General features: G+C 32.7%; 8 protein-coding genes, 3 long non-coding RNA genes and 2 pseudogenes across 14 annotated transcripts; 5 read left to right on the plus strand and 8 right to left on the minus strand.

Moving 5' to 3' along the window:
* Nucleotides 1-29,416: 29,416 nt before the first annotated feature.
* Nucleotides 29,417-37,408, minus strand: LOC121125577 (uncharacterized). Its single transcript, XM_040720772.2, is given in 12 exon segments — nucleotides 29,417-31,218; nucleotides 31,221-31,628; nucleotides 31,631-32,492; nucleotides 32,494-33,005; nucleotides 33,008-33,484; nucleotides 33,487-33,795; nucleotides 33,798-34,634; nucleotides 34,637-35,697; nucleotides 35,776-36,056; nucleotides 36,119-36,406; nucleotides 36,467-36,601; nucleotides 36,664-37,408. Coding segments are annotated over 12 exon segments (7,245 nt in total). The 5' UTR covers nucleotides 37,096-37,408; the 3' UTR covers nucleotides 29,417-29,575.
* Nucleotides 37,409-37,612: 204 nt separating this feature from the next.
* LOC121125575 (major vault protein-like) lies at nucleotides 37,613-40,759 on the plus strand (annotated as a pseudogene).
* Nucleotides 40,760-46,516: 5,757 nt separating this feature from the next.
* Nucleotides 46,517-54,550, minus strand: LOC121125574 (uncharacterized). The gene is made up of 5 exons (XM_040720768.2): nucleotides 53,814-54,550; nucleotides 53,618-53,752; nucleotides 53,270-53,557; nucleotides 52,927-53,207; nucleotides 46,517-52,848 (listed from the first exon to the last, which is right to left on the minus strand). Exons 1-5 carry the CDS (start codon nucleotides 54,243-54,245, stop codon nucleotides 46,725-46,727), a joined length of 7,260 nt encoding a protein of 2,419 aa, XP_040576702.1. The 5' UTR covers nucleotides 54,246-54,550; the 3' UTR covers nucleotides 46,517-46,724.
* Nucleotides 54,551-54,823: 273 nt separating this feature from the next.
* LOC121125576 (major vault protein-like) lies at nucleotides 54,824-58,251 on the plus strand (annotated as a pseudogene).
* A 1,045-nt stretch (nucleotides 58,252-59,296) lies between these two features.
* LOC121125581 (uncharacterized) lies at nucleotides 59,297-61,606 on the minus strand. Its single transcript, XR_005866692.2, has 5 exons — nucleotides 61,467-61,606; nucleotides 61,159-61,308; nucleotides 60,967-61,100; nucleotides 60,808-60,911; nucleotides 59,297-60,740 (listed from the first exon to the last, which is right to left on the minus strand). It is a non-coding gene; the product is annotated as an uncharacterized lncRNA (long non-coding RNA).
* Nucleotides 61,607-63,574: 1,968 nt separating this feature from the next.
* On the plus strand, nucleotides 63,575-65,927 carry LOC139906443 (uncharacterized). Its single transcript, XR_011781964.1, has 3 exons — nucleotides 63,575-64,960; nucleotides 65,013-65,151; nucleotides 65,214-65,927. It is a non-coding gene; the product is annotated as an uncharacterized lncRNA (long non-coding RNA).
* Nucleotides 65,928-72,866: 6,939 nt separating this feature from the next.
* On the minus strand, nucleotides 72,867-79,898 carry LOC121125457 (blastula protease 10). Of its 4 annotated transcripts, none has more exons than XR_011782128.1 (10): nucleotides 79,840-79,898; nucleotides 79,445-79,779; nucleotides 78,478-78,761; nucleotides 78,238-78,422; nucleotides 77,363-77,512; nucleotides 77,170-77,304; nucleotides 77,004-77,107; nucleotides 74,185-76,936; nucleotides 73,764-74,051; nucleotides 72,867-73,698 (listed from the first exon to the last, which is right to left on the minus strand). XR_011782128.1 is itself a non-coding variant. In XM_040720658.2 (7 exons), exons 1-7 carry the CDS (start codon nucleotides 79,895-79,897, stop codon nucleotides 77,010-77,012), a joined length of 1,236 nt encoding a protein of 411 aa, XP_040576592.1. In that variant the 5' UTR covers nucleotide 79,898; the 3' UTR covers nucleotides 76,998-77,009. The 4 variants fall into 4 exon arrangements, 2 of the variants coding, with proteins under 2 accessions (XP_040576592.1, XP_071747678.1); XR_011782129.1 differs by having other exon boundaries at nucleotides 74,185-76,954; XM_040720658.2 differs by lacking the exons at nucleotides 72,867-73,698; nucleotides 73,764-74,051; nucleotides 74,185-76,936 and having other exon boundaries at nucleotides 76,998-77,107; nucleotides 78,247-78,422.
* A 9,499-nt stretch (nucleotides 79,899-89,397) lies between these two features.
* Nucleotides 89,398-90,817, plus strand: LOC121125567 (uncharacterized). The gene is made up of 6 exons (XM_040720763.2): nucleotides 89,398-89,492; nucleotides 89,592-89,643; nucleotides 90,003-90,163; nucleotides 90,213-90,382; nucleotides 90,438-90,521; nucleotides 90,583-90,817. Exons 3-6 carry the CDS (start codon nucleotides 90,044-90,046, stop codon nucleotides 90,785-90,787), a joined length of 579 nt encoding a protein of 192 aa, XP_040576697.1. The 5' UTR covers nucleotides 89,398-89,492; nucleotides 89,592-89,643; nucleotides 90,003-90,043; the 3' UTR covers nucleotides 90,788-90,817.
* Nucleotides 90,818-91,363: 546 nt separating this feature from the next.
* Nucleotides 91,364-92,359, minus strand: LOC139906533 (uncharacterized). The gene is made up of 3 exons (XR_011782130.1): nucleotides 92,082-92,359; nucleotides 91,615-92,012; nucleotides 91,364-91,543 (listed from the first exon to the last, which is right to left on the minus strand). It is a non-coding gene; the product is annotated as an uncharacterized lncRNA (long non-coding RNA).
* Nucleotides 92,360-94,508: 2,149 nt separating this feature from the next.
* Nucleotides 94,509-99,503, minus strand: LOC121125232 (carboxypeptidase B). The gene is made up of 8 exons (XM_040720377.2): nucleotides 99,290-99,503; nucleotides 99,008-99,229; nucleotides 98,726-98,822; nucleotides 98,370-98,669; nucleotides 98,210-98,300; nucleotides 97,941-98,146; nucleotides 97,786-97,867; nucleotides 94,509-94,797 (listed from the first exon to the last, which is right to left on the minus strand). Exons 1-8 carry the CDS (start codon nucleotides 99,349-99,351, stop codon nucleotides 94,604-94,606), a joined length of 1,254 nt encoding a protein of 417 aa, XP_040576311.1. The 5' UTR covers nucleotides 99,352-99,503; the 3' UTR covers nucleotides 94,509-94,603.
* Nucleotides 99,504-106,066: 6,563 nt separating this feature from the next.
* On the minus strand, nucleotides 106,067-111,173 carry Xpc (DNA repair protein complementing XP-C cells homolog). The gene is made up of 3 exons (XM_040720495.2): nucleotides 111,032-111,173; nucleotides 106,861-108,672; nucleotides 106,067-106,461 (listed from the first exon to the last, which is right to left on the minus strand). The coding sequence occupies exons 2-3, from the start codon at nucleotides 108,314-108,316 to the stop codon at nucleotides 106,190-106,192; spliced, it is 1,728 nt and encodes a 575-aa protein (XP_040576429.1). The 5' UTR covers nucleotides 108,317-108,672; nucleotides 111,032-111,173; the 3' UTR covers nucleotides 106,067-106,189.
* A 3,966-nt stretch (nucleotides 111,174-115,139) lies between these two features.
* LOC121125350 (transmembrane protein 198) lies at nucleotides 115,140-121,316 on the plus strand. Its single transcript, XM_040720500.2, has 5 exons — nucleotides 115,140-115,696; nucleotides 115,754-115,962; nucleotides 117,541-117,727; nucleotides 119,528-119,655; nucleotides 121,035-121,316. Exons 1-5 carry the CDS (start codon nucleotides 115,417-115,419, stop codon nucleotides 121,116-121,118), a joined length of 888 nt encoding a protein of 295 aa, XP_040576434.1. The 5' UTR covers nucleotides 115,140-115,416; the 3' UTR covers nucleotides 121,119-121,316.
* A 2,552-nt stretch (nucleotides 121,317-123,868) lies between these two features.
* LOC121125419 (cell division cycle 7-related protein kinase) lies at nucleotides 123,869-127,205 on the minus strand. The gene is made up of 2 exons (XM_040720618.2): nucleotides 126,783-127,205; nucleotides 123,869-125,204 (listed from the first exon to the last, which is right to left on the minus strand). Exons 1-2 carry the CDS (start codon nucleotides 127,057-127,059, stop codon nucleotides 123,979-123,981), a joined length of 1,503 nt encoding a protein of 500 aa, XP_040576552.1. The 5' UTR covers nucleotides 127,060-127,205; the 3' UTR covers nucleotides 123,869-123,978.
* Between the last annotated feature and the right edge of the window lie 16,974 nt (nucleotides 127,206-144,179).

Here is a 144,179-nt window from a genome sequence, read left to right on the forward strand (position 1 = left end):
GAGGATGCGGCCGAGGTGCTTTGCTTGTTATGTCTCTGGTCCTTTTTAGTTTCACATTAAAATCTCCTCCTTATAATTGTTGACCCGTGTGAGACAATGTGTAGAAGCTTACACTGGTAGAAATATGGTTTGTCAGTGTTTGGTCCATATAGACGAATCACTTCAAAGTTAACACCTAGAAAATAACACTTTGCTTTAATGAGATTTCCCTCTGTGAAGCGGTATTGAACTTTTGGGTTAAGAGTCGACTTGATAAGTAAAGTTACCCCATTTTATTGGGGTTCTGATTTATACTATTGAAGGACCAGAAAGAGAGATCACCTGGCGGAATAGAGTAATGATTCTCCAAGTTACATATTGTATCACAAAGTAAGACAATACCAGATGATTTAGCATATTTTATAAATCTAGCTACATCATATTTACGTTTCAAACTTTGTAAAGAGTTTACATTCAAGGAAAGGATTGATATGGTCATTCTTTTTATGTTGTTTTGACACAAATACACACGGAGACGATCGCGATATTCAAAAAATATCTGAAGTTTAAAGTAGGAAGGGCCTGGCTTGAACCATTATTATTGGCTCTATATGCCATTCATTATTTTTTTTTGTTTTTTATATTCTTCAATGAACATAAAAATAAAATAGCTTGGATATATTGGACCGTTGAATTCTAAAGAAGATCAGATCGATAAAAAGAGACTAAAAGGGGGTGGGTAAAACTTATCAGGCAATCAATCCTAGGACCGATCCAACACTACCAATACGTGATATTCGATATGGTCATTTCCATAGATGCAAAAAATAATATAATAGAAGAGCGCCCGGCTTTTTTTATTTACTACCTGAATAAACATATTTTTATTTTCTTAAGCTGTTCTACTTATTCTTTCATTCTTGAGGCGAGAAAATATACGTTAAAACTATAAAGTGTAACCAGGAATGGGTCTCTTTATGAACGACGGAGAGCAACGCTTATGAATTTTAAGGGTAAGTCCTTGTTGGACAGACTCGCAGAACAATTGAGGATCGATATCGAAGTATTTCCTGCCTATATCATTGCTACACAGTGAGTGATGTTTGTGTTTATTTCCTATATCTTATGGTTGATTGCAACTGGTTTAATGAAACCCCATAACGGCTAAACTTATCGCATCCAAAACACACCTTGCAAATTGTCAAAATGACCATGTTAATTTTCGGTTTATTTTTTCTTCACATATATGTGCATATTATTACTTACATCTATGTCCATATTATATATTATAAAAAAATATATGTGCATAGTAGGAATTAGTCCGGTTAAAATCCAGTGATGTGATGTGTTGCTCTCCCTCGAAACGTTCTTCAAATTGTCAGTGTTACCACCTTGATTTTGGCTTTTCTTTTTTTTAATAACATTCCCAAAATACTAACGATTAGCACCACTCATAATATCCGTTCTCGTATCCGGAGCTGCAACGCAAAAAGTAACTTTAAAAAAAAGGTCCCTACGGTTAATTAATTGTCAGAGGTTTATATCTTTTTATATTAAGTAATTGCGTCTTTATTTATTGACGGGAACACGTTTTTAATATATCACTAATAACGGGTTACTTCAAATTTATCTCTTTATGTAAGAGTACCTAAGAGCAATGACTAAGTATGCAAAGTTATTTATAGTTTTTGAATTATTTCATCATCTGCCTTGAAACTTAGGCAAAATATGCATACAATTACCTTGCATATAGTTATATTTTGTTTATTTTCATTGCTCTCATTAATAATCATTATATCCAGAATTATTTTTATAACAATGTCGTCGTATAATGATGGCAACCTATTCACGCAAATTCTGATTGTTGTTGTCTTTCATAAAATGTGGGGCTATACTCATCAAGAGAGTTTTGTAAAAAAAGTTTACTGCTCTTATGTAAAAATAAAAGAAACGGAAAAAATATCTGGCAACCCTGATAAATTGAAGAAATAAATAAATCAACACAAAAAACCATTCCGTATCTTGGTAGGACATGTCTCTAGGGAGGAATTACTCAAATAACCATCCTTAATTCTACCCTAACTCTAATAAGGATGTAGAACACCTCACTCAATCCTCAGAGTTCCCTTTGTCTTTTTTGAGCAACCGCATCAGTGATTGATTAATTCTCATATGTTCTCTCCTCTAGAGATAACAATAACATTGAAAAATAAAATGTACTGTACAGATTGCCAACTAGAAAATACTAGCATGCTTTTTTAGTTTTATTTTTTAAAACTCTAGGACAAATCCTCCAATAAATTCAAATAATAATTCTCACAATAACAATATTTTTGTATTAGTTTTTTAAAAAAACAAAAATGTCCTTTTTACGAAATGTTTGTCAGCATATGTTGGTATTTTGTGATATTTTTAAGTGCTCGAGTTAAACCTGCTGCGCATAATTGAGCAAAAAATCAACAATAGCATCACCTACTCAAATCAACTGTGACATACATTAAAAATGTAAAGTAATATTATGTTAGTTATATTTAATTAATAAATATTCAGACCATATGAGGGAACTTATATTTTTTGTCCTAATACAACATGTGCATTGTACAACATATGTTTTGTATGCTCATAACACACTATGTCTAAACACAATTTCAAAGACGTCAAATGTAATGAATGTCTACAACTAAATGTGTTAGGTTGGCACAGCTCTGATATATGAGAATAATATCATTATCAGCTTATCCTTTTGCAAATGTTAAATACCTTATGGATTTTTTTTTTTCAATGCTGTTGTCGTTACTAATTTAGTTGATGAAGACGGCAGATCTAAGTATTAAGTCATGACTAGGGTGTGTGCTCATTAAAGACAGAGTATTGTTGGACTCTGAGTAGAATTGAAGATTTACATCTATGTAAATCTAGCCTTATATGTCCTTGCTATTTGCAGAGTGTTTTTTTTGTGTGTGTGTTTATTTCCTTCATCTTACAGCTGCTCGAAACTGATCTAATAAAATGTTATCACAACTAAGTTGCTCTCCTCTCCCTACCCAAAAAAAAAAAAAAAAAAAAAAAAAAAAAAAAAACACATTCTTCAAATTGTCAAGATTACCATGTTAATTTTCAATTCTTTTACTTTTACACAACCACAAGATATATATGAGGGTTGTTCAAAAAGTATGTTGATTGTGTATTTTTTTAGGGGAAAATATTTATTTATTTATTAATATTTATGTTGTTGCCTTCAAAGGTATCCCCCTCATAGATAATACACTTGTGCCAACGATACAAGAACTTCTCTTAAACACTTTTGTCTATAGACTTGAGCTCTTCCAGGGATGTAGTCTTTATCTTCTCAATCGTTCTAAATCTCCTTGCTTTCATAGGTCTCTTCAGTTATAGGGAAAAGAAAAAGGCACATGTGAATATGGTGGCTGGGGCATGATTGGGGTGTTGTTTTTGACCAAAAAATCTCTCAGAAGGAAAGATGAGTGTGTGACAGGGGCATTATCGTGATGCAAATTTACCGTAATCCCAGACCTTTTCTTCGTATTTCTTCTTGAAAGCGGCGCATAACTTCAAGATAATACTCTTTTAAGCCCGTACGACCATATGGTAAGAACTTCTGATGCACTACGCTACGGTAGTCGAAAAAAAAAGTGATCAAAACGTACAAGAACGAGGCTTGTTATTGACTTCTTCCCCGCCATCTTGGAAGAGTTTGTACGACTTCTAAACATTTTTTTTTTATTCGGAACAGTTTCACCGCTTGCCATTGTCAACCCTGCAAGGGTTTTGGAGTACTTAATTTCATTTTTGACACAAAATTCCATGAAAATTCTTTGATCCATGTTTTTTCAATAGCAAAAATTCCCGAACACGCAAAATACTTCACATATAAACTAAACATATTCATATGTGTTTGTGGCGAGTGTACGAACATAAAAAATAAAAGAATCGATTATACCAAATGTACGTTGCCCGAGAAAATTAACTATTCAAATTACTTTTTGAACACACCTCGTCTTATACCTCACTGCTAATTGTAGAGTTGGTACTTGGAATTGAGACTTACAACTCGACTTGATATCTCAATAACTCGAGGTATCATTTGAATTAAAAAAAAAAAGACTCGTGACTCAAGTTGGACTGAAAAGCCTTTTGATTGTGAACTCATAAAAAGATTTAAGGTCATGGATCCTTTATGATAATTATGTATCTGAAATGAGCTACACATAAATCGGAGGACTCGAGCTGAACATGTGTACGAACTAAAATAATCTTTTGCATTTGTGTAAAGAGAAAATGTATTCGTATCCGTTTTGTCCTTGTTTGTCTGTCAATGCCTAATTGTTTAGTATGTGCTTCATATTTTAAAACTAGGGGACTATTTGTTCTAATAAATTAACATTGTAACAACGACTGTGTGCACCTTAAGCTTAGCTTTTCATATTAAAAAAGAAAGGAAAATGGGAGAATATAACGTATGGGCTGAAAAGTACAGGACATACACATCGATAGTGCGATTTTTTTTCTGTCAAAATTTCATAACAATCTGTTCTTTCGTTTGTGAGCTCCTCTGTTAACTGTGACGCTCTATTTTTGTCATTTCCAAACAATGGATCAAAAACAATTTGGTGCTTTACTTTGGATTCCTTCTTTTTTTCTCTTTTTTTTTTTGCATAAAACTTTTTATAACTAATATAGAAAATAAAGAACTTCTTTAGGTTGTAAAATTGAATATGTTCCAGAAATTGAGAATAATACTCTCTAATGTGAGAGATAATCATTTTATGAACAAAATGCATCTTTTTGAAAATGGACGTAAAAAATTAAAAATTATTCTGAAAATGACAGATATTTCAGTGATGGATCAACTTGTATGAGTCATATATTTATGCAAACTAATTTCCAGATAAATTTCTACAAACTTTTTTTTTCTACCAATCCAATATTCTATAGGAAATCCACTTTATTTATCTTCTTCTTTTTTTTTTTTTGACTCCTGAAAAAGAAAAAAAAACGAAATTGCAATTTTCACCGATATTTGTTTTTCTTTTTTTTTGTATATAACCTTTTTAACTTTGAATAAATTTAGAAAACATTTTTATTCGTTTAGTTGCTTTTAAAGACGCCAGTCACTTTTGAATTTCTAACTCAACACCTTATCTAGTCTCCTGGGGCTCCAAAAGCAGGGTTTCGGGTATAGAATAAGCCCTCTTACATAACTCTCTCTCCGCCCCCAACCAAAAAAAAAAAAAAAATTGGTACCTCCGCCTTGACCATGACCAGATTCAAAAGATGCACTCATTCAAAGTTTCAGCCACCTAAGTCCAACGGTGTGGGCACCTATAAAAAAACACACACACAATCTCTATTATATATATATATATATATATACAAATTTGTACTAGGCAAACTGCACTGAGAAAAGTTGCCCGTGAAAGATTGCTATAGAAGAAAATTGACCGTATTTTATGCAAACTTTATGAGTTTTCAAATTTTAAATTTTTTTCCAAAAAAAATTAAACAATCAACAGTTGTTTACAAAATATGATTTTTTTCGTCTAAAATGTAAAAAATCTAAAGAAATTTACAAAAAATTCAAAAATCTACAGCTTTTTACAAAAATGAAATATATTGAAGGAGGGGGGATTACAGCCTCTCCAGCCCATCCCTAGCGTACCCCCCTGATTTATGCTATACCGTTAATATTTATATGAGAAATAATACTGGCTTTTAATGTAGCATCGCAGGATTTTTGTTTATTTTGGGGGGCGGGAGGGGGCTTAGTTTTTTTCCACAATCCTTAAAAAAATTTAAGTCAATGACCTTCTTTTATAAAGCAAAATCGGAAAAAAAAAAATTCTTAATTACCTTTCTTTTTTTAGAAGACAAATCCTTAAATTGATTTGAGGGGGGTTAATTTTTTTCCCCATAAATTTTTTTTTTTTATTTCTCCGTTTAGGGGGGAGGAATACTACAGCCCCTGTTTTGGGTCTGCTTTAACATTAAAAAAAGAAAACAAATATGACGTGATTTGGTCTCTAAGGCGCTACCTAGTTGATTTTTTTTTTAAAAATGAGGCATCAATTAATATTTTCTAATATACCAGGATTAGTGTTGAGCCATCAGACCAATCAGAACGTCACGTACATATAAATCAAATCTTGCAGACACTTAGTTCAACTCATATTTTTACAACCCTGACCAGTGTTGTGTCGGCCCTTATTTTGGATTGAGTGGAAGTCAAACATCAGATGCACACGTGTTATGGTATAATCTTGTATTTTTATTAACTTTGATTAACACCAAGTCTTTACTGTGCAATTTTTTTCCCGGAAAATCACAGGATGAAAAGTTAAGCTTCTTTAAATGATAACCCCCCCCATACACCCCCAGGACTGCAGTCCTGTCCAGTTCAGTCCTGCATATCAATCCTAAAACTTATAAAGTTCGGTCCTTGATGATGTCACTCAACTTTATCATTTATTCTTTGTTTATTTAGTTCTAGTACTGACAGTCTGAAGGACTGATAGAACAGAGCTTAAGACTCGACTGGCCGGAATTAATATGGACTGACTCAACAATAACCCCGGTTAAACTAGAAAGTATGAGTTTATAACTCATTTTAACAACGAGTCTGTGTAGTTAAAACTCAGCCAAGTAGCACAAAAGAGAATAAAAACTCCATGACTGAGTCATCACCTTATTTTTTTTTTTTTTTCTCCAGCTGTTATTATTATTTTTTCATTCTTGAGGAGAGAATATCTGAGTATTGAGATGCCACGTGTAGGTAGCCTTATGAAAAACGGAGAGTATCACAAAGGATTTCTTGAGGAGTTATCCACTATATTATTAAAAGCAAACTTTGTCTTTTGGTCAACGCTTAATAACTCCGGGGAAATCCGAACAACCAATTTTCTGAGTGTTTTTTTTTGTTTTTGTTTTTTTTCTGTGCAACTGCACAAAGATGTTCCCCAATGATTTTATTTACGTTGCCAGGGTGATACAGTTGTATCTGAGTTCCAAATAGCTAAGGGATCCTTATGGATCTGGCAGGGGTTTAAGGGACCAGACAGTGTAAAAGGAGCAATATTGCCGGACATTACTAAATAATTAGCCTTTGCTCTAAATCTTTACAATGTCATGTTAGAAAACTAATTTAAGTCAAGAATGGTTGCCTGAATTGTCTTATCAGTTACAAAGGAGTCTTAGTTTTATCTCTAAGATAAGTAATCAAGGTTTAAAATTTGACTGCATGGATTAACTTTTCTTTTTATTTAGATAAACATGAAATAAATGAAAGTGTGATACTAAAAGCTGTTCGTGCTAAGATTGGAAGAAGATATGGATTTAATTCTAACATTTTTTTATTAGTACATTTACTTTATAATTAATAATTATTTAGATATCATCGGTAAACAAATATCTATCCTGTGCACAATTGTAATATATAGCAACTTCCACATGAAAAAAAGGGGTGATGATCTTTTTTTTGATTAAACTCCACGTCTGGCTTGTGTTTTGCAATCTAAAGTTATGACGTACTTAACAGAATTCCGATGTCAGTACAATAAAATATTATTTGGATCAATCTATTATTTCAATATTCTGTATTTATAATTTATTGTTATTATGAGTTATATGACTCTAATTGTTTAATTTGGTATATTAAACATAAATGTATGACGGTTTATTTTTCAGTAAGTAGATTATATTTAATTTAAGCTTTCTTTTTTAAACTTGGAACTTCCAAATACTCTACTTTGTCGTTTTATTAGTTATTATTCTGAGAATAAGGTTCATAATGAATTACAGTTTCATGGAGTGTGACGTTTTCAAATCTACTATAATGGGTAAGAAACGTCAATACTACGTAGTATATCTTGTTTAAACATTTTGCTAATAAATACTTTTGCTATACCTTCAAAAATCATAATAAAACAGGTAGCTGATAATCACATCAGTATTTTAAACAATCATACCATAAGTATTTATCCCCCCCTTCTCCTGGCCCCGCATTTTTCTTTACAGGATTATCAACTTTAACAATGATGTAAATCCGGTGTGTTTTTTAGGTGGTCCGTTAATTTGTAATTGTTAGTATAAAGAAGAATTTTCTTTCCCTGAGCAGTTATCATTATTATTTAACTACTGAGTAGTGAATAGATTCAATCATATTCAAACCCTATTTGAACGTGCATGTGTGCATAAAAGACGGAGTGTAACCCTGAAGATTTGTTGCGGAGTTATAATTCTAAGTCCTTGTCGGACTCAGAGGTGAATTGGTGATCGAGATTGGATTAATTCAAGCAAATGTCCTTGTTTATATCCTTTTTCCCTTCCTTTATTGTCAAAGCTGATATCATGAAACGTCATGAGCAGTATTATTTATCTCTTCCAAAACATTCTTCAAATTGTTAGGGTAACCATATTGATTTTCGGTTTCTTTTTTTTTAACACGCCCATTTCACCTTTGTTGATGACAATGATGAGACATGGAGGGAACACTTAAATGAATATGGAACGATATTTTCTTTTGGTGTGCGCATTTTTTTTTACTAGAGTGCAAATGGATTTATCATATTAATAAAGTAAATGCAGTAAAACTCTATTAATTTCATTAACAAAGGAGTCTAATTCTTGATATTTTCTCATTTCATCCATTGAGAAAGTAATATTTCCATCCGAAAATCAGAACTTGGTGCAACACTCCCGATTTAACAGTTTTAAAATATAATAAGGCAACATAGCCACATATAAAATAAATTAGCGGCTCCAAACCTTTAAATAAATCTAATTCCATTGCAGAATTTGAATATATAAAACTGATACATGGTGAAACATCTTGTTCACTTGTATAATTAGACTCCTTTGCATCGACAAAAATTGAGGTAATTGATGATATTGATTTTAAAAGTACACTATATTATTATAAAAACTGCTTCAATTTTAGAATCCAAGCAATTCATTAAATATGGGTCCTATTCAGTCATTCACTTCTGAATATTTATATAATCAACAAAGCAGCTCACCATTTCTTGAAATACATGGGAGAACATAACTATTAATCGATATTATGCTATGTTATTTGAATATTTATAACAGTTTACATGATTAATGAAATTGTATGATTTTTATGAAACTTGTAGAAAAAAATTAAAGAAAAAAATTAGATTGTTTACGACTTTACTTGGCATATGTATTTAATTATTTATAGATAGGAACTTGAAGGAAATTTATAGATCTAAGCTTATTAATTAATCAAGGAGACTTAGTTTTATCTGATAAATTCTTTCTTTTTCTAGCAAAATGATTTCGGATGTTCATTTCATACGAGAAAAAAAATGCAAGCAAATTGAACATGATATTTTATTTAAAAAGTTTTTAAATTTGTGATTATTTTACATTTTGCTGTCATTATCCAAGACAAATGTTCTTCTTTTGTAAATTAAGTATTTACAGTAACAGCAAATACAGGTCTTGGATTCTTAAATCTAAATAATGTGTTTCTTATAGTATGTACTTGAAAAACATTCTGTAATATTTGATAAAGATGAATTGCCGTCATGTACATGACATCTTTTGGTCTTTTGAGTCCACCTCTATCGATTGCATCCCAAAAATGAATTTAAGATATAATGTGTACCACTTTTTATTGACATAAATAGTATCATTTTCTGATGAACAGACCAATTTAACATAACATTTTTGTTGTAAACATTTTATTATGCTAAAGACTATAAATCCGCTGGCGTAATAAATTACATTTTATATTCTGTTAATTTCATCTAAATCTAGATGAAATTTCTATATGAGAAATCATTCTCAAAAATGTTTTTGAATTATCTTCAACGTTTCATAAAGAAGATTTGACTAGGAAAATTTCTTTTAATTTTCTTAAAAAGTAATTACCAAGCTCCAAGTTGACGATACCATACGAATATCCTTTTAATTGGGGCATAATTTATTTTTTCTGAGTAATATAACCTTAGCGCGTTTTATACGTAGGAGGTAAGTCCTCGGCCAATCCTTAAACTTAAAAATTTGACCGAACTATAAAACGATCAAGATAATGTTCTTTATTATATTCAACGGCAAGAATTTCTAGCAAAGATGGGTTTTCCGCTATTAATTTTAAAATTTATAATTAGTAAAAATATTCTTTTGAATTTTTTGTTGAAGATTTAATTTTTATAATTTATGACAATATTGAATATTTTTTTAGACTCTGTTGCCTTGTAACTACTCCAGCATTCCGGAACGAAGCAAAGACACTTATGAAAAACGATCAGCGAGTTTGTCTTAATAGTTTGTATTAATCAAATAATTTGAATTAAAATACAAGGTGTGCCCCTATGAAACAAGACTTCTTTTTTTTAAATTTTGAACGTTTATTGGGAAAAAACGTTTACAAATTTAATTTTCAAAGTATGCACCTTCGCTCGCCATACATTTTTCCCATCTTTCATGCAATTTATGGATGCCTTTCCAAAAAAATTGTTCGTCTTTGGGTGTAACCCAGTCCCATTTTTTGGCTTCAACGTGAGAATCGAAGCTTAAATCATTGAGTGCGTGGTCCCATCGATGCAAACAAGTAGTAAAAGGAAGGCGCCAGGTCTGGTGAGTAAGCCCCTTAAGCAAAATGTTCCCAGTTGTACGATTCAACAAATCCAACTACTTTGAAATCTAGATACCTATAATAAAGGATCGGAACAAGGGGACACACTCCAATTAAATGAAGCGTATTGTCAGTTTAAAAACGTTAATATTATATTAATTTAACTATATACCTACTACATATTTAGATAGTATGTTCTAAATAGTTTCTAATTATTTGATTTAAACCGCAAAACCTAACCAAATACTTTTTATACCTATATGATACCATTTTTAAAAGCTGTAAGATATAGTTGAAATTTCTTGTTGGCTGTGTTTGATAGTTATTGTATAATAGTTTTTAATATAATTATATATGTAAAACAATATATGAATTACTCCTTTAAATATTTTCATTAAATTTTACTAGACCTGCATAGTTTTTAGTTTGAATAAAAGTTGAGCTTTATTTTCAGCTAAATAACTTGAATTCCTTTTGGAACATAATTCAAATGTAAATTTCCTTATAATTCAGATGAAGAATTATCAACCTCCAAAAACCTCAGACATTCGATCAAGTTTAATAATTGTTTGCATCCTTTGTGCTTCAGCACAAGAAGATTTTGATGTTCTTCTGGTGTTTTACTCAACCATGGAATGATTATGAAGATTTAATGTCTTAACTTCATCTTCCTCCAGCGAACGGTGTTTCATAGGTTCGTCTGAGCATATATATTCTTTGCAAAAATCTTTGTCTTTGTAAGGAAGGGAACAAATATGTTTCTTATAACTATCAATTAATTTCCCATCTAAAAATATTTTTTTTTAAACTGAAGGGTGAAGTATTTTAAAATATATTAAAAAAAATATTTGTAAAATATAATTTTTAAATCATTTTCCAAAAGCAAAGAAGTTGTTTTTAAGCTCTAAGTCAAATTATTTATAGCTATTAAGTCTCTTTTTATTTTTTACTTGAAGTTATTTCAAGTAAATTTAGCTTTTTTAATTACAATTCGATTCTATATTGTGTAATTCTGTTTAGTACAAAATTAAGAAAAGTATCAAAATATAATTAATAAGCATCTAATTTTGAGGTATAATAGATTTCTATTTTTCTAAAAACTCATCATTTTTGCTAAGAAATCGATGAAAAGAAGATTCTTCATTCTCTTTAACATATTTTCCAGCAATTTTTCCAATTTCACAATTTGCCAAAGAACATTTTGCCGAACAGACATTTCGCCGAAGGATTATTTGTGACATTTGTCCAAAATATAATATTTAATAATGCTATATTGATATATGGGATTTTATATTTTAATTCAATTAAAAATGATTGTATGTTAAATTGCCAGATTGTTATAGTTCTTATAGTATATATGTTCTATAAGTCAATTAATTAGTCTTCTTTTCCAAAAAAATATTTTTTTTTATTAATTAGGTATATTCATAATTGATCATTATATATATATATGAACACAACACAGTAACATGTAGTTCGAATCTTTACCGTTCTAGTACTTTAAATAAATTAAATAATAAACAAACACGACGGTGATTCAATCAAATGGACGATGTGCTAATAAGTAATATCCCTAATATATCCGTTATCAATTATTGTTCGACATGATGGACTTACCCTTTGATTAAAGAGATCTTTTATTTTTATAATGTGTGGATTTTAGTTTAAAATTTGTCTCTCCTTTTACTCAATTGTTTTTCTTTGTTATGTCTAATATGTTCAAATTGGTAAATTAGATAGATTTCACAGAATAGTTTTATAAATGTATGAGCGAGGAAAACTAGAATTTAAAGGTGTGTTCGTCTAAAATTGAACACTCCTTTAAATTTTACGGCTTGAAGGCTTGAAGAGGGCTTCTCTTCTAGACCTTAAGGCCAAGATCTTTCTTAACTAGCCGATCCATGGTCCTTTTGCTGACGTTGAACTACCTGGAGAGGCCGCTGACGGTAACCTCGCCTCTCTTGTCCTCGACATACTTTTTCACGGCAGCAACCATTTCGTACAACCTTCGAGGCCTTGAATTAGATCTTGTGGTCGCCTCAGGAGTCCCTTTGGCTACCACGCTGTAAACGGTGGTGCGGTTGCAGTTGAGAACCTTGGCAATTTCAGTGGGAGTTTTTCCCCGCAGTGAAAGTTCCAAAATTGCGACTCGACGTCTCTCCATATTATCGGCTGTTGTTATACTGTTGCTATTTAGATTTTGCTGGAGTTTTGTTTATAACTAGTCAAGACCCTTTCCTCGAAGTATAAACCGGTTTGAACTCAATAAAATCACGAATATGTGCATGGTGTAAAATTTAAAGGAGTTTTCAGTTTTAGACACACACACCTGTAATACCGGCAAGAGAAAATTAAGACACCTAGAAATGATCTAATGTATGAAACTTTCCCATAGAGTTGGCTCCAAACATACGTACTGGAATGGACCAAATTGGATATTTAGAGGAAGTGTATGAAACAAAAATTTAAAGACGTCTCTATAGTAATTAAATATGTATATACATTTATTCAAGAAATTAATTAACTGATGGAATTTAACACTCACAAAAGGTTTTTATCTTCCTGTATATTCTTTTTTTATTTAAGTAAATTATTGAAATGGAAGTTACATATCGTACTAGAAAAATACATACGTTGCAAGAATTAACTCATAACTTGGTTTGACATTGATTGAAGGTATGCACTCACAATCCTAGATACACAACTCCGAGGGTTTGAGTCCCTTGAGTGATTACGAAATGAAGCCGATTTTGTATTCTTTGTGTAGGAAAGAAGGTTCACGAAGAGACAAAGACCAACGTTCTCATCTTTTTATTCAAAATCCAGATTGATCCAACTGTACTGTTCACTGTCCAACTTGACAGTTTTCCTGGCTTACATCTCTCATTTCCTCGTGCTCTCCAACGACCCCACCTTTGAGTCCCTGCCCAAATGTTCTCAGTAGTTTGCTTAACCACAGACAACCTCATCTTTTTTCGAAAAATCCTGGAGCATAACAAAGTAAAAGTCTGAAATCACTACTCTTCCCTGATCTGATGTCCATTCATGAGTCTTTTCAAATATATATAATCCATCATGTCGAACAATAATTTATAATGGATATATTAGGGATTTTACTTATTAGTACATCATCCATTTTATTCAATCACTGTCGTGTTTGTTTATTATTTAATTTATTTAAAGTACTAGAACAGTGAAAGATTCGAACTACATGCCACTGTGCTGTGTTCATCTATATAATGATCAATAATGAATATAGCTAATTATTAAAAAAAATATTTTTAGGAAAAGATGACTAATTAATTGACTTATAGAACATATATAACAATTGTACAATTTAACATAAAATCATTTTTAATTAAATTAAAATATGCAATCCCATATATCAATATATTATTTATTAACTATTATGTTTCAGCCAAATATTCCAAATAATCCTTCGGCGAAATATCTGTTCGGCAAAAAAAAACATCGCCAAATTGTCCTCGAACCATAATAAAGGTACATTCTAGCAAATTATAATATAATAAGTTAACGGTCCCCTGCTTAGTTCTCAAGTATTTTATAATTGATCATTTTACAATAGTAGAAAATAAAGTGGAAATGAAAAGGTAAAAATATTATCATCTAACTAAATATTTCAAAGACAGAGTGACAATTCTGATAAAATTCGGATCATGAATTACTCATCAATGAATTTATTTGTATGAGGAATTAATCCAAAGAGACTCGCTCAGCGTAGAAAACAAAGGGTAGCCCTTTACTACTAATCAGGGAGAGAAAATACTTGAATACTACTACTAGGCTAATGTACGTACGTTGGGCGTTGCTTGGGAGGGCAGGCAAGAAGAAATTGCCTTAAGATTATAATATTTGCGCATAATTCGTAACGTTGCGTCTGTTTCGTTTATGAATTATTTGTTAGACAAATAAAATAATAAAAATAGAAATTAAAACTCAATCCCAAGAAGCTGCCGCTAAAAGAGAAGGAGAAATAATTGACCAAGAAGCCAAAGGTCGATTAGAAAGACACAGAATCACAGACGAAGCAGAGGCAGAAAAATCTCGTAAACAACTTTTGGAATTGCAGGCTGATTGTTGAGGCCATTGGTCACTCCAGCGCAGATGCTAAAGCTCAAGCTGAATCGAGCAAAATTGAAACTGAGGCTAATATTGAAAATTCAAAAAGAAAGACTGAAGCTCTAGGTATTGAAGCTGAAGCAGAACTTACTCGCCTTAGAGAAGCTCGCGATGCCGAAATCGAGTATATTGAGAAGCAAAACAAACTAGAAATAGATAAACAAACAGAAATAATGAGGCTTGAAGTGGAAAAGTTTAAGGCAATGGTGAAATCTGTTGGACCTCAAAACACTTCTTTCCATGTCGGCTCTTCCAAGAGAGCATCAAATCCAGATGTTAAAGTCTTCGGGCTTGAAGTCAACACTCATTACGGATTGTAAAACACCAACTAATTTGATTGATGCTGCGGAAGAGCTCATCGGAGTCGGTCAAGAAACTACATGGAAATGAGAAAATATGATATAAAATTTATACATCGTCAGTACGATTGAGATCTCCAACATATTGTTTCTTAGACCTTTAGTTTTTTATTTATAATTATGACCTAAATGCTTCATATTGATTATTGTAATGTATTCTTGTCTCCTTCACTTTGATTCGTGATAGGCACGACTTTGAATCCTTCAATGTTCTTGATGTATGTAACGGAGAAATCCCTCATCTCAATCACATTTATTTCAATTCCATTTATAAGTTGGACTTAGTGATATACGGTCTTTACGGATAATTATATAACCTGAACACTTCAATCTTACACCTGATTTCTTTATACCTACTGAGTCTCTTTTGTCATTGGAAAAGGATTGCAAGAGGATTCTAGACTCGTAAAGATAATGTCTCGATATTTTGGTGTACAAAACATATTATATTCTGATATTACATATAAATAGTTCATTGAAACTAGACAGTTCCACAAAAAGAAATAATTCTCGAATGAATTACTCAGTGAGGAACAAAGAGTGAGCATTTCTCATCCACAGCTCCTTCGTTAAAACTCTTCAAGCCTGCCCCTTCCAAAGTAGACTTTCTTTGTCTTCTATTCTGAGAAAATTATTTCTTTGTTAAGAATCCTTCCGTTTCCTTGATGTATATATGGCAAAATCCCTCAGAAAAAAGTAGAACTCAATCTTAGACTCTTAATGAATATGGAGCCTTTTTTCTCTATACTTTTGTCTGCAATGCTTATTACATTTTGCTGATATCTGCATCAATATATTTTGTCGATGTTTGAGTGCTGAGTGATTATTTGATAACAAATTACACCACCCCACAAAATCACACTTTTTTTTTATGCACAAGAACATCGTTTGCTCAACTTAGTACAGTAAGATCCCCCTGATTCCAATTATGGTCTTATTTTCTCTCTCATAGCCTCGTGGCCATCAGAAAAAAGGCCATAATTTTTTTGTTATTTTTGGCTATTTTTAAGGTTTAAAGCTGTTTTAAGCCCTCAGTGTTGAAGATAGGGATAAATTATATTAATATATTTTAACACCAAAAACATTTAAAATGTCTGCATCATAATTTTAACTAGAATAATCTTTATTTAAAGTGGAAAATAGATGCTTTATGCAGAGGCACATAGCTTTAAGACGAATAGATTCAAAAAGTTTAAAATTATCTGATTGTATAGCTGAAAATATGAACTTTGATTTAAAAAATGCTCTATATCGTTGTCAATTTGAGATAAGGCCACAACAATATTTAAAGGATATAGCTCATTTTTGAATTGGTTTCATAACAAAAGTCCATACATATCCGTATGCCCCAACTACAAGAGAAAGAAACAAAGACAGAGAAAAAGAAAAAGGATAAAAAGAAAAGATATATAATACCACTTGTTATAACATTAAACCTCGTGTCTCAAACTGTATATATAAAACGGACATTCAAGGGAGTCCTCGGACCAAATCCTTTTTATTTTTTCTCTCTCTTTGCTCCTATCTATTTTCTTCTTCTCTATCTTTGTTTCTATCTCTTTTAGCTGGGCATACGAATACTTCTGGACTTTTATTATGAGATCAATTCAAAAATGAGCTTTTTCCTTGAAATATTTTAGGGGTCTTATCGTAAATTGACAACGATATAGAGCGTTTTTGGAGAGGCTCTTTTTTTTTTTTTTTTTTAATTAAAGTTCATACTTTCAGCTATCAAATACATTACTTCTAAGCTTTTTGAATATATTCGTCTTGAAGCAATGAGCCTTTGAACAAAAAGCACTTATTTTCCCCTTTAAACAAAGATAAATCGAGTTAAAAGTATGATAAAGAAATTTTAAAAATGGTTTTAGAATTTTGTAACATTCAGCTTTAAAATATATAAACAAAATTTATCCCTATCTCCAAGACCGAGGGCTTCAAACTTAAAAATAGCCAAAAATTACAAAAAATGTTCGCCCTTTTTCTGAAGGTCACGAGGCTATGAAAAAAAAAATAAGCCCATATTTGGAATTAGAGAATCAAACTCTATTAAATAGAGCATATACTGTTTTGTACCATTTTTTATGTTGGGCAGTGTTAGAAGTAACCTCTTAACTTTTGCAGACTTTCAATTTTGCAACTTAATCATCTTCTTAAAAATTTAATTAGTTATTACCACATTGGAGTATTACCCTCATGAATATTTAGAATTTCCACACTAATAAGGGTTATTAATAAAAGTTTCCCATAACAGTTCTTATATTTAATTATTTCTGTCAAATTTTTAAGTTTAAGGATTGGCCGAGGACTTATCTCCTACGTATAAAACGCGCTAAGGTTATATTACTCAGAAAAAATAAATTATGCCCCAATTAAAAGGATATTCGTATGGTATCGTCAACTTGGAGTGTGGTAATTACTTTTTAAGAAAATTAAAAGAAATTTTCCTAGTCAAATGTTCTTTATGAAACGTTGAAGATAATTCAAAAACATTTTTGAGAATGATTTCTCATATAGAAATTTCATCTAGATTTAGATGAAATTAACAGAATATAAAATGTAATTATTAGTTATATTAAAAATACTCATTAATGACATAGATACAGACGTTCAAAATTAAAAGGTAACTATTTTTATTTTACCATGCTTTTCTTTGATTTATACCTGTATAATATATATTATGAAAATGTATTATTATTTTAAGATATGAATAAACACTTTTTTTTAGAGTAAATCCTTTTTGAAAGTAAAGAAGCTATTAGCTTCAATTATGAGACTTTTGACATATATATTTTAAAATATTTAAATCCAAATTGACAAATGTAATTAGAAAAAAGATGTTTTTTTTTACACTTCAGCCCAATAGAAAGATATGAATCTCCTCTTTTAATCAATTGACAATGGCATTGTAAAACATCATCATTGAATTTGTCGAGGTCAATAAAATGTATGGAGCTTAGGTCGCTGAGAATATTATATTGTAAAGCTGACTAGAATGTAACGTAATTCAATATAATAAATCTGAAGTCCTTTTGAGACATCCCCTATTAACACTATCTTGAAAAGTTTCAATGAGATCTCAATTTTGGTTAGAAAATTCATCACTATGAGTTTTTGATTTCTCAAAAATCAAAAAGGTCGAGCATTCGCAATCTTAAATTTTGAAAAACTTAATGATGGAAGAGGCTATGTATCCGGATATATAAACATATATATTGGCTTGAGATTCTTCCATAGTAAAATTAAAATTAAAAAATAAATATATGTATTTGGAGCAATTACAAATTAAGTGATATTTCTATTTTCGCAATTATTCTTATTATTTGATTTTCATTTAATATTCTTAAGTTTCTAATATAAGTTCATTTCTTTATTTATTAAAATATATACTAGGTATACGCCTATAAAATGAGACTTTCTACTATTGGTCCCTAGGTATCCCAAGTTAGACATTATAAACCGGTCCAAAAATTTAAAATTTTGGGCCTACAAACTAAGATCTGCGTACATCATTGATTTTCTGTTACCAATTGAAGAAAAACGCTTCTCAAGGTCATCAAATGCTTGTGGAAGCTTACAGTGGCCATGCTCTAAGCAGAATACAGTGCTTCAGGTGGTTTGAAAAATGCCAAAGTGGTGATTTTGACGTGAGAAAGGAAGAGAGTAGCCGGCCACTGAAAAAGTTGGAAGATGGTATGATCCTCTACAGCCCGATCAAACCGTTAATGATGATCGCTACCAACAACAATTGGCCGATTTGAACCATGTTATACGTCAAAAATGACCAAAATATGAAGCAAGGCAACACAAGGTAATTTTCCTTGATGACAACTCACCACTGCATCGCTCGATAGCGACCCGCCAGCTTGTTGAATCGTACAATTGAGAACCTCTTGCTCATGCAGTTTATTCACCAGACCTGTTGCCTTCCGATTATCACTTGTTTTCATCGATGGGCCATGCACTCAATGATTTTCGACTCTCACGCTGAAGCCAAAAAATGGATCTATGTCTGGTTTGCAGGCAAAGACAAACAATTTTTTTGCAAAGGCATCCATAAATTGCATAAAAGATGGAGAAAATGTATGACGCATACTTTGAAAAATAAATTTGTAACTATTTTTTCACAATAAACGTTCATAAAAGTATCATTTCATAGGCGCATACCTGATACACAATATTAACAAAAAATATAACAAACCAACACACTTCCATATAGTATGACATCACATTTTCGATTGAAATTTTTTTATACATGACGTAAGAACTTTTGTTTTCATATTTTGTTTATCGGTGTTTAGGAAACAAAATATCATACGTCTAATAACAGCTATATCAGTGGATATAATTTTATAAAATCATGCCACTTGATACATAAAAGTCTAAAGTTTACCAAATTCTGCCAGTGGTTGATTGGAAATGTCTGGAAGTTGACGAAAAATAATCTTTTTTTAAAACACAAATTTAAAAAGTGAATTTTCAATTTGGAAGTATTTGAGCTATTTAAAATGAAATTTTTCTTAAAAGAGTTGTAGATGACATAACATTTTTTTAGTAGCGATAGACAAATGTATTCTCTATGTCTTGTAGCTATCAAACTGAATATGTTATTAAAAGTCAAATTTTTGCAAGTCCTATAGATTCGATATCAGCTGGATGTAGCTGACATAAAAATGTATTCATAACTTTATATAAAAATCTGTTTTCTATGTTTCGTACCCTACTAAATTTGCAATTACGAAACATCCTTTTACAAGTTTTGTTTCTTCTATGTCAGATAAAAGAATTTTATGAAATTTTCCTAGTTGATAGAAAAAAAGCCTAAACTATACTGAATCATATCCATATTTTACCAGAAATATCTGGAAGTTGACGAAATTAACTATTAAATAAACAAATTTTAAAAAGTCAATTTTAAATGTGTTAGAGTTGCTGAAACAAGAAAATATTTTACACAGAGTTGTAGCTCAGTTCATGAAAAATAGCTAACTGAAAAAAAATAAAAAATAAATTATTAAATTTGACAGAGTTATTTACGATAGAAAAAATGTCTTGTTTTAATTTATTTTCAAAAAACAAAAAAAACCTCAAAAAGTTAGCATGACAATTTAATGGTGGCGCGCTCTAAGTTTGTAGCCAACCTACAAAGATTTGAGATGCGCTGCCTTTATGCTTGTTGCTCGCTCATGATGATGAAATGACTAAAAGTTCATGATTAGTATAGTTTGTTTATGTAAAATGATGGTGAAAACAGAATCTTAAAAAAAAAAATTAAATTAGGTCCTCTTTAAAAATGAATATTTCAATCTTTAAAGAATATCTGCAACTCAATAAGTAATTACCACCACTAAGTTGACGATATTATCCGAATCTCCTTACAATGGAGTCACAATTTATTTTTATGAGTAATATAAACTTATACGTAGGAGATAAGTTGCTTAAGTTGCGCTTACCAAATATTGTTTTCCATTTGAATAACTATTCTTCGAATTAAATTAGATAGTATATTTGTATTCTTTGATCGTTAGAAATTGGGTTTTCTACTGCCATCCCTTAGCTATATAAGAAAATGGTTTTAAATAACTTTGCAATTCTCCGTTATTTTTACCATAATGATTTAAAGCCTCTATTATTGATTCATAAAATTTTCAGTGATCAAGTTAACTTTGGTTTTTTTCTATAGGATATGGATAAATTATTTGATTGATTAATATATATACGTATTTGATGTACATGTATATTTCCTGTTCAAAGATAGGTTTAATGCCGTCTAATTTTGCAGTAAAAGTAATTTTTTTATTTTCAAAAGATGGGAAAACGAAATTTCGACAGCATACAAAATTATTATAGAAATTTTAGAAAATATGCACTTGGTCAAATGTGAATAAAAAGGATTTTTATTATAAGGTTTGATAATTGATAATTTATCGAAGTATAATTATATGAATATATATATATATAATATTATCTCCTTCTATTCAATATTTTTGTATGACAACTTGTAAAATATCAAAAAGAGTGCATATTCCTTCTCTAGTGTCCTCCATCAATTAGTAATTAGTGATTACCAAAGGGGTTTTAAATACTATCCACCGGTACGCTAAATAAAAAGAAACCAAAAATTAACTTGGTAACCCTGACAATTGGAAGAATTTTTTGTAGAAGAGCAGCTCAACTGTCATGACGTTTTATTAGATTAGCTTTTAGCAGTCCTGAGAGGGTTAGAAAGGAAGAAAACACAGATCCTACTCCATATATTAGGCAGGTTACAAACCTAGAAGAAACCACAATAAAATTGTTATACTTACCTTTAAAGGTTTTTTTTTTCTATAGCTAATTACACTGAGAATTTCATTTTTTTTTTTTTTTTTTTTTTTTCAGTTAACCCACTTCCTGAATCAACCCACAACTTTGTATATTTTTTGCTTTTTTGCAATTCCTCTAACAAATTTAAAATCGACTGGCATAGACATTATTGGACTTGAAAAGTTGTCTTTCTAAATCACCAATTTAGTTGGCTAAGATACATAAATAACTAATTTATGTATGGTTACGAATACTTTTTTTTTCAGCTACGACTTTGTGTAAAAAAAATTAGTTTAAATACTTTTAATACACTTAAAATCGACTTTATAAAATTTGTCTTTAAAGAAGTTAATTTTCGTCAACTTCCGGTTTTCTCCAATAAAATACGATTATGATCCATTAAAGTTTAGGCTTTTGTCTATCAAATGGCAAAATTTTTAAAAAAAATCACTGACTTCAGACATAATTGGACTTGTAAAATTGTGATATTAATTATTAATTAATTTAGTTAGTTGGCTACGAGAAATATATAATAGATTTATTTATGGCTACGAATACAATATATTAGTTTTGTCAACTAAAACTCTGCATAAACAAAATTGAGTATCAATAGTTCTAATATATTATAATCGATTTTTTTAAATCCTTTATTATAAAAAGTTTATTTTAGTCACCTTCGGGACATCTCCGGTAACATACGCGTAAACTTTAGCACTTTTTTTATTAAATAAACAGTCTTTCATAAAATACGATGAACTGACATAGATATTATTGGACTTGCAAAATTGTGTTTCCTAATCACAAATTTAGTTGGCTATGAGACAAGGAAGAAATAATACATTTATGGATACAAATACTATTTTTGTCAGCTATAACTCTGTCTAAAAAACTTTTATGTTGATATAATTTTAGTGAACTTCCGGGCATCTCCGGTCAACTAGGGGGGAAGATCTGATAAACTTTATAATTTTGTCAATCAAATAATATTACAATTTCATTAAATTATATTAGCAGATATATACTTTAATGTACTGTTCAATTTTTTATTTATAAATAATGATGACAATTTTAGACAAACAGAATATGAAATATATAAGGGACGTCATGACGTCATCTATAGAGAGTTTTTCTTTTTCTATCCAATGAGCTATATAAATATCGAGAGTGGTACCAAGTATCATTGTGCAACCTCATCCATGTTATAAATTAATTAAAATTTTAATAAAAAAGAGGCATTTTGATTGTCGACATGTAAAATTCAATTCATAATTGTATAAGTTATTCATAAGTCGCACTGTTTAATATGAATCTCCACTAAACCATCCAAATTTAAATAACTTAAATATTTGTAAATTAAAACTAACATTGTTTAAAACTATGCACTATATATTATCTTCAATAAAGATTTGTATTCAATTATAATACAATAAATTGTCAAAAGAATGAGTTATAGTTGGTTACTTTACACAATGATCAATGGAATATTCATAAGTATAGAAAAAGTATTATACGTTAATTTTATCTTCCAGTGTGTTAGTCAATGAATACTTTTGACCTCCACAAATTTTAACAATGGGGAGTACAAACTACAAAGTAGGATCGGGTACGTTATCGGTTATCTCTCATTTTGATGCAGGGATCGCGGATATATTACAACCAATATATAGCAGATAGTTCAGTTAGCATCATGCCGTCATCATAGGAGGAGATAAAGAGCTATAAGTGGGACGAGGAGCTTTCGAGGTCCACCGTAGTCATGGTATTGGTTAATAATGGAGATGAAATCTCCAATTCAACAATTGCTTCAACCTTAGGAGTGAATTTACAGACTGTTCAGCGTATCCGTAAGAAGCTAGAGGACACTTGGGATGTTGATGCCACCATAAAGAGGGCTCTCAAGAAGGAGGGCGCCGACAGGAAGGTCAGGGACACCGACTTTGTCGACAAGGTGAAGAAGATGGTTCACGATGACCCTACCAGGTCCATGAAGGCCATGGTGGGGGATCTGGGCTGCCATGAGAAAACAATATGGGACTGTATATCTGAGGATTTAAGTTGCAGGAGCTACAAGATGCAGGTGGGCCAGATCTTGACCCATAAGGCAAAGTACAACAGGCTGATGAAGTCAACAAAATTGTTCAACAAGCTCATGCACCCAAAGCAGCCCGATATGTTGTAGTTTTTCTCTGATGGAAAGAATTTCTGTCAAGATCAGAAGGTCAACAAGCAGAACAACAGGTGGATAGCCAACTGCACCAGCCTTGTGAGGAAGGTAATGAAGACCAAGTTCCCTGCAACGGTCATGGTGTTCGGGGTGGTCAGCAGTGAAGGTCATGTTATGCCTCCCCACATGTTTGAAACGGGTCTAAAGGTCAATACAGAGGTCTACCTGGATGTTATGGAGAAGGTGGTTCTGCCCAGGATCCAAGGGGTGGCCGGAGACAGCCCCTGGGTGTGGCAACAGGATTCAGCACTCTGCCATGTGTACAAAATCTCCATGCATTGGTTAACCGAGAGCTGTTATGACGTCGTAACCAAGGATTTGTGGCCTCCTAACTCTCCCGACCTTAATCCTTTGGATTATTTTGTCTGCGGCTATGTCAAGAGACATACCAACAGACATCCCCATAGCACCAAGGCCAGCCTGATGGACTCCATCAAGGAGGCATTCGGCAACATGGACAATGAGATGGTCAGAAGAGCCTGCGGCTGGTTCAGAGGCCGTTATTGATGCCAACGGTGATTATATCGAATGAATGGCTACTTTATACCTATATGCTTGTCATAGTTTTGATTTTCAATAAAAAAGTTAAAAAATTTAAATTTTGTGTTGTTTTTTGTAGAAAAATATTTTGGCGACAATTTGATCCCCGTACGTGCTTCCTGTACTTTAATTTTTATAATAATATCAGGCGAATTGTACATAGGACATTAACAAAATTTACTAACCTTAAAAAATAAAATTGTTATGAATAAATTTACAATGGAAGGCAATGAGATATTAATTTTACCATTGGACTCTTCTCCATCCAAAAATTCATTACAAGAAAGTGATCAACTTCCAACTCCTTCTTCTGAGAAACCATGTAGTTATATTCGCTAACACCTCGTGATAAGAAATTAAAAACCAAAATGATATACAATGCTTCAATTTAAAAAAAAAAGAGCTTACTGTTCTCAGAATTAAAAACTTTAATTTAAGATTAATACTATCAAAAACTAAATCTTGATTAAAGTCTGGGAAAATTACTGTTTCTTCTAATAAACTTAAGATTGATAATTTAAATATATATATATCAATTGGAGATTAAATGAAAGTGCCCTTCAGGAGGAATTAAAATTAACTCAATCTAAATTAAAGCGTATGATAAATGCGCATCGTAAATTATTGTCATATAATGGTATAACATTTTTAAAAAATTAATCAATATGGTTCCAAGAGTTAGTTTAAATAATTTAATGTCTTGATTGAGGAAGAAGGAAGTAATTATAAATAGATTAAAGAGAGAAAACTTTATTTTATTATGTCAAGAAGTTACCAAATTATCTAGAAAGACTCGTCTAAATGTTTTACAGCGTAAGACTTATTCAAAAAATATGAGAATGAAATATAGATCACTGTGTCGTCAATGAAGTTCCGTCACCAAACACTGAAGCATTGCTGAAATCATTATTGGGATCTGAAGATGACATGAATCAAGGGGTACTAGAGTTACATGGAAGGTGAATTTCTTTCATGGAAGGTGCATTTTCTTGCATTATTAATGTGTTTAACGTTGGGTAAAGAAATCAGTCCAGATTCTTTAACTTGTCGATAAAGAGCCGGCCTTGTATTTTGCCATAAAGTAGACATTGCTAGAAGTTTAGAAGAGTATATTCTTCTTTTCGTACTCCTTAAATGTAACCCGAGCTTCTCGATAATAAATTGGAGATCGTCGTTTGAGTCTCACTTTTCGTTTTCTAAATAAGACAAATTATTTGCTCAAAGTCAGATGAAGGATAATCTCTTTTATTTTTGAAAATGCGACTATGTTATTTATCTGTGAATATTTTACAATCGTCTTTGATTTGGGATCATCTTTTGACTTGCTAAGACGAGGTTGTCGATTTTTGTGGGGGTCATATAAGGAGGGAAAAAAATCATTTTTTGCTCGTCATGGAGACTAAATAAGGGTTTGAGTTGTTTATCAAAAAAAGAGATTGGCGTTTCAAGCAACAACTATTCGAATAACTACGCTTTCTAAATTTATTCAAAATCAAAAAAGTTATGGGCAAAAAAAGAAATCGGTGGAAATTACAATTTCGTTTATTTCAGGTGTAAAAAAAATTAGCTTCCAATGGAATTAGTAAATAGAATAAAATTAATAGAAATTTGTCTGGAGTATTGGTTTGCATATAAATTTGCTCAATAAAAATTGATGTTTAACTGAAATATCTGTCATTTTCTGAATAATTTTTCAATTTTTTTACATTTTTTCTCCTCTTTTTTTCCATCAAACGTCAATTTTCAAAAATTTTAATAAAAATACCACAAAACGATACGTTTTGGACATAATATTAAAGATTGAACAATGAAATATTTTCAATTTCTCGAACATTTATTTGCAAAAATGAACCAGTTATCGAGGGTTATTTTCTCGACAACATTATTCTTCAAAACTTTTTTGTTTTTGCAAATACGAGAAAAATATTGGTAGGAATGGGTTTCTTTTACAATTTCAATAAATGTTATTAACTACGTTTTTGCAAAATTAGTGCAAAAAAAGTGTTTTGCAATTTACTTAGCGAATTTTGATTTGGGAAGTTTTTGAAGTAAATAGAAAATAAACTTCTATTCCACACAATTTTTTAGATGCATATATGTTGCTATGTTATTTGAAGTTTATAGCACATTGTTTTTTATATTCATAATAATAATACTAAGGTAATAATAAGCAATAATAAGAGTTTGTTTGTTTTTTTTTAGTTCAGAGAGTTGCTATGATGAGATGTTGTAAATTACTTTCCTTAACCGTATTGATATAGTCTGAAGAATCCAAGAGAAATAGAATTAGAGTTATCATTATTTACAAAATTGATCCAATATGGATGTTGAAGAATAAAATTGCCTTAGATAAATTAATGTTGGACTGTTCCATGATTCAGCTATCATCAATTAATGGAATATGCTGTTACCATATTCAATTACTCATTTAAAACTTTATATGTATATCCTCTATGTATTTTTTTAAACATCATGTTTGGGTAATTTTTTACATGCACGACTTTATTTATTAATTAAAATATATGTATATATTTATCTCCTTGCTCATACTTGTCAATTATTAAATATATTTTTTAATAAAAGGGTATTTAGAAGACAAATGTGGTTCTTTTTACAAAAATTAATATTCATTTATTTAAGAATATTTACTATATTTGGTTATAATTAAATAGATTTCATCAAATTATATATATATATATATAGTAAAACACATATTCTGTGCGGAAATGATCACAGAAATTCATAAATAATATTAATTAAATAAAATATTCACCTTGTAATTACTAAATAAATTTTACATCATAATATACATACATATATTGTCAAATCTATCATAATTAATTTACATATAATATTAGTTAAATTAATATTTATATAACAAGAATAATTAGAAATTAAAAAATGAATTTATATCTTTTTTATAACTTTTTTATTTCTATTCTACGGTGTTTTACTATTTACAATGTGAATGTATTTTTTGTAATTCTACTAAATTTAACTTTGAAGGAATATGTTTAATGGAACCTTATCTTATTTTTTTACTATATAAATGACTTTTTATAAAATCACATCATTATTAATCATTCCATAACTTTACTACACTGCACGTTTTTAAGTTATTTGGGATGATTAAAATTTCAAAAAAATTATATACAATCAATTCTACAATATTGAAGATATTGGTAAATTTTTGTTTAAAAAAAATTCCTATAAAAACATGTATAAAATATTTCTTAAAGCTATTTCATAGCTGTTCAATATAATGTGTTTTAATTCTCTATCATTGATTTGGTTTACGATATGTCATTAAAAGAAATAAACACAATTTTATTTGTCTTTATGCCCTCAGAACTCAGATTTTAATTAAATTATCTAAAATACCGCATACCAAATTTAAATTATATTCGTTTCCTCGTAAAGGTTAATTGTATAATAATGACCCATATATACCTATAATTACCTCTTTTGAAGCCTATAAAAATAACAAATAAATGTATTATTATCATTTCATAAATTAAATTTATTGTAAACCATCATAATTAAATCTCAATGAAATGATTTTAGTAACATAAATTTAATATTATTTTATCATAAAAAAATATTTTTAATATACAACAATTTACAGTTAATTTTATAAATTTATTATACATGCAATTTTGATATGAAGAACCTTAAATGTTTTGTTTAAACCATATAATGATCCAGTTAATATGATTCTGTACATTCGTTTAAATACATAATTTTAGGTCTGTGCTAATGAAAATGCATGATTAGTAGGAAATATTATTTCAAATATATTGCTACATCTTTTCATGTAATAATTATCATTTATTTTTCCTTTCAATACTTAATATAATAAGGAATTGTTGGATATGGATCTTGAACTAATTATTTCCTTGATTAGAGATCATCCTTGTTTATGGAAGGTGAGCTTTTATATTTACAGGAATCAATATTTCAAAGATTGCTGTTGGCAAAATATTTCCACTAAAGTAAGTAAATAATTAGATAATATAAACTTAACGATAAATATTTTCTCATTTAGGCTGATGCAAGTTCGTACGAGATAACAAAGAAATGGAAATATTTAAGGGACAAATTTATGAAATAATTAAAAGAAAGTGGAGTGGAAGTGCTGGCCACCCTAGAAATCTACTTGCTTACATTTCTCTTCCGTATAGTTCCTCAGGGATGAAATAAAACATAATAAGTATGAAACATTATCATTAAGAATGAAAGAAATTAATATTATAAATTACGAGGATGGAAACCAACTTCAATAATACGACAACCCATTCTGATGTTGTAGTTAATAGTGGAAAGATGCAATTGTTACAATATAATGTGTTTTTTTTTTTTTTAATTGACACCATAGTCATATCTTACTAGAAAACAAAGTAGTTTAATTGCCGATACCCTTAAATTGGATATTGCTAACAACTTATCCAATTCTGAAATGGGTCATGTATCATCAGATTTTAACGTTAATAGCTCTGCCACTCTGGATATGGGCGCAATATCACCGTATTTGGGAAATAACAACTCTGCACCTTTGAATGTTGTTGAAACAAGAATTCAAAATTCATTAACAATCCAAAATCAAAACTTTAATAAATTGATTGTATTCATGATTAGAAAATTACTTTGCAATCTGAAAATGAATAATAGGAGACAAACCAGTGTTAGAATTACTCTGGCGCCTTTGAAATGCCATCCTTTACCCATTTAGACCCTCTTTAGTTCTGCAACGTTTTCACAGAAAAATGCATCATACTTTTCAATTTTTAGATACGGACCGACCATACAAGCACAACGCTCAGATTAGCTTAAACCAATATATATTTTGTTTATTGAAAAGGATTTGAGATCGATAGTGGAAGAAGCTGGCAAGCGACAACGCAGTTTATTCGTTGTCGTGAGGGCAGTAAACGAAAATTACTTTTGCTTGAAAACAAAGGAAAATTTGATAATCCCATATGAAATATAAGCACCTAAATATTTGAAACCAACACACTATTTTCTAAAGAGTTGGTCCAAACCTATAAAAAAGGTACAAATATCCAAATTCATCGCAAAACCACATTTAATTAAGAAAAAACATATTACAGATTCGTAATCAAAGCTTCAAGTACTGCTGGAATTGAATAAGGAACTTAATTATTTATTTTGATTGACTTTTCTAATTAATGGGAGGCAAAACATTAAACAAAATGTATGTATTGTATTTTTCATAAACATAAGATACGCATCTAAGAAAAAACTTTGATTTATTTGAGATCAAAAAAATATAAAATAATTCCTTAAACTACCCTTGATTAAGGATAAATATTAATAATTGGGGACATAGAAAAGGATATCCAAGTTTGTAGGTACATACTTGTGTATGGTTAGATTTAACTAAGTGAAAAGTTATAAGGAAAAACCATAATATTTCATTTTAAGAAAGTATAATACACCAAAAGCTCCTCCCAGAATTATACACTTGGTATATCGAGAAACCCCTCCTTTATATAAAGGCACTTGACTGAGAAATTCTCCTATTTGCTCTATCTTGTCTGATTCTTTTAGTTTCCATATTTTACAATATTTATCCAGAGAGATAGAAGCAAATGTGAACTCATCAATTTTAATCACTGAAGTAACAGTATCTTTATGGCTTAAATGCTCATAGACAATACTTCCAGATTGTATTAAGAGATGCCCGTCAAAAGAGCCGAAAATATCAACAGATTCACTCATTTGAACATGGGATGCAACATTGCGTAAATTAACCTTGAAACTACTCTTGTTTACGTGGAAGAAAGGTTCGAGAGAATCAATTGCTCGAAGATATGGATATGAATTTAGCTCATTAGTTTCGTTTATATCCACTTTCTGGTTGCTTCCATCTTCAAATCCAAGAGTCACAATCCCATGTTTGTACCCTGAGTTCCAATCAATCCCAATTAAACTATTTTGTGCATACATACTTGATGAGGAGGAACTATTATCACTTGAGGAGGAGGAGGAACTATTATCATCATCCTGTTTGCTGGTTGAATTTGACATACTTTCGTCATTATCTTGTGTATTTTCGTCTTCAAATTCATGGATGTCTTTAGAAAAGGGGTTTGCTGAAAACAATTTAGAATCGTTAAACCAAATTCTCTTCTTTTCTTGTGATCCATTTGAATACAAAATTAAAGAAAATAGTTCTACTTTGCTGAAGCAAGATAGGATAATTGAATCATCATTGTCTCTCCAAACGGAATTAATTTCAAATTCCATTTCGTTTTGAATATCAAATTGATTTTTCTGGACAGCTTCATTATCGGAGATTGCATACAAATAAACGTGAGGAGCCGATAAAATGATCCAATTTCGATCATCCCCTCCTGGAATATTTAATATGGACGAGATTTGATTTTTTTCTTCGATTTTCTTTTCTTTTTTTAGGGTTAACTGCAATCTTGAATCTGGTGTACAAAAGTTTAAGCCTTCATCAAGATAATTTATAGATTTAAATCCATAAGACAATATATCAGGTTTATATGGCATGTCATGGGCTTTAAACGCCATAGGATCGATGACTTCGTTTAAAAGAATAAAGTATTCCTCGTCATGAGAATTATTTCTTAGAATTCTTGAGTTACGGTGATATTGAATATTCAAATTTGAATCCAGCATGATCTGAAAAAACTCTTCCTTTGATAAGTACTTGTGAAGGTCTCCTTTTTTATAGAAAATCAAGTTATCTTGGTCAGCACCACCTAGCTTATAGTCAATAGCTAAATTTTTCATTTTTTTATATCCTTTGCTATTTAACTTAATGTCAAAAGTTACAAGACCTGTTTTCTCATAGCTTCCATAACATCTGAATGTATCATCTTTGTTTGGCAATGATTTCAAAACCAAGTCAATTACGGTATTAATGGTGTAATCTTGAAATATTTTTTCCAATGAATTAGTATCCAAAGAATATTTCCATAATGCCAATTGAGTTCTGCCACCCGTAAAAATATATCCATTATGATAATCAATAAATGTTACAGGTGAGCTGAATTGATTTTTAGATCAAAATAATTTTCAGAAGTCAATATAGGGGTGTAAGTTTTTATGTCTGAGTCTATTCTTCGCCGCTTTCTTATTTTATTAAGAGCCTCTTCAGGTATTTGATATATCTCAAACTTGTTATCTTCTCTCGGATAGATGAATATTCCTTTGGTTCTTGATATTGGAACGATGAAATTAAAATATTCAAAGTCAGATGTGACATGGGTGATTTCTCTCAAATCATATATTTCTCTAAGTTCCTCATTAAATCTAAAGCTTAATAGCCTGTTTTTATTTGTAATTAATATGAATATATTCTCTTGAAACATGAGAGCCTGACAAAGTTCTCCTTCTTTGTTGATCAATTTTATGGAAAACGATACCTGGGCTTTATTTATAAAACGAATCCAACCAGAATTATATCCCAAAACTTTTTGCCTTCATATGAATCCATACAAACCACAGCATCATTTTCAAAAGTTGGCATTTTGTATTGCCCCGAAATTTTATGGTATCGATGATTGACAACATCATTAAAATAGTCATAGAAATTTGAATTAAATGATTTAAATTCAAAGCATCGAATACAACCATCTGAGCATCCAATTAAGACTTCAGATTCTGATAAAAATGATAATTTATTCCCTGTAAGAGTCAATGAGGGTGAACCAAGTTTCCAGCACTTTTTCAGCGTTAAATTTATATCAGCAATATAAACGTAGCCCTCAGTATCAGAGCAACTGACAAGTATCCCATCATTTACATTCAATTTGACAGCAATATCACATATGGCACCTTTACAACACAGCCCTTTTTGGGATACCTCATTATCAATAATATTTATGCGCAACAATTCGCCTCCCCATGTTCCCACTAAAATTGAGGATTCATTAACTGGAGTACCACAGGATATGGGTAATGAGTGAGAAAATTTACCAGTCATTTTAAATTTTCCTAAAGTTGAAGAGAATACAAAAAAATTACCATCAAGTCCAGTAGACACAATACTCCTTGACAACGGCATCAAAAATATGCTGGAAACGGGCTTCAAATGGATTTGAGCATGATTAGATACATTTATCCTTTTATTTATGTCCCAGAAAGATACTGTTCCATCTTGTAGACCTACAGATATTACTTCACTCCCACGAACAAATGATAAGGAGGTTACAGGGGAATGAACGTAGAGACCAAACATAGTTTTATCTTTTTGTTCAACGATGACACAGTCATCTGTCCCATAGATCCATATTTCTTCATATGTAGCCGCACACAAAATTATAAGCTTACTAAAAACTTGTCATTCTTTCAATGTCTGGAATCTTCATCGACATGTCCTTATTCAAAATTTCGAGCATGAGAAATGTTGAATTGTCTTTACCTCTATCATGATTCATCTCCAAAAGACATGTGTGCCCCAAACCATCCACTAAAGACGAATTTATCCCGTGCTGATAGGTGAGCATTGGGCTGTGAACTAAGGATTCTGAGTAGATTTGTAAAAAGTTTAGTAATTGTCTGTCAGCTATTTTTGATATTACGCAATGATGATAAAAATGTTCCATGGATTCAACTCCATTTTTCGCCCAATAATAAATAAAAGACAAATCCCTCAAAAATAAATTATTACCCATGGAAATACATAATTGAAGAAGAGAATTCAATAAATATGGATGAATGCAATCAGAATTCTTGATATCCTCTTCAAACTCCATCAAATAGTACTTGAACAACAAGCTTCGATATTTATCTTCATTAAGATAGTTTTTAAGAAAACTGTTTTTAAAAGAATCTTTGAGGAAAAACCTTTTTTAAGTGAGGGCTCCATAAAAATTTCTAGTCTATTAAGAGATCTAAGAAGTGATATAGAAGAAACAGTCTTCCCTAAAATATTCTGTGTTGCTCTCATAAGTTGATTGAAGGATGGACCTTCACATTCATATAAAATATTAAGAATTGGCTCAAGGATATGACTATCTTCATCATCTCTTTCAAGAATATAATGATATAAATCCTGAAGATTTCCAGGTATATGTTCTTTAATCATTGTTTTTTCATTCCCATTCACTATTGCATCGGAGGATACAAGAACTGAGCAGAGTGTTTTGAGGTATTTAATATTCCCTGATTCTTTCTTGGATGCAGCTAAGCGAAGCACATTATTAAGAGGAGCCTCACTTAATACTTTATCCCCCATTTTTTTCAAAAAGTTACTAACCAGCTCCTTCTTTATTCTAATGTCTTTAATATCATCTAAAGAAACAAATACATCCAAATGATATTTTTGCGCCTTGACAAGAGATGTTTCTTCATGAAAGAGTCCGATTTATTAGACGAAACAATAATACGAACTCCAGGAGGGAAATTACAATAAGGAATCCAAGAGACGTTATCTTTCGGTGGTTCGTCAACAATAATACAAACTACCTTTCCACATGTTTGAATTTGACTGATTAATTTTGCAACTCTTATAAAGGATAAGTAGCTATCATCTTTAGAGCTTTGAGTGTAATCATCAATATTAATTTTGGAATGAAGTTGCAGAATTTGATGCTCCAAATACTCCATGATACAAAAAGAATCCATGACCCCATCAGAAAAAATGGAATGACGATTACATCTGACGTATTGGACAGAATAGTTGCCAGTTTACAAAGAAAAGCTGTTTTGCCTGTGCCCTGAATTTCAATACATTTGAATTTATTTCTATGAGATAAAATGATTTCGGTCATCTTTTCAAGTTCCTTAGTCCTTCCAATAAACTCTTCAGTCTCTTTTGAAATAAATGAACTCATGAAATCGACATGAGTGACCAATTCTTTCGATGCAATGTCCAATATATCTTTCCAAAGTCTGTCAATAACAGTCCTCACAAAATCCTCATCAAAGCGAGAAAAAACAGAATTTGAGCTACTCTTACTTAAGGATGAAGCTCTATAATTTTCATAAAGTGGACAACCTGAATTTCTTATGTCTTCCTTAAGTTGGTTCAAAGCCCCATTCTCTTCTGAATTAATTGACTCACGAAATTGTGAGATGTCATTTTCAGACTTTATCAAACTCAGAGTTAAAGGATCTCTAAAATAAAAATGGGCTCTTGTCCAGCCTCTCAGTCTTATTTCCAATTCTGTAATAGATATAGAATTTTTCTTGAATCTATCAATAACGGCTGCATTGCCAGATAAGAATTGTTTTTCTATTGGTAGTGAGTATCTTGGTTTCCACCCATATCTCTCACCAAGAAAGCAGATAAATATATCTGACTCTTGAACACGTTCTAAGCAATATCTTGTCATGCTTGTTTCTAAGCTTTGATCCTCTGGAATGCCCCATCTTAAATCTAGAGGTGTTATTTCCACATTAATGTTCCGACATCTACGCCTAAGCTCTGGAAATACACAATAGTTTAATAAGTTTCTTTCACCAAACATATCCAAAAAGTTGAAGACACAAAAATTTTAACTCTAGTCCATTGTATTCGAGATTTTGGACGAGCAATTGGAGTAATGAGAGGCTTTTTGTTATAAATTTTATACTTGGAATCAATGCTTTCAACTTCTTCAAGTTGGGATTTCCCTGAGCTTAATTGGGATAATGTCTTCAATGCAGCGTCTCCAAATCCAGAGATGGAAACATTTCGACTATTACTTTCTAATGGGAAAAGATATGGCAAACTTCCATCAATCGTCAATAATGCTAAATTCATCATAGATGAATAAACTGACGTACGACGGTAATAGTCGATAAACTTAATAAATTTATCAAGTGGATCTTTTTCCGGAGGTTTTCGGAAAATTATAATCAAATTGTCTATTTTTTGTTTGTCCTTAATACTATACAAGTAGTTTCCAACCATTTCAATATTTCCACAATTGTCCCACACATGATGAAAATAATTTCTTATATAAGTAGAAAATATATTTTTATTTAATTTTCTCTTTCCAAGCTCCTCTACTCCATTCTCACCACAGCTTAGCAGCTTATATGACTTGCATGCTTGTGCAATCATTAAACCAGTGAATATGCAGATACCATTGAATCCAATGAATCCATAATCTTTCCAAGCATCATCTTTGCTTTTATAATTGACGAAAAATATTACAGAATGTCCCTCAATAGGTGACAAATTTCTCAAAATTGATGACTGAGCAGTTTCCTCTAAAACATCTTGCAATTCAGATGGAAAATCTATATCCGATTGAGTCCAATTTTCCTTAGTACTACTATTTTTTTCCTTTCTCCGTCTCCTCATTATCCTATACTTATGTTCTGATAGTCCTCCAATATAATTCATCGCACTATAAGCGCATAGATACTGATGCAGAAATACTTTGGAAGATCGTATGGAACTTAGATTTTTAATACTGCAAATGATATCCTTTAGCTGATGCTCATTAATGCCGGATAAGACCATATTTCTTAAATTTCGAATAATAGCCAAATGTGGTATTTTTTTGCTCAAAATCAGATCATGCCATACTTGCGGCTTGTTGCCGTGTCTACATATTATAAGGAAATGTAATACAGATTTGTTAATCTATCATGATTAATTAATCAAATGAGTTGCATTTACATACATAGAAACTTGAGTTTCCCAAGTGAATGGAATTTGTAAACGCATTCTTTTCCCAGCCTTCTCCGGTTGAAATTTCCCTCTTAATTTAAGCTTCTTAAATTCGTCTTCCGACTTGGGATATTTTTTTCCTAGAAGACACATTACGAACTTTTGAGGATGATGAATATGCAATAATCTTATGAGCCTTTTAATATTGAAACTACGAGATGATGGAAGGTTCAAATCATCATTGTTGTCGTCATCTGATAGCACTACGTCTTCATTGATTGATGATTTCTTTTTCTAAATAGACAACAACTTTTTTAGATAACAATTTGTTAATTAATAATCAAATAAATTATTACCTTTCTTGAACATCCTTTCTTGTGATATTTGGCAAGTTGATATTCGTCAAAATCAGAAAATTTCTTAGTCATAGCTTTTCTGAGCATTGAGGGAAGTGAGGATTTATTTTCCCTCTCAAAAGATGCAACAAAATCAGCAATGGATACCCATTCACTTGGAGTCATTATACATTTTTGAAAGTAGTCCTAATAATAGGTTTTATATAAATTACCATGGAAACTGGCAAAAGAAAGAAGTAATAACGATCCTGCTCGAAAATTACATTCCCGTCGACAGTATAAAGCTAGCTAAAGAGAAAATTATAATACTTATTAGGGACCCAGACAGATGACTTTCAATATTTGTACCCTAAGAATAAAGACGGAATCCTTAAAAACCACTTCCTCACAAAGACTAAGTATTTTTTGTCGTATAAGGTCTTCTGGCTCATGCAATTTGGGCTTGGATAACAGCGAGGTTGTACATATTTGCATAAGTTCAAACTGAAAATGAAGGGCAATGCTTTAAAATTCAACAAAATCTCAATTTAATTATTATTGCAGACCTTTTGAAGTTGAGCAGGATCCTGTTTTTGAATGGAAATTGGAACTTCTGCAAATCCTTTGTGTAAACTTGGCTTCTCTATCTTTGGATATTCATCCTGGTACATCTCCATTTCAGGTGGTGCATCCAGTATCTCCTCAAAGACTTCAGTTTCTTGATTCGAGGAGAGGGATTTAGTTTCTTGAATTTCCATTCCTTGGAACTCGGTATCTGTGGCAGTCTTACCATTGATATTCTCCACCACATTCTCTGTGGTATTTCCTTGACTAAGATCCAGAAGAAAGGTGTTATGTAGAGGAATCTGGATGGATGTCAATACTCTATTTTTTGTAGAGTTGGAAGAAAGAAAGGAATTTTCAAGTTGAGGTGATATTCTCTCATTTTGTTTCAAGTATCGATTTTCCAAATTCATCAAGTGACTCTCGTGTGACATATTGTTATTTCGTATAAATAGAATAGAATCTGAATGGTTGTCAAGGTCTATTATCAAGGCATATAAATTATAATATAATAAGTTAAAGGTTCCCTACTTAGTTCTCAAGAATCCATTAATAAGTAATCACTTTACAATCATAGAAAATAAACTAGGAACGATAAGGTTAAAATATTTTAATTTAACTAAATATTTCTAAGGCATGGGCCCGTTCTGATAAAATTTTGATCATGAATTACTCATCAATGAATTTATTTGTATGAGGAGACTCGTTCAGCCTAGAAAACAAAGGCAGGAGGAGTGTTGCTAACCCTTTACATTTATTCAGGGAGAGAAAATACTTGAATATTACTACTAGGTTAATGTACGTACGTTGTTGGTCTTTGCTTGGGAGGGCAGGCAAGGAGAAATTACGTTAAGATTATAATATTTGCGCATATTTCGTAACGTTGCGTGTGTTTCGTCTTATACAATAATCAGTCTATTGATTATTTATAATAGGCTGGAGAGTTTTTCAAGTCAACCCATTTCATTCCTATTTGTACATACTTTGAGTCGCATCATTCTTAATAGTCTATAGAGAGTTAGTGAACTGATATTGTGATAGAATTCACTTCAACTCCAGGAACGCATCAATTTTAAAGATACATAACATTGTTAGTAATGAATAATAATATGTCTCATGAGCTTATGAGAAGACAGTAAGTGCTTAAAAATCATAGGAAACGTATTATTGTGCCTATTCTTTCCTTTTTGAATTTTCATTAATAGTTTTCTATTTATTCCCATAGTAATATGTCAAATCTAATTGATTTACCTTCATTCTTTCGAATCCCTCCTTTTTTTCTACATGCACGTCCTGGATCAAAACACTAACGTTACATCCGTTGAAACTGGGCCACAAACCTACCATGTGAAGGAACATGACGTTGTCCTCCTCCCTCCCATTCAAATGATAGTAATCCCTCCAGGATCTTATTGCGTTGTATCAAACCCTGTTATAACAAAAGATGGTACTATTGAGAAAGATCAGTTCGGACAAACTAAGTTATCTCATGGAGACGAAGAAATTCGATTACAAAGAGACCCTTTTCCATTATATCCAGGAGAGAATTTGAAAGTTGAAGTAACGCCTTTAACAATCGTGCATTCATCAAGTGCACTTCTTTTAAAAGTTATCAGAAATTTTACTGATGAAGACAAAACTGAGCGTCTTGCTGGAGATTTATACTTGTTCGAAGGTCCAGGAACTTATTTTCCTAGAAAAGAGGTAAATTCATTTATTCTATTATTTTATGTACTTTCAAAATACATAATGTTTTTATAAATCTTGTGTAGGTGGAAGTTGTTAAAACTATTACTGCTACAGTCATACATGAGAATGAAGCTTTAAAACTTAGTGCTACTCGAGAAACTTTGGACAGATCTGGTTGTAAAAGAGTGGCAGGGGAGGAATGGTTAGTTAGAAAATCTGGAGCTTATCTCCCTCTCGCGTATGAAAATGTTCTTATGATTGTTAGAGCTCACATACCACAAACAGATGTTGCTATTTTAGTCAAGGCTAATGCATCCTTTAAAGATACATTTGGAGTTGAGCGGAAGAACGGAGACCAATATTTAATAACCCTGGAAGATACATCATCCTTCATACCCGATGTTCAAGAAGAAATTTTGGGTACTGTTGAAGCCACTATACTTGATAGTAGACATTATTGTACCATTCTTAACCCCTATGGCTCAGATGGGAAACCCATGCTTGGTCATCGAAAAATTGTCAAAGGAGAAATCTCATTTTTTCTTAAGCCAGGAGAAATTCTTGAAGATGGTGTGAAGGAAGTTTACATTCTTGGTGAGGATGAGGGTATTGTCTTAAAGTCCCTGGTTAATTACGAAGACAAGTCAGTGACTCCCCCAGAAATGCGAAAACCTGGAGACAGATGGATGATAAAAGGAACTATGGAATATACTCCTACTATTGAGGTAGAAGTCATAGACGTAAGAAAAGCAATACCCTTGCATGACAATGAAGGAATTTACGTTCGAAACATTCAGACTGGTTCTGTAAGGTCAGTTATTGGTAAAACTTATATGCTTAAAGAAGATGAAGAACTCTGGGAAAAGGATCTATCACCCATGGTACAAATTCTGTTGAATAAAAATCGGGATGTTACAGCAGATAGAGGGGAATGGATTAATCCTGAAAAAGAAAAAAGAGCTGCTAAAACTGGCTCGACCCCAACAGTAGTTCAAGATGTCGATCTTACTCGAGTAATAACCTTTAAAGTTCCACACAATGCGGCAGTTCAAGTATATGACTATAAGAGCCGTCAATCAAGAGTAGTGTATGGTCCCGATTTAGTTATGCTTGAACCTAATGAGGAATTTACTCAGCTATCTCTTAGTGGAGGAAAACCAAAACGGCCCAATCTTATCCGTTCACTTGCTTTACTGTTAGGACCAGATTTTTGTTCTGATAATGTCACTGTTGAAACTGCTGATCATGCTAGACTAGAGTTAAAGCTTTCCTACAATTGGCAATTTAAAGGTGAAAAGAATCAAGATAATGGAGCAAAGTTATTTAGTGTCCCTGACTTTATCGGAGATATGTGCAAATCCATTGCTTCAAAAGTGAGAGGAGCAGTTTCCTCAGTTTCTTTCGATAACTTCCATAAGAATTCTGCGGGGATCATTCGCTCTGCTGTATTTGGAGACAATGATACAAATAATTCAAAGGGCGTCCTAGAATTCCCCACCAATAACCTTATAGTTACATCCATCGATATTCAAAGTGTTGAGCCTGTTGATCAAAGAACACGAGATTCACTCCAAAAGTCTGTAACCCTTGCCATAGAAATTACAACTCAATCCCAAGAAGCTGCAGCTAAAAGGGAAGCAGAAATAATTGACCAAGAAGCTAAAGGTCGATTGGAAAGACAAAGAATCACAGATGAAGCACAGGCAGAAAAATCTCGTAAACAACTTTTGGAATTGCAGGCTGATTGTGCTATTGTTGAGGCCATTGGTCACTCCAGCGCAGATGCTAAAGCTCAAGCTGAATCGAACAAAATTGAAGCTGAGGCTAAAATTGAAAATTCAAAAAGAAAGACTGAAGCTCTAGGTATTGAAGCTGAAGCAGAGCTTACTCGCCTTAGAGAAGCTCGCGATGCCGAAATCGAGTATATTGAGAAACAAAACAAACTAGAAATAGATAAACAAACAGAAATAATGAGGCTTGAAGTGGAAAAGTTTCAGGCAATGGTAAATGCTGTTGGACCTCAAACACTTCTTTCCATGTCGGCTCTTCCAAGAGAGCATCAAATCCAGATGTTAAAGTCTTTGGGCTTGAAGTCAACACTCATTACGGATGGTAAAACACCAATTAATTTGATTGATGCAGCAAAAGGGCTCATTGGAGTCTGTCAAGAAACTGCAGGGAAATGAGAAAATATGATATAAAATTTGTACATCGTCAGTACGATTGGGATCTCCAACATATTGTTGCTTTTACCGATACTTGTTGATTTATATACTGTTTAGACCTAAATGCTTCCTATTGATTATAATTAATATGATATATTTAGCGATTTACCTTATTATACTCCGTTTTTATATTTTAATATTAAGCATTTAACAAATACATACAATGTTGGTACTTTATTATAAACTAAGTAATTAATGTACTTTCATTGACTAGTAACCACAAAATCGAAGATAGCGTCTGAGAATTGAGGGTATTGAGTGCGCTCGATTAAAACCCAAGAATTTATAAAAAGAGCCCTACCTTGGAAAACTGAGGGAGCTTAGGCACCTTCTAAGTATTCAAGAGTTTGTTCCCTCCATTTTCAAGATAAGGATTTTATTACGGCGAGTCAAGAAGATCGTCGGAAGAAGCAGTTGTCTTCTATGGATCCTAAACTCCGGAACCGTTATTTAAAACCGTCTGCTCTTGCAATAATTTTCCCTAATCTTCCAAAATATTTATCTACAGAAAAACGTGAGAGGACAACTACGAAAGCTTCATCATCAGCAAGGCTTTCTGCTCAAAATTTATGCCTTATCCAGGCGGGAAAAGTTATTAAAAATGGATCTGGTCTCGAAGAGTCTAAACATCAAATCTTGGAGAAAATAAACAGAGGAGGTCTCTATTCTCCAACAAACGTTTGTTTTAATATGATCATCAAAATATTTGTGGTGTATCAAATTGTAACAAGAAATAAAAAAATCAAGGTCTCTATTTTTTCAATGTCATAATTTAGGAAAACTATTTTCTACTCTATGTTGTGAACTTGTTTGTGACTTTGGAGAACTATTTATGCTATAATTTTTTTTAATCATTCATTATAAAGTTTATTTTCTCATTGTTTGATTCAATTACTTAATATTATGACAAGAAAAATGATAGTAGAAATCTTAATTGTGACATTAATATGAAAAGTTGAGCTACACATACCTCAAAAAATTGTAATAAAATTAGAAAAATTGTTTAGCTATCTTCTAATCGATATTAAAATTCAAGAATAACAATTTATTCGTCTTAGATTTAATAAATTTCTCTCAGATCAACAAAAAATGCTTATACATTATTTAGAAACTATACGTGGTTAATTGATATATCCTCCAACAAAAGAGTGTATAGAGAGGATTCTGTCCTTCCCCTGAAGTGGCAACAGATAGTCGTGGGTATGGGGTCTCCGCATTCTCTGGGTCTCAAGTAGGCTTGATGCTTCATTCGTGGAAGGCTGACCATGTCCTTCCCACGAGGAAGCAACCAATGGTCGTGGGATGGGATCCCAATTAATTAGACTCACTCAATCCAACGAAGCGTTTACAGAAAGCCCATGGAAAAAATCCTATTCTCCTCCAGAGGAACGACGATAGTTCGTTCCTTGCTCTGTGAAAGTCCGACTCCGTCCATTAAACGAAGTGGCTCATGTGAGCTCGACTGTCGACCAAGGAAATGTCTACAGAGCGCCTTAGGTATCGAATATTAATCATTTTCTATAATGTAATGTCCTCTAAGGCAACATAGAAGCCAGTGATCCTAGAGAACAAGGATCCTAAGATATAAAGACACTCACCACGGATAAATGATAATAAACAATAAACATAGGGAAACTAGTAGCCAATAGGAGAATAATAATAATAATACTTAAATCCTGTAAAAGAGAAGAAGGAAAATTTAACCCTCAACGTAAAGAAATGAATCAAAACATTTGAATGTACTATGTGTACAATCAACAAAACCTCTCTATTATTATTCTGTTAGCTAGTGCAGGGAGAGAAATGGAGAGCTTACTGTTTATTGTTTACTACTTTAGTAGATCTACGTTGTTTTTCCATTTTATTTAATCATTAAATGTAGAGCTCTATAAGTTCGAGTTACGTCACCGGGCTATCCCCTTTGACGATAACTGACTTTCTCAGGTGTTTGAGTCACAGTAAAACGTAAAACGAAAGTAGCACATCGAAGCAGCTAGCCTTTAAAAATTTAGAAAACCCGCATTACCATTTTTTCTTAAAAAATGTCATTTTAAAAATCACATTCTGACGTCACAATTCCATACATCATGTATAGATGTTTTTTTAATGTATCTTTAATTGGTTAGATGGTGTTGCACTGTTTTTGTATAAGTAAACATTATAACATTACAATTACTCCTTCTAACCTAGGAATCTTTTGGCGGAATCCATATACATATATGTAGTATATTTTTTTCCGAGGAATCACCAGGGTGCGAACGTACACACATCAATTTCACGAGAATAACTCTCGAGTGTGCTGTCCATGAGCTATGGCGATTCTAAATGTTTTGAGCAATTTCTCTGCGGAGGTTTTGTGGGACGCTGGAGCTGTCGTTAAGAGTTAAAAACTTTTTGTAGTGTGTTTACGCGGCGCTCGGGTGTCCCCACATTCAGTTACTATCATAAATCCGGCCTTGTTTTCAATCTTAAACAAAATTAGTATTAAGTTTTAATAAATAATCTAGTGTTAAAAAGGAACTAAAGAGTCTAACCTGGATTTAACAATTGTTGCAAGTGGCTTTACAATTTTCTTTTAAATAAGAATGATAAGAAAAATCCTCAAGACTATCACAATTTGAGAGTGAGTCGACACAGTCTATGACAAAAGTAAACGTTACATATTTGATAATTACTCTTGTGGTTTTTATACACGTAATTATGCCCATCTTTTATTTATTTACAACATAAATTTCAGAGTGTAAAATAAACTTATTTTCCTTCTTCTGAACCATTTTGAAAATAGGACATTTTTATTATAAGACAGCGATAAACCCAGGGTCCCTTTATGGAAGAACTAACCTGGGCTGAACCCCAGGTTCTTACAAATCCTCCTTGTCCCGGGATCTATAATTACTAATGAGTAATATATAAGAGTTTTAATGATAATTAACACTTTAGACCCATTTTGTATTTTTGATAAAAGGTCAAGTCTTTAAAATCATCCATAAATGAGTCAAATGATTTTTTTTTTTTTTAAATAATTTAAAAAGAAATGTGTTTAATGCAAATTGGTTGTAATTTTACAAGACAATACCAATCTCCTCAAAAAACCCCTAACAGAGATTAAAACGAAACCTAAGGAGCACGGAAGTAATAATAAAAAAGGTATTGCTGGATTATGGGCCAAGGCCTCGGAGAAAAGGGCTGTTGAAAAGGAAAATAGAATAAATGAGCAAAAAGAAGAGGCTCAAAAAGTGAACCAAGTAGTTAAAAAAAGGGTGTCGAAGGCCCAAGGATCTACTTCAAGTCTGTCTAAGAAACGGAAACGAATACAGGTATGATAAGAAAAACATTTAATCCATTGTAGATGTTTATTGTATTAATCAAATTTTAGGTTATCTCTGATTCAGAGTCTGGTGAGGAAGAGGAGAATGAAGAAAGGGAAGACGCTCTTCGAACACAAGAGGCTGCACCACCACCACGAAAGGTATTTATTCGAGTGTGAACTCCTTTGTCCATAATTGTAAACATATTTTAATTTATGAGTTTCTTAATTAATGTTTGCTTCTTATATTATAATTGATATAGACTGTCTTTTAGTTAATTGCTTTATTTTATTGCCACTAGCTAATAAATAACATACTCCTTGTTTGAGCCTTTGAAAACATTTCATATCCAGACAAAATTGATGAGACTTTATATGCAGATTAAGAAGACTTCTCGGTTTGAGGCAACTGTAGCTTTTATCCGAATTATTAAAAAAATCCCCTATTTTGATTACTTAAGTACATTAGTGACCAGCGCAATGAAGTAAGACAACTTACTATTTATTTCATAGTCGATTATTCTTTCGTTTTTAAGATTGACCAATAATTTTTCAATTTCCTGAACGCTAGGATTGTCAAGTTCATTGTTATACTGAACGATTCTTCTTAGAACCATGAGTAAGATGGGTTTTGCTACGTAATTAGTTGTAAGCCCTTGCCATAGAGTATTCATACATTTGTAATTATTAGCTAAAAGTCAATAATTGTCCAATTAATTGGTCTATCAAACATTTAATGGGATTTATATTTTTTTGCATAATATCAGTTGTTCTCAAACTTTTTACAATGCAATCTATTGAGAAAATATCTAATGATTATTGAATACTGAGCTTTTGACGACCTTATCTCCTTCAACCCTCATCACAAATATATTTTAATGGTCATAATTGAATACATATTAATTCAATTGAAATTTATAAGTTTATTTTACAAAATGGGCCATTCACCTTTTCACTCATTATTAAATTACCTTCTAAATTGTTTTATTAGCGTTTAAATCCAGGGTTACTAATCTTTGTTTGAAAAAATTTGTGCGAAATTTAATGTGGGGCATGGAAGCGTGAGAAAGGGTTGATTTATTTGTGTTCACTGAAATGGGTGGTATGCTTCTGTTTTAGACGGAATATGACACTTAAAGCGTTAAAAAACATAAATACTAAGTTATAAATGAGCTGATTTTTGTTGAAATTGGGATTGAAAATACACAATATTCGTGTTTGCTCATAAAAGAAGGTGTGTAAACTTAAGGATTTGTTGTGGAGTTATAATTGTCAATCCTTGTTGGACTCGAACTGGTGGAATTTGTTCTGATTTCCTTCATCTCACAGCTAAGCAGCTCTATTCTCAAATATTCTTCAAATTGACACGGTTACCATGTTGATTTTTGTTTTTGTGGTTTTTTAAAAATTTGTCTCATAAATATATCTATTTATTCAAAACTTTGTTTCAGGAATTGGAAAGTGAATCAGAGGACGAAATTCCTTCAACTCCAACAATCCAAGAACCTTCTACTTTTACCAAAAAGCGGAAAGTGCGAAAACTTGTTAAAAAACAGTACGTGGATGATGAAGGTTACATGGTTACCAAAGAGGAATATGAAAATAAAAGTGAAGAAGAAGAGAAGGAGGAGGAAGGTGGTCGTGGAAATGTTATCAAGTCCGTGATTACTAAACCTCCACCAAAGTCACCAAAGAAAATGAAAGAAACAACTGCTCCAAAGAATAAACAAGCCTCCATTATGAACTTTTTAAAAAGAAATGAATTTGTGAGTCTTCTTTGAAGCTTCTTATTGTTCCTTCTATTTATTAGTAAAATAAAATCTCAAGCTCTTGTTTTGTCCAATAGAATTATTGTTTATTTTAATGAGGTGTTTAAAACAAAGCTAGAGGGACGATTCGATTCAAATATATAAATATTTATCCATAATTATCTAAATCTTACATGAAGTGATCGAATGAAAGACATGCTCAACCAGATATTATACTACATAATTCAACAGCATTTTTGCCCGCAGGCTGAAACCCACATTTATTAATGTTATTTAAGCCGTAGAACACGAATATGACCATTAAAACTTTCAATTAGTGAAGGTTTAGCCTTTAAAGCCTTTTAAAAAAAATCAAGTGTTTAGGGTATAAGTTATACCGTATAACTAAGATCCAGTGCCATATTTCGACATGAAAAACGATATATATAAAAATCAAGTCAATAATAAAATGATAAAAACATTTCAGTATTTTATAAAATTAATTTTCCAAAAGTTTCAAATCCAACCATTTGAGTTCATCAACATCATTGCCATTCTTAATCCTTCTTTGCTACAGTTAGGTGAATCTGCTCGGATTTCATTGTCAAGTTTTTCAAATCCTCTTGCTGCCAGTATTGATATTAAGATACATTTCTCTTTTACCCTCTTTTTTTGTCACCATCCATCTCGTTGAAATAGTTCTTTTACCATGATCTTCCACTTCTTCAAAAACTTTTTTTTCTTTCCAATTGTTAATTTTATTACGAAAAAACATATTACAGATTCGTAATCAAAGCTTCAAGTACTGCTGGAATTGAATAAGGAACTTAATTTTTTTTTGGATTGACTTTTCTAATTAATGAGTTAATTAATGGGAGGCAAAACATTACACAAAATGTATGTATTGTATTTTTCATAAACATAAGATACGCATATAAGAAAAAACTTTGATTTATTTGAGATCAACAAAATATAAAATAATTCCTTAAACTACCCTTGATTAAGGATAAATATTAATAATTGGGGACATAGAAAAGGATATCCAAGTTTGTAGGTACATACTTGTGTATGGTTAGATTTAACTAAGTGAAAAGTTATAAGGAAAAACCATAATATTTCATTTTAAGAAAGTATAATACACCAAAAGCTCCTCCCAGAATTATACACTTGGTATATCGAGAAAACCCTCCTTTATATAAAGGCACTTGACTGAGAAATTCTCCTATTTGCTCTATCTTGTCTGATTCTTTTAGTTTCCATATTTTACAATATTTATCCAGAGAGATAGAAGCAAATGTGAACTCATCAATTTTAATCACTGAAGTAACAGTATCTTTATGGCTTAAATGCTCATAGACAATACTTCCAGATTGTATTAAGAGATGCCCGTCAAAAGAGCCGAAAATATCAACAGATTCACTCATTTGAACATGGGATGCAACATTGCGTAAATTAACCTTGAAACTACTCTTGTTTACGTGGAAGAAAGGTTCGAGAGAATCAATTGCTCGAAGATATGGATATGAATTTAGCTCATTAGTTTCGTTTATATCCACTTTCTGGTTGCTTCCATCTTCAAATCCAAGAGTCACAATCCCATGTTTGTACCCTGAGTTCCAATCAATCCCAATTAAACTATTTCGTGCATACATACTTGATGAGGAGGAACTATTATCACTTGAGGAGGAGGAACTATTCTCATCATCCTGTTTGCTGGTTGAATTTGACATACTTTCGTCATTATCTTGTGTATTTTCGTCTTCAGATTCATCGATGTCTTTAGAAAAGGGGTTTGCTGAAAACAATTTAGAATCGTTAAACCAAATTCTCTTCTTTTCTTGTGATCCATTTGAATACAAAATTACAGAAAATAGCTCTACTTTGCTGAAGCAAGATAGGATAATTGAATCATCATTGTCTCTCCACACGGAATTAATTTCAAATTCCATTTCGTTTTGAATATCAAATTGATTTTTCTGGACAGCTTCATTATCGGAGATTGCATACAAATAAACGTGAGGAGCCGATAAAATGATCCAATTTCGATCATCCCCTCCTGGAATATTTAATATGGACGAGATTTGATTTTTTTCTTCGATTTTCTTTTCTTTTTTTAGGGTTAACTGCAATCTTGAATCTGGTGTGCAAAAGTGTAAGCCTTCATCAAGATAATTTATAGATTTAAATCCATAAGACAATATATCAGGTTTATATGGGATGTCATGGGCTTTAACAACCATATGATCGATGACTTCGTTTAAAAGAACAAAGTATTCCTCGTCATGAGAATTATTTCTTACAATTCTTGAGTTACGGTGATATTGAATATTCAAATTTGAATCCAGCATGATCTGAAAAAACTCTTCCTTTGATAAGTACTTGTGAAGGTCTCCTTTTTTATAGAAAATCAAGTTGTCTTGGTCAGCACCACCTAGCTTATAGTCAATAACTAAATTTTTCACTTTTTTAAATCCTTTGCTATTTAACTTAATGTCAAAAGTTACAAGACCTGTTTCCTCATAGCTTCCATAACATCTGAATGTATCATCTTTGTTTGGCAATGATTTCAAAACCAAGTCAATTACGGTATCATTGGTGTAATCTTGAAATATTTTTTCCAATGAATTAGTATCCAAAGAATATTTCCATAATGCCAATAGAGTTCTGCCACCCGCAAAAATATATCCATTATTATAATTAATAAATTTTACAGGTGAGCTGAAGTCATTGTTTGGATCAAAATACTTTTCAGAAGTCAATATTGGGGTGTAAGTTTTTATGTCTGAGTCTATTCTTCGCCGCTTTCTTATTTTATTAAGAGCCTCTTCAGGTATTTGATATATCTCAAACTTGTTATCTTCTCTCGGATAGATGAATATTCCTTTGGTTCTTGATATTGGAACGATGAAATTCAAATATTCAATGTCAGATGTGACATGGGTGATTTCTCTCAAATCATATATTTCTCTAAGTTCCTCATTAAATCTAAAGCTTAATAGCCTGTTTTTATTTGTAATTAATATGAATATATTCTCTTGAAACATGAGAGCCTGACAAAGTTCTCCTTCTTTGTTGATCAATTTTATGGAAAAAGATACCTGGGCTTTATTTATAAAACGAATCCAACCAGAATTATATCCCAAAACTTTTTTGCCTTCATATGAATCCATACAAACCACAGCATCATTTTCAAAAGTTGGCATTTTGTATTGCCCCGAAATTTTATGGTATCGATGATTGACAACATCATTAAAATATTCATAGAAATTTGAATTAAATGATTTAAATTCAAAACATCGAATACAACCATCTGAGCATCCAATTAAGACTTCAGATTCTGATAAAAATGATAATTTATTCCCTGTAAGAGTCAATGAGGGTGAACCAAGTTTCCAGCACTTTTTCAGCGTTAAATTTATATCAGCAATATAAACGTAGCCCTCAGTATCAGAGCAACTGACAAGTATCCCATCATTTACATTCAATTTGACAGCAATATCACATATGGCACCTTTACAACACAGCCCTTTTTGGGATACCTCATTATCAATAATATTTATGCGCAACAATTCGCCTCCCCATGTTCCCACTAAAATTGAGGATTCATTAACTGGAGTACCACAGGATATGGGTAATGAGTGAGAAAATTTACCAGTCATTTGAAATTTTCCTAAAGTTGAAGAGAATACAAAAAAATTACCATCAAGTCCAGTAGACACAATACTCCTTGACAACGGCATCAAAAATATGCTGGAAACGGACTTCAAATGGATTTGAGCATGATTAGATACATTTATCCTTTTATTTATGTCCCAGAAAGATACTGTTCCATCTTGTAGACCTACAGATATTACTTCACTCCCACGAACAAATGATAAGGAGGTTACAGGGGAATGAACGTAGAGACCAAACATAGTTTTATCTTTTTGTTCAACGATGACACAGTCATCTGTCCCATAGATCCATATGTCTTCATATGTAGCCGCACACAAAATTATAAGCTTACTAAAACTTGTCATTCTTTCAATGTCTGGAATCTTCATCGACATGTCCTTATTCAAAATTTCGAGCATGAGAAATGTTGAATTGTCTTTACCTCTATCATGATTCATCTCCAAAAGACATGTGTGCCCCAAACCATCCACTAAAGACGAATTTATCCCGTGCTGATAGGTGAGCATTGGGCTGTGAACTAAGGATTCTGAGTAGATTTGTAAAAAGTTTAGTAATTGTCTGTCAGCTATTTTTGATATTACGCAATGATGATAAAAATGTTCCATGGATTCAACTCCATTTTTCGCCCAATAATAAATAAAAGACAAATCCCTCAAAAATAAATTATTACCCATGGAAATACATAATTGAAGAAGAGAATTCAATAAATATGGATGAATGCAATCAGAATTCTTGATATCCTCTTCAAACTCCATCAAATAGTACTTGAACAACAAGCTTCGATATTTATCTTCATTAAGATAGTTTTTAAGAAAACTGTTTTTAAAAGAATCTTTGAGGAAAAAACCTTTTTTAAGTGAGGGCTCCATAAAAATTTCTAGTCTATTAAGAGATCTAAGAAGTGATATAGAAGAAACAGTCTTCCCTAAAATATTCTGTGTTGCTCTCATAAGTTGATTGAAGGATGGACCTTCACATTCATATAAAATATTAAGAATTGGCTCAAGGATATGACTATCTTCATCATCTCTTTCAAGAATATAATGATATAAATCCTGAAGATTTCCAGGTATATGTTCTTTAATCATTGTTTTTTCATTCCCATTCACTATTGCATCGGAGGATACAAGAACTGAGCAGAGTGTTTTGAGGTATTTAATATTCCCTGATTCTTTCTTGGATGCAGCTAAGCGAAGCACATTATTAAGAGGAGCCTCACTTAATACTTTATCCCCCATTTTTTTCAAAAAGTTACTAACCAGCTCCTTCTTTATTCTAATGTCTTTAATATCATCTAAAGAAACAAATACATCCAAATGATATTTTTTGCGCCTTGACAAGAGATGTTTCTTCATGAAAGAGTCCGATTTATTAGACGAAACAATAATACGAACTCCAGGAGGGAAATTACAATAAGGAATCCAAGAGACGTTATCTTTCGGTGGTTCGTCAACAATAATACAAACTACCTTTCCACATGTTTGAATTTGACTGATTAATTTTGCAACTCTTATAAAGGATAAGTAGCTATCATCTTTAGAGCTTTGAGTGTAATCATCAATATTAATTTTGGAATGAAGTTGCAGAATTTGATGCTCCAAATACTCCATGATACAAAAAGAATCCATGACCCCATCAGAAAAAAATGGAATGACGATTACATCTGACGTATTGGACAGAATAGTTGCCAGTTTACAAAGAAAAGCTGTTTTGCCTGTACCCTGAACTTCAATACATTTGAATTTATTTCTATGAGATAAAATGATTTCGGTCATCTTTTCAAGTTCCTTAGTCCTTCCAATAAACTCTTCAGTCTCTTTTGAAATAAATGAACTCATGAAATCGACACGAGTGACCAATTCTTTCGATGCAATGTCCAATATATCTTTCCAAAGTCTGTCAATAACAGTCCTCACAAAATCCTCATCAAAGCGAGAAAAAACAGAATTTGAGCTACTCTTACTTAAGGATGAAGCTCTATAATTTTCATAAAGTGGACAACCTGAATTTCTTATGTCTTCCTTAAGTTGGTTCAAAGCCCCATTCTCTTCTGAATTAATTGACTCACGAAATTGTGAGATGTCATTTTCAGACTTTATCAAACTCAGAGTTAAAGGATCTCTAAAATAAAAATGGGCTCTTTTCCAGCCTCTCAGTCTTATTTCCAATTCTGTAATAGATATAGAATTTTTCTTGAATCTATCAATAACGGCTGCATTGCCAGATAAGAATTGTTTTTCTATTGGTAGTGAGTATCTTGGTTTCCACCCATATCTCTCACCAAGAAAGCAGATAAATATATCTGACTCTTGAACACGTTCTAAGCAATATCTTGTCATGCTTGTTTCTAAGCTTTGATCCTCAGGAATGCCCCATCTTAAATCTAGAGGTGTTATTTCCACATTAATGTTCCGACATCTACGCCTAAGCTCTGGAAATACACAATAGTTTAATAAGTTTCTTTCACCAAACATATCCAAAAAAGTTGAAGACACAAAAATTTTAACTCTAGTCCATTGTATTCGAGATTTTGGACGAGCAATTGGAGTAATGAGAGGCTTTTTGTTATAAATTTTATACTTGGAATCAATGCTTTCAACTTCTTCAAGTTGGGATTTCCCTGAGCTTAATTGGGATAATGTCTTCAGTGCAGCGTCTCCAAATCCAGAGATGGAAACATTTCGACTATTACTTTCTAATGGGAAAAGATATGGCAAACTTCCATCAATCGTCAATAATGCTAAATTCATCATAGATGAATAAACTGACGTACGACGGTAATAGTCGATAAACTTAATAAATTTATCAAGTGTATCTTTTTCCGGAGGTTTTCGGAAAATTATAATCAAATTGTCTATTTTTTGTTTGTCTTTAATACTATACAAGTAGTTTCCAACCATTTCAATATTTCCACAATTGTCCCACACATGCTGAAAATAATTATCAATATAAGTAGAAAATATTTTTTTATTTAATTTTCTCTTTCCAAGTTCCTCTACTCCATTCTCACCACAGCTTAGCAGCTTATATGACTTGCATGCTTGTGCAATCATTAAACCAGTGAATAAGCAGATACCATTGAATCCACTGAATCCATAATCTTTCCAAGCATCATCTTTGCTTTTATAATTGACTAAAAATATTACAGAATGTCCCTCAATAGGTGACAAATTTCTCAAAATTGATGACTGAGCAGTTTCCTCTAAAACATCTTGCAATTCAGATGAAAAATCTCTATCTGATTGAGTCCAATTTTCCTTAGTCCTACTACTTTTTTCCTTTCTCCGTCTCCTCATTATCCTATACTTATGTTCTAATAGTCCTCCAATATAATTCATCGCACTATAAGCGCATAGATACTGATGCAGAAATACTTTGGAAGATCGTATGGAACTTAGATTTTTAATACTGTAAATGATATCCTTTAGCTGATGCTCATTAATGCCGGATAAGACCATATTTCTTAAATTACGAATCATAGCCAAATATGGTATTTTTTTGCTCAAAATCAGATCATGCCATACTTGCGGCTTGTTGCCGTGTCTACATATTATAAGGAAATGTAATACAGATTTGTTAATCTATAATGATTAATTAATCAAATGAGTTGCATTTACATACATAGAAACTTGAGTTTCCCAAGTGAATGGAATTTGTAAACGCATTCTTTTTCCAGCCTTCTCCGGTTGAAATTTCCCTCTTAATTTAAGCTTCTTAAATTCGTCTTCCGACTTGGGATATTTTTTTCCTAGAAGACGCATTACGAACTCTTGAGGATGATGAATATGCAATAATCTTATGAGCCTTTTAATATTGAAACTACGAGATGATGGAAGGTTCAAATCATCATTGTTGTCGTCATCTGATAGCACTACGTCTTCATTGATTGATGATTTCTTTTTCTAAATAGACAACAACTTTTTTTGATAACAATTTGTTAATTAATAATCAAATAAATTATTACCTTTCTTGAACATCCTTTTTTGTGATATTTGGCAAGTTGATATTCGTCAAAATCAGAAAATTTCTTAGTCATAGCTTTTCTGAGCATTGAAGGAAGTGAGGATTTATTTTCCCTCTCAAAAGATGCAACAAAATCAGCAATGGATACCCATTCACTTGGAGTCATTATACATTTTTGAAAGTAGTCATAATAATAGGTTTTATATAAATTACCATGAAAACTGGCAAAAGAAAGAAGTAATAACGATCCTGCTCGAAAATTACATTCCCGTCGACAGTATAAAGCTAGCTAAAGAGAAAATAATAATACTTATTAGGGACCCAGACTGATGACTTTCAATATTTGTACCCTAAGAATAAAGACGGAATCCTTAAACACCACTTCCTCACAAAGACTAAGTATTTTTTGTCGTATAAGGTCTTCTGGCTCATGCAATTTGGGCTTGGATAACAGCGAGGTTGTACATATTTGCATAAGTTCAAACTGAAAACGAAGGACAATGCTTAAAATTCAACAAAATCTTAATTTAATTATTATTGCAGACCTTTTGAAGTTGAGCAGGATCCTGTTTTTGAATGGAAATTGGAACTTCTGCAAATCCTTTGTGTAAACTTGGCTTCTCTATCTTTGGATATTCATCCTGGTACATCTCCATTTCAGGTGGTGCATCCAGTATCTCCTCAAAGACTTCAGTTTCTTGATTCGAGGAGAGGGATTTAGTATCTTGAATTTCCATTCCTTGGAACTCGGTATCTGTGGCAGTCTTACCATTGATATTCTCCACCACATTCTCTGTGGTATTTCCTTGACTAAGATCCAGAAGAAAGGTGTTATGTAGAGGAATCTGGATGGATGTCAATACTCTATTTTTTGTAGAGTTGGAAGAAAGAAAGGAATTTTCAAGTTGAGGTGATATTCTCTCATTTTGTTTCAAGTATCGATTTTCCAAATTCATCAAGTGACTCTCGTGTGACATATTGTTATTTCGTATATATAGAATAGAATCTGAATGGTTGTCAAGGTATATTATCAAGGCATATAAATTATAATATAATAAGTTAAAGGGTGGTCTACTTAGTTCTCAAGAATCCATTAATAAGTAATCACTTTACAATCATAGAAAATAAACTAGGAACGATAAGGTAAAAATATTTTAATTTAACTGGATATTTCTAAGGCATGGGGCCCGTTCTGATAAAATTTTGATCATGAATTACTCATCAATGAATTTATTTGTATGAGGAGACTCGTTCAGCCTAGAAAACAAAGGCAGGAGGAGTGTTGCTAACCCTTTACATTTATTCAGGGAGAGAAAATACTGGAATATTACTACTAGGTTAATGTACGTACGTTGTTGGTCTTTGCTTGGGAGGGCAGGCAAGGAGAAATTGCGTTAAGATTATAATATTTGCGCATATTTCGTAACGTTGCGTGTATTTCGTTTATGAATTATTTGTTAGACGAATAGAATAATCAGTATATTGATTATTTATAATAGGCTGGGGAGTTTTTCAAGTCAACCCATTTCATTCCTATTTGTACATACTTTGAGTCGCATCATTCTTAATAGTCTTGAGTTGGTGAACTGATATTGTGATAGAATTCACTTCAACTCCAGGAACGCATCAATTCTAAAGATACATAACATTGTTAGTAATGAATAATAATATGTCTCATGAGCTTATGAGAAGACAGTAAGTGCTTAAAAATCATAGGAAACGTATTATTGTGCCTATTCTTTCCTTTTTGAATTATCATTAATAGTTTTCTATTTATTCCCATAGTAATATGTCAAATCTAATTGATTTACCTTCATTCTTTCGAATCCCTCCTTTTTTCTACATGCACGTCCTGGATCAAAACACTAACGTTACATCCGTTGAAACTGGGCCACAAACTTACCATGTGAAGGAACATGACGTTGTCCTCCTCCCTCCCATTCAAATGATAGTAATCCCTCCAGGATCTTATTGCGTTGTATCAAACCCTGTTATAACAAAAGATGGTACTATTGAGAAAGATCAGTTCGGCCAAACTAAGTTATCTCATGGAGACGAAGAAATTCGATTACAATGAGACCCTTTTCCATTATATCCAGGAGAGAATTTGAAAGTTGAAGTAACGCCTTTAACAATCGTACATTCATCAAGTGCACTTCTTTTAAAAGTTATCAGAAATTTTACTGATGAAGACAAAACTGAGCGTCTTGCTGGAGATTTATACTTGTTCGAAGGTCCAGGAACTTATTTTCCTAGAAAAGAGGTAAATTCATTTATTCTATTATTTTATGTACTTTCAAAATACATAATGTTTTTATAAATCTTGTGTAGGTGGAAGTTGTTAAAACTATTACTGCTACAGTCATACATGAGAATGAAGCTTTAAAACTTAGTGCTACTCGAGAAACTTTGGACAGATCTGGTTGTAAAAGAGTGGCAGGGGAGGAATGGTTAGTTAGAAAATCTGGAGCTTATCTCCCTCTCGCGTATGAAAATGTTCTTATGATTGTTAGAGCTCACATACCACAAACAGATGTTGCTATTTTAGTCAAGGCTAATGCATCCTTTAAAGATACATTTGGAGTTGAACGGAAGAACGGAGACCAATATTTAATAACCCTGGAAGATACATCATCCTTCATACCCGATGTTCAAGAAGAAATTTTGGGTACTGTTGAAGCCACTACACTTGATAGTAGACATTATTGTACCATTCTTAACCCCTATGGCTCAGATGGGAAACCCATGCTTGGTCATCGAAAAATTGTCAAAGGAGAAATCTCATTTTTTCTTAAGCCAGGAGAAATTCTTGAAGATGGTGTGAAGGAAGTTTACATTCTTGGTGAGGATGAGGGTATTGTCTTAAAGTCCCTGGTTAATTACGAAGACAAGTCAGTGACTCCCCAGAAATGCGAAAACCTGGAGACAGATGGATGATAAAAGGAACTATGGAATATACTCCTACTATTGAGGTAGAAGTCATAGACGTAAGAAAAGCAATACCCTTGCATGACAATGAAGGAATTTACGTTCGAAACATTCAGACTGGTTCTGTAAGGTCAGTTATTGGTAAAACTTATATGCTTAAAGAAGATGAAGAACTCTGGGAAAAGGATCTATCACCCATGGTACAAATTCTATTGAATAAAAATCGGGATGTTACAGCAGATAGAGGGGAATGGATTAATCCTGAAAAAGAAAAAAGAGCTGCTAAAACTGGCTCGACCCCAACAGTAGTTCAAGATGTCGATCTTACTCGAGTAATAACCTTTAAAGTTCCACACAATGCGGCAGTTCAAGTATATGACTATAAGAGTCGTCAATCAAGAGTAGTGTATGGTCCCGATTTAGTTATGCTTGAACCTAATGAGGAATTTACTCAGCTATCTCTTAGTGGAGGAAAACCAAAACGGCCCAATCTTATCCGTTCACTTGCTTTACTGTTAGGGCCAGATTTTTGTTCTGATAATGTCACTGTTGAAACTGCTGATCATGCCAGACTAGAGTTAAAGCTTTCCTACAATTGGCAATTTAAAGGTGAAAAGAATCAAGATAATGGAGCAAAGTTATTTAGTGTCCCTGACTTTATCGGAGATATGTGCAAATCCATTGCTTCAAAAGTGAGAGGAGCAGTTTCCTCAGTTTCTTTCGATAACTTCCATAAGAATTCTGCGGGGATCATTCGCTCTGCTGTATTTGGAGACAATGATACAAATAATTCAAAGGGCGTCCTAGAATTCCCCACCAATAACCTTATAGTTACATCCATCGATATTCAAAGTGTTGAGCCTGTTGATCAAAGAACACGAGATTCACTCCAAAAGTCTGTAACCCTTGCCATAGAAATTACAACTCAATCCCAAGAAGCTGCAGCTAAAAGGGAAGCAGAAATAATTGACCAAGAAGCTAAAGGTCGATTGGAAAGACAAAGAATCACAGATGAAGCACAGGCAGAAAAATCTCGTAAACAACTTTTGGAATTGCAGGCTGATTGTGCTATTGTTGAGGCCATTGGTCACTCCAGCGCAGATGCTAAAGCTCAAGCTGAATCGAACAAAATTGAAGCTGAGGCTAAAATTGAAAATTCAAAAAGAAAGACTGAAGCTCTAGGTATTGAAGCTGAAGCAGAGCTTACTCACCTTAGAGAAGCTCGCGATGCCGAAATCGAGTATATTGAGAAACAAAACAAACTAGAAATAGATAAACAAACAGAAATAATGAGGCTTGAAGTGGAAAAGTTTAATGCAATGGTGAATGCTGTTGGACCTCAAACACTTCTTTCCATGTCGGCTCTTCCAAGAGAGCATCAAATCCAGATGTTAAAGTCTTTGGGCTTGAAGTCAACACTCATTACGGATGGTAAAACACCAATTAATTTGATTGATGCAGCAAAAGGGCTCATTGGAGTCTGTCAAGAAACTGCAGGGAAATGAGAAAATATGATATAAAATTTGTACATCGTCAGTATGATTGGGATCTCCAACATATTGTTGCTTTTACCGATACTTGTTGATTTATATACTGTTTAGACCTAAATGCTTCCTATTGATTATAATTAATATGATATATTTAGCGATTTACCTTATTATACTCCGTTTTTATATTTTAATATTAAGTATTTAACAAATACATACAATGTTGGTATTTTATTATAAACTAAGTAATTAATGTACTTTCATTGACTAGTAATCACAAAATCGAAGATAGCGTCTGAGAATTGAGGGTACTGAGTGCGCTCGATTAAAAACCAAGAACTTGTAAAAAAAAAGAACTGATACTTTTTATTTAGTAGGTATACAAATATCATGGAATTCTAGAAACACGGAAGACTCACGCACTTTTCCAGCGTTTTTTTCCTTCCACCTTGAGTGCTAATATTTATACGTTCATTCAACTAATGTTAATCAAACTTTGTCATTGTTCATCATTAGTCATTACTCATTACCTTCATCATCATCTAATAAAGATAAATATCTAATATCATCGGAGAACTAATAGTTAATTTTGAGAAGTTTTGTAAGTAAAAAATTGATTAATTTGATTAAATGGGCTCTTCAAATACTCTTTGACATCAGTTTTACTCATTTTAATAAGGATCGTAGTATTAATTATTATATGATAATATTATTATTATGATACTAAATTTGATGCCATGTTATAGGTGTTGTTTTTTTTTAAATCATGCCAGCTTGTTGTGTACCCAGTTGTGGGATTAGATATAAAAAAGAACCCAAGGATCCTACCGCTTCTCTTCACTCCTTCCCACAAGATGAATTCTTATTAGTGCCTGGCTTAGAGCCCTACCTTGGAAAACTGAGGGAGCTTAGGCACCTTCTAAGTATTCAAGAGTTTGTTCCCTCCATTTTCAAGATAAGGATTTTATTACGTCGAGTCAAGAAGATCGTCGGAAGAAGCAGTTGTCGTCTATGGATCCTAAACTCCGGAACCGTTATTTAAAACCGTCTGCTCTTGCAATAATTTTCCCTAATCTTCCAAAATATTTATCTACAGAAAAACGTGAGAGGACAACTACGAAAGCTTCATCATCAGCAAGGCTTTCTGCTCAAAATTTATGCCTTATCCAGGCGGGAAAAGTTATTAAAAATGGATCTGGTCTCGAAGAGTCTAAACATCAAATCTTGGAGAAAATAAACAGAGGAGGTCTCTATTCTCCAACAAACGTTTGTTTTAATATGATCATCAAAATATTTGTGGTGTATCAAATTGTAACAAGAAATAAAAAAATCAAGGTCTCTATTTTTTCAATGTCATAATTTAGGAAAACTATTTTCTACTCAATGTTGTGAACTTGTTTGTGACTTTGGAGAACTATTTATGCTATAATTTTTTTTTAATCATTCATTACAAAGTTTATTTTCTCATTGTTTGATTCAGTTACTTAATATTATGCCAAGAAAAATGATAGTAGAAATCTTAATTGTGACATTAATATGAAAAGATGAGCTACACATACCTCAAAAAATTGTAATAAAATTAGAAAAATTGTTTAGCTATCTTCTAATCGATATTAAAATTCAAGAATAACAATTTATTCGTCTTAGATTTAATAAATTCTCTCAGATCAACAAAAAATGCTTATACATTATTTAGAAACTATACGTGGTTAATTGATATATCCTCCAACAAAAGAGTGTATAGAGAGGATTCTGTCCTTCCCCTGAAGTGGCAACAGATAGTCGTGGGTATGGGGTCTCCGCATTCTCTGGGTCTCAAGTAGGCTTGATGCTTCATTCGTGGAAGGCTGACCATGTCCTTCCCACGAGGAAGCAACTAATGGTCGTGGGATGGGATCCCAATTAATTAGACTCACTCAATCCAACGAAGCGTTTACAGAAAGTCCATGGAAAAAATCCTATTCTCCTCCAGAGGAACGACGTTAGTTCGTTCCTTGCTCTGTGAAAGTCCGACTCCGTCCATTAAACGAAGTGGCTCATGTGAGCTCGACTGTCGACCAAGGAAACGTCTACAGAGCGCCTTAGGTATCGAATATTAATCATTTTCTATAATGTAATGTCCTCTAAGGCAACATAGAAGCCAGTGATCCTAGAGAACAAGGATCCTAAGATATAAAGACACTCATCACGGATAAATGATAATAAACAATAAACATAGGGAAACAAGTAGCCAATAGGAGAATAATAATAATAATACTTAAATCCTGTAAAAGAGAAGAAGGAAAATTTAACCCTCAACGAAGAGAAATGAATCAAAACATTTGAACGTACTATGTGTATAATCAACAAAACCTTTCTATTATTATTCTGTTAGCTAGAGCAGGGAGAGAAATGGAGAGCCTACCGTTTATTGTTTACTACTTTAGTAGATCTACGTTGTTTTTCCATTTTATTTAATCATTAAATGTAGAGCTCTATAAGTTCGAGTTACGTCACCGGGCTATCCCCTTTGACGATAACTGACTTTCTCAGGTGTTTGAGTCACGGTAAAACGTAAAATGAAAGTAGCACATCGAAGCAGCTAGCCTTTAAAAATTTAGTAAACCCGCATTGCCATTTTTTCTTAAAAAATGTCATTTTAAAAATCACATTCTGACGTCACAATTCCATACATCATGTATAGATGTTTTTTTAATGTATCTTTAATTGGTTAGATGGTGTTGCACTGTTTTTGTATAAGTAAACATTATAACATTACAATTACTCCTTCTAACCTAGGAATCTTTTGGCGGAATCCATATATATATATGTAGTATATTTCTTTCTCCGAGGAATCACCAGGGTGCGAACGTACACACACCAATTTCACGAGAATAACTCTCGAGTGTGCTGTCCATGAGCTATGGCGATTCTAAATGTTTTGAGCAATTTCTCTGCGGAGGTTTTGTGGGACGCTGGAGCTGTCGTTAAGAGTTAAAAACTTTTTGTAGTGTGTTTACGCGGCGCTCGGGTGTCCCCACATTCAGTTACTATCATAAATCCGGCCTTGTTTTCAATCTTAAACAAAATTAGTATTAAGTTTTAATAAATAATCTAGTGTTAAAAAGGAACTAAAGAGTCTAACCTGGATTTAACAATTGTTGCAAGTGACTTTACAATTTTCTTTTAAATAAGAATGATAAGAAAAATCCTCAAGACTATCACAATTTGAGAGTGAGTCGACACAGTCTATGACAAAAGTAAACGATACATATTAAATATTAAAAAATTCTAAACTTATTACTTGTGTCAGGCTTTTTAGTTGTGGTTTTCCTTGCCCTGGGCACAACTTAGATGATCTTGGACAATTATCAACGATCATCTTATCGGAACAATAGGATAGATACTCACCGAACGTATCGAACTTGTCAAAGCAATCTGAAGTATATGACATTTGATGTTTTTGATCAAATTGCAAAATTTAACATTTGATTACCTGAAGGGGTTGTGTTAAATGTGGTAAAAGTTGTTGTAGTATCAATGTGTTCTAGGCACAGCTTACATGTCTTTTGGCAGTTCTCGCTAGTATGGTTAAGGGAACACAATTCTGTCATGCTGTTACAGAATGTCCATTTATCTTCACAAACTGAAACGAGAAATTTAAATTTAGTTATTAAATATATTAGTATCCGGAATATCAATTGAAAAAATACGTGCGTATGACATGCAAAAACGGGTAACCTGACTGATAAAACTTAAAAAAAGTGTTTGTATCTTTATTTATTTGGGGATATTCATTTTTACCCTGTTGTTAGTTATATATTCATCCCTGGTAGCGGGTTGTTCGGAGTATTAATCTATTCAATTTGAGTACTTTTGTACACACGTGATAACTAAACCATAGAATAACTTCATCAAAAACACTTGGAAATTCGAAATGGTATCTCGCAAATTTTGTGTTTGGACAAAGGAAACTGCAAGCCTTCCCTCGACATGCAACCAAAAGATGTAGTCAAAGGGGTTGGCATCAGAGATGTAGGGGAGGGGGCCAAAAGTTCCAAAAAAAAGTAGTATTGGAACGAAAAAGATAGGGTTCTTTTATTGATGGTGTCAAAAGTGGCCTCTTTGCCCTCACAATGTTATTTCCATCCACTTTTTTTTATTGTTCTCTTGACAGTATGGTGTGAATCCCCATGATCTCTTGTATGGACCCTTATGGGATTGAGGGAAATGACGTCGGCAGTTATTTAACTCATCTGGATGTAGTTTGAGCTTCTTGACAGAGCCCTTCTTCCTCTTCGACGTTCCGGACTTGCCGGCGCCGTAGACAATGGAGCTGGAACTCCCAACTCCTTGTAGTGTACGAATGGAATTTTGTCGACCCCATTGAACCAGCCAAGCGCAATACTGTCAATAAAGCGTTTGTAGTACATACTCACACCTTTACAATGCATTATCGTATGATAGAAGGTGACCAATAATGAACAAGATATACTTATTTTAAAAAAAGAGCGCGGGAAATACGAAATTACTTTATCCTTAATTTAATATCACTTCTACATGCTACAAAATTAATGAAACTACCCTTCTTTCTTCAGATCAGTCGTTCCTAAACTTTGGGACGTGACTCTAAAGAAAGGGACTTCTAAAAGTTATTGTATGATATCAAATCTCCTTGTGTTGTATTATCGTATTAATATCAATATTCTCTAGTTATAATAGTAAACTAAAATAATATTTATTATATAAAATTTCAGATTGCCCATGATGAATCTATTAGTATTAGGGGGAAAAAAATCTGGGAGGAATTTTTATTTATAGATTTTTTGTCATAGCGTTGCTATACATTTGTAATTCCGTTCTACCCTAGCTATTTTAGAAACAAACACCAAAACTTAACAATAAGAATCTGGTCACCCTGAATTTAGCACCTCTACGACATGTTTTACTTCTCTTACATCCTCCTCTTTCTGTTGCTACCCTTTAAGAATCAAGACGTATAATTTATAAATATCAATTCTTACCAAAATTATCACCCTTACTCATGAGCCTATGAGAAGACAGTAAGTGCTTAAAAATCATAGGAAACGTATTATTGTGCCTATTCTTTCCTTTTTGAATTTTCATTAATAGTTTTCTATTTATTCCCATAGTAATATGTCAAATCTAATTGATTTACCTTCATTCTTTCGAATCCCTCCTTTTTTCTACATGCACGTCCTGGATCAAAACACTAACGTTACATCCGTTGAAACTGGGCCACAAACTTACCATGTGAAGGAACATGACGTTGTCCTCCTCCCTCCCATTCAAATGATAGTAATCCCTCCAGGATCTTATTGCGTTGTATCAAACCCTGTTATAACAAAAGATGGTACTATTGAGAAAGATCAGTTCGGCCAAACTAAGTTATCTCATGGAGACGAAGAAATTCGATTACAAAGAGACCCTTTTCCATTATATCCAGGAGAGAATTTGAAAGTTGAAGTAACGCCTTTAACAATCGTACATTCATATAATGCACTTCTTTTAAATGTTATCAGAAATTTTACTGATGAAGACAAAACTGAGCGTCTTGCTGGAGATTCATACTTGTTCGAAGGTCCAGGAACTTATTTTCCTAGAAAAGAGGTAAATTCATTTATTCTATTATTTTATGTATTTCCAAAATACATGAGGTTGTTATAAATTTTGTGTAGGTTGAAGTTGTTGCAACTTGTACTGCTTATATAGTGAGTTGAACGGAAGAACGGAGACCAATATTTAATAACCCTGGAAGATACATCATCCTTCATACCCGATAATCAAGAAGAAATTTTGGGTACTGTTGAAGCCACTACACTTGATAGTAGACATTATTGTACCAGCTCTCTTCTAAAAACACCAGGCCTGTGCCATTTGAAAGTTCAAGACCCAATTATACAATGCTTAATACTATTTCTTTATTCTCAATGGGATTCAATAATTATCTACAGAACTTTCTTGTGTATTGTGACCTTATTGCGTTTTTATCTGTTGTAATACCCCAAGTATTCAATAATATGTGAATTCAAGTAGTAGTACCCAATAAAGAGGGAGGAGGAGGCGGACACCCCAGCATAACAAGCCATTCTTGAGGGATAAACTGTTCTTTCTTTAGGGGTAGGCATAGAGGATAGCACTGTCATCCAGATACGGAGGATCGTCGACTGGTACACGGGAAAAAGCATCTGCGTTGGAATAATCGATGCCTTTCACATGCTCGATGTATAATAAAACGCCGTAACAACATTCAAAACATAGTGAGACGGACCAAGACAACACTTGGCAAGTCTTTACATGGGTTGAGAATATATTGAAGTGGTTTATGGTCCGTCTTATTCTTGAATTGACAACCAACCAAATATATTTCAAACTTCTTCAACCCATTAATATCTCCCGTTACTTCTTTGTCAATTTGCGAGTAATTAGCTTCGCTCTTTGATAAGCTTTCTTGAAGCAAACACCACAGGGCGCTCCTTACCATTTTCCAACTGTTCTAAAATAGCCCCAAGTCAAACAGGCGAGGCATTGTTTGACAACACGAACGGCAGAGACGGGTCATAATGAGAGAGAACAGGTGAGTTAGTTATATCTACGGGTGATAATTTTGGTAAGAATAGAAAAGCGTGCGAGGAGAAAAGAAGAATTACTTATGGCATCATTGATTAAATAATATACATCTTCTTCTATCAATCATGAACGTTATCATTCCCGCCTTTATTATTCAATATTAATATAATATGAGATGGTGATAGTCGATAGAGAACTGAATAAAACCCCCAAAATGACGTCGCCTTCTGTCTGGATGTATGAAAATGGAGGCCCAGGAATTTGGAAAATACTTACCGGATGAGAAACAGATGGTTTGTCGGATTTGTCGATATAAATGTGCCTTTAGTCCCCTGTCTAGAATTACACGCCACTCATTATCCTCATCTCATAACAAGAGTATGGATATTAATCTATAAAATCAATTTGACGATGAATACATCAAGTCAGACTTTAACTTTGATCTCACAACGATGCTTATTGCATGTAATATAACATTATCCATTGCTAATCATCTACGTTCAAAAAATTTATGGAGAAATACAAGGGTAAACATATCCCTTCCCGAGGAACCATCATTAAATTAATGGAGGACGTTGGTACTGATGTCATATATAGAAATACAAATAAAAATGTTTTGAGTCATCCACACCAAATGACGATCAAGTTATCAGTAAAAAGTATTTACGAATATCGAAATGGAACTCTGAATTTTGTACTATCTCACAGTAAGTATTCAATTTTTTTTAAATCTAACCATAAAATATGATTCTATTTTAGCTAAACATATCAAGAATTATGATACACAACTCAGTAAAGGGCAAAAACAACTGCTTAAATGGTCACAACAACGGGGTAGTAGCTTTGGATGGTTTGCAACTAGTTTGTCTGAGACTACTTACTTCGCTTTAAGACTTGGGTATGATAATTAGGTTTTCCAATATTACATAGTCAATAAATATTACTTTTTTATCACTAAAGGCTTAGCTATGGTTGATGGGCTCCAAGAAATGGTGTTCAGAAAACTCATAAAAGGCAAAAACAACTGTTTAAATGGTCACAACAACGAGGGTAGTTACATTGGGTGTTGCATTATAATTAACAATTGTGTATATCCATCATGATAATAGTATGTTGTTATAAAAGCATACCTAAATAACGGGGAAAAATCTTTTTTGATGCTCTTAATAGGGAGTAATATCGCCGGACATTACTACATAATTAGCTTTTGCTCTAAATCTTTACAATGAATTTATTTATAAAAATTTTTTATTAGTATATTTATTGTCTAATTTTATGATTTTGACATTTACTTTATTATTAATAATAAGTTAAATCTCATCGGTAGAGATATATCTATCCTGTGCACAATTGTATATAGCAGCTTCCACATGAAGAAGAGGGGTGATTATCTTTTTGATTAAACTCCACGTCTCGCTTGTGTATTGCAACCTAAAGTTATGACATATTTAACTGAATTCCGATGTCAGAACAAGAAAATATTATTTGGATCAATCTATTATTTCAATATTCTGTATTTATAATTTATTATTATTAATAGTTATATGATTTTAATTGTTCAATTTTGTATATTTAACTTATATGTTTAATGGTTTATTTTTTAGTATGTAGATTATATTTAATTACAGCCTTCTTTTTTAAACTTTGAGCTTCAAATATATTTCAAATACTCTACTTTGTCGTTTCATTAGCTATTATTCTAAGAATAAGGTTCATAATGAATTACAATTTCATGGAGTGTGACGTTTTCAAATCTACTGTAACGGATAAAAAACGTCGAAGTCAATTATACGTAGTATATCTTCATTAAACATTTTGCTAATACATTAGTTATACCCTCAAAAATCATAACAAAGCAGGCAGATGATAATCACATCAGTATTTTAAACAATGATACCATATGTCTTTTTTCCCCCCTCCTCCTCGCACGTCGTCAGCTCGAGAAGGGGAGAATCCATTATTTATTTTTAAATTCTTTCAAATCATTTTTTTAATGAAATCATGGTTATGTATCATTAGTAAAGTTGATAATATTGTAGAGAAAAACGCGTGCAAGGGGGGGGGGAAGACATATGGTATCATTGTTTAAAATACTTATGTGATAATCATCTGCCTCCTTTATTATGATTTTTGAGGGTATAACGAATGTATTTATTAGCAAAATGTTTAATGAAGATATACTACGTATAATTGACTTAACGTTTTTTATCCGTTACAGTAGATTTTATAACGTCACACTCCATGAAATTGTAATTCATTATGAACCTTATTCTCAGAATAATAACTAATGAAACGACAAAGTAGAGTATTTCGAAATATATTTGAAGTTTAAAAAAGAAGGTTTTAATTAAATATAATCTACATACTAAAAAATGTACAATTACAATCATATAACTAATAATAACAATGAATAATAAATACAGAATAATGAAATAATCGATTGATCCAAATAATATTTTCTTGGTCTTACATCGAAAATCAGTGAAATATGACATAACTTTAGGTTTCAAAATACAAGCCAGACCTGGAGTTTAATCAAAATATAATCCCCCTTTTTTCTTCATGTGGAAGTTGCTATATACAATTGGGCACATGATAGATATATCTCAATGGATGAGATCTAAATAATTATTACAAATAAAGTAAATGTGAAAATCATAAAATTACAAAATAAATATACTAATAAAAAAAATGTTAGAAATAAATCCATCTTAAAGATTTAGAGTAATAGCTAATTATGTAGTAATGTCCGGCGATATTACTCCTTATTAAGAGCATCAAAAAAGATTTTTCCCCTGTTATTTATGCTTGTATAACAACATACCATTATCATGAAGGATATCCACAATTGCGAATTATATTGCTACACCCAATGCAACTACCCTCGTTGTTGTGACCATTTAAACAGTTGTTTTTGCCTTTTATGAGTTTTCTGAACACCATTTCTTGGAGCCCATCAACCATAGTGATAAAAAAGTAATATTTATTGACTATGTAATATTGGAAAACCTAATTATCATACCCAAGTCTTAAAGCGAAGTAAGTAGTCTCAGACAAACTAGTTGCAAACCATCCAAAGCTACTACCCCCGTTGTTGTGACCATTTAAGCAGTTGTTTTTGCCCTTTACTGAGTTGTGTATCATAATTCTTGATATGTTTAGCTAAAATAGAATCATATTTTATGGTTAGATTTAAAAAAAATTTGAATACTTACTGTGAGATAGTACAAAATTCAGAGTTCCATTTCGATATTCGTAAATACTTTTTACTGATAACTTGATCATCATTTGGTGTGGATGACTCAAAACATTTTTATTTGTATTTCTATATATGACATCAGTACCAACGTCCTCCATTAATTTAATGATGGTTCCTCGGGAAGGGATATGTTTACCCTTGTATTTCTCCATAAATTTTTTGAACGTAGATGATTAGCAATGGATAATGTTATGTTACATGCAATAAGCATCTTTGCGAGACCAGAGTTAAAGTCTGACTTGATGTATTCATCATTAACTTTATATGAGATGAGGATAATGAGTGGCGTGTAATTCTAGACAGGGGACTAAAGGCACATTTATATCGACAAACCATCTGTTTCTCATCCGGTAAGTATTTTCCAAATTCCTGGGGCTCCATTTTGAGAAGTCCAGACAGAAGGCGACGTTATTTTTGGCATTTTATTCAGTTCTCTATCGACTATCAACATCTAATATTATATTAATATTGAATAATAAAGGCAGGAATGATAACGTTCTTGATTGATAGAAGAAGATGTATATTATTTAATCAATGATGCCATAAGCATTTTTTTCTCTTCTCCTCGCACGCTTTTCTATTCTTACCAAAATTATCACCCTTAATTATATTATAAGCATCTTTAAAATATCAACAAAAGTTTTCTTACGTAAGGGCACGGCGTTTCATATCACATTCTTAATATCAATCTTTTTTTTGTCATACCATAAGTATTAAATCAGGTGTTTGATGAACTTTTTCGTTTTAGTCCATGTTGTTTTAGATTATGTAGGGTAACGAAAACTGCAGGAGACAATGGCTACAATTACTACTCATTCGTACTGGATGCAAGGGTCAGTCTTCAAAGAGGGGGTAATTACTTTTTATACAATCTTACTTCTATATATTAAGAGTTGAATATAAATAAACTGGAACCATTAAATTATTCTGAATCATGTCCCAAGTTATATATTTAATGGAATTGTTAATATTGAGTGATTAACTTAAAATTATTCAATACGGTTTCTTTTAGTAGAGAAAAAAAAAAGGTTAAATATATCACAATTTATTGTATTATACAAAGGAAAGAGGTTTCTGACTCCCTATCTATATATCTTTTACACCATCTCAATTAAGTAAGTTCTAATTCTAATTGTATTACTACCAAATCGACGTCTGAACCATGAAGTTAAAAGAAAAATAAATCATGGACGCGACAGTATAATGATTCCTTTTTGGAAGTTTATTTTCATAAATTGCACTAATGCAAAACAGGGTCCTAAGCCGGAGTGAGTTGTGTGCAGCGAGGTGCCTGCTAACGAAGGTTTGAAACCATCAAAACATTAAGGACATATAGAAATGCGAAATACGGGGAACTCGTGGATAAGCCTATAAAGTATTTTTAACGGAAGCAACGTGAGTTAAAGTTATCGGCTCAAGTAAAGGAAGCTCACTGAACCGCAGGCTTTTTGAAGGGTTATGCTCAGACATGGGAACAAAGCACACTCATTTAATGTTTCACATTGAAGTACTGTGGCTGTCAAGGGGCAGAGTACTAATAAGGGTGAACTAAATTTGAAGTTACAAGAAAGGGGCAATGATTTATTCCGACACTGCAAGCATTCACAAGTATTCCAACAGTCGTTAATACTGTGGCAAGCACGACTAAAAAGTAATCGTCCCAGCTATTACATATTGACATCACTGTTACAACACACTGAGGAGAACAGAATCAGTGAAGAAAAAGTGAATGATATTAAAAGTGTCATAGAGTTAGATCTCACTGCTCTGTCTGACAGTTTTAGTCGCTACTTTCCTACAAAGGGGTTTGAAAATCTGAAGGAAAGCTTTTGCTTTCAAAAATACTGAATCAATAACGGAGCTAAACTTGATGCCTGAGCAATAACACAAGTTGCTACAACTCGCCTGTGATAGCACACTGAAAACACGCTACAAAAACAAAAGAAAGACACTAACTTAACAGCACACCTAATATGCGAGTAGCACTTTCATCCTGTGATCCAGATTGGAGTGAGATCATGAGCAGCAGGCAGGCCCACACGTCACATTAGGTAAGTAAAACATATCCGATTGTCTTTTTTTTTTAAAATTTTATTGAATTTAAAAATGTTGTACAGGTAACGTCAATGTGTAATTTTAATTATTACTTAAAGTGGAGCTGTTTAAGCTTTAGAGCTAGCATGTATCAATTTGATTGGCTTTATTGTGATTTTATGAAAACTAATCAGAAGATGTTATTATTTTGGGTCGCTGGTTTAAGTTTTTTTCCTTCACTGGGTCGTAAGAAAAAAGTTTGAAAACCAATGCTTCAACGTATTCAGTTGCACAATTTTTACTCTACGACGATAAAGATAGTCCCGCAAGAATAATCATTTTTTCGACGCTTAACAGTCTCCAACTTTTGACTTAGTCTTCGACTTGGTACACAGATGGAACCTTTAAAGTTTTGCCCTTGTTATTTCACCAACTTTATACCATCCATGGTTTGGTGAACGGAGTCGTGATACCTTTAGTGATATTTTAATGGCCGCAAAATCTGACGTAATTCACACAGGACTTCTCATCAAAATGAAGGTGTGGGAGCCGAGTCTAGCTCCTCCTTAAATTATGACTGGTTTTGAACGTGGAGCAATCAATTCCTTCGCCAACGTTTTCCTCAATTCTTCCCGTAAGGGAGGTTTTTTTTTTCATTTTTCACAATGTACCTTCAAATCGATAAAGTCTAATGGTTTTCAATCCATCTACGAAAATGATCCTAACTTTGCTTTAAAAATGAGAATGCTTACATCTCTGGTTCCCCCCTCCCAATGTTTGCGGAACAATACTTTGAATATTTCATCACTTACAATGATTAACAAGAAGAATCATTATCAGTTCTAAACGATCTTGTAGATACTTCGATTGGAAGGCCGACAGCCAAAACTACAATACGAACCAAGCACTACAGTCATGCCCTTTGGCATCAAAGGTGAAAATCCAGTAAGAAATGGACATCTTAAAAGAAAGAAACCGAAGATCAACATGCTGATCCTAATCCTTTGTAGAACGTTTTGGAGGAGAGAAAGAATAATACTCATGACGTTTCATTAGATCAGCTACCATCAGCTGTGAAAAGAGAGCAAGGAAAAAATGATATAAACAAATGGCATTTGCTAGAATTACTCCAATGTCGATCTCTAATTCTACTCTGAGTCCAAAAAGGACTTAAAATTATAATTCTGCTACATAATCCTCAGGCTTACACTCTGTCTTTTATGAGCACACACGAACGTTCCAACAAGTTTTGAGTAGGATTGAATCTATTTAAGAATAGATGCTCACTACTCAGGAATTAAATAATAAGGATAATTGCTAAGGAAAAGAAAGTTCCTTCCTTGTATTACCAATTACAAATTAACGGGCTAGCTAAAAAACAAACCAGATTTAGATCATTGGATATAATGTAACTAGGGAAGGTGGTTCCAAAACGAACAACTCGTGCAGTCAATGGCCCCGCTCGAATAATACAATCAATAATGAATATGTTCCTCTCCTCTAGTCAGTCGACCAATATTTTTATTTTCATTATGTCTTCCTCTATCAATAAAGTTTTTATGCATGAAAAAAATCGAGTTATCTGTTTTTCCAATTTGGGCTTTATTCTGAAGAATCTGGAGGAGCATTTAATTAAGAAATTAGCAATTGGAAATGCTAGACTTTCATATTATATTTTTTCATAAAAATATTTTAATACGGGTTTTTATAAGTAAGGTTGATAGTTTTGGTAAGGATACAAAAGCGTGCGAAGAGAAGGGAATAAATACTTAAAGTATCACTGATTAAAATAATAAACATCTTCCTCTATCAAGAACGTTATCAATTCCTCCCTTTATTATTCAATATACATATAATATTAGATACTGATAGTTGATAGAGAACTGAATAAAATGTCTAAAATAACGTCGCTTTCTGTCTGGATTTCTGGAAATGGAGGCCCAGGAATTTGGAAATACTTACCGGACGAGAAACAGATGGCTTGCCGGATTTTTCGATATAAATGTGCCTTTAGTCCCTTGTCTATAATTACATGCCACTCATTATCCTCATCTCATATCAAGAGCATGGATATTCATCTAAAAAATCAAGTTAATAATGAATACATCAAGTCAGACTAAAACTCTGATCTCACAAAGATGCTTATTGCATGTAATATGCCCTTATCATCCTACGTTCAAAAAGTTTATAGAAATACTCCCATTGTAAATTGTGAAGTTGAGAGAATTTTCAGCATGTTTAGGAGTCATCCACACCAAATTACGATCAAAGTTATCAGTAAAAAGTATAAAATATTTACTAATTTCGAAATGGACTCTGATTTGTGTACTATCTAATAGTAAGTATTCATTTAAAAAAATCTAGTCATAAAATAGGATTCTATATTAGCTAAAAATATCAAGAATTATGATACACAACTAATTATATGTCTAAAACAAAAACGGGGGTAGTAGCAATGGATGGTTCGCAACTAGTTTGTCTTGACACTAGTTTCTTTGCTTAAAGACTTGGGTATGATAATTAGGTTTTCCAATATTACATAGTCAATAAAAATAATTTTTTTATCACTATAGGCTTAGCTATGGTTGATAGGCTCCAAGAAATGATGTTCAGAAAACTCATGAAAAGGTAAAAACAACGGCTTAAATGGTCACAACAACGGGGGTGGTTGTATTGGGTGTATCATTATAATTAGCAATTGTTATGTATTTCATATTTGCTTTCATGTTCTTATCTTCTTGTATTTTCTTGTATGTATTATAAGTACTGTATTTTACATAGTATAAATGGTCATGTATTTTGTAAATAAATTAGAGTATGGTTTTGTATAATAAATAATACAGATGTTCCTGTAAAAAGTGTTTTACTCCTCCACGCATTTCTTCTCCTCAGGTCTCTCGGTCATCCTGGATCTCTCCTACTATAAATAAGTTTGTGTCTCTCCCTCGTCAAGACGTAACAGCAATTGTGCGTATCCTTCATGATAATAGTATGTTGTTATACAAGCATAAATAACCGGGGGAATTTTTTTTTGATGCTCTTAATAAGAGTAATATCGCCGGACATTACTACATAACTAGCTTTTGCTCTAATTCTTTATAATGTCATGTTAGAAAACTACATTAAGTCAAGAATGGTTACCTGAATTGTCTTATCAGTTATAAAGGAGTCTTATTTTCATATCTAAGATAAGTAGTTAAGGTTTAAAATTTGACTGCACGGATTAACTTTTCTTTTTTTAGATAAACATGAAATAAATGAATGTAGGATTCTACAAGCTGTTCGTATTAAAATTGGATGGAGAGATGTATTTAATTCTAATATTTTTTTTATGAGTATATTTATTGTCTAATTTTATGATTTTGACATTTACTTTATTATTCATAATTAGTTAGATATCATCGGTAGAGCTATATCTATTCTGTGCACAATTGTATATATCAAATTCTACATGAGGTAAAAGGGATGATGATCCTTTTGATTAAAATCCACGTCCAGCTTGTGTTTTGCAACCTAAAGTTATAACATATTTAACTGAATTACGATGTCAGAACAAGAAAATATTATTTGGATCGATCTATTATTTCAATATTCTGTATTTATAATTTATTTTTATTATTAGTTATATGATTCTAATTGTTTAATTTTGTACATTTAACATAAATTTATGATGATCTATTTTTGGTATGCAGATTATATTTAATCTAAGCCTTCTTTTTTTAAACTTGGAACTTCAAATATATTGCAAAATACTCTACTTTGTTGTTTCATTATATTATTCTGAGAATATGGTTCATATGAATTACAATTTCATGAAGTGTGACGGTTTCAAATATACTGTAACGGATTTAAAACGTCTAAGTTAATTATACATTTTGCTAATAAATACTTTCGTTATACCCTCAAAAATCATAACAAAGTTGGCAGCTGATAATCACATCAGTATTTTGAACAATGATACCATAAGTCTTTCTCCCCCCCCCTTCTCCTTGCACGCGTTTTTCTCTACAGGATTATCAACTTTATGCCTTCCTATATTTGCCCATCACGATTTAAGAAATCTTGCCAAGAATGCTTGCCCATTTGCGACATTGATCACACACAGTATCAACTATGGCTTCGATTGTAGTTTCTGAGCTCATTCTTGACTCTCTATGGTGGAGTTGTTTGATATGAGCAAAGTTAGATGATTCAGGGAAATAATGAAGTATTCTTACCTTTGGAAGCAGTTTTAAATATTTTTTAAATTGTGTACCCGGGTCGAAGATGAGATAAAAATTTTCTATTGATGTTGTGTTGGGTGAGTAATTAAAGTCTAGAGCTCACTACCATAAAGAAAATGAGTGAAGAACTTCCTGTTGACTGAGTGGTTATCATCTAATATGCCCACAACTATAAATCCGATTTGATAGAGGGTTTTCATAATTAGAGTATATTTGCAGGTGAGGAATTCAGCGCTGAATCTGGTAATTAGTATATAAGGGACATCATCCTTTTTGAGTCTCCTGAAATGTTAAGTTATTCAATTAAGTACATATGTATTATTATGAATTAGCTCAATATTTTCATTTTAAAGTAAGTTAGCCGTTTATCCAAGGCTAGAACCTGTTTTTGAGCTTGTGCCAATGAGAACCCTACCTTAGTTCCAGTTGCCTAATAAATTGGCGACCACTTTGGTGTACGGAATGGGTAATATAATCCCATTTCGTGAAATGAAGGCTGCACAGTCTTGAATTCTTAGTAATTATCTATATTTTTGAATTCACTTTGAGATCCACTTCCTGTCTTGGAACAGGCCTCTCCCATACAAGATCCAGATTATGAGGCACATTGAAACCAGGAAAACTATAATATAGGATCTTAGAATTATTGAGGATCCCGTCATAACTTTGACGATATCCGGGGGGCACAGTACTTCCAACCCATTACAATTAATCTGATGAGATATATTTCAATTATTTTCATATATGTAAAGATGAAGACTTTGAAATGATATGAAATCAGTCAAAGTAAATATATTTTTGATAAATAAGTTATATAAAACTTAAATTACAACTAAAATTGTAAAAATAAATATAGGCTATCAATTTATAGTTTTGGCCACTTTCTTAGGGAAATAAAGCACTAACCTAGTCACATTCATTATATTTTTTAAAAGAATTTCATAAAAATAATATTCAGGTTTTTTTAGAGGAGTGAGTTAACTCAAGATTTAATAAAAAAATACATTTTATTCTCCTTTAAATCAATATTATATTCTTAATACTTTTCAGTTGGCTCATGAAACCTAAACTCTGGCTATGTGCATTTATTTATTTATATTGATAAGGCCATGTTAAGGATTTATTCGTAAATTCAGCCAGGATTAGTGAATTTGATTAACTGTTTTGTCTTACATTTTTATTTTTTAGATTATAACTTTTTCCGATGTGAGAACTGAGACATAGAACGGTAGCTACTAAATTTTGGCAATGAACCCTGGTGGCTTCTCAATAACACAGTGGAACTGAAGCACACCCGATTAATTTCTTATATACACATTTATGTTGATATATATATATATTGTTATAATGAATTTAATAAGGTAGGTATGATTATCAATAGTCCTTAAATTTACACATTTATTTCACATCCCCTCATTTTTATTGACGATAAATACTTGCTACAAATAAAGCCAACAATATGTGTAACTGCGTACTCAACAATTCCGATTTTACTTCTATTGTATGATAGGCGATATCCAAGCTGGGAGGATAGGAGAAGGGAGAGCCATGGACGTCTCAAGATGTCGATGGGAGTGCACTGCAACGCACACAGTCTACGTATTGTACAAAATACCGATTTATTGAGAGAAAAAAACTTGTAGGAGGCGTGTGCAAGTGTTTTGGGGGATCCCCATAGATATGTTGGATTTTCATTACTTAAATGGGAGAAATCAATTTGACATCATTTATAATTAATATAAATAAATTCTTAATCTTTGAACAAGTTTTTTTTTTTTTTAATTTGTTGCTTCGGTTAATGGCACCATTCGCTGGACAATAAGTCATCTCAAGATAGACTTCAAAATTACAGATAGGGTGTAATAGATCGAATAAGGAAAAAAATGGACGTTAATACATTTACTTGTCTAGTATCTTCAAAAGTTTTCAACCAAAGTACATGAATTTCAATCCGGCATTAGTACCTTCAATCTTTATTACTCAGTAATATGAAAGTTCTTTGTCTCAAGGTTAATAGAAATACGACTGATGTTTGAGTTCCCCAGGTCATAGTGTATAAGTAGTTGCGTGATTTGTTTACATTTTACATATAAAAAGAGAAACAATTATTAATTGTATAATTTGACAACGTCTTCATCGCAGTTTTTACAGAGGATCACTTTGCAATAGTGGACTACAGCGAGGAACGAAGAAGAGTGTCGGATTTCACTCAATTCCATTAGGAATATTAAATTGAAGGCTTATTAGTTATTATGTGTTAACTCTTCAGCCTTTTCATCATCAATTCTATCATTAAATCCAAGAACAAAATATTTGTAATTACTTATAAGTTATTTGTATTGACTGCCATTTGTTAGGATGGCTATAAATTATCCTAAGCATTCTTCAAAATAGACGATACTAGCTGAAAACTCCTTGAAGAGTGTGTGGAGTTCAATTTATCAAAAGATCGTGTTACTTTGTAACTCCCGGCATTCAAAAATAGGTCATTTATATAAAGTGTAACATAATTACATATGCAAGAAATCATTAATTAAAAAAAAAAAATCATATATGCATTGCTATATAATGATGTAATTACACTTAAGTATCTTAAAACGAATAAATAAAGAACTGATTAATCCACAGTCAAACAGTTCCCATATTGACTCTTTGTGGATTTGACACAAGAAGAAAACTTATCTCCCAATAGCATTACAGTTGTGTTAAAGAAGAATTCTTTTACTTGGAAAAAAATATTGGCCATCCAATTTCCGAGGAATTGCTTCACAAGGTTTTTAGACTTAGCTACAACACAGGCACTCACATTTCGAAAATTTATTGTTTAAAATTAAATAATCACCCTAAAAAAATATATTAATTATTTCCGTCTCTATTTTTTATCTAATGAAATGAGCAGTTTTTCGCATGTTACATGCTATTTTTCTTTTTGGCTAATTTTCTTTACAATATTAATAAAATTATTATAATCGTTTAAAAGTTTATCATGTAATGAATTACGCTTTATTTTTGGAATCTATTTCTTATTCAGTCCACTAACCGGATTATCAAAATGTTTATGATGCATTAATTTATTGTATTTATTTGAATATTAGCTATACTCTAGTTGTAAATCAATCATCCTTATTTCCAAAAGATTGGATATGCCCATTTTTGTTGTTTTCAATCTTAAACAAAATTAGTATCTGGTTTTAATAAGTAATTTAGTGTTAAAAAGCAACTAAAGAGTCTAACCTGGAATCAACAAATGCCACATGTGGCTTTACAATTTTCTTTTAAGTGAGAATAATTACAAAAGTCCTTAAGACCATCACAATTTGAGAGTAAGTCAACACAGTCTATGACAAAAGTAAATGATAAATAATATATATGAAATATCAAAAAATTCTAAACTTATTACTTGTTTCCGGCTTTTTAGTAGTGGTTTGTCCTTGCCCAGGGCACAACTTACATGATCTTGGACAATTATCAGCGATTATCTTATCGGAACAATAAGATAAATACTCACCGCACGTATCGAACTTGTCAAAGCAATCTGAAGTATATGACATTTGATGTTTTTGATCAAATTGCAAAATTTAACATTTGATTACCTGAAGTGGTTGTGTTAAATGTGGTAAAAGTTGTTGTAGTATCAATGTCTTCTAGGCACAGCTTACATGTTTTTTGACAGTTCTCGCTGGTGTGTTCAAGGGAACACAATTCTGTCATGCTGTCGCAGAATGTCCATTTATCTTCACAAACTGAAACGATAAATTTAAATTTAGTTATTAAATATATTAGTACCCGGAATATCAATTGAAAAAATACGTGCGTATGACATGCAAAAACGGGTAACCTGACTGATAAAACTTAAAAAAAAGTGTTTGTATCTTTATTTATTGGGGATCCCTGGTAGCGGGTTGTTCGGAGTATTAATCTATTCAATTTGAGTACTTTTGTACACAAGTGATAACTAAACCATAGAATACTCTTTCATTTTATAACTATTTTCATAGATGAAAATAATGTCTTTTTGTAGATGCTACATGAATATATGATTTTTTATTCTCCATTGCTGTTAGGAGTATTCTTGAGTAGAGAACATAAACGTACTATAAACCATAAAGTGGAACCAGAAATGTTTTTAATTATGAATTATTTAGAGTAACGCTTAGGAGTTGGACTCGGAGTAGAATTGAGGATCAAAATCTGTAATTTATGCATATATATTCGCAAAATAAAGAAATAATTTTGTGTTTATTTCCTTCATTGGATAAGTGACCACAGATAATTTAATGATCTCCTCCAAAATCCTCTGCATTAGTACTCAGGTTCGTTACAATTAAGTCTATGTAATATTTTTATGTAGATACAAAATACTTATGAGTATTAAAATACCCGGTTCTACCCGAGTCCGAAGTTCAATTATCCGTATCTATCCTTTTCCAAAAAAAATATATAAGACCCATCCCTATAATTTTTATACTTTTTGAACCTGTTGTTGTAGCATTTGTCAGTGATGTTGTAGAAAGAGTTGATAATCGATCGCAATTATATTTGGCTTTAACTTTCAATGCATCCAATTCTGTCATTCCTATTCTTTGACCAATTCGAATTCCCAACGGTACAGGTCTGAGTACCTCCATTGTATTTTTATCTGACGTTTGAAAACTATTTTGAAGTTATATAAAAATAAGAGACAGTGATGAACTAGTTATCGACTCACTCATCCAGTCCATAATGCATCACAGATCCATATTCGTAAGGATACCCAAAAGTGTCAGTTGTAAAACCTGAATAACAATCATCAAAGGTTGTTGCAGTTGACTTGGGTTTGCATTTGGGGGGTATGATAGTGGTGTTATCATAAATACTTCTAAAATAATTGCTTATGGCATCTCTCTGAATCATATCCCAATGTATTCTGACATAACTATCTCGGTCAGGTCGTGTTTGCTCATGATCATATCCAAGAATATGAAGCATTTCGTGTTGTGCAATTCCGAAGATCTAAAGAAAAGTAATGTTTTTATTGTATGTTGGCAACGAAGATAGAACATTTAGAAATTAAAATGAATAAGAGTGGATAGGATCTTTACTCCAGGGGCTCCAGAGTAATATTAAAAAAATTGAAATCCTTTAAAATGACGTATTTGGGAAAGGTATATCCGTGGAACTTTAAATTCATTTACCAGATTACTGTGGATTGACACATATACTTAAGAAAGCTACTAGCAATACATTGGGAAACCCCTTTGGGATGTGGATAAATGTATAAATGTCTATATATTATTAAGGAATTTGACACATATTTAAAAGGAAGAAAACTAGCGAAATACTTATGTCATTTGCTAGACTTAAAATAACATCCTCTTTGGACTAAGAAAACAAGAAAAAGATAATTATCCAAAAATTGACTCCCAATTATAAAATTAACTTTCTTTGAAGCATAACTACTTGTTGGGAATTTATATTTTTATACAATTGTTTTAAATATTTAATTGTCTCCGTCTAGTTGTTCAATTCGACAAGGAGTTATGTTTAAGAGGCCCTTTTTACCTTAATTATATATTAGAATCTATTTATTTTATAGAATATATTTATAGTTACGACGTTTGTTTTATAAATGAACAATAGGTTCTTAAAAAATCTTTGGATTTACCAAGAAAACTTGCTCTTATTTTTCTACTTACCATGCAAGTGGAAAATCCATTGCTTCTTTGCAAATTCAATACATGCTTTCCTCTATATTCATTATAACCAAGGACAGCAAAACATCCTGCCTCATCGTTTTTTATGTAAACATAACTATTTTCACCATTCCTAGGAACCCATCGCACACATGTTTTCTTTTCTATTCCATCCATAGCAGATTGGATTAAACTCAAATCATCCTTACTGAATCCTTCAGCTAATATATAGGGAACAGTATTGTTAGGCCACACTTCTCCTCCTAATATATTTCTGGATACAATTTCCTCGTAACTATACTTATCATGGATGATTCGACATTGAGCATAGCTCAGTTCTAGTATAGAAGATATTGATTATTTGAGAAAGATTTTGACTTACACGAAATTGAATCTACCGGAATATGCTCCTTCAAATACTGTTAAAAGAAATAAAACTATGTATATGTTCCACATCTTACAAATGATTGGTAAATTTAAGAGTAAAACACACGTATTTATACCTGAAATGTGGATCATTCGTTTGTATCATATGTTTCACAAAATTGATATTGATATTTGCCATGAAAATCATTTGTAGATCCGTCGTGAATATAATCATGTGTCATTGGTTCTGTATACAAATATAATTTTAAAGTAGTTTATGACTAACTGTCTTTAATCATTATTTTATATTTCTTGCTGATATTGTATATTCGGAGAAATGTAAATGCATTTTGCTAGCTTCATCAAAAACATTTGGAAATTCGATATTTTGTGTTTGGATAAAGGAAACTGCAAGCATTCCCTCGACATGCAACCAAAAGATGTTATTAGTATTGGGAAAAAAAATATGGAGAGGAATTTTTATGTATAGATTTTTTGTTATAGCGTTGCTATACATTTGTAATTCCGTTCTAGCCTAGCTATTTTAGAAACAAACACCAAAACTTAACAATAAGAATCTGGTCATCCTGAATTTATCACCTCTACGACATGTTTTACTTCTCTTACATCATCCTCTTTCTGTTTCTACCCTTTAAGAATCAAGACGTATAAATATCAATGGACAGTAGTTTAATTAAAATTCAATAAACATGAATGAAAAATCCGTAGAAATAACGACGCAGGTCAAGCTATCGTCTGCATTAGCAAGTCCTTATCATCTTCGGTGGAAACGTTTGCTACCTACGGGGTAACCCACACAAAATCGGACGCGAAATTCAAATCCTTTATTGATGAATTTATAGCTTTGCTTCTAATGAAATATAACATTAATACAGTAGACATAGTTCATGTCTACTAGTTACTTTGATAGTTGAACTAGGAGTTGAAGAGCAACAATGTGTCATTAGCAATGAAATTTTCTAATTGTGCTAAAATGGCCCCAAGACCAAAAGGGGAGGCATTAGTTGACAAAACTAGCGACAGAGACGGGGCATAATGAGCAAGAACAGGTGAGTTAGCTATAGCAGACTTTATATTTCGAAAACTCACCTTTCTTTTTTCAACCACGAGAAAACCACCTCCGTCTTCGTCAACTCGAGAACGGGATACGCGTCCACTGATAGATGTGGTACAAGATGGCCATAGTATTGTACGAGGCCCAAGAACGATTTCACCCCAGTACACGATGCCGGAACCGGGAAGTCCAGAACCAGTTGAATTAACTCTGGATCCAAGGATCGGCCACTTTGAGATATACATAACCCGAAATAATTTAACTCATCGTCCATCAAGATACACTTGTAGGGCTTCAGACAACCCCCAGCATTCATGATTCGACTGAACACTTCATTTAAAATTCGACAATGTTCCTCCTTACTTTAGTATATGACTCTTCATACCCCGAATACCTCTCAATAGCTTCCCTTGAGCTGTCTATAGAATAGCAGGAGCCGAGGCAAGACCATAAGGTAAGACATTATATCTATAAAGTCCTAACTGAGTATTTATAACCAAAACTCCTTTGATTTTTCTTCCAACTCAAATTACTTGTAACATCTTGCGAAATCCAATTTTGAGAAGAACCGGGCTTATGGAAGGTCTACAAACACCTCATCTGGATGAGGTAGCGGGTGCAACATCTTGCTCATTACTGGCCAGATAGTTTGGGTAAAGTCGGGAAAATCCGAACACTTCCATCTGGCTTGAGGACCGAAACAATTGCAGAGGCCTACTCTGAAGAATTAATCTTGGAAATGGTAACACACTTTTCCATCTCTCGAATCTCCACCATTTCTATTTTCCAGAAACTTCTCTCGGAATTCCAAAGAATCAAGTACAATGCATGCGTTAGTAAGATTGAGTAGCATAACGAAACCCAAGTTCAAGTAATCCTAAAAACCTAGGATGGGCTGCCCAACAGGAGACACAATAAACTTACGACGAACCGGGGTAGAGCCATTCAATGTAATAGACAACCTGATAGAGCCAAGAGTATTGACTTCTCAACCAACAAAGACCTCTATTGAGCCCTATTGAATTCTTGACCCCTTTTGACATGGCCACTAGATATTTACGTTTGAAACAAGGTCGATAAAAAATTTAATTTGTCTCCCATTTATCATGAGGAAGGGATAAGATCTATTCTCTCCTCCATCGTTTAACTAGAATGGAATAGATAAACTTCAGGTCGCAGATGACGGACAGCATAACCTCAAATGGATCAGTTTTCCACACCGGGTAAACTCCTTACCAAACACAGGGCATTTTGACTTCTGGAAGACATGTTTTCTCCCACAAAATTTGCAATTTGCTCCGTCCACTTTTGGATTAGCCTTGGACGTAGACCACATCCCTTTGGAACGACAGGATTTTTTGTGCCCTTAATTTCCGATGCCATGACACTTTCACTCGATCCAATTTATTTCGCGTGGCTGATTGAGGTTGTCAACTTTGTGCAGCCTCTCTCGAAGAAAGTTTGGGAGAACCATGGAGACGAAGTGTTCTTGACCAAGAATAATTTCGTCTTCGAATGAGGCCTTACAGCTCAAACACGAGAATCGACTAAACTTTGCCTGACTGCGCAACCAAGTTACGAGTAACATATGTTTTAAATCCTGGTACTATACACAACTAGATGAATATGCCTAGCAAGCTGTGGAGGATTTATTATTGCAGTATTGAATTCAAATAAATTTTTTTCAACTTTAACTCGCAGTTTGGAGTCTTTGAGCTCATAATTTTAGTTGATTTTAAAGCTTTATCTTCGAGTTAGTTAGATTTAGTTACTCATTTGTGGGCCTTTCGCAAAGTCAGTTGAAAAATCAAAAAAAGGCGAATGGGTGACGTTTGACACTACCCTGGCTTCTTGTATTTTAATTTCATTTATATGGTGTTGTGATAAACCGGTTTAATTTAAATGGATATTTAATAAAGTTTAATGCATCAGTGAAGCTGATACAACCTCTCAAAGATGACAAAGGATGAAAATGTACTTTAGAAAAGAATTTGCATTGATATTGGTACGATGTTTTAACCACCAGCCTATCTTAAATGAAGCTCTTACTTTATAATATTGTTCAATACTTTGATGCCATCATACTGTTGATTAGTTATATCAATATTATCAGTGGTGAATATTATTATATGTATCCCTCCCCCCTCAGTATGTTAAAAAAAGAAACCAAAAATTAACATGGTAGCCCTCATAATTTGCTGGTATATTTGAGAGTACAGCAGCTTAGCTGTCATGACGTTTTATTCTATTGGCTGTGAGTAGCCCTGAGAGAGTTGGAAAGAAAGAAAACACAAATCCTACTCCGTATATACACAGGAAGAAGTAAGAACATACTCATAGACAAAAATTACTCTGATGAATATCTTCAATTTAAGTCTGAGTCCAACGAGTACCAACACCTAATCCAAAACAAATCCTCAATTTTAGTCTGCTTCTTTCATAAGCTGTTGTGTCTTGACGAGGTTGAGGAGACACAAACTATTTAAAAGGGGAGAGATCCAGGATGACCGAGAGAAGTGAGGAGAAGGAAAGGCATGGAGGAATAATACAACAGTTATTTATAAGAACATCTGTATTCTCATTAATACAAAAACCTACTCTAATACATACATAAAATACACAACTATTTATACTTAAAATCAGGTAAAAGACTGTACTTTACATATATATATACAAGAAAATAAGAGAAGAGAAGAAGGGGGAAGGAAACACAATACATTACATAAGCTCATGCAAATTTTCAATCCGACTTCGTGTCGATCAATGGTGTATAGGTAGGCACGGTTTCTCTATTGTATTGTTTATGTATTATTAATTATTAATTTGTGTTTATCAAGGATGAACGATTTTGTCAAATAAGATGAAAACGACCCAGTCTGAATCATTGGTGTTTTTTCATATAATGTTAATGCTCTGAACTAATGAATGGAGAGAGCTGATGGTATGGATCCAGAAACTGCTGTTTATCTAACGAATCCTAAGTGATCGACACGTTTTTGTTAAATAATTTGCGTTGATATCACTGATCATGCAGATTACGTAGTTATGCAGATGATATCCTTCTCTTAATAGATAGTAAACATTCTAGTACACGTGTCATTGGGATGCAGGATGCTGTAAATTTTGTTCTAGAATGGGAGAAAACAAATGGTTTCACCTTTCATCCATCAAAACACAAATGAAGTACCTACGTGTGGTGCTTGATCAAGTACTCACTTGGACCGAACACCCGAAAAAAAAAAGCTGCAAAGTATTTCCATATGTGAAACATGGCAAAGGCCGTCATTGGGCAAAAGGGGGGAGTTGTCCCCAGATAAAGTTCTCTGCCTCTACAAAGTCATGATCAGACCCATCACACCAATGGGTGTCTTGTATGGGGGCACACCGTTATTACAAAGAAAGGTAGAATAAGGAAATTAACCACCATTCAGAGTAAGGCACTCTCAGGCATGACTCATACCCACCGATCAACACTAACAATAGGAATAGAGGCAGCGTTAGCCTTCACTTCCCTCCACCTGTACATAGAAGCGCAAGCAACGAAGTCTAGAAGGAGAGCAAGGCATTTTCTCCAGGGCACCCGGGATTGTGTCACTGATCTTCCAAGGAGTTGTGGGCATAATTTCCTTTGGGATAAAATAGATGATCAAGTTGAATTGAATAAAATAAGTGACTATATCACTGGCAATCGTATCTGGGTCAACAACCGTCAAGTTCAACACCCTAATACAATTTTATATACAGATGGATCCAAAGATGAGAAAGGCAACACAGGTGTGGGATGAGCTATCACTCAAGGTGGCATGTCAATTCATCAATGATCAGTATAATTAAATAACGAAGCATCAGTCTTCCAAGTAGAAATCATCACCATCACCCAATAAGTGGTAGCTCTTCTTAACCAAGACAAGCCATCAAAAAAGTAATAATTCGATCAGATCCTCAATTGACAATTGCTGCTATTCTGAGCCCGTTTACAAAAAGTGATACAGTATAGAAGTATCAGGAAATATCAAACATCGAAAAATGTGAAATAAACATTTATTTGGATTCGTGCAAAGGCCATTCAGATATTTCCGGAAACGAATTTGCAGACAATCTTGCAAAGAGTGATGAAGAAGCGCCAGAATCTCCGGAAGCTCAGGTGGGGAGGTCTTATGCATCCACCCTACAGTCCAAACATGGCACCAAGTGACTATCACCTGTTTCTGTCTATGGCCAACAGGCTTGGGAGTATAAATTTGGCCTCAATAGAAAAATGGAAAATTGGTTGTCAAAGTTTTTTGTTCATTGGGACAAGGGCTTTTACGAGAAGATCATTTTGAAGTTAGATTTACAGATTTTATATGAACCAGTAAAACCTTAAAACATTTGTACATATTAGAGTATACATTAAGGCATAAACAATTAATAACAAAACAAAACAAAGCTGAGACCTCTAGCTTACGTACATGTCGAGAGATTTGAACGTGATCAACAAATTTCCATTCACCTAGTCCTTGACGCAGGAAAAACTCTGACAGAGATATCCAATGAGTGTGGCGTCTCCAGGACCATCATCTACGGCGTAAGCAGATCCAAACTTTGGAAAGGAAGAATAGCCTTGACAAAAAGGATAAACTTGACCTGGAGGAGTTAAAGTAAACAACTCAGGGCAATCCTCTCGAGTCCAAAAGGGCCCATGCTAGAGACCCCGGAGTTTCACACCAAACTGTCCATATATATATTAAAACAGTGGATGGAAAGAACATTGTGAGGGTGGAAGGGCCACTTTTGACATCCGCAATGAAGGAAACCAAGCCTCTTTTGAACTCTTTTTTGACACTTTTGACTCCCCTACAGCCCTGATGCCGCCACCCTGGACTACACCTTTTGAGTGCAAGTCGAGTTAAAGGACTGTAGTGTCCGTTATCCAAACACCGGGGCCCTCAAAGGTGATGTCAACCAGGACTGGGACCACATTGCAGAAAACTACATCTACAGTGGATGCCAGGCCTTCTGCCGCTACCTGGAATCCATGATTGCCGCTGTTTTGTGGAAGTTATATTCTCAATTAAGGAATTATATCTTGTTGAAGTTTAAAATTCAATGTGTTCAGATTTTAATGGACCACTCGGTACACGGATTGTAAAACAAATTTATTCATCAGACCAAGGAAAACTAAGGATCTCATTAACAAGATTAAAAAGCAAAAAGATGACACAATAAGTGCCTAGAGAGGAAGCCTGGAAGTGGATGGAAGGACGACAGACTTCCTAGACCAGTGGTTCCCAACCTTTCAAATATAGCTGCCCATTTTAGACCAAGCAATCAGGAAGTGACTCCAATCCTTAAAATGTCTTAAACACATTTTTTTTTCTATAACAAACGGTCATATATTGCGATTTATTCTTGAAGTAACTGTACATTCCGTAAATATATGATTAATTTAAAATTTATTCATACAAAATTCCAAAAGCGCCTACACAACCTTAATTAATTGCAAATCAATTCCAAATTATTCGAACAAACAAATTTCACACCGTTATGTCAAGTATATTTATGAACTGACTTAAATAAGACGGCTGGTATTGTAGTTTTTTAGCTAGCAATTCTATTCTGGGCTCTGTTGTCGATTTGGCACACCTCAAGCCGTCTTCGAAATCTAATTTATTTCGGTACTTGTTTTTAAGGATGAGAAGTTTGGAGAATGATGTTTCACATAAGTAAGTTGTTGGGAACGGCAATAAATTCCTTATTGTGATTTCTGATATTACTCAGAACTTTTTGAATTTTTTTGCCCAAAATTCTTGTAATTTTTAGTTCACCAAACCATGATTTAGCTTCAAAGCTATTTTTATGTCAATGAGTTCTTCTTCTGCATCTTCAGGGACATCAGATACACTGACATTAAAAGGGTCGATTGTTAGGGGGATAGATTTGGAACATTTTCATATTTGAACAGTAAGATTTTTCAAATCTTCTGGTATCAAGACATACAAGTCTTTGATGTCAATTTGATTTGCCGCTTCTTCAACAAGTTGTGCAAGTGTTGGGAACATGTATAATTTCTTTTGATTAATTTAGTTGATCCAGAGTACCAATTTCATTTTGAAAGACGATATACTTTCAGACAAAGATATTATCGTATTATCTTTACCCTGTATTAATAATATTAAATGTCGCAATAATGTCGACCATGTATGCCAATTTGCACAACGTAAATTCATTCGTAAACAATGATTCAAATTCGTTTGCATTTTGAGAATCAATAAATATTTGCAACTCTCCTCTCAATTCAAAAAATCTCTTCAACGCCTTTCCTTTCGAGAGCCACCTTAGCTCTATGTGAAACAATAGTGCTTCATGGGTTGAACCCAAATCTGTACATAAAATTCTGAAGAGCCGTGTTACAAGTGGCCTTGATTTAACGACATTTACGGCTTTGATCACTCGGTTAAGCACTTCTTTGAATGGTTTAGGCAACATCTTGGTAGCTAAAACTTTTAAGTGAATCATGCAGTGAGTCCCAATTACTTCTGGACTCACCTTTTTAACTAACGATTGGAAGCCAGGCTTACGATCGAGCATTGCAGGTGCCCGTCAGTACAAACTCCGCACAATTTCACCCATTCGATTGAATGTTCTTTGAAGAAATCATCAATTAAATCAAAAATATCAGCAGCAGTAGTTGACGTTTGCACAGCCTTACAAAACAAGAAATCTTCCTATATATTTTTATTTTTCTAATGACAAGCATACACAAGAAGTTATGCAAAGTTAGTCACATCAGTTGTTTCGATAGTTGTATGTTGAACAGCCCAGTAGGAGTTTCTTTTAATTCTTGAATAATTTGGCATAAAATTTCCTCGGGCAGTTATCCTTTGTTATACCGTATTGGCACGGATAGAGGGGATAATTTATTTACTGCTTCAGGACCGATCATGCGACGCACAATATCTTTGGTTCTCAGCTATTGGGTGTGGTTTCTTAGCTTATGCTATTCTTAATGCAACCGTGTATGAAACTTTAATGGCGGCTAAATTTTTGTTTTGAAATAATAAACTGCTATTAAGGCTGCGACTTTTGACACCATCAACTTTTACTTTAAAAAAATCAATATTTTTATCTGTCAAGGCAGGGGGGCTTAGTTTGGAGATGTCTTTGAAGTTTAACTGGTTTCATAGACTCATGGGCAAGCACTTCCAAACATACTACAACCTGTGGTCTTTCCACACCTACAGGAGCTATGTCAGTGAATCCCCACTTCAAGAAATCAACACTGTATTTTCTCTTTCTTAGACTCATTTTTAAAGGGTTAAGAATCACTCGAATACAGCGTGTAATTGCAAGTGCAAAATCATATTTTATGGTTAGATTTAAAAAAAATTGAATACTTACTGTGAGATAATACAAAATTCAGAGTTCCATTTCGATATTAGTAAATACTTTTTACTGATAACTTGATCGTCATTTGGTGTGGATTACTCAAAACATTTGTATATGTATTCTATAAATGACATCAGTACCAACATCCTCCATTAATTTAATGATGGTTCCTCCGTAAGGGATAGGTTTACCCATGTATTTCTCCATAAATTTTTTAAACGTAGATGATTAGCAATGGATAAGGTTATATTACATGCAATAAGCATCTTTGTAAGATCAGAGTTAAAGTCTGACTTGATGTATTCATCATTAACTTGATTTTTTAGATGAATATCCATGCTCTTGATATGAGATGAGGATAATGAGTGGCGTGTAATTCTAGACAGTGGACTAAAGGTACATTTATATCGACAAATCCGACAAACCATCTGTTTCTCATCCGGTAAGTATTTTCCAAATTCCTGGACCTCCCTTTTCATAAATCCAGATAGAAGGCGACGTTATTTTAGGGATTTTATTCAGTTCTCTATCGACTATCAGCATCTAATATTATATTAATATTGAATAATAAAGGCGGGAATGATAACGTTCTTGATTGATAGAAGAAGATGTATATTATTTAATCAATGATGCCATAAGTATTTCTTCTCTTCTCCTCGCACGCTTTTCTATTCTTACCAAAATTATTACCCTTAGTCATTGGTGTTGCCACCCCTAGGTAGGGAACCGCTGTCCTTGACTTTTTGGCTTTCAAGGGGCCTCAAGATCGGCATGTATCTGTACTTGGAGGTCATGAAAACAGTAGTATTTTCCTGGTTGAAGACAAGCTGCCCCTTTGGCAATTTTGTTTCCTGCAAGAAACAAAAAAATCAAAATCAAAACTGGTGTGAAGAAGACTTGGCCCTGGCTTCCGTCCTTGTCGACTGTAACCCTTTTGACAATGGGATCTGGGGTGCCATCGACAGGAAGGTGGTGTCAACTGCATATGGAAGTTGCCACAATTTGGCTCGCAGAGTACATTTAATAAAATAATATTTATGGAAAATTTCTTGATATATGTGCAAAACCTTCCTTGAATTTTCAAATCGTTTGCATTGACGTCATAATTAAACAAGTAGGTTGATAAAGAATTACACCATATTATTTATCATTTGATAAGATATCACTATGATATGAAAATTTAACTCTACATTGCCAATGCAGTTTCCAAATAAGCAAGACTCGGGTATAAAGAGCAGCATGGTAAAATTATTCCTTTAAATATTTTTTTTAGTTGTCCATCCCTGATATTACCATTTGGTGTTAATTCCTTTATCTTCCCTCTTTTTGTTTACAAATTAGGATTCAAAAGTGACTGAACCCATCAGTTAAAAGTAACATATGTGAACTTCAGGTAAGAAAATAAGTGTTTTTATGTTAATTGGTAGAAGTGTGAAACATAGAAATTAATATTTTTTTTTTTCCAAAACACTTTTGCATAACAATTGCACGTACAAAATGGCTGATATTTTACTGAGTAACCGCCAACAGATGCATGATAATTGTTCATTTACTAAATTAATGTTGCATATATTCCGTTTTAACGGGCATTTTGCAAATTGCCCACCCTATTGGGTATCTGAGGGGGATTAATTTGAAGGAGGAACATAAATATTGATGAATAAATCAATATTTTTACTAAAGAGATACTAAGTCACCTTACTGTTTGAACACAACTCCTATATTCTAAATTAATCTTTTATTTTATTTTAGATACTAACTTATTTCAGTATAAAAATCAAGTAAGGAAAATTATGTTTCATGAACAATTGATTAGGGAAGTATTCAAATTTCCATGTTTATGGAAAAAGAATGCAACAAATTGTCGAAATAGTATTTTTAAAGTAAGGACATGGTTTCAAATTTCTAAAAAAGTAAGTTAAATTTTATATTATTTAAAAAAAAATTACGCTAAATATGTAGATGGGGATTGACATTCAAATCATTCAAAAAGAATGGAGAAATATGAGATTGATGTATGGAAGAGAATTGAAGAAAATACAAATGTCTAAAAGTAAGGGACCTCCCGTAGAAAGTTCATGGAGATATTTTAAATCTTTGAGGTTTCTCGAGGATCAAATTAAACCACTTAAGTAAATATAATTAATTCAAATATATATGTATATTTTAATAAATATTATTAATTAGACCTGAGATAAATCATCAAAAAAATAACTTTATCGAATCAATTAAAATTGATACAAAATCATTATCACCAGCTACTGCGGGCTTGTAAGGAATTAAAGTACGAATATAATCTATAATTATATATTTAAACTATTAATATTTTTAGATTAGTGAAAGAACCAATGCCTTCAACATCAGGAATTAAATCAATAAATAAAAAATCAAATGATTATTTAGATAAATTTAATATAAAAGAAATAGACAAATTTATATTTGAAGAGTTTGTGAGGGTTTTAAATAAAACAAAAGGAAAGAATAAGAAAGAATATAAATCCGAAATTTATAAAATAATATTGGTATATGATAATTAAATAAATAAATACATATATAACCAATCAAAAGTTCAAAAGATTTTATTTATATTAAGTTTGTTTATGTTAAAATTCAAGCCTAAAACGATCTAAGGATGAGGACTTAAAATTAGAATCATCTTTGAGAATTGACTTGACACCATTCGAAAGAGAAGAAATAAAGGTAGAATTTGATGTTTATAGAGTCAAAAATGTCCGAGCAACAACCAGCACGGACGAGCGTGTGCAAGTAAAAAAGTGGACGCTGTTCTTAACAGGAGAAATGATCCCTTTTTGACTGAATCAAGAGCTCAGGTTAAGGGCACCTTCAGGACCAAACATCCATCTCAGGTCAGTGTCCTCGGGATCGTGGTGTCGGACGGCAGCAAGATATCTCCTTACTTCTTCCAGGCCAACAAGAATGTCAACACGGACGTCTACTACAAGGTTCTCAGGTACCATGTCTTGTCATGGTTAAAGAGCACGTTTCCCAGGGACGTCTTCGGTTTTGTCCAAGACGGCGCCTCGGCACACAGTATTTATGCAGGGCATAGTTGCCTTCTAGCTGGTAGACTTTTGTCCTTCGTCCTCACCCCATGGTCTTCGCTGTTTGGTACGTCTTAGAGGACAAGACGAGAAAGGCTTCTCACCCGAATGTTGATGCCCTGAAAGCCGTGATCACAGACGAGTGGAATAACTTGTCCTCAGACTTCGTCAAGGTTACCTTTGCTTTTGTTCGTCCCCGTATTGAAGCTATCATTCAGAATGAAGGGGAACCTATCGAATAGAAAGCGTGGAAAGTTGTTGGATTACCGATTTTTCCTTCAAAAGTTTACTATAAAAATTACTTATAAAATTTTCTTATTTTTGAGTCCTCATTCTCTACTATAAATATATAAAAGGTAAATTTCGATTATAAAACCTCCTTCTTGTTTTCTGTTCATTTGATGATCTGTTCATAATCAAACCTGCATCTCCTTTTGGCACTCTTGAATATGCGACATATAATTAACCATGTGACAACACTGATTTTGGTAAATCTTGGAACTTGTGATTTATTTATTACCATTGCCATTGCTAGCTTGCCATGTTCCTTCTTCAACCATAATCAAGATAAATACTAACAACAGCTAGCTAATCTTCTTCTCTTCATTTAGCTAATTTCCTTTTTAATTCGTATTTAATATACGTTCTCTCTTTTTCTATTTGTACAATAATTCGGTTTGAAGGAATTTTTAGTTCATACCTTTAAAAAACGGTGAAACACAGGAAATCGATTTTGTTTTATGAAAAAAAAAAAAAAACAATTTATTACCTCAAAAAAAAAACTTGCCCTCCAGAGCCCAGGAATCTGGTGGGATCAGAATGAAACATAGCCCTAATTACGTAGCTCAGATAAACATTATATATCTACCAACACAATTGGAAATTTTCATTTTTCGTAAAACTCTTCACAAATCAAGTTCCATCCATTTTAACTGCTCTGAACTTTGATGATATATTTGCTCTATTTTTAAAGATTAAAAAATTAAAAATAATAAATATAATTTTTCACGAAATACCGTAAATTGTTCTACTGTGTCCACATTTCAGTGAATATTAGTGTATGACAAAAACTGAAAAAAAAAAATTTTAAGTAATTTTTTTTTTTCAATATTTATTTTCGGTTTTTTTCCGTTGCAAATAAAATAAAACTTGTCTTGAGATTCGTTTGCATATAAATTTGACACATAAAAGTTGATTTTAAAATGAAATATCTGTCATTAATTTGTTCTTTTTCCCCATTTTTCTCTCTTTTTTATTCATCAAACGTCAATGTTCAATTTCTATGAAAAAAACAAGAGACTTAACAATGAATTTTGTACATAAAATTTTATACTTATATTACGACCCTTTAAAGTATTTTCAATTTCCGGAATATTTGATTAAATAATTTGTGCAATATTTGCATTAATGAACCAATTATCTGAGGTTATTTTTTGGAGAATATTATTTTCCATAACATTTTTTGTTTTTGCAACCACGAAAGAAATATTGGTGGATTTGTGTTTCTCTTGACAATGAAAATAAATGTTTTTTAGTACTTTTTTTTTACAAATTTAGTGCAAAAAAGTTTTTTTTCCGATTTTCTGTGCAATTTTCAATTTGGCAATTTTTCGATCAGATTAAAAAATGTACTTATCATCTGGATAATTTTTTTATGCATATAGGCTGTTTTGTTATTTGAAGTTGATAAGAGATTTTTTTTTTTTTAATTTAAAATGATAGTATCAATTAAGGAGTATTTGAGTGTGATGAGAATTTGTTGATTACCTTACTTAACTGCATTGATATAGTACAAACAGTATACGGGATCGTGGTCGTGCAAAATGAATGTACTACTACTATAGATTAATTTTTCGAGATATACTGATTGTAATTCGTAAATTTTCGATGTTTCACGTAACAGCTGATTTCTTAAGCTTTCAAATGAGCTATTGCAATCGCTTCTATCATTTCTGTAAACAAAAATGGAAGCAAAAAGAAATCAGACTACTGCTTTGATTTGCGCCTGCCACAGTAGACCTGAAATTGTCAACATTGTTTGGATCCAGAGGCACGCCGTCTACAGGTTCAGAAAGCTCATAAAATAGGGGGAAAGCCTGAAAATCGAACCCAGTAGTGGAAGGCCGGCCAACCTGATCCCAGAAGTGTCCAAAAAGGGATTGGAGGGCAAGCCCACCATGCCCATGGCCAAATTTGCCAAAAAGAAGTAAGTGGGTCCCTCCAACGTGTCCAAGGCGATCAAGGACACTGAGGGAAAGTCCAAGAAGTACGTGGAAAGACCATTAATGACTCCACAGCAACAAAATGTTCGTTTGGAGCGGGCAAAACGTCTCCTAACCGACCTGAAGCACCATGGCTACCATATGATCTTCTTCTCGTATGAAAAAACATTCACTCTGTATCCCGTTTCCAACAAACAGAACAATAGGGTTATTTACTTTGAAGACACTTCTGAAGACCTCTGCCAAGTGTCCAAGACAAGTGGGCGGGTGCCCCATCCTTCTGTAAGACGTAGGACGCCTTGCCCGACTACTTGGAGATCTTGAAGACCAAAGTACTCCCGTAGGTCCTCAAGATCACCAAGAACTCGGGTAAGGCGGCCTACGTCTTCCAGCAGGATGGGGTACCCGCTCACACAGACAATGTTGTGCAAGCCTGGATGGAAAAGAACATGGAATTTCGGGCCAAGAACTTATGGCCTCCCGAGAGCCCCGATCTGAGTCCTTTGGATTACTCTATCTGGTGGCAAGTCGAGTTCAAGTCCTGCAGATCACGCCTCAGCAATGTCACCGACCTGAAGTGCTCCGTGGAGAAGGAGTGAAAACTCATGAGAAGGGACTACATTGCCAGAGTGTGCTCCATCTTCTATGCCCGCTTGAAAGCCGTCTTTGATACCAATGGAGATCAAATTTATAAATAATATCAGTCTCTGTGTGCTTAATAAATATCTTAATTGAGACTCAAGAGGAGCAAAAGTTTCATCACGTTGATTAGTGGTACAACCACTTTTGCACGACCCAGTATATTTAGTTCGTATAAAGTAAAGAGACAAAAAAGGAAAGAGGAGACAAGATGGTTGAAATATATATGAACTAAGTTCAGGAGTCACGTAACCTCGATAAAAAAATGAAAAGGAAAATGCATTCTTCAGATTACCAATTTTTTTAAAAACCGGGCAATTTAAAAAAATCAACTATTTCGTTAATAAAATTGTGCTTTTTAATTACAAGTAAGTATACAATATATATATTTATTGATCGATACCCAAAAATATAAAAATTACGAAATAATCTATTGGGTTGACACTTGATGTACCCTATCGAACACAACTTCCATTGCTTTCCATAATTCTTCCCCGCTAGCCTTAATTTTACTTGGAGGTAAATCAAAGCCAAACATTCCTCCTTGTCTCAATTCAACTGTGTAGACATAGGTTGATCCCAAAACACCGGTATACCAATCATCTGATGCTCCAGCAGCAGGATCTGAAAGAAAATAAATAGGATGTAATATGAACTTGGTGAAATGCATATTTTCCAGGCTTGGATCTAGTGTCGTTCATACATTCCGTTCAATTTTATACGCATAAGGGTCTGAATACAGAAAAAAATCTTCAAATACATATTTTATTCGGGAACCAAAGCAAAAACCATGTGGCCAAACGAATACTTGGTGATCAATTTAAGTCTACATTTATTTGACTACGTTATTACTTACTTGTTGTCCAGGGACTCTGAGGGTCTAACGATTTACTAGTGATTAAAATTGTGTGTATTTTAGGCATGTTAAAAGGGGAAAAAATGAAAAAATCCAGTGTAACTATGACAATTTGAATAATGTTTTTTTAGGAGAGCAGCTACAATCAGCTGTAACAAAGGAGGAGGGAGAGAAGGAAATTGGTAAAAATACTCCAATGTCGATTCCCAATTATATTCAGAGTCCAACAAGGACTTACAATTATAACTCTGCAACAAATCTTCAAGATTAAATGAGTCTTAAATAAGTTCACTACTTGGGAATAAAATAATAATGACAATTGCTAAGTAAAAGATAAGTAATCTTCATCAGATTACCAATTAAAAAATATATCACTATGAATTACTCTATAGTTGACTACACATACTCCACAAATTAAACCTATAAATTGAATTAACAAGTGGAATTCTCTGAAGAAAAGAAAACATTGCATACGTCAAATCTCTAAGTGATGTCATCTGTGGCCATTTATATGTATATCAGCAGGGATGAGAATACTGTCTAAATTGAGGTGAGCGCATAAACCATAAAATATGTGGTAACTTTGAGAAACGAAATATCCCTATAAACTTGATTGTTCCTTTGCTCGCTGAAAAATGATCACAATGTTACTTCCTTAACGCAAAAATACCCTATGCATTTTGTTGTCAGCTGTCAATCCCCTCGTTTACCTTGATGTGTCATGGCTATTTCATAATTTATTATGACCTGAAGAAGAAGATCAAGGAGGAACCCACAAAATCTATGAATCGCCTCTCGAACTTGTCGGACATGGACGAGGGGACAAGCAGGAGGGTTGTGAAGGATGACTTGGGGTTGTCCTCTTACACAAGGACCCCGCGCCACCTGTTGACGGACACTCTGAAGGAAAAGAGACTGCAGTGGTGCAAGAAAGGTCGTACGTGGATCAAGGCAAATGGATCCACAGTAAAAAAATTATCTGACGAGAAGATTTTCACCGTGGGCCAGGTCTATAACCGTTGGCTTGGGATCACCAGAGGAGGTCAAGGAGGTGTTGTGTACAATTATCCTGGGGCTCGTGACGTCCGACGGCAAGAAGATGCTCCCTTCTTTTTTAAGGCTAGGGAGAAAATCGACCAGGAGGCCTACTACAAGGTGGTGATGATCCCTATACTCCCATGGCTGAAGTCCACCTTCCCAAAGGACAACTATGTGGAGATCTAAGATGGTGCACCTGCACGCACATCGGCCAAATGCAGAAGTTCTTCGCCGACAACATGGCTTATTTTTGGCCCAAGGACATGTGGCCATCATCTTCGCCGGATATGAGCCTGTTGGACTTTGTTGTGTGGAGTACTTTGGAGAGGGAGACTAACCAAACATCTAACTCGAACATGGACTCTCTGAAGACCGCCATTGTGAAAGAGTGCAACAGCTTGTCAGAGAAGTTCAACATCAACTCCTGCAAGGGTTTCCACCACCGTGTGGAGCTGTGATTGCTGCTGAGGGTGGCCATATTGATTGAACATGTTCACAAAGGGGTCGTGTCTCCGAGTTTTGTTTAAAAAAATTCAAACTTATTTATCAAAAAATAAAATTATTGACATTTTTCTAAAATCAGCCATTCAGTCACTTTTGGCTTCCAAACTCTGTATACTTATTTTTAAATTAATGCCATCCTCAATTTCGCCAATATTCACAATTCTATAAATCAGAGATACTTTTTTCATGATTTTTTTTATTCTCATGCCCAATTTTGTGACTTAATAAGAATAAATCTTACAGGTATTAGAAAGGGACTACAAAACATATATCGTACTTCAAAGTGGACATCTCGTGAGGAAATAAGTTTTTATGTACCCAAATCAATTTGGGTAAAAAAGAATCTCGTGATCATTATTTCGTTTTTAAAACAATGAAAGGAAGGAAATTAACGAATGAGTAGCGGAATGGATGAACAGACAAAGTGTGAAGGGGTCCAAGCCTCATACTGTGAAAACTCAATCAAAGATAGACGCATGCATATAAGTCTTTGGTCGAGTTTCGACATTTCCTTTGTATAAAATATTATTTTAACCCTTATCTATTCCTCTAAAAAAAAAAAATACTATGTATGATTAGTGAGACCAAATATGAAGAAAGATGATATGATAGCAAAATATTTGTAATCATAAAAAAAAAGGTAATTTCGTATTTCCCGCCCTTTTTTTATAATGAAGTATATCTTGTTCATTAATGGTCACATGGGATGATACAATAAAGCGTTGCAAAGGTGGGAGTGTATACTACCAACTCTTTTTGGAAAGTATTGCTCTTGTCGTTTTGAACCACTTGCAGAAGGTGGGATATAAAAAGAAACTCAAATAGGAGAGGAGTCGTTTTTCATCATGATAATGCCAGGCTGGACACATATTTGATGACGCACCAGAAGCTCTGGGAGCTTTGATGGGAAGTTCTTATGCATCCACCCTACAGTCCAGACTTGGCACCAAGTGACTACTCCCTGTTCCTGTCCATGACCAACCTGCTTGGGGGAACACATTTGGCCTCAATAGAGGCCTATAAAAATTAGTTGCCCGAGTTTTTGACCAATATGAAAACAAAAAAATATGAAATTGGATTCTCGTTGGCAACAAGTTATCAAACAGAAATAGAATACTTGGTTTAAATCAGGATGATTATAACACTTCTGATAAAGGATCGAAATAAAGCGAAATACGAAATTACTTTTTCCCCAACCTAATATAATAACTTACATAAATCAGCTGCATTGATCACTTTGAATCCAGCGTTATGTACTTTGTTCAATGCATCCACAGCGTTCTCTGCAAGATCTATCTAAAAATAAAGAAAATGTATTTACTAATATTGTTAATAAATAGGTATTTTTCCAAATGAAAATGAAGCTTACAAGCTCGTCGTAATTATCAGGATATGTGCCGGTGGCGTATCCGTAGGGTACCAACCACAAATTTGCAGCACTATGAAGAGACATACTCAAAACTGGAGTGGGCTGTAATTTTTCCACATATTGTCGAATAGCATCTGTTTCAGGTTCAGAGAATGCTTTTACTCCAGGGTAGACATCAGTACATGGATTATTACTCACACCAGATTCTACATATGTATTATACACATCATATTATGTATAATGTAAAACAAGCTAAAAAATATAATTACCATGCCAATGGAAGGCCCAATTTCTGTTAGGATCAACACCTTTGCAGAAAGATCCCTGATTCTTGCTCCTAGTTTTTCTCCACATCCGCCTCTATTTAAAAAATATATATATATAAAGTCATATTCTATTTGCATCACACGTAGAAATTTTATATCTCACATGTTCTCTGCTAAACTCGTAGCCATCGGGGTTAACGGAAGGCATGATATGGAAATTGAATTGGTCGAGGTAGCGAGCATTTTCAGGATCTTCCAGAAGACTATGAATAATGTATGTGCCCATTGCAGGTGCAATCCATTCACGTGCATGAATTCCAGCCTCGATGAAGATATTTGGAGCATTTGGTCCAGCCTTGAGAATCTTGATGACCTTCAAATCTCTACCTTCGTAGGATTTTCCATAGGTTTCAACTTGGACAAAGTCGTTATCAGCTTCAAGTTCATGCAAGTAAGCAAAGATCTAGAGCAAGAAAAACTCATTTAGGGGTGAAAATCAAACTTATTTGTGTCTCTTACATCATCTGAGCTGTAGTAGTTTTCAAAGTCAATGGATCTGGATGAAGTTTTGAGTTTTCTTAAAACATTTTGAATGGTGGAAGCTCTTTGATTTGTACTATTAGAAGGATTTGACAATAAGTCATAGACCGAGTAATGATAGACATAAAGGCAGTAGCCGAAATATATTTAAGAGTGGGGGGAGAGGCAGCTTCTCGTGAGGAGGATATGTCGTCTGAGTTGTTTAATCTCTATCCTCCTGATCTATCATCTGTATAAATATGTTAAAAGCTATGAACTTACATTTCCACATCCTCAATCAAAAGAGTAGAGGCAATGGATTGCTCTTTCAAGAACTTTTCGAATTCAGAAACGTGTCCAGGAGCAACCATCACTTTAGCATAAGAGCCAACGCGTGGAGTGACCCAGAAGTCATAGACTCCTTCATCTGCGGATTTGATGAATTTGATCAATTCAATGGCTTTTGCTTTTGAATGAATAACTTCGGTTTGGAATACTTTGTATCTATTCCATGATAATGATTAATTATTGAAAACGAACAAAGGAAATAATTTAGTCTCTTACCCATTGTAGTTGCAATTTGCAAGAGCAAATAAAAGTGTGAAACAAGTCAGTTTGGACCACATTATGGAAACTGATTCTCTAACTGATTTACTTTGTCCTTTATAAAGGTCTAAAAAGTATTTTTAATTTTTGATAAGAAAATTTTTGTTCTACGTTTAGTATTTGGTCAAATATTTTGCGTATCGATGTAATACAGATTAAATATTTGTAGAACAAATAATACTGTAGAGTTAATATCAACATATTAATCTTTATCTAAATCGTTTCTTCTGATTTTCTCCGTTATGTCACTGGCCAGGTTAATAAGTAATTTTATTAAGTACTGGTAGGTGTACCCGACATTGCTCTGAGTAATTTGTTAAACAATAACTAAGGGTGATAATTTTGGTAAGAATAGAAAAGCGTGAGAGGAGAAGAGAAGATATACTTATGGCATCATTGATTAAATAATATATATCTTCTTCTATCAATCAAGAACGGTATCATTCCCCGCCTTTATTATTCAATATTATTATTATGTTATTATATTATGTTCTGGATTTCTGAAAATGGAGGCCCAGGAATTTGGAAAATACTTACCGGATGAGAAACAGATGGCTGGTCGGATTTGTCGATATAAATGTGCCTTTAGTCCCCTGTCTAGAATTCCATGCCACTCATTATCCTCATCTCATATCAAGAGCATGAATATTCATCTATAAAATCAAGTTCACGATGAATACATCAAGTCAGACTTTAACTTTCATCTCAAAAAGATGCTGATTGCATGTACCTTATTCCTTGCTAATCATCTACGTTCAAAAAATTTATGAAGAAATACACGGGTAAACCTATCCCTTCCCAAGGAACCATCATTAAATTAATGGAGGATGTTGGTACTGATTTATAGAAATATTTATAAAAATGTTTTGAATCATCCACACCAAATGACGATCAAATTATCAGTAAAAAGTATAAAATGTTTACTAATTTCGAAATGGAACTCTGAATTTTCTACTATCTAACAGTAAGTATTCAATTTTTTAAATCTAACCATAAAATGTGATTCTCTTTTAGCTAAACATATCAAGAATTATGATACACAACTCATTCAATGGCAAAAAAAAAAAAAGTGCTTAAATGGTCACAACAACGGAGGCAGTAGCTTTGGATGGTTCGCAACGAGTTTGTCTGAGACTAGTTTCTTCACTTAAAGACTTGGGTATAATCATTAGGTTTTCCAATATTACATAGTCAATAAATATTACTTTTTTTATCACTTAAGGCTATGGTTGATAGGCTCCAAGAAATGGTGTTCAGAAAACTCAAAAACAACTGCTTAAATGGGAACAACAACGGGGGTAGTTGCATTGGGTGTAGCAATATAATTAGCAATTGTGTATATCCTTCATGATAATAGTATGTTGTTATATAAGCATAAATAACGGGGAAAATATCTTTTTTGATGCTCTTAATAAGGAGTTATATCGCCGGATATTACTAAATAATTAGCTTTTGCTCTAAATCTTTAAGACGGATTTATTTCTAACATTTTTTTTTATTAGTATATTTATTGTCTAATTTTATGATTTTGACATTTACTTTATTCTTAATAATTAGTTAGATATCATCGGTAGAGATATATCACAATTGTATATAGCAACTTCCACATGAAGGGGGATTATTATCTTTTTGATTAAACTCCACGTCTCGCTTGTGTCTTGCAACCTAAAGTTATGACATATTTAACTGGATTCCGATATCAGAACAAGAAAATATTATTTAGATCAATCTATTATTTCAATATTCTGTATATATAATTTATTGTTATTAGTTATATGATTCCAATTGTTTAATTTTGTACATTTAACATAAATGTATGATGGTATATTTTTTTAGTATGTAGATTATATTTAATTAAAGCCTTCTCTTTTAAGCTTTGAACTTCAAATATATTTCGAAATACTATATTTTGCCGTTTCATTAGCTATTATTCTGAGAATAAAGTTCATAATGAATTACAATTTTATGTAGGTGTGACGTTTTCAAACCTACTGTAACGGATAAAAAATGTCTAATACGTAGTATATCTTCATTAAAAATTTTGCTAATAAATACTTTCGTTATACCCTCAAAAATCATAATAAAGCAGGCAGACGATAATCACATCAGTATTTTAAACAATGATACCATATATATTTTTCCCCCCTTCTCCTTGAACGCTTTTTTCTCTACAATATTATCAACTTTAATAATAACTAATTATGAAAATATAGAGAAGAATAGACATGGTAAAAAAGAAACCGAAAGTCAACTGGGTAACTCTGACAAGAGTTAAAGAATGTTTTGGAAGGGAGAAAGAATAATGCTCATGACGTTTCATTAGATCTGCTACAATCAGCTGTAACAAGGGAGTAAGGAGAGAAGGAAACAAAAAAGGAAATTGGAAAAAAAATTACTCCAATGTCGATTCCCAATTCTGCTCTGAGTAGAACAAAACCCTACAATTATAGCTCCGTAACAAATCCTTAGGTTATGCTCCGTCTTTTATGAGCACACAGGAATGTTCAATCCGGTTTTGAATCTATTTGAATCCATTTAGGAAAGGATGTTCACTACTCAGGAAATAAATAATAATGACAACTGCTATGGAAAATAAAATTCATTCATCAAACTACCAATTCCAAAAAAAAAAAAAAACAGGCCAGCTAAAAACTACTCCGGAATTTCATCAATGACTTATTTCAGGGAACAATTATAAGGTCAAAATGTCTACCAATGCAATGAAACCAAGAATATAATTGATCTTTGAGCGCAGAATCAAAAACTTATCTCATTTTTTATCTATATTGTAAGGTTTCAGAAATATCTGAGATACTAGTGATTTGGGACTATTATAGTTCAGAATCATTTTTAATAATTAAGGTAATCACCAAATTGACAAACGATGAATAAAACTGATGCAAAGGGAGTTTTTATGCTTATAAAAATGTTTTTATTGATTCTTTATCTTGTTCTGAACTCGACATATTTCCATTTTTAGGCTGAAAAATGATGAATTTCAAATCTGGATACAGGAAATTGCTACTTTTCAGAAGAAAATTGTATTATACCCAGATTTTTTTTATATCCGAAGAAAGAACCACTATTTTCGGATACTTATCCCAATAACTAATTTTTAAACTCCCAATTTTGAGGAACCCCGTTTTTGATATGATCCTATTTTTGACAGATCATTGATTTTTTTTAACTCATCTTTCAGCGACAGTGTTTTTTGGGGGTCATTCATGATTGAAAAGCAATGTAAAGTGAATTCCAAAAGAAACATATATGAAGATGCTTTGAAAAGTTTCCGGCCTAACAAAGATACAATACATTTTTTCAGAATTTTAATTTTTCGACATAGTCTCCTTGTATCTCTGCATACTTCTCCAAGCGATGCTCCCGTCTCTATAACCTGTCGAAATAGTACTCGGCCTTTTTCTATGTCAAGAATTATATAACTTTGTCTGGGAGTGCCTAGAATGTTGGCACAAAATCCGAAACGAAAGTAAGCAAGATATGTCGGGAATTTCACAGAACCAACATAATAAAGAAGAGTCTCCTATATAGGAGATTTCTATTTCTCAGACATTAAACACCCACCTTGTTTTCAGGAAATAAATATGGATAAATGAAAAAGCAATGACGTAAACCAGAGTAGAAGTACAAGAGAGTAAAGATAAGCGTAGGAACAGTGGAGTAATGGTCTGCATAAGTCCACAATCTAGGAGTCTATACCTATCAATGGATATATTAAAGCAGCTGAAGGTAATTGAAAAGGCATTTCCAAGTCCATTTAATGCTGTAATGGTGAAGGAAATCATGAAAAATGGGCGGAACATGGCTTTTTGAGACGAACGGTGCCTCTAGAGAAACCAAGGTTTTGAAGCATTTGATTCCTATGTTCCTCTAAGGAGAAAATTGGTAATTGACAATATGCAACATCCACTTTTAATACATGTTCGAATCAACTTTTACCCAATGTTGAGGCTCAACCAATTAAAATAATATTGGTGTCAGATTATATCCCTAGAGCTGCACATTCACTGGAAAGATAAAGTGGAAGAAGATTTATTAAATGATATAAAACGCGTATCAATGGAAGAATCAAGTGAATGGTACCACAGAATAGTAGTAACATTATAAAAAGGACGGAAGTCCTAGACGCACAGTGGATTTGTTTCCACTGAATAAATATTGTAAGAAAGAAACCCATGCCATGAAATCTCCTTTCCATATGGAGATATTCATACTTGCAGAGACCTACAAAAGATTCACTGAATAACTGTTAATATTTTACGTCAAACAGCCTCTTTCAGGGTAATAAAGGTTCATTAGATATATAATGACTAAAGTTACAAGAGTGGGGGGGAGGAGGATTTCCGAGGAAACTTTGCTTTAAGAATTTTCAAATGAGTATCACAAATATATTTGAATAGTCATAATTCTAGAAAAATATAAATTTTCATACTACAGTTAATTTAATTATAACTTCAGACTAATAAATCTTTGTTTATTGTCGCTGACCCTGAGCAAACATGTTACTAGCCGCATAACCAGGGGACAAGGGTATTATTCTTCTTCAATTAAATACATGGATAAGGGACGGTGGGTCTAATATTCCAGGGCCACGACTTAAGGAGACCACTTTTTTATAAATGTTGAATTGATTTGTAAGATCCCCTTTACATTGCTCTACCAAGATAATTTTTAATACATTAATAATTTATCTTAATATAGAAAAAGTCATTTAAAAAAAAACTCTTTATATTTTTGTCTGTTCGTATTTAAGACTGAGAGTAACATGTCGTCTACGATAAAATATAAAGGAGTGAAGGATAACGAATTACATTCAATCTTGAAGATCATACAAACTTTCCATAGTAATAACTGCATAATACTTGGTACGATCATATGGTAAGAACTCCTGATGCACTACACCACGGTAGTCGAAAAAAAACCAGTGAGCAAAACATCATTGGCATCTTCCCGGCCATCATGGAAGAGTTTGTACCACTTGTAAACTTTTTTTTTATTACTCAAAACAGTTTCACCGTATGCCCCTGTCAACACTTCAAGTGTTTTGGAGCACTTAATTTCATTTTTTACACAAAATTTGATGCAAATCCTTTGATCCATGTTTTTCAATAACAAAAAATCCCCGAATATGCAAATTACTGCATTCCGTTATGCATCTCACAAATAAAATCAACTTATCATATAGCTGAAACAGTAAAAATATGTTCGTGGTGAATGTACTAACAAAAATAAAAATAAATCAAGCATACTCAATGTACGTTGCCTGCAAAATTTGAAAAGTCAGCTAACTTTTTTAACACATCCCGTATTTACACTAATGCAAGGCTACAACTTTTATACCAGATTTTTTATATTAAGTAGATTAATTTGTGTATTTCATGTACTATAATATGTAAAAATGCATATTTTTCACCCAGGGTATTTTTGTCTCTAGCCTTCAAAATTGAAAATCCCCAATTTAACACTTTTGTTAGCCTCATTAATTACCTCAAAATTCCCGGAATTTTACAATCCTATTAATCAACCCAACCTTTTATTCTTAATTTAATAACAGTTTTGGTTCACTTAAAAAAATCGAGGTCAAAAAACAAATTTAGTTTGCCATTTTAAGGCTTATTGTAGAAAAATGGACATATTTTATGTGAAATATTGAAAAAAACCCGTCCATGTATTCACTTACCAAATTTCAGACTGATTGGTTCCCCCTTTGCAAGTTTACTCCGAAGAACGAAACTATAATACACGCATACACGATTTTTTACGTCCCAAAATGTATAAAATTTCAGATAAAAGATTCTCAAATTCTCCTTGAGCGCTGCGATTGTGGAAGATGGATGGAACCCGGACATTCCTCCCTTGCCTATCACGAATTGAAATGATCGTTTTCGCCAAAAGATGTATGTTAATATAGAGATTATCCATAAGTGTACAGGAATGTAATCACCAGGGGTCAGTAGTATTTATTGGTCTATTAATGGTGAGTCCATATATAGTCACTCAAACCAGGCCCCTTCAAAAACAAAACTCTTATTAAGGCATATGTTTTACCTATATATGAATGTAAGAATAAATACTTATATCGCATACGGGTCCGGGACACTTTGCCGAAACAAAGTAATAAATAACCTCTGAATAGAAGGGTTTAGATCAGAACTTGACCATGTTATATAATAGCTCCAACACATTCGACCTAAACAATCGATTCATTCTCACAGTCCAATGCTCATTGAATCTCAATTCTTCTACTCTTTAAACATTTCTTATCTTTCTAATTTATATATAGGACGGTTGTCATGATTTTTGTTCTAATAGCGGGTTGAGGCCACTTTTGAAGGATTCTCACTACAAAATGAATCTATTATTAATTAATTCACATTTAATCATTTCAATTCGTGGCAAATAATAATTAATTAAACATTTTATCTTTTGAAATCGGACTAACATCATAATTACTCCTTGAATCATCATAAAATATATAATTTCAGGAAATTGTCCATTCGGTAAAATGCTATTTGGCAAAGTCTCTGCACTCGGTCAAATACTCTTATCATCCTGCATTATTCCATTTCTTGATACAAAAACAAACTTTTATTCAAATAGTAATGATTTCCCGAGATGACAACCAAATTTTCCCGAAATCCAGGAATGAAATACCATATCACAAATGATAATCCTTACCTTGCACATGGTATGTAAACGTTAAAAAAAGTGATATAATTTTCATTTGTAAAATAATAGTTATTATTTGAGTATTACATAAGATTATAAGGATATACATATTTATATATCGCAACTTCTACAACAGACCTTCGTGAATTTAAAAAAAAAAACCCGATAATATTAAACTTTATATTTCAATTTGAATCTTTCTCTGAGAATGAGACCCTTAGTTAACTTTCTCCAATTACTGAGAATTCGAAGAACTCTCTTTTCGTAATATTGGGTAGACTTGACATCTTCATCATTGTTCCATGCATCCATGATTAGATCTTGAACCTCCGTACACACAATGATCCCATCAATTACAGGATGACTACCACCAATATGATAGTCCCAACCAATCACTGCAGGTGCAAAATCAATGTCCAGCTTTTTGGCCAAACGAATTATCCCTAAAATGAATGACATTGCAATATATGAGGTATCCTTTAATTTTAGCCATGATATAAAACAATTGAAACAAAACTGACCAAATATATTAGCTTCCAAATACAATCTTCAATTTTTGAAGATTTTTCATTATTAAATGATTTTTTTTAGTAATTGTAATCAAGATAACGTAGCAAATAATTAATATTCCATATCTTGTAATTCATTTATCAATTGTTATGAACTTTTCATCTATAAAGTTTTTTTAAGTCAAAAGATGGCTCTACAATTTTCAACTTAACGCTAAAAACTTATTTTCTTTAGAGGCTCAAAAGGCCATACAAAGGTTTGTTGAAAGTTTTAATAGTCATTTTCGTGTTCTACTGTTTCAAGAGTAAAAATTATTAAGTAAACAGACTTACCACTAATAGGAATGTGAACAGTGCCTTTGGGGAGCATCCAAGGTTTGTAGAGTTCAACATTTCCAAACTCATTCTTGGGAACTTTACCATTTTTAGCTTCAGGAGGAACGAATTTTTTAATTTGCCAACTACCCCAAAAGGCTTTGTCCTTATCACAAATCCTTGGGACTTCTCCTTCTTTGATTGCCATGCCATCCTTTTCCCAACTTATTTTACTCCTGAGTTTATGGACATGCTTCCTTTCAAACACTGGCTCTATTCGTTTTATATAACCCACGGGTTTAACACACAACGGATAAATCACTTCTAATTTACCAAGATGTTTGGGCGTGATATACAACGGATGCCCTTTAAGCGCCGATAAAGATGATGGAATAGGAGCTTCATTCATGAGTTTGTATAATTCGTCATCCTCTTTAGATACACCATTAGAAAGAAAAGGCCGAAGTGTGCTTTGTACCCATTCCTCATGAGGTTTTCTTTTTTTGGATACGCTGGTTACATAATTTTGAACATATTTTGGTGTAAGATCTTTGAGTGTGGATTCCTTACTAAGAGCTATAACATACCAAAAGGGACTCAATCTTTTCTCAATTTCTTTTGATATTTTACCAGAACGACCACTAAATGGATCTACAATGGTCCATGAAGGATCACTTGTCCAAATTTCAATCCAGTGACGATTATCACTATCATTATTATCCTCTGGAGGAGCGTATAAAAGGCGTACGTTCCATCCCGCTGATAGGCTTAAGAGATAAAATCCTAATATACGATCAAGCTGAGAAGAGAATTCTAATTTTGGAAATGCAGAAAGGAGACGATCTTCCAGAGGCATGTTTAAATCGCATCCCGGAAAAACAGAGGACGCACTATAATACCATTTGATAAATGAAGAAATACTTGTTGGCGTGGGTGTGGTTTTAAAATGAGCTTGAGGAAATAGGGATAAACTTAAGGCACGAAAAGTATCCGAATTCCCTAAGTTGTGTCCAACGTACAATAAGTGAGCTACAGAAGATAAGAAGCGAACACGATGTATGAGATTTTTGACGTGTTTAGCCTCTCTTTGAATAGCTTGCATTCTTTTTTTAGAGCGTTTATCTTTTAGTGTGGGCTTGGATTCGGATTTAATGTGAATCTCAATCACTTTATTCCCGTCTTTCGTGGGCGAAGACGTTGGATTCTGAATCAATTCTTCTTCTTCGTAATCATCATCTTCGGAAGAGTCAGAGATGAGCCCCGGCTCTACACTGAACTCTTCATTTGTTTCATCCTTCTCCTCATCCCCCAAAATGGTTTCTTTTTTATTCCAAAGACTCTGATTTTGAGATTGAGTAGCAATTTGTGATAAAAGATCGTCAAAGTTTGTTTCTTCATCTGGGTTTTTAGGCTTTTTGGGTGATATTAGGGTTTCTGCTGAACCAGATTTTCGTTTAGATGGTTTTTTAGGCATCTTGAAATGAGGGGTTAAGCCTATCTCATATTTTTTCAAATAGTACAAACTTAAAATACTTAGCTACAAAACATTAAACATTAATTTGAAAAAAATAATATTATAGAAAATTTCAGTTACATAACACGAATATAAATAAAGAAAGGTTGCGTTAGTTAAAAACTTCTTTGTTTATTATGATCTTTCTTATACTTTGTTTCCTTATGAATTATGATGGACCGTTCTCTGACGTCAAATATTGGATCATAAACCAAAAACGAAGGGTATATTTACAATTGAGTTAGTGCATTTTCACTCACGTCATAAATTGTATCGTAATTGAAGGAACTTCATTTCGAAGGCTCAAAGTTGTTTTACTAAATAAAAGGAAAAAAGTTCTAATAAATATTGATTAATCTTCCTCAAATAGCTTTAAGAATAAATAAAACATAACGCCTGTATTGAATACTACTTGATGCCGATGAAAAAGAGGGATATTTGAATTAAATCAAATTCATGCTACATATGAATTTGATTTAATTCAAATAGATTGTATTAAAAATCCCTATGAAATTTTAAATTTTTTTGTTAACCGAGTAGAAATAATTTGAGAAAAATATCCATTATAATGGTTATCATTTATCCATAATATGGAAATTTAGAGCGTCCACAGGCTTTTATAAATAAATATATATTTTTAGGGAGGGGGAGGGGTCTGTTCTTGGAATTAAAAAAAAAATTATATTTAAAAAATTAAATTTATTTAGTAAAAAATTTAAAAATTAATTTTCAAATATTAATTTTCTTTTCCATAAAATTTCGAAATCTACAGCTGTTTACAAAAAAATAAAATTAAAATCTACAGCTGTTAATAAAAAATTAAATTTTTTGGAATAAAATCTAAAAATAAAGCTTCAAATGTTAAATTTTATGAGAATTAATTGAAAAATCTACAGCCGCTAATAAAAAATTTAATTGTTTTGGAATAAAATCTAACAATAAAGCTTCAAATGTTAAATTTTTTGGATAAAAACTTGAAAAATCTACTGTTTTCCATAAAAAATTCTTTTTTTTTTTTATTGTTTATTCGAATTTAAAAAAAAAAAGTTATACTTTAAAAAATTAAATTTTTTGAATAAAATATTTAAAAATTATATTCTTTGGAAAAAAATATCAAAATTTACAGCTGTTAATAAAAAATTTAATTTTTTGGAATAAAATCTGAAAATTAAGTTTCAAATGATAAATATTTTTAATAAAAATTTAAAAAATCCACAGTTCTTCTCAAAAAGTTTTAGAAATTAAATTTTCAAGTAAAAATAAAAAATTCTTTTAATTATTATTATTTTTTTTGGGGGGGGTTATTGGAATTTAAAAAAAAAATTATATTTTAAAAATATAAAATTTAAAAGCAGTGAATTTTTGAAATTTTCTTTATTTTAATTCCAAAAACCAAGGTTAAAGTCCTTTTGTTTGTTGATCCCATTTGAACATCCAATAGTTTCCTATTTTCTTTTTTTATAAATTAAAAAAGGCTTTTCATTTTTATAAAACTTGATTGTGTAGGCCCTCAAAATACCCGAGTTGGCGTCACGTGAAAACACTCTAATCGATATTAAATATTATTAAAAAATTATCAAAAATAAAATTTACAAAAAACTTCAATGAAACTTAATCAAATATATTGCCGACAAAATGAAAAAATACTTTAAAAACACAATATATAGAGGGGAAAAAAGTAAGATGTGAATATGATTATATATCCCTACTAAAAATTCCTATGAAATAGCTAAATTTAATTTGTACAATTGTTTTGGATTGGGGACGAGAAAAATAGGTGAATTTCTAGGGAAAAATATGGGATCCTTCCCAATATAATAGTTAATTTATTGGTTCATTTTATCAATAAGAGTTTATAACGATGTAACAACATATTGTATTATAGATATAGTTGATATTATTGTAGAGAAAAACGCGTGCAAGGAGGAGGGGGAAAAAAGACATATGGTATCATTGTTTAAAATACTGATGTGATTATCATCTGCCTGCTTTATTATGATTTTTGAGGGTATAACGAATGTATTTATTAGCAAAATGTTTAATGAAGATATACTACGTATAATTGACTTCGACGTTTTTTATCCGTTACAGTAGATTTGAAAACGTCACACTCCATGAAATTGTAATTCATTATGAACCTTATTCTCAGAATAATAGCTAATGAAACGACAAAGTAGAGTATTTGAAATATATTTGAAGCTCAAAGTTTAAAAAGAAGGCTTTAATTTAATCTACATACTAAAAAATAAACCATTAAACATTTAAGTTAAATATACAAAATTAAACAATTAAAATCATATAACTATTAATAATAATAAATTATAAATACAGAATATTGAAATAATAGATTGATCCAGATAATAACATCGGAATTCAGTTAAATATGTCATAACTTTAGGTTGCAATACACAAGCGAGACGTGGAGTTTAATCAAAAAGATAATCACCCCTCTTTTTTTCATGTGGAAGTTGCTATATACAATTATGCACAGGATAGATATATCTCTACCGATGAGATCTAACTAATTATTAATAATAATCTATAATTTATAGATACATATTAGTATTTGAGACAGTGATTCCCAACCTTTTTATTACTGCAGAGTGACCTAGCGCATTTTGTATATATCTTCGAACGTATAAATTAGCTCAACCAAATGTTTTATTTATTACTTACAAGGAGCCGGCATTGTCCAGAGTTACTAGGGGTTGATAAATAGAAACAGGGGAAGGCAACCTTTAAAACAAAGAGTACCAACTTCAACATTTCTAATCAATGAGTGTGCCACTATCAACCATAATTGTAAAAAACATACACATCTACAGGAATATGTTTGCACGTGCCAGTGAATATACCTCGGCGCGCCAGCATTGGCACGCGTATATATAATCCCTTACAGTGATATTGACTTAGCACTGGTAATGACAAGAACGCCAAGTAGGATGAGTCAGGAACCTTTTATTCATTGGTCCCATTTGGCCATTGCAATAAATCATCATTTTCCGTTATATTAATGAAAAAAAGATTTTTATTTTTATAAAATTTGTTTGTTTATCCCTCCAAGATGAACGATCTGGGATATAGATTTTTGATGGACATGAAAGGTTTAACTCCTTTTATTTGAATGCTCCATTTTGTCATTTAAATACACGGCAATAGTCGATCATTTCTTTAAATGTGATACATGATTTTTTATTATTGCAAAATTTAGTTTATATTAACAATGCTAATGTTAGAGTAAAACCTGACGGGCTATATATTATGTAAATATATGGTCCATGGGTCTATAATGTTTGATTTCTATCCAAAACAATTTTATATCTTTGTATCAGTATAAAAATATAATATTATGTCTCAAAACAAGGCGAAAATATGAGTATTGATTTCTTGAAACAAAGAATGTAGACGTACATAAATATTTCGCCTTTCGCAAAAAAGAAAAAAATGCATAGATTTAATTTAAAATGCATTACTGAGTTGCCGTGAGTACAGTATTAAACATACATAATATATCAATTACCAGAAAAAAACTACTAAAGGGAAGGAATAGAGACGTAATTGAGTCAGTTGTTGGTAGCAGGCTGAAATTCATTTATTTATTTATAGCTAGGGATAAAATATATTAAATATTCAATTGCATAATCAATTTTGAAGTATTTTATGCTGAATAAAATATACTTAGAATTATATTCATATTGTCTATTGAAAAAATAATGATTCCTTTTTAAAAATTATTTTAAACTGAGGGCGACTAATTAATTTAAGGAGCAAATACGTGCGCTGTTTTTTGAAAGTGGAGTAGCCAAAAAACTGTAATCTAAAAAGAATACATTTTTTTTTGCAAATATATTTTGGGTGATCAACCAACTCAGTACTGCATAAAATATATCCTACTAGTATGTAAAAATAAAAAAAACCCGAAGATGAACGAGATAATCCTGACAATTTGAAGACGTTGAGATACATAATTAAAGCCAACCCGCGCATCACTAAATGATATATAATTTATTTATTTAATTACATTTTTTTAGTTGAATAAATAAATTTAAGAAAGTTTTCTGTAAAATGTAATTTTTCCATTAAATTGAAAGGTTAGTTTGCGGAGAAATAATATATTAATATTTTAACATATATTTGTACCGTGTATAACGCACATTCTTTTCACCGTATTTCTTTCATTGAACCAAATAATTTCAGCATTAGTTTTTTACTATTTTAAATTCTTGTAATTTATCACTGATACTCTGAAGAATTTAAAATATTCTAATACTACATATTTTCAAATTAAAAGGATTAATTTAATATGGCATGGATTAAGATATACAGTTTTTGAAAGTTTTTTTACAGATATTGAAAATCCAGTGTGAAATGGGCATGTTAAAAAAAACACTTGGTAACCCTGACAATTTGAAGAATGTTTTTGAGGGGAGAAAGAATACTTCTCATGACGTTTCGTTAGATCAGCAACAATCAGCTGTGAGATGAAAGGAAGGAGAAAAGGATATTTATAAGGACATTTGCTAGAAAACTCCGATGTCGAATCCCAATTCTATTCTGAGTCCAAAAAGGACTTACAATTATAACTCCACAACAAGTCCTCAGGGGTACACTCCGTCTTTTATGAGCACAAACGAACGTTCAATCAGGTTTTGAATATAATTGAATCTATTTAAGAAAGTATGTTCACTACTCAGGAATTAAATAATAATGACAACTGCTAAGGAAAATAAAATTTATTCTTTATACTACCAATTACAAATTAACGGACCGGATTTACATCATTATGTCAGTATAGAGAATTGTCGTGTTCATATTATCAGTATAGGGGGTTAATGACTAGAGCTATAGAAAATATGATCTGCCGCTATGTAAAAATAAAAGAAACTAACAATGAACGTAGATATCCTGACAATTTGAAGAATATTTAGGAGATCAGCATAGCTGTAATGAGGCTTTATTAGATGAGGGGAAGGAAATAAATCCACAAATCCTCCTTAATTATACAGCAAGGACATGAAGAGCATTTTCACGTCACGTCAGGATTTTTGATGTTGGTCATTGTGGGGCCCAGAACAATTATTGATGGGACGATTAAAAAAAATATATATCCCAATGCAGATAGGATTCTAGTAAAAATTCCCAATGTCGATGCAATTCTAGTAAAAATCCCAATGCTGATGCGATTCTTGTAAAAGTTCCAGATGTCGATTTTTTTTATATTTTACATAATAGTTAAGAAATACCATTTTGCTATTAGGCATTTCCATAGGATTATATTTTAGGAGGGGCTTGGTTTTAGGATTTTTTTTAAATAAACATCCAAAAATTAAATTTTTTTGAATAAACTTAAAAAAATTAAATTTTAAATATACAATTTGACATTTAAATTATTTTCAAAAATCCAGAACTGTACTCAAAAAATTTCAAAAACCCATAGTTATTTTCAAAAAATTATTTTTTTTTGAGAAAAATTTCAAAAATCCCCAATCTTTCACAAAAAAATAAATCAAATACTAAATTTTTTGGGAAAAAATTTCAAAAATAGATAGTTATTTATAGAAAATTATTATTTTTTTAAATATTAAATTTTCTAGTAAAAAACAAACATTCCTTTTTTTTTTTTTTTGGGGGGGGAGATTTTTTATATCTATAAAGTAATAAATAGTTAAATACCGGTAATAAATAAGAATTGGAATCGCAAATTAAACAGTATTGTCCTGTGGCGATCCCGATTCCTTCCTGTCTATCAAAAGTTTATCCCTCTATTGCCTAGTTTTATTATATATCTGCCTCTAAAATGTATTTTATCATTGGCATTAAGTAGTATTCAATAGAAATGTTAGATCTTTCTTTTTATTCTTCATCCCATTGGCTAATGTTTATTTATGAATTTTATATAGTAAATATATTAACTTTGAGCCCCAAACAGACGAATCCTTCAATTATGATCTAATTTATGACGTCAGTGAAAGCGTTTTATATGCTGGAATGATTCGGATATCGATCTTCAATTCTACTCTAATTCTAACTATTCTTATAACTCCCGAGCACACTCTCAATGTTACTCTCGGTCATTCATGAGCATACGCAGTAATTATAACTTTATACTTTATGATATGTCTTCAATAATTGAATAATAATGACAAGAGCATTGGAACATAAAAAACCTGAAATAATTAATGTAAGCCTACAGTCAATAGCTGGCTCTATTCTGTTTCGAATCCTTCTCTCTTTCTGTAGAAATAAAGTCCTTGCTTGTATCCTATCACGAATCCCTATTTTCAAGAGCAGAGAACTTGAGAGAATGACGTCATTGAATAAAAAAAATAATGTGTTAGCCAATGAGAAGCTGTGTTCAAAGTAAAGTCAGTCCTTGTGATCAATCTTCATAAAGGTTGTGTATAAGTTGCAAGGCCTGTACAAATTGCAACTTGTATAAGCAAATTGTACAAGTTACAACATTTTCGACTTAAAATGCATTATTTAATTACAACAGTGCTCATTTGAATTACCAATCAGGCTCATGGATACACTCCATGAAAATTTTGATCTATTCAAATTGCAGATGTAAATGTATTTATGAGGTATATAACTGGAGGCCTTTGAACATTATACACGGATATTTTAGTTATTTGTATTAAAATACTCAAAAATTAGCCGCCATTAATATCATGGTTCAATAAGGGAACAATCAATTTTTGTACTGTAAATCTTTATATCAAATGGTTCATCTCATTTTTGTTAGCAACTTGTACAAGTTGCAACTTGTACAAAGTCGCAACTTGTACACAACATAGAGCTAGACTTCAACTGTCTATTTCCCAAAAAAATAAAAATATATATTTATTATTATTAAGCAGAGGAATAAAAGAAGATCGAAGAGGAAGAAAGCGCTTGATGTAGAACTTCACTTTAACTAAAAAAAAAAAAAAAAAAAAGAGTAGAGTTTTGAGTTAAGAATAAGTTAACTACTAACTGAAGTAATAGTTATGAAGTGAAAAGTCGTCGTATTTCTCCACTGATCCGGTCTAGGATCCTCATATACATAACAACAGAGCGATATGGAGAACGGGAGTTACCCTTTTCCAACTCTGATCCCTTTGCAGCCGGGAGGGAATGTTCCCGGGAATCGGAGTGACTACGATCCTTGGACTGCGAGTCTTCTTTCCCTTTACTCTGCCTTTGGACTTTTAGCTACTTTTCTGGGATATCGTGTCTTTAAGGCCCTTATGTTTCTCAACGGATTCGTGTTCGGGTCTTTAATCGTGATTCTCATCATTCTGGCGGAAGAGGGAAGCGAAGAATCCATTCCTCGATGGGGAATCACGCTTATTGGTCTAGGTACGGGACGTGGCAAACTTCCTTGCTTTATATATTTGTTTAACTCTTATGATTTAGGGGCTGGGTTTCTTCTGGGAACGATCACGCTCTTAATACAATATGTTGGGATTTTTATACTTGGTTTCATTGCGGGTGTCCTTGCTGGAATTGCTAGTCTGTCTGCTTTACAATACTCACTCATTTATATTCCTACTTCTCCATGGATCTGTGTTGTCGTTCTTTTACTCTTTGCCGTCTCTTCAAGCTTAGCCAACTTATGCTTCCAAGTAGGAATATATTCTCGGGGTTATTTATAGCATTGTAGATTCAAGATCTCTTGCTTTAATAGTTAAATATATGCTGATCAAGTTGGAATCAAAGAATGAGATGAATCATTTTAAATCAAGGATTTATAGTACTTGAAAAGATAATAATGCAATAATTAAATATTATTCCATGGGTTATTAGATTCTCAATACAGATTACTAAAATATATATATTATGCACACATTATAAAGTTCAAATGCCCACTGTTATAGTACTCAAATACATAATAACCATCTATTTTGAATAGATCAAAATGAAATGATACTATATATGAGTAGTTGTCAGATTGTCGTAATTCAAAATTTACTTTACAGAACTAAGCTTGGAAACTTCATTATAAATAATGGGTTTTCCCCATTTTTTTTTCCAATAATGTGACTCTTAAATAACTCATTTCAACAGTCTTGAGTTTCTCCATTTTTAAATATATAAATTAAATATTAGATTTCTAGGATAACATTTCAGCAATAATCAAATTTTTGTAATTTTTCAGTTACGACAATTTGTCACTCAACTCTCGAGTTGGTAATTAAAGTGCCCAATGTTGTCATTAAATTATGAAATTTAGGGCAAAGAAATTGTAGCTTGTACAATTTGCATCTCTTTGCAACATGAAATCTTCGTGAACATACATTTTTTTTCTAAATAAGTATATGTTTGTAATCTCTACAATATTCGTGCTCTTATTAATTATTTCTCCCAATTTTTGAAAATTCAAACATATTAGCGAGTAAGTTTTTATAATGAACTCTGTCAGCAAATATGTTCGCTATCAAATTTGGCAACATATCTTTTTGATTTACACTTACAGGAATTTAAATAATTCTGGTATACGACATATGTTATGTACACGTTTAACGAGGAGATTGTTCAAGTTGTTACACTTTCTAAGTCTCATAACGTATTATTATCATTATTTGATTCAAGAAGCTTATATTGACTCTGATATATCCCCTTTTGAATAAAATAAATCAATTTCTCATTCTTTAATAGTAACAACTTATCTTGGATACTTGAATGCAACTTACAGCATACTCAAAGTTTTAGTATAAATAATTTGTCAATAGAAATTGACGATAATTCGTCGAAGAATACAAATCAATCTAGCTTGCGTTTGGGTTGACGAGCCATAACTATTAATGGATGCTATAATTTCATTTTGATATATCAAAATGACTTAGTTTATTATGCATTTACAAACAGTATAACTGTGGGCATTTGATCTATATCATGTGCTACAGAATACGTCTTATCAATTAGTGATTCCCATTTTAAAATGTCAAAAAGTATACCATTTAATGTAGCGACAATCATTGAAATACTCAATATTGCATTATCATAATCACAAGTATTGTAAATTCTTTATCCACTTTTTGGGTTACAACTTGTACAATTAAAGTGTTTCATTTTGAACCCCTATTAAATTTGTCACGTCCTTTGGGCGAATAAACTTAATCAAAATGACATTTTCTTTTTTCAAAATTATTTCTATAATAGTTATTCGCAATTTTATAATTATATTTGTCTTTACGTTTCAGAAATCACTCACCATTGTATGTTCCTCTTTTTATGGGGCGGCCATCATCTCAGCTACTCTAGATTATTTTATTGAACATTCTGTTATGCTATTCTGGCTTTGGGATAAGATTAAAATTACTGTTTCTCCCGAACCATCCTGGTACTCTTGGTTGCTACTTGCAACCTGGCCATCTTTATTCATATTGGGTATGTGCATTAGTCTTTTAAGTTTTTGGGTTGATATCCCCCTCCCCACCTGCGCAAATATCTTTTCTGGCTATAAGAAAACTGACAATTCCAGATAAGGTTCCTCTTTTCTATTCAACCACTAATTAAAGTTAAATTTTGTGAACTTATCTGTTTATCTTCGATGCAGCAGGGTTTTTATGACTTTATTTGCAGTTGAGATTTTAATACTCGTACTTACCTTGAGACTGGAATAATGGTTTTTACTAAAAAATAATAGTAACTAAAATGGACACTCGGTAGAGCGCAAACCTCCGCCTTTGGTCATTTTTCCAAAATTTGATTTTTTTAACTATATGAAGCATCTTTATGAAACCTACATAAGGACAGCAATTTGATCTTTGTACCTCAATATGATGTATTTTTAACGTTTTATGGTTTCTTCATCTCTCGAAATTTAATGGCCTCTTACTGTGATCATTTATAATCCCGTTTGATCAATATCTATCCTTAAATTTGCTGTAATCCTGGTGACCAGCAAACTAACAAACAAATGTCTTTCCTAACAAAAAAAGGTCATGAACAGACTATATTTAAAAAAAATAAAAAATAATTCTGACTTACATGCTCTGTCTTGTACAAGATGACATGGTTCCAAGACAGAAGGTACATTGAAATCTGAATACTTACTAATTCAATAATTAATGAAGGTTGAGTGATTAAAGTTAATTCATATTTCGATATATTAAAGCATAAACAATTAGTTATAAAACAAAACATTCTTGAGCTCTCTGGCTTTCGTACAAGTCGAGAAAATGAGACGTGAACGTGATCGGAGAATTTCCATTCGCACACTCCAAGCAGGTGGACATTTCCAGGACCACTATTTACGCCGTCGGCTAGTTCGAAATATTGGAAAGATAGAAGGGCTCTGTCAAAAAGGTCAAACTGGAACCTGAGAAAGTAAAGAAAACAGTGAAGGCCAATCCCTCAAATACATGAGGGATTTGCAAGAGATCTCGGGATTTCACACCAGACTACCCGGAAATCTATAAAAAAAGGGGGTCGAAAGAGTTTTGTGAGGGTGGAGAGGCCACTTTTGACACCAAAAATGACAGAAACCCATCTACAACGTTGCAAGACTCTTTTGACCCGCCCCCCCCCTCTAACAGCCCCGTTATCAACTCCCTCAACTATACCTTTTGTATGCATGTCGAGGCGTTTCTGTCATCCAAACATCGAGGCCCCTCAAAGCCACTGTCAGCCAGCACTGGTACGCCATGACAGAGGACTACGTCTGCAGCGGGTGCCAGGCCAACCGAAACAGCATGGAAGCCATCATTGTCGCTAACGACGGCTACATTAATTATTAAAAGCTCAGAAACTAATCTATTTATAGATAGGTGAAATTCTATTGTTAATTAATAAATTGTTTCTTGTTGAAGTTTGCAGTTCAAAGTATTCGGATTTAAATGGACCACTCGGAATCTGGAGCATGTCCTAAACCCCATAAATGATTAAAAACAAGGTGCTCAGTCTATTATTTCACTAATCAAGCAAATACTAATTAATATAAAAAGTACAATTTTTGACTTATAGCATCATATTTGAGGGAAGGTACAAGAGGAGGCTTATAAATGGCCTGAAAGGTTTTTAATTTTGACGGTCAGTTATTTAATTGTCTTTAGTAGAAAAGGTCTTTGTGCTGGTTTAATAAACAACATTAACCTCAAAACGGGGCAATCTAATGAGTATTGTACACTATTTATAAGATGTACCAGTTAATGGCTGTAGACATTTATTGCATTTTTTGTTTTGTAGGTTTTATTACTCAAATTTTAGTCACTGGTAAAGGCACGTATCATGAACGCCCATTCGAGCGCAAGTCAAGATCCAACCCGGAAACTCGAGAAGAGAGGAAACAAAGAAAATACAGATATCTCTATCAGGTTTGTACCGGTATTGCAAGGAATACTTTATACATGGGATACAGATAGCAAGGCAGTAAAGTATGGATAGACTTTGTGTCCTTATAGATAGGCCTCTCCATGCCTGCTTGGGGGTGGTTTATTTGAAATATTAAAGAGTATTTTATAGAAGAATATAGGAATGGCTAAAGATTTATTTTCAGATTTTTTTAGAGTAAAATAGTTAAACAATCTTGTGAAGAATGTCTCAAATAATGAGAATAATCTCAATATTGATATAAACTGTGTATGTATGAATCACAGTTTTATTCTTCGGTGTAAACTGGCAAACAAATCAGTCCAAAAATGGCAAATTTATACTTAATTGGATTTGGGTTACCCTGTTCAGATAAGCTTTGCAATTTGTTCGTAATAAACCCTTAAAACAGCTAGTATATAAATTGGTTTTTGACACTTTTCTAAAAATCACTACTGAACCAAATTATTTATTAAATGAAGAATGAAAGAGAAGCTATTTATAAAAAAAATGAACTCTCCTTTGCGAATCCTAATAGCCCTGCGGAGGGCAAAATATATAATACTAAAAAAAATTATCAATTTTTGCATGAAAAATATAGATGTGAGGATTTCAAGCAACTTTTGTTTCTGTGAGTCAAATTTGGGAACTGTAATGCCCTCAAAATGGACCACAAAGTTTAATTAATTCAACTTAAAAAATCCGCTATGATATCTTTTGTAATAAACTCAAAAAATTAAATTTTTTGAAAAATAAGCCAAAAATCACAAAAAATGAAATTTTGAAGGCAAAAATTTCAAAAATCCATTGTCAAAAAATTACATTTTTTTCTCTGCTGCATAAATTGTCCGAATAACAAATTTTTTTGCTTACAAATAAAAAAACATTCCTTAATTGGGGGAAGGGGCTAGAGCCCCTCCAGCCCACTCCCTGGTGGATACCCTATCTCTGCCAGTAATGAATAAATAAAGTTATTTTCATTCGTTAAGACATTCGTTACATGAATGTTTTAATTCAATTCTCTTTTTTACTTCATAATAGAAAAAAATCCAAGCGTAATTGGCAAAAAATAGGAAGGAAAAATGTTCAATGTAGATTTGTGTTAGTCTTTATTTATTAGGTCCAGCCTTAGGACTGGTACTATCAGTCCCTGGGACCCATCCTTCAGACTGTCGATACTGATTAAAAAAATATATATTGTAAAAAGTTGAATAAAGTACCGAATTTTATAAGTTTTATGACTAATATGTAGGACGGAACTGAATGGTACTATAGTTTTCAGTCCTAAATAAGGAATGAAGCAACATTAGTCCCATATATAGATTATTCTCTGAGTAGAGCCAAACTTAATGACGAATGATAATCTGATATTTTTTTATCATAGGTTCGAACATGTCATGGCGACGTTATATCTCAGCCTGTCGCCAAGAAGTATGTTCATCAAGTCAACGACGAGTCATTCGCATAGTAAATTAAGAATCTTACATTTTTTATTCTATTATAAATTGTTATCTCTCAGCGCAAACCAATTTTTTAAAAAGAATAATTTATTCGTGTCATATATAGAATCTTATGTATATCTATTTGTAACCTAAAAATCAAAACTTGTTTATTTGAAAATGATTTTAGTAATATAACTATCTTAAAATATATTTTAACTGAAAAATGACAAGTCGACTTTCTCTTTAAAAAGAAACAAATTAGTGTTCATCTCTGAAACTTTCGAGTGCGAGACAATTTACTGCACACTTAATACCATTGATGGGAGGATTCCAAAAAATTCCGATTATTTAATATGTACGAGTTTGTTTAGTTTTTTGGATTTTTTTGAAAAAAAATCCAAAATAAACATTTTTTTGAAAAAAATTTCAAATTTTGATATTTAATTTTTTTTTTTGCGAAAATTGACAACTATTCATATAAAATTATCTTTTTCGGCGTGAAAAATTCAAAGAGCCATGGCTATTCTCAAAAAAATTTGAAAAATTAAATTACTAATATAAAATTAAAAAAAAAAATTCAAATATTGAATATTTTGGAGAAAATTTTGAAAAATACTTGGTTATTCAGAAAAATTTAAAAATTAAATGAAATTTCAAATATTACAATTTTTGAAAAAAAAAAAAAAATTATAATATTAAATTTTCTAGTAAAAAGCAAAAATTCCTTAAGCTGGAGGGGAGCTTTTTTTTCAGAACTTGCAAAAGTAATAAATAGTTCCATAGCAATAATAAATAAAAATCGGATCGCAAATTAAACATTATTTTTCCTGTACCGATTCTATAAAAAACACCCAATTTTTATTTATTATTGCTATGGAACTATTTATTACTTTTCCAAGTTGTGAAAAAAAAAAGCTATCAATCGTCTCATCAGTACTTAATACCGAATTTTATTCAGTGTGCGTAGCCGAAATCTGAACAAGCATGGAAGGTTTAAAATAGAGCGTGAGGAGTAGAGTTATAAGTTTGAAATTTCTACCGGGGGTTTATGAAGAAGATTTGCGAGTAACTTTTAATATTTTATTTCGGTTTAAACCATGGAACTAACAAAACCAAACGACATCCTGATTTTGTTCAGCACGGGAATTACACAGAAACATGGCTAACCAGTTGGGGCTCAGGCTCAACTTGAAGGTTTTATGTCCAAAGTTTGTCTTGAGTCCAATTTGTTATTTTTGGTCTGCATCCATGTAATCCACATCATCACCAAATCTGAATTCATTGCATTACAGCATTTGAAGATTTGTGGAGATGGATGCCTGTCGAACCTCCCACAGGAATGTGAATGAACTGAAGTCTTTCATCATTGGATCCTGGGGGAAAATGGATAAGGCCTACGTGAAGAAGACTTGCTCTGTCTTTAGGACCCGTTTGGAGGCTGTTGTGGCAGCTAGTGGGAAACAAGATTATACACACCAAAGGTGGCCCGAACTTTCAATAATTGTTCAAAAACTTATAAAAAAAGATCATTTGAGAAATTAAAAGGAAAAAATGTTATTGAATGAAATATGGGCCATCATTTATGAAAAAGTATATAAAACTAGTTATGTTTTAAAAATAAAACATAATATTTCTAAAAAAAAAATCACCATTCGATAAATATAAAAAAAGTCAAGTGGAATGTTTTTTAATGAAATCACATTTTCCCTTTGCTTCAGCTTCACGCTCTGTCTCCTTATCCCATCCCATATATGAATTTGAGCCCCGTGGAAACTGTTTTACGTAGGGTCCCGCAATAGACGGTCCTGTTTACTCTAAGTCATCCTTTTATGCCTTCATTACGAAATGTGGGTGTAAGAATTAAGAAATATCTTCTGCCTTAGCAAAAAATAATTCATAATGGAAGCAATATATATTATGTGGTTTGTCAGGGGCATCCACAGGATTATATTTTGGGGTAGTCTTTTTAAATTTAGTTTTTTTTTGCAAGAGACTGAATTTGACCGAATGATCATTTTCAATTTTTTCTAGAAAACAATAGTTTTGTACAGTATTGAAGATTAAAAGAAAAACATTTGAGGGGGCTATAGCCCACCCCACGCGCCCTGTTTGTCAACACAATAGCAAGTATAAATGATTTTTTATTTTATTTTTCAAAATGGAAGCTGTATTACATTTGTATTCTTCTTTGATGAATGATCGTCAATTTCTATTGACAAATTTTTCGGATGATTTCTTTGGAGGTACCTCGAATTGCACGAAAATGGCAGCAAAAATTCATACTCATGATGAGATAAATCTTATTTGAAGGGCCAAGTAGATTCCATGAATGAAATGAAGGTTCTAATCTTTAGTTGACGTCTTTGGGTATCTCAAATCATCCCAGAAATTTGAATACAAAGCCTATAATTGACGAAAATATGTCAATCATACAATGTTCTGTGATTTTTATCTTTGTTGTATGACATATTCACCACCTTCAATGTTTTATATAGTAGGTTCTAACTTTACTGTTGAAATATTCCTTTCTTTCTGTCGATGGACTTTCTTCAAGCATCAACTAAGATCATGACTACGAGTAAGGTGCCACTAGTAATCTTGATCAAGGATCTGTTACTCTTTTGTCCTTATAAACAATATTCCCTCTTTATTTCGTAACTATTTTCGATTTTTCTTCTTCTTCAGATCTGTGCTGATGCAACAGTAATCACTAAATAATATAATAAGGCGATAATAAAAAACATAGAACAACGGCAAAATCTCCAAGAGGCGAAAATTTTAAAAAGTGGATCCAATAGACCCAGTGGTATATTTAAGGGCTAATAAGACAGTCGCTACAATAATTAATACAGTATATCAATTTGTAAGTATAAGCTGACAAATTATTTAACTAATTCCTTCTAAAAAAGGATGTTTGAGCGCATCACTAGCCGAAATTCTTGCAGAAGAATCCAAAACAAGCATTTTCTTTAAGAATTGTATCGCCTCAGTCGTAGCATGACATGGCGGTATATTTCCCTTTTGACTACATGTGGATTTAGGCTCTCTCTTACACAGCAAGTGACATAGTTCCTGAAGATCAAACCCAGACTGATGTGGCTCATAAAGGAACTTTTTACCATATGATTTTGCTGCCTGATGCACAGCATCACTACCAAAGAGAACGGATATTTCTGCAAGGGCTGTCAAATCATCTGGTGCATGAAAAAACGGATAGGACCTCGTTAATATACACAACATAATGATGCCCACGGCCCACACGTCCACAGCTGTTGTTTGATGCTCATATTTTAAGAGAACTTCTGGAGGACGAAAGCCTGGAGTACCAGCTCTTGGGGCCTTCATGGGCTTGTAAGACAAACATATGGAACACACTTTGGGTTTACCATAGCATTTACATTTAACATCTACAACTTTGGAAGTGGAAGGAGTGGACAAACCGCCACACGCCGAGAGACCACCTATGGACAACCTCGAAGTAAGACTCGGTTGTCTGCAGGCTGAAGCATATACATCTGTTGAAGGTATTCCTGACGTGGGTTCCAACATGGTGAAGTTGGGAGATACTGTTTTTCCATTTCCTCCATTTCCAATGATGGCCGAGCATGATATTTTGATTGTGGAGTGTTTTTTATTAAGATTGGATGATGGATGTTTCCTAGGACTTCTTCGGAGTTCAGTTTGCATCATTGCTTTCAAAGAAGATGATTTACTATTAGGAGGGGTTCTTGTAGGGTCCTCCACCTTGTTGAATTGAGGTAAAATTTTTGTGGGTGTTTCTAGATCAGGTGTATGATTATTGAGATCCTTATGAGTCAAAATAGTCCTTTTGATTTTAGGAGATGATAACACAGGTGCCGCACGCTCAGGAGAGAGCTTCCGTTTTAGAGAGGGTTTTATTTTTTGAACGAGTCCAAAATCACAGAGAGCGTATTTCTTTCTGCGTCGATCATATAGGAAGTTTGCGGGTTTAATGTCTCTATGAATGAGTCCAAGTTCATGGATATATTCTAATGCTACGAACAAATTCTTGATGTATGACTTCATTTCCTTATACTCCATGATGAGAATGAGTTCCGAAAACTTTGGAGTAGAAGGAACGTAGGGCATTCCTAAAAGATACACATTATTGCTATTAATTATTACCAAACTAACTTATTAATGACTCATTGCTAGACCCCCCCGTTTTCGAGTTAATATTGCCCTTTACAGTATGACCTTTTCTATTATGGACAATCAAAAAACGGACCAGAAAAGTTAGTGGCCAATCAGGGCTAATGTATTCTAAAAAAAATAGGATTCTTGGGTCAAAATTGACTATTATTAAGACAATCTTATTCCCACCTCCAAATATAATGCTTTGAGTCAAATATTTTTTACTGATAAACCAAATACTAAAAAGCATAATTTTTGACATCATATATAAGAGGCTTAAAAATGTCCAATTTCGACCGCAAAATCATTGAGCACATCTTTGATTATTTAAATGATTTAAAATAAGGAGCACAACATTTTTTACAGACAAACAAATTCCTAAAAAAAATATATTTTTTGGTGATCTTCCTACCATTACTAAACAAGGATTAAACTAATGAATCCGTACTTTATAATTATAAAATTTTTTAAAATATATTTGTCTCAAAATTAAGCATTTTCGATCAAGTGAAGCATTAATTAACACTGGATAAAACAAATTGAAAGAGCAACATATTTTTCAATGATTACTAGTCCAAAATGACCTCTCAATTTCCAGAGTCTAATAATTAATGAGTCAAGCCACTGAAAAGGCTACTAGTAAATATATATTTTTTAAATATATCCTTAGCATATGAATCTGTCGGCAAACGAGAGAAACACATAGCGAAAAACTGAAAAAAAAGATGGCTTTTCGGAGATACATTTATTCATATGTAAAATATGGAATCGGATAATATTTTATATTTTGATATCAGTTAATGTCTAGCTTGTACGACGCCAATTTATGATCTAAAAATGCTTTAAAATTTTTGCCGTTTCTCTCTTGAAATTGGAGACAGGGAAAGTGGAAGGTTGGAATTCAATCATTGCAACTTTTTATTAATAAGAAAATAACTTTACTAAGTGTTTGAGAAGAGGTATCTCAACTCTTTCGAGTTTTTCGGACAAATAACCCTTTGGAAGGTATCATTGAAGGATCTAAATAATGATTAATTGTAAATACAAAAAAGATTCGTAGTGTTTTACATAATGAGAAGTGATTTCTTCTGGCATCATCCTTCAGTCTACGGATAGAATCCATCTCCTCCCTTATACTTCGTAAGAGAGAAACTCACAACTTCTTCCACATCATGAGACTTTCCAATCTACTTTCAAGATCCTTCAAAGTGCTACTTGTCCGAATAAATTGAAAAAGTCGATGTCCCTATTCTCTTACACAAATAATATAAGTTTTCCTTTTACATATTAAATGGTTAATGAAAGGTAGAGTCGATTGAATTTTAACTTTCCGGAGTTTCTGCCTCCAATTTTGGAGACACATTTTGACGTAAAGGCAAAATTAATCATACACCATATTCAAATTGCCTTATATTATAGTCTTCAAATAAAGCCAAACTCAGATATTTGATTGTCACAAACAGAAAAAATGTCTTTGTGCAAGGTGAAAATCCATGTGAACCCAAAAAGAGGACAGATAACTGTTTACTCAATACCTAAAAGAACGTCTCCCCCAACTCTCCGTACAAAGTCCAGAGGTATGACATTGTTCTTCCCTTTAGCAGAGTCCAGACTAGAGATTTCAAGGAGGATCCGCTCTGGAGAAGCTGTGGGAATAAGTCTTTTCACGGCACATCGTTGCCCATCCCGTACGCGGATCACACTGTACACAGAGCTGAATGTTCCTTCACCGATCCGCTTCTCTGCTTTATAGCCGGTGTCTTTCAGGAGTACGTCCAGCCCCACCATTCCATCGCTTTCATCGTCAGACATTCCCTTCCGGACTCGTAGTAATTAGGTATCACTTAACTTATTAGTTACTAAAATAGTTACTTATTACAAATAATTAACCGCCAACATCCAAGGAATTCGATTCAAAATAAACACAAACATACTTGGGCACAGTTACGAAAGGAAGCACAAAGAGACAGTGAGAGAGAATAAATGTTTAGTTTTCAATAATAGGTTTCGTTAGTATATTGAACTGGATTCTTCCGCAACATTTTTTTTTTTGCAGAATGTTAATTTTCTAATAAACAGAGTTGTAGTTATATAGTTATTGTAGTTATGTAGTTCTAGAAAGTGGGAACATGAAATATATTTTCATTATTTTTTAATTATTGAGAAGTTAACAAATAAATTTTAAAGATATAATTAGTACGTCTGCACATAAAAGAGAGATAAAAAAAATGGGGCTCGCCTCGGGAGTTATACATATATATAGGTCCTTGTTGGACTTGGAGTAGATTTGAGTATCTGCATCGGAGTAATTCCACCTTATAATATGTCCTTACTAAAACCTAAAGGGATCTGAAAGGGGTCGACGAAGTTAAAGGATGTTATTCAACTTATGATATAATATCAATGGAGGTTTTGTAGAATAAGAAATGCAATAAATAATCCAAGAATAAAATATAATGGACTATGTTTAAATAATTCAATAATTACGTGAAATAAGTAAATATTAATGAATAATTTTAAAGTTTATCGCTATTTCATTATTAAAACATATCCCAGTACCGGATTAAAAAAAAAACTAAAAATAGTTGGAGTCTGCAAAACCTCAACAAGCCCAAAACAAAATGTGAAATATTTTGTTTCAAAAAATTCAGTAAAAAAGTAATGAGTTTTTGAAGTTTGTATTCTCCTTTAAACTTAATGTACTTGGATCTTCTTTTAATTCCTTGACAACCTAAGTTAAATAACAGAGTAACGGCATAAAAAAAAGAAGCATCCTACGAAAAATATTAAAAATAATGTAATAATAACCATTGTATCTCCTCAAGCTAACGGTCGCGTTTCGTTAGTTGCCTTTAGTCTCTTTGAAAGAGGTTATGTTGAACAACTGAAAGGGCTACGTCATCTCAGCTGTTGTAGTTACCTTAAAAAGCCTATTCCAAGGACCGGTCCTAAGAAATTTTAAAATTTTGTTAGAACCGGACTCATAGAACTCAAGTTTTTGCTAGAACAATCCAACACTACTCTCTATAGGTAACTAGTTATACAGTTCAGTGTGCAAACTGACACAATTAGGAAGGGATCAAATATTTATTTCATCAACTGCATTACCAACCGTTCTCTTATTTTATCATTTCCCGTTTGGCTACTTTTTTATATATATTCAGGATTGGTATGGCTTTTATCTCTTTAAATATCCTTAAGTATTTTTTACACAATTTATCACCCCATCATAATGTAGATATGGGTATAAAATGAGGATTAAATAACTATTTTGTCAAGATTTTCAAGGCTAAGACTTGCTCCATGGCTATTTACTACCTTGCACCAAAAATAGAATTGCACAAAAGTGCAGTAGTTTTTAAAAAAGATTTATAACCACCTATAAAAACATAAATATAAGAACCTATAATAATAACTGACTATCTTGATACGGAAATCAATCAATTTGTGTATACTCAATATAAGTGATGGGAAAATTAATTGGAATTTGAGAATCGGATGTTTTTTTCTAGGATCGGCATCGGATAAGTAATGTTTAATTTGCGATTCCGATTCTCATTTATTACTAATATTTAACTATTGATTACTTTTCTAATATGCAGGGAGCGGGGATCAAATTGTCGCTTACTTTAAACCTTGATAACTTGTGGACGACATGATCAAATCAAAAACCGGTTACCAAATAGGAAAGCTATTCTTGTCAGCTGACGATACGTAGTTCAGTTAGCATCATGCCGTCATCATATGAAGAGATAAAGAGCTATAAGTGGAACGAGGAGCTTTCGAGGTCCGCCGTAGTCATGACATTGGTTAATAATGGAGATGAAATCTCCAATTCAACGATTGCTTCAACATTAGGAGTGAATTTACAGACTATTCAGCGTATCCGTAAGAAGCTAGAGGACACCTGGGATGTTGATGCCACCATAAAGAGGGCACCCAAGGAGGAGGGCGCCGACAGGAAGGTCAGGGACACCGACTTTGTCGACAAGGTGAAGAAGATGGTTGAGGATGACCCTACCAGGTCCATGAAGGCCGGAGACATGCCCTGGGTGTGGCAACAGGACTCAGCACCCTGCCATGAGTCCAAAATCTCATTGCAGTGGTTAACCAAGAACTGTTATGACGTCGTAACCAAGGATTTGTGGGCTTAACTCTCCCGACCTTAATCCTTTGGACTATTTTGTTTGGGGCTATGTCAAGAGACATACCAACAGACATCTCCATAGCACCAAGGCCAGCCTGATGGACTCTATCAAGGAGGTATTCGGCAACATGGACAATGAGATGGTCAGAAGAGCCTGCGGCCGGTTCAGAGGCCGTATTTAGGCCGTTATTGATGCCAACGGTGATTATATCAAATGAATGGCTACTCTATACCTATATGCTCGTCATAGTTTTGATTTTCAATAAAAAAGTTAAAAAATGTATATTTTGTGTTGTTTTTTGTAGGAAAATATTTTGGCGACAATTTGATCCCCGCTCCCTTTATATATATATATAAATATAAAAGTTAATATTTGAAATTTATTTATTTTTCCAAAAAATAAATAAATTTCAATTGGGTAAGTTTTTTTGCTCTGGATGTTAATGGATTTTTGAACTTTTCTCAAAAAAAATTAATTTTTGAAATTTTTTTCAACATTTGTGGATTTTCAAAATTTGTATTTAAAAAAATACCCCCCCCCCCCTATATAATCCTGTAGAACCCCAAGGCGATCATCAGTGACGGATTGATGGATCAGTCCTCGGACTTAATTCCTAATCAGTCACTTTTTTTTCTTTTAATTCGTTCATATATTTTTCACCATTAATCAGTTCTAAGGCCATTCAGCCCTAGCTATATTTTTAATTCCTTCACTTCTAGCTAGGATTGATGAAAATAAAAAAGAAGACAAGAATGAAAGAAAGCTGGAACGCAGGTTGAATAGAAATACAAGGTAAACGCGTGTACGACTGATGTTTGACTTCCACCACGCTTTTTAATAGTGGCGTCATAGAATATGATTGGTTGCGTATTTTGTCAAAATATGTTTTCTTGCCCAGCAGTTGGTATGATACATTAAATTAAAAATTCTAGCAATAGTGACGTCAGATACTATAAGTGGTTGCGTGTATCCAATAAGGACTTACAATTATAAATTTGCAACAAATCATAATGGGGACTCTTCGTCTTTTATAAGCACACACAAATGTTCAATCAGGTTAGGAATATAATTGACTCTAGGAAACTCTTTAGGAAAGGAAGCTCACTACTCAGGAGTTAAATTATAATGATAAAAGCTGAGGAGAAGAAAATTAATTAATTCCTAAAAAGCAGGCCATCTAAAAAATACATATATGTAGTGCAAACCTAACAGATTTGTAACATAAAAATATCTTTTACGGTATGACTACAGGGTACGGCGAAAAAATCTTTACACTTTCAATCTATAACTTTATCAAGATGTATTTCAGCAACCAGTTGTAATAGGTTATACTTATAAAGTAAAAATAACTAATATGATGCCTTGGCTACCCTAATCCCCGATGAAGCTCCCTTGGTAGGAATGCCGGCTTCCAGGCGACCAGGGAAGGCCTTGCATCCATTGCAGATGTAGTCCTTAGACATGGCATTCCAGTTTCGGTTGACGATGTCCTTGAGATTGTTGATATTTGGGTGACGGACGGTACAGGTCTTGTACTCAACATGCACCAAATAGTAAAGTCCAATGGGTTTGCATCTGGTGAGTAAGGGCCCCATATTTTCTTTGGACAGAAAGGTAAGTTGTCCTCCAACCACTTCTGGGCCTTTTTGGACATGGGTACAGGTATACCGTCCCACTGGAACACCATGTTCATGTCCAGGTAGTTGTCTGGACCCATGGTAACAACTTCTCCTCTGTTGTTTTCTTGAATGCATCCAAAAGTGCGTGGACCAAAATTCGTTGGTCACGTTCAGATAGCATTTCCTCGGCTTCTAAGACACTTGGAATTTCTAGGTTTTTGTTTATTTCATTGTTTTGTTTATTTTTAGTATTTGACAGGAACAGTTTTACCGCATTCACTAAAACCTTGATTTATGTAGCAAGAATAAAGTGTAAAGATTTTTTCACTGCACCCTGTACAAAAAAATGCCCACTCTTCCATTATCCTATCTTGTAATTAGTTACCCATGAGTTAGAGTTTGGGATGATTAGTGATGCATAAAAGCTGTTCTATAAGAATAAAACGAAAATGAACATGACAATCCTGACAATTTGGAGAAAGTTTGATGGAAAAGTAGCTTAATTTTCATGACATTTTATTAGATTTGAAAGGCAGGAAATAAACACAAATTTCTATACTTTTTTAGGCAAGAATTGCTCCGAATATCGATCCTCAATTCTACTCAAAGTCCACCAAGGACTTTGCCTTATAACTCCGCAACAAATCCTCAGTGTTGATCATCGTCATTTAAGCACTTGTGATTACTTAATACGAAGGTTGTGCACGGTTCAGGCACAGCACTTCTATCGGTGCCAGTCTTGGTTCTTTCATTTTAACGGTTTCGGTCTCGGTTCAGCTTTATCGGTCTTGGTTCTTTCTATACATGATCAGTTTAGTAACAGTCACTTAAAACAAGGTGCGTCACTAGAAAATTGAGGTCCAGGAAGTGATATTCCATACAAACAGTGCCAAAACTACCTTTATATACAGAGTCCGTAGTACCAAATAGAAAGCCCTTACCTATTTTGAACTCAGATATAACTGTATCACCCTGGCAACGTAAAAAAATAATTGGAAAACGGGTTTGTACAATTGCTCACACAAAATAAATAAAATGCCTTATTGATTTAAGCTAATTTATAAATAAAATGGATAAAACTATTTGTGTAAAAATTAGATTATTATAACTGTATGGTAAAGTAAATCAATATTTGGAATCAAACTTACCCAATACGAAGGTCGATCAGATGGAGACAAAATATAAAGACTCATCAAGAATTCCTATCAAACCACCTAATCAAATCAAAGACAAGATTAATTATTCAGACTTTCTCAGATGGTTTGAAACATGGAATAATTAAGTACAATTAACTCATAGACATATAATGGAAAAAACTCGCAATGGACATGTTGCTCATTTGAATTCCTCACAAAAGCAAAAAGTAAAATGCAAACACAAATAAGACAATTGAAGAGTTCCTAAAAGAAAAAAGAAAATAGTAGCGACTTGATACAAATTATTGAGAAGAAAACAAGGCTGTACGGAAACATTTGATGAATTGTACTGTTGCTTCAAAATTTTAGCCGAAGAGACAGACATTTTGAAAAGGAAGCCGGAAGATTGGTTAGCAGCTTTCCTAGTTTGCATCATCAACGACGAGGAAAGTACGACAAAAGTTGTTGGAGAAGACTCCACAACTGAATTTGAAATATACTCACACTTTATGTAGAACAGTTGAAAATGCAAAGAATAATCAATGATTAATATTAATGATTTAGTATGAAAGGGTGTCAACGCAATACAAAGTTAAGCAGACCCAATATAAATCAAAGAAGAAGTCAAAGTCGTGAGAGATCGTGGAACAAGAGCCAAGCAAGATTGTGTAGACAGTGTTGTTCTCCATTTTCGTATAAGAATGGAAAACTTTGAATGCAGGAAATCGAATGCACAAGATGGTAAGAGAGCCCATTTTTCAAGAGTGTGCAGGTGTCCAAAAGAAAACTCGAAATTGATCATCAACTCTATTTAATAAACTACCCATCTATGTATTGTCTGTCCATGGAAATTACTTCAAAAATATAATAACCACTTGTGATAGTGGTGCAAGGATATCCATCGCTGGATCACGAGTATTAAAGGAGATACATATTGATATCAAAGATGAAGGCTTGAAACTAAACTCCTCGGGGTTAATGGATCTAAATTAGAAATACAAGATGCTATTGATTTTAAATGATCAAATTGGGAAACTGTATTCATAAAGAAATGGTTTACATATTAAAGAATATCCCTCAAAACGAGTTATTCATCTCGCAAAATGCCTGTATTAATTTGGGAATTTTACGCCCTGATTCCCCTCGCCCATTACAAGAAGAATGGATTGATCAACCGTTAGTAACTGAACAAAGTACGAAAAATCTCCTCGGTAGATGTAGGTATAGATAGAACTATAAATTCAGAGATGAATTATTAGGATATAGAAATACACCGAGTGAGTCTGGATATTTACATAAGCAAATAGTTCATTGTCAAAATCTAAGATCAAAGGTCCCTACCCATAAAAAAAGAATGAAGAAACCCACAAAAGATATAAAAAAAAACAGTGTAAGTATAAAATCAAAATCATATTACGACATCCATTGTAAAAATGTATTAGAATTAGTAATAGGAAGTCGAGTCCAGGTAAAAAACATAATTGCAAAGTTATGGGACAAATTTGGAAAAGTTATTTCACGGTTGATAGCCAAAATGAAAACACTAATGAGACCACTCCGAATATATATTGTTAATACATAACTTCTGTATACATAGCTATATATAAATTTATATGATATTTTGTAAAATTATGTAAGATAAAATATATTGTCAGTTAATAAGAGAAGGTTAAACCTATAATATTAGTAATCCGAACAATTTGAAGAATGTTTTGCAGAAAAGCAGGTTAGCTGTCCTGACGTTTTATTAAATAGTCTACAATTTGCTATGAACAGAGGAAAATAAACACATATCCCAGACTGTATTTAGCAATGATATAGGCGGGAATGACTCTCATGTGGATCTTCAATTATATTCCGAGTCCAACAAGGAATTCAACTTATTAATGCCAGTTTTTCCTTTTCATAAACAGACGCACAAATTATTAATTTATACTTAAATGTTCCTTCTCAAGAATTAAATAAATATCCTAACAGCTTGAGAAAATAATACATTATGTTCAGGTTCCAACTACAAAAGCTGTTCCCACTTTTTAGGTCACATCTTATAACTACACCTCTAAGGATGTATTAAAAAGTAACGTCGTAATAAAGTTTGAAATTTGACCGAAGATTTCTCTCGCTATAATGCTCATTCCACACCTGTTCACTTTTCCCATCTATTTTCCTTTGAAAAATAGTCATCAGGAAGTGTCTCACCTCTTTCTATAGCTAGGTAAAAAACACACAAATTAGAGGGAGTGAAATCTTTTTTTTTTTTCATCCTTTTTGTCAATGGTTGTACTTATTGGTCGTGGGAAACCATCAAATTACAAGTAATATTTCATGAAGAAAATATCATCCTTTTAAATAAAAAAAATTACAGGTTAAAGGAATCTAAATACGGATTTTTAAAGAGATAATGATTCAAACGATGAGAGATTCAACATAAAGGTTCTTGCAAAAAGGAATTCACTTAGGTAAAATACCATTTTGTGACAAAATGATGATTCAATAAATGTACTCAAAAATAAATTAAGAGCAGATATTTTTATCTCTGACATATAGTCTTGAATTGGTCCAAAAAGACTACAGTTCAATCAGTCCGGTCCAAATAAAATTTGTCAGTCTTAGAACCGATCCTTATCGTTTTTTATGGTAACTACAACTACTGAAATGACGTAGTTTCTAACTACAGGATCGGAGGTGTGTAGTTACAACGTATCCACGTTGTTTCCTTTATTGTATCACGCAACCTTTCCTACAAAAAGAAACAGAAAAATGTACGAAATCATCTGGTAGTTTGGCAATTAAGTCAATAATACCAACTGTAGGGTAACGCTTTGTATAATACTCAAGTATGTATTGTATTGTACGTTCCAGCTTTAATTCATTATTTTCTTTGGTTTATATTCTTCAATTCAATCCAAGACTGAAGGACCAACTAATAGGATAGCTAAAAAATTGTACTGATACAAAAAGAATGAATTGGGTAAAGATTTATTAGGTAATCCGTCCCTGGACCGATCCAGCAGTACTGATTAACACTCATAACAGAGAATATCAATCATTGTGATCAAATCAGGCTATTTTTTTGACGATTTGGTCATTTATAGAAGCTATTGGTGTAGTAATTTCACATAGCTAAATTCAAATAAAATGGCTAACATATCCTTATTCTTATTGTTTCTTGCAGCCCTTCATCTGAAAAGAAACAGAATGAAGGCCAAAAACAGTTTGTAGCATTTTGTCAATTCTTAAGAGCTTAAAAGACACTAATTTTAATTCAACCAATCAACATTCAGATACTGATTGGAAGAAAAAAAAGCAGAAGTATCGATAGCAGACAAGGAAATACACTCTATATTTTTGTATGTGGGAGGTTACGCCGTATTGAAGAACTAAAAGAGTGATGCAGATAGTCTAGATTAAACCAATTAGTCCATCGAAGGCTAACGTAATTATTTGCGAAAAAAAATATCTTGGTCAAAATTTACTTTTTTTGTCCGCTAGAGGGATTTTTATTTCAAGCATTTAGGAGAATCATTTCCTATTTCCTCGTGAATGAGTCAAGTACAGTAATGTTTCTACTTTTATTTACTTCGTTATTCATTTACTTTTTGCTTGAACAATGATGGAGAAGGAATTATGATTCCAAATGATTTTCACAGACAGAATGGTCAGCAGGTTTCCAATAAGGAAGATATTTAAGATTTGATATCCTTTTTTTTTCTTTTTGCGACTTCTTTTGGATTCTTGGGAATCCGAAATTTAAAAAAGCGAACGTTTCCTTGAAGCCTTTGGAAATTGGACTCAGTTCTATTCTTGCATCCTCGGTCACTACAATGACCCATTATTTTGGAGTAATTTGTTTCAAATTTACATTACAATAATATGTAAATATAAAATATTTAAGACAAGAATAAATTATATAAGTATTATTACTTATTCAAACTTGTTAATACTAAGTAGTACGTACATTAAATAAATTAGTGACGTCATTTGACCATACTAATTCCTCAGGCTAACGGTGCTCGACCCGCTACTTGGTTTAATGCTTTAGTCTAGATGAATTAGATGACTTCTTTTATAATGAGTTCAACAGCTGAAGTCCTGTTCAACAATTGAATGTAAGAATATCTAACTAAATTTCGTGATCATTGTTGATACACAGAATAATATAGAGCTTTATCTAAAAGATTGACATGTCGTTTTGATCCTCTATTAAATTCCATTATAAATCTGGGAATGAAAAAAGTTAAAGATAGTTTTATTTTTCACAGCCTGAATGAGAAACAAAAATTGAAGAATTAACTGAAAATCTTTGAACAGCATTCACATATCCGCTTATTTAACCGCTTCTTATTTTATTGTTCTAAAAAGGGTCAAGACGCCATTGTGATGCGTGGCGGTAACAAGAGCGAAATGACAACAGTTCCAAGTCTCAAAAAAGAATGAATAAACTATTTTAAAATAATGCCCAACTTTATGAACAAGATGTATACTATAAACTACTTTTATTTTTTTAAAAATTTGTCAGCTTCTAATCAATATTATTATGAATGACTGTAGTTCAGTTCTCTTTTGTCAGTCTATTTAAATCATAAAATAAGTTTAAGATATATACACCTACATAAAATTGATGCCTAAATTTCTGGACAAAAGTAACCTATATTTGAGATCCCATTCTGGGAGCTATGATAAAGAAAGTAACACATATTTTTGGAACAGTGATACCCCAACATATGTAAAACATTTTGCCAATGTTTCATATCAATAAGAGTTGTGCATTTGTTTAAATTCCTGATCAAGTACTTGCTAGTGTATTTCAAATAATAAAAAAATCGAAATAGAGGTTATAAGAAATTTAAATATTCTACTTTTGACTTCATTTTTGGAATCCTTATACTGGAAAATGGTTAAGTACCAAATTCAAGAGGTAAACTCTTTTGGATAACAAAATATACGGGAAAAAAAGTTGGGCCCCCTAATAAGACATTAAAGCTACGTTGAAAATTTTGGTCCAAAAAGGCACTAGAATGAATATCCGTATCTCATGAACAACTCAAAGTTATATCTGCTGAAATTTGACACACTTGATTTACTCCTGAATTTGAACTTGTTTGCCAAAAGTTATCAAAATCTGAGAGGGTCAGGTAACATTTTTTTATTTATTTTGGTCGATTTAACAAAAAAAGGACCCTATAATACATATACGACAGCAATTAAAATGTGTTGTGTCTTGACGAGGGAGAGACACAAACTTATTTATAGTAGGAGAGATCCAGGATCTCCCTCGTCAAGACACAACAAAATGGACAAAGTGCTTATCACTTCTTCCGTCTCCATTATCAATTATCATTCAACATGATGGATTACACTATCCAACAAAATCACACTTTTTTTATACACAAGAACCGTATATGCTCAACTTAGGTCAGTTTGATCCCCTAATTCCAAATATGGCCTTATTTTTTCTCTCATAGCCTTGTGGCCTTCAGAAAAAGGCCATAACTTTTTGTTATTTTTAAGGTTCAAAGCTGTTTTAGGGGAACAACTCATTTTTGAATTGATCTCATAATAAAAGTGCATAAGTGTTCGTATGCACCAACTCCAAGAGACAGAAACATAGAGAGAGAGAAGAAGAAATGAGATGGAAACAAAGAGAGAGAGAGAAAAAGAAAAGATATATTATACAATTTGTTATAACAAATTGCCTCATGTCTCAAACTATATAAATAAATTATTTTAAGCTTCATGGACATAAAATGACTAGTAACATCTCCCTAGTGAGTGAGGGATTCAAGGAAGTCCTCCGAGAAAATCCTTTTTCCTTTTTTCTCTCTTTATTTTTCTCTTTTTTCTTCTTCTCTGTCTTTGTTTCTATCTTTTCTAGATAGGGCATAGGAATACTTATGGACTTTTATAATGAGATCAATTCAAAAATGAGTTTTTTCCTTTAAATATTGTCGTGGCCTTATCTCTAATTGACAAAAATTTAGAGCGTTTTTGGAGAAGCTGTTTAAAAAAATTAAAGTTTATACTTCTAGCTATCCAATGCAATACTTTTAAACTTTTTGAATCTATTTGTCTTGAAGCTATGTGCTTCTGAATAAAAAACACCTAATTTCCACTTTAAACAAAGATTACTTTAGTTATAAGTATTATGCAGACAAATTAAAAATGGTTTTAGAATTTTTTAACACTTGGCTTTAAAATATGTTAACATAATTAGTCCCTATCTTCAACACCGAGGGCTTAAAACAGTTTTGAACCTTAAAAATCGTCAAAAATAACAAAAAATGTATGGTCTTTATCTGAAGGCCACGAGGCTATGAGATAAAAAATAAGGGCATATTTAGAATCAGGGGATCAAACTACACTAACTTGAGCATATACTATTTTTGTACCATTTTTCCTGTTGGACAGTATTATTATTACGAAGAACCATAATATGAGACAAGAGCGGTGATTTACACTTCATTATATTCTAGGATGTGTCAGAAAAAGAGGCAGTTGCCTTTAATTACGACCCAACTTTTGAGTGCCTCCTCAAAGCCAATCGCCTCTTTTTCTGACACATTCTGGATCATAGGTAATTTATAAAGTTTATTTATAAATTAGTGGTAGTACCCGGCATTGCATGGAGTAATTAGGCATTAGCTTTAAAAGGAAATTATTCCAGAATGAAAAAAAGAATAACAAGACGTTGAGAAAAAAAAAAAAAAAAGTTTGGGATGACTGCTGAGTACTTTAGTCTCTAGAGTACTCACGGTTCACAAATAAAAACAAACTGAAAATGTACATTAATTATGATATACAGCAGAGAGCAATAATAATCATAAACAATGTTCTATTATAACACATGCACACGCCTGCAATATGTCTTTACTTCGAGTATATTATAAACAGTACACCCTATATACACGTTCGATGCTATATGCAAACGCCTGCAATATTTCATTAATACTACGAGGGTTAATAGAAAAGCAAGGTTAGGCCATCATGCAATCGGGCTTACTATAATTTTGATTTCATGTACCGTACCGACTGTTGGGCAAGACACACATATTTGTACAAAACACGCAACCAATCATATCCCATGATGTCACTATTGCTAGAATTTTCAATTTGATGTATCATACCAACTGCTGGGTAAGAAAAACAGATTTTGACAAAACACGCAATCAATCATATTCAATGACATCCTTATAAAAAGCGTGGTGGAAGTCAAACATCTGTCGTACACGCGTTATGGTATTACCTCATATTTCTATTAACCTTGAATACTACTACATTTTTATTTCTCAGATCAAAATATGGTTATGATATACATCTGTGAGCATTATATACATTCCCCCCGTTACTTCCTTCTATATATACATACAGTCATACGGACAAACTTTGCTTTATGTATATAGATTAAGGCGAAATCTCCTTGAGAAAAAATGGTTTTAAGGAGAAATTGTTTAAATTTACTTCATGTATATGGACATCACAAACTACCCTATGATCTCAATCCTTTTCTCGTCCTGTTTGCTAAAAGTGGGGACTAGGACAATATTTTTCTTAGCAATCGACAGCTAATTTTTTTGAATAATAGAGAGGAGTAAATAATAACAGTTGGCCTGGTATGTAATTTCCTTCTATAGTCTTGCTGCATCATTACAAATATTGGCATACCAACAAAAATCCGGAACTGTAAGACCAATTGCCCTTCCCAACTTTGTTAGCAATTTTTCAGTACTATCATATACAAATTCCGACCTCATATGTTCCTGAAAAAAAAATATATCTTTCCCTTTAATAAAATATAAATGACTTCATTCAAACTTGGTCTTTTTCCAAAAGTTTTAACTCTTAAATCATTTAAATAAGTTGGAGGGACGTAGCTCAATGGACAACGCGCTCCGCAAAAATTATTCTCAAGAACTCAATCTGCGTAGGATTCATACTCACACTCTCATAGAGAAGGAAATAAATATTTTGTGTATGGACTTAAAAGACAAGTTCTAGGTAAGATGGAGTAATTATAAAGCTGTAATATTTACTGATACTTAATCACTGCAACTCCAAAGGAACCAAAAAAAAAAAAAAAAAAAAAAAAAGAAGGTACTTCAAAACACTTCCATCACGATCTTACCTTCACTAACTCAAAAAGATACAAAATGTATTTTGATGTCAACAGTCGATTCTTTCCCTCTTATCAGTGTTTTGAACGTTGATTGGTTGATTCAAAATTAGCTCATGTTAAACAAAAATTATTAAATAATTATACCACAGTTGAGAAAAATTGGCTAACTGCTAGCAACTGATTTTATGCCTTTTTCCGTTCCCCCCCCCCATAGGAAAGGTTGGGAGATAAAAAAAGGTAAGGCCGTGCCTTATGGTGTCCAGTAATTATCCTTTAAACATTGGTTCAGCTTTATCCGTATCAGTTCCGTTCTTCGGTCTCGGTTCTTTTTTATCCAGGCACAGTTTGATAACAGAGATTTAAAACAAGGGGCATTGCTTGAAAATTTGGGCCCAGGAAATGATATTAGGTACAAACGGGGGCGCAGTTATCCTATACGCAGAGTACGTAGTGCTCCAAATCCAGCAGGAGCCCCTAAAGCTAAGGTTGCTTAAGACAATGGTTTTCGAAGTGGGCCCGGAGGGGAGGCTAGGGGGAAGGGTGCAGAAGATGGTGCATTGAGGATTGCTTATTGTTTTCAGTCTACAGATACACATGTTTTGTATAAATGGGGCCCCTGCTAAAAATGTATTAGTTTTAGGTTGCCTTGGCTTAGTAAATTTTGGGAAACCCTGGCTTAAGTAATATTAAGATTATTATATTATAAAGCACGAAAAGGTTTTAGTAGCGGGCATTGTTCAACAATCTAACATCCCCTTCCCTCTTTTATTTACACCGTCTGGTGCCTAAAACCATTTTTTCAGATCCATAAGAAACCCTTAGCCATTTTGAACTCAGATACAACTGTATCACCCTGGCAACTTGAATGACTCATATGAAAACGCTGTAATTGCACAAACGAAAACTTAGAAAATTGGCTTATTGATTAAAGGTATTGTATTTTTATAATATATATTGTATCTTCCTTAAATAGGTTCTATATAGGTACAAAAGCACAAGAACCAAGACCGAACAGCAATATATTGTGGTCTCAGTTCGACTTTGTCGGTTCCAGTTCTTGCGGTCCAAGGACGGGAACCGCTTGAACTGCTATATGGATAAGGGTAATACCTTGGTAACAACATTTGATGAATCTCACTTATTTATATATTAAGGCAAAATATTTTTGAGGCAAAATGACTTTAAGGGAAAATGTCCTAAGCCGAAATGGTTGAAGGCAAATGTTCTTAGGAAAATAGTTTAAGGTGAAAGTACATAGGACAATAAAATAGCCATGATGTAGTAAGTGAGACGAGGAAATTGACAGCTGACAAAAAAATACATTGGGTATTTTTGTATATACGAGGTAACGCCATATTTATGACCGAGATTAATTGATGACTACATCTACGATGTAGTCATTTAGCAAAGTTTGTTGAGTGGACGGCTTTTACGACTGATTAGTACGTGTCCTTGGATTCACGGATGGTACCTAACAAGGGCGTCAAAACATTGGGACTGATACATCTTTTAAATTAATGATCATTAATCATGATTCATTAACAGGATTTCCTTTCACTTTTCATTTCACACTATTATTGTAATTAATCATTTCACTTTCGAAGGCAGATGTGGTCAAATCTACATTCCAATATATTATACTCTAATAATAATATTTGTTGGTGTCCTTATTCCAAAAATGGAACATAAAAAAAAACATCATTTATAAATGAATTAACAACGGTGTCTGGTAATTTTTCCTTAGGCTATTTAGCCTCAGGACATTTTGCCTTATAGCTATTTTGCTTTAATGTATAAATACATAAATGAAGCTTATATTTTGGTTGAAATTGATGTTATCTTTGAATTTGGTCAATCAAAATATGCAATATATATTACTATAAAATGCATTAAATGTTTGGTTTCTGTTGGAATAATGATGGATTTAAGCTTATGCCTCAAATTATGCTTGTTCGTGAATCCATGACTCTTCTCAGTATGAATAATTCAACATGTCTAATGATAATTACTAACGAAGAAGTGAATAGCAATTCTTCTATTCAAATTGTTATCGTGTTTGTTTATTTTTCTCATTATACTAATTTTATTACTTACTTTGTCTCCGGTTCGAATTAATTACAAAGTGAGATTTTGTTGGTGCATACATTGAATTTGTGGGGCAGGATTCCATGATTTTTCAAACAGAAAACAATCATTTAATGCGTTTTATAGTAATACCTATTTCTTAGTTTGTTTAAAAATTACAAAGGAATATCAATTTTAACCAAAAATAACAAAAAGGACCTATAAATCTGATTTATTTAAATATTAAGGGGGAAATATCCATGAGGCAAGATAGCTTAAGGCCAAATTAGCTAGTTCTATTAGCAATAGAATTATAATACATTTTCATGGGTGTAAGAAAAGGTGAACTTATCACTGTTATGAGAACAAGATTAGGTAACAAGGATATCGTTGAACAAGTAACTCTATTTCTATTTATGGTGACGTCATTGCACGCATTTGTTTGGCTAAATGTAATACTTAAAAAGTAGCAAAATAGTAATTTAAATGTGTTTTTTCATGGGTGGTTATATTCCTGTATTTTGGCTTCTAACGACGTCATCCGTTATGTATGTAAATTTTCAGTAAGAACTGAAAATCGTTGCAGAATAACCTTGTTATAACAGCATTGAGAATTGTGATCTTAAATATGATGACGACTGGATATTGAGCCAAAAATAGACAAATTTTTAAACGCCAAAGCATCAGAATCCGAAAAATTGTTCATTTAGCCTTTCATTTCTTCGCTGTTTTTTCATTGATGGCGCTATGAGTATCATGGATTATTCTATCACACGACGTTCATAAATTCAAAAGATGAATTACATGACACATTGCTTACACAACGAGAAAAAAAATGATTAATTGACGGCATCTGTGGACCCTTAAAATGGACATCTGGCAAAAGGGAAAAGTATTTTTGTAGCCCAAATAAATTTAGACAAAAAAATTGAAACATTGCTTACACAACGAGAAAAAAATCACTTAAAATGGACATCTGGCAAAAGGGAAAAGTATTTTTGTAGCCCAAATAAATTTAGACAAAATTGATCACGCTGAATTGAGGATTCGTTTAAACAAGAATAAACGGAATGAAATGAACGGAAATTTTTCAAAAATAAGCATATGAAGGCAAAAAGGGTGAAGGAGTCCAAGCCTGGATATTATTCGTGAGTCTTTTATACTGAGATCAAGTAGAGTAGCAAGTCTTCAAAATGTGGATTCAAAATCAAATGGATTTGCAAGCTTCGAGTAGAAGTCTCTCCCTCTGAAAAGTCGTCCCTTGGAACAATCTTTGTTAAATGATATCATCATAAATATAATCTAGTAGATGTGCTAGCCTAATGATGGGTCCTGGGCCTGAGACGATTTGTAGGTTGTATGATTTTTAATCACCTCCTTTTCAGTTAGTAGCAACCTTCAAAATACAGCTGTCTTACACGTCCCAAACTTTGTAGACTCATGGGCTTCCGCCCAGAATATCCCTAACAATACATTAAATTGACTTTGGCTATCGAGTCGCAAGTCTTCAAAATATGAGCTCAATTTTTCAACAAACGATAAGGGCTATTGGGAAGGTTCCAAAAGGCAATAAGGCATAGCTCTACTTTGTACGTTGCTCCACTAAAAATAAACATATTGTATAGTTACTTAGTCAAAGCATTTATTATTCGTATAACAGAATAATTATAAAAATAAGAATCCCCCTTAACGATGTGACGGGGGATCTATGTTATCTTCTTTAAGGATAGACAAGTGGGATTAGACTAGACTGCGGTCCTAGGCCCTATATAAAGATGAACACCACGCATAATATTTATTAAAACCTTTTGATAAAGTTGAAATCAATAAATAAAAAAAATAAACATTTTTG

This window comes from Lepeophtheirus salmonis, chromosome 10, assembly GCF_016086655.4.
Source record: "Lepeophtheirus salmonis chromosome 10, UVic_Lsal_1.4, whole genome shotgun sequence".
NCBI lineage: Eukaryota > Metazoa > Arthropoda > Copepoda > Siphonostomatoida > Caligidae > Lepeophtheirus > Lepeophtheirus salmonis.

Coding starts and splice junctions, on each gene's coding strand:
- LOC121125574 (XM_040720768.2), bottom strand. CDS start 54,245: ATGTCACACGAGAGTCACTTGATGAATTTGGAAAATCGATACTTGAAA. Junction 53,753..53,813: donor ATCCTGCTCAACTTCAAAAG/GTCTGCAATAAT, acceptor CTTCGTTTTCAG/TTTGAACTTATGCAAATATG. Junction 53,208..53,269: donor AAAAAGGATGTTCAAGAAAG/GTAATAATTTAT, acceptor TTGTCTATTTAG/AAAAAGAAATCATCAATCAA.
- LOC121125457 (XM_071891577.1), bottom strand. CDS start 79,897: ATGTGGAACATATACATAGTTTTATTTCTTTTAACAGTATTTGAAGGA. Junction 79,780..79,839: donor ATTTGAAGGAGCATATTCCG/GTAGATTCAATT, acceptor CTTCTATACTAG/AACTGAGCTATGCTCAATGT. Junction 78,762..79,444: donor ATGGATTTTCCACTTGCATG/GTAAGTAGAAAA, acceptor ACTTTTCTTTAG/ATCTTCGGAATTGCACAACA.
- LOC121125567 (XM_040720763.2), top strand. CDS start 90,044: ATGTTTCATGAACAATTGATTAGGGAAGTATTCAAATTTCCATGTTTA. Junction 90,383..90,437: donor GATCAAATTAAACCACTTAA/GTAAATATAATT, acceptor ATTATTAATTAG/ACCTGAGATAAATCATCAAA. Junction 90,522..90,582: donor TCACCAGCTACTGCGGGCTT/GTAAGGAATTAA, acceptor TAATATTTTTAG/ATTAGTGAAAGAACCAATGC.
- LOC121125232 (XM_040720377.2), bottom strand. CDS start 99,351: ATGTGGTCCAAACTGACTTGTTTCACACTTTTATTTGCTCTTGCAAAT. Junction 98,823..99,007: donor TTGATTGAGGATGTGGAAAT/GTAAGTTCATAG, acceptor TCCTTCTAATAG/TACAAATCAAAGAGCTTCCA. Junction 94,798..97,785: donor GATCAATGCAGCTGATTTAT/GTAAGTTATTAT, acceptor ATTTTCTTTCAG/ATCCTGCTGCTGGAGCATCA.
- Xpc (XM_040720495.2), bottom strand. CDS start 108,316: ATGCCTAAAAAACCATCTAAACGAAAATCTGGTTCAGCAGAAACCCTA. Junction 106,462..106,860: donor TGTTCACATTCCTATTAGTG/GTAAGTCTGTTT, acceptor CATTCATTTTAG/GGATAATTCGTTTGGCCAAA.
- LOC121125350 (XM_040720500.2), top strand. CDS start 115,417: ATGGAGAACGGGAGTTACCCTTTTCCAACTCTGATCCCTTTGCAGCCG. Junction 115,963..117,540: donor TAGCCAACTTATGCTTCCAA/GTAGGAATATAT, acceptor TTTACGTTTCAG/AAATCACTCACCATTGTATG. Junction 119,656..121,034: donor AATACAGATATCTCTATCAG/GTTTGTACCGGT, acceptor TTTTTATCATAG/GTTCGAACATGTCATGGCGA.
- LOC121125419 (XM_040720618.2), bottom strand. CDS start 127,059: ATGTCTGACGATGAAAGCGATGGAATGGTGGGGCTGGACGTACTCCTG. Junction 125,205..126,782: donor TGGGGGAGACGTTCTTTTAG/GTATTGAGTAAA, acceptor TGTATCTTTTAG/GAATGCCCTACGTTCCTTCT.